This window comes from Spermophilus citellus (assembly GCF_964194105.1).
Source record: "Spermophilus citellus genome assembly, chromosome: 5".
NCBI lineage: Eukaryota > Metazoa > Chordata > Mammalia > Rodentia > Sciuridae > Spermophilus > Spermophilus citellus.
Window position 1 is genome coordinate 39,767,715 of NC_138186.1, and position 138,952 is coordinate 39,906,666.

Sequence of the window (138,952 nt, forward strand, 5' to 3'; positions counted from 1 at the left end):
ACTAATAAATGAATTCAGCAAAGTGGCAGGATGTAAAATCAACACGCATAAATCAAAGGCATTTCTGTATATCAGCGACAAAACTTCTGAAACGGAAATGAGGAAAAACACTCCATTCACAATATCCTCAAAAAAAAAATAATAAAATAAAATACTTGGGAATCAACCTAACAAAAGAGGTGAAAGATTTATACAATGAAAACTACAGAACCCTAAAAAGAGAAGTAGAAGAAGACCTTAGAAGATGGAAAAATATACCCTGTTCATGGATAGGCAGAACTAACATCATCAAAATGGCGATATTACCAAAAGTTCTCTATAGGCTTAATGCAATGCCAATCAAAATCCCAATGGCATTTCTTGTAGAAATAGAGAAAGCAATCATGAAATTCATATGGAAAAATAAAAGACCCAGAATAGCAAAAGCAATTCTAAGCAGGAAGTGTGAATCAGGTGGTATAGTGATACCAGATTTCAAACTATATTACAGAGCAATAGTAACAAAAACAGCATGGTACTGGTACCAAAACAGGCGGGTGGACCAATGGTACAGAATAGAGGACACAGAGACTAATCCACAAAGCTCCAACTATCTTATATTTGATAAAGAAGCTAAAAGGATCCAATGGAGGAAGGATAGCATCTACAACAAATGGTGTTGGGAAAACTGGAAATCCATATGCAACAAATTGAATCTGAATCCCATCCTCTCGTCATGCACAAAAGTTAAAGTGGATCAAGTAGCTAGATATCAAATCAGAGACTCTGTGTCTAATAGAAGAAAAAGTTGGCTCCCATCTACATATTGTGGGGTCGGGCTCCAAATTCCTTAATAGGACACCCATAGCACAAGAGTTAATAACAAGAATCAACAAATGGGATTACTCAAACTAAAAATTTTTTTCTCAGCAAGAGAAACAATAAGAGAGGTAAATAGGGAGCCTACATCCTGGGAACAAATTTTTACTCCTCACACTTCAGATAGAGCCCTAGTATCCAGAGTATACAAAGAACTCAAAAAATTAGACAATAAGATAACAAATTACCCAATCAACAAATGGGCCAAGGACCTGAACAGAGACTTCTCAGAGGAGGACATACAATCAATCAACAAGTACATGAAAAAATGCTCACAATCTCTAGCAGTCAGAGAAATGCAAATCAAAATCACCCTAAGTTACCATCTCACTCCAGTAAGATTGGCAGCCATTATGAATTCAAACAACAACAAGTGCTGGTGAGGATGTGGGGAAAAGGGTACTCTTGTACATTGCTGGTGGGACTGCAAACTGGTGCGGCCAATTTGGAAAGCAGTATGGAGATTCCTGGGAAAGCTGGGAATGGAACCACCATTTGACCCAGCTATTGCCCTTCTCAGACTATTCACTGAAGACCTTAAAAGAGCTTACTACAGGGATACTGCCACATCGATGTTCATAGCAGCACAATTCACAATTGCTAGACTGTGGAACCAACCCAGATGCCCTTCAATAGATGAGTGAATAAAAAATGTGGCATTTATACACCATGGAGTATTACGTAGCACTAAAAAATGACAAAATCATGGAATTTGCAGGGAAATGGATGGCACTAGAACAGATTATGCTTAGTGAAGCTAGCCAATCCCTAAAAAACAAATACCAAATGTCTTCTTTGATATAATGAGAGCATCTGTGAACAGAGCAGGGAGGAAGAGCAGGAAGAAAAGATTAACATTTAACAGAGACATGAGGTGGGAGGGAAAGGGAGAGTAAAGGGAAATTGCATGGAAATGGAGGGAGACCCTCATTGTTATACAAAATTACATATAAGAGGTTGTGAGGGGAATGGGAAAATAAACAAGGAGAGAAATGAATTACAGTATATGGGGTAGAGAGAGAAGATGGGAGGGGAGGGGGGATAGTAGAGGATATGAAAGGTAGCAGAATACAACAGTTACTAATATGGCATTATGTAAAAATGTGTATGTGTAACCGATGTGATTCTGCAATCTGTATTTGGGGTAAAAATGGGAGTTCATAACCCACTTGAATCTAATGTATGAAATGTGATATGTCAAGAGCTTTGTAATGTTTTGAACAACCAATTAAAAAAGGATATTAAAAAAATATGTACAGAGGAAAAAAATTGGTAGCAAGATTTTTGTCTTGTCAGCATTTCTCAAAAATATTTTAAGGGTTTCCTGATCCATAAATTTGAAGGGGCTCAGCATAAGACTTCTTAGAAATTCACAAAATACATACATTGGTACTTCTTAGAAATTCACAGTACAAAGACAATGTCTGCTCACAATAAATTTCTTCCAGAGTATTCTCAAATTATTTAGCTAAATATTATTTTGTTGGATAGCGCTTTACAAGTTCTGAGAGACCCTGTCATAGAAACATGCATTTGATGCATTTGGGAATAGAAAGGATAACTGTATGCTAACATCACCTATAAATCACCAACTATAAATATTCAAATAACATGAATTTCATGGAAAGTATTCGTAAAATGTCTGGGCCACAAAGAATTTTACTTTTGTCTACACCTTTGAGACGATCCTGAAACGAGACTCAATTCATTACATGTCATACTGAAAAACAAACTGAAAGCAGACAATATGCATAAATATCAGAAAACAAAAATATAGGGTATGGTAAATTCAAAATAAATACCTTATTATACACAGCTGAAATTAAGCTAAGAATTCTTTATTGAACAGACTAATTTTTAGCAAATATTAGCCAAAATAGAAAAAATATAAATTATTAGAAATGTACAAAAGAGCATAAGAATTAGGGAAAAATAAGTAGAAACATGCTAAATATTCTAAAACCTTCTTATAGTTGCAGAACTAATTTTAGATTAACTCAGTAAGTAGATACAGGCTATATAATGCTTACAGCACTAAAAGGAAATAAAGAATCTTAAAAGTTGGCAATAGTTACAAAAGGGATATATATATATATATATATATATATATATATATATATATATATATATGCCAGGTGCAATAGTGCATGCTTGTAATCCCACATATATTTTTTTTAAAAAAATGGTTAAAAAAAGAAAAGAAATATATCAGAAGGTATAATAAATAAAAATATAAATTTAAAAAAGAAGTAATGAAACCAGACTCAATGGTGCATGCCTGTAATCCCAGCAACTCCAGAGGCAGAGGCAGGAGGATTCAAAGCCAGCCTCAGCAACTTAGAGAGGCCCTGAAAAACTTAGCAAAATGCTGTCTCTAAATAAATTATAGAAAAGGTCTGTGGATGTGGCTCAGTGGTTAAGTGCCCCTGGGTTCAATCCCCAGTACCAAATAATAATAATAATAATAATATAATTAATGAAGTCAGCAAAATGGTGGAATAAGCAGCACTAAATGTTTGTTCCTCTACTGAAACATCAAAAACAAGTAGAAACTCTCACAACCAATGTTTTCAAAACTCCAGAAAACATCATATATTTGTAGTAACTGCTGAACAAATAAAAAGTCAGATTGAAAATAGTAGGAATGTTTTTGTGATGCCCTTATTGTCCTTGCTCCAGCCACTTCCTCCATGGTGGTGGCCTTATCATGGCAACAGCCTGAATTCACAGTATGAGATTTTGTCCCTTGTAAAGAGAAAGCACAGCAGTCCTTACTTACAAACTAGTACATCTGTTTTAAAATGAGCTTATTTTTGTTTCAGTTAACATAGAACACAGGTTAGAAAAGTAGTTGGCACTAAAAACTCTGGCAAAGCTAACTCTTCATACTCCTACATCAAAAGTCTATGAGTTGAAATCAGTGATAGATTACTTAAGGCCCAGGAGCAAATTCTGTCAAATATTTTTTTGAGAAATTAGAATACTCAAAATGCACCTATATAAATGGGGTATTTAGAAAACCATATATATGCTTAGGGCAAAATATACATCAAGAAAATAAAGAAGACCCTTAGGTTTCTCTTTAGGCTGATCCCTAGGCTCAGTGAAATCCTTGCTAGGTGTTGAGGAATATTACTGAAAAAAGTTAATCTGTAAAGACTGGGAGTGTTGGGCTGGGGATGTGGCTCAAGTGGTAGCGCGCTCGCCTGGCATGCATGTGGCCCGGGTTCGATCCTCAGCACCACATACCAACAAAGATGTTGTGTCCGCCGAAAACTAAAAAATAAATATTAAAAAATTCTCTCTCTCTCTCTCTCTCTCTCTCTCTCTCTCTCTCTCTCTCCTTTCTCACTCTTTCTTTAAAAAAAAAAGACTGGGAGTGTTGTTTGTTGTTGTTGTTCTTGTTGTGTGTTTATGTGTGTTTTCTTTTCTATTTTTTGTTTTATTTTTGTGCTATTGTTTTAGCTTCTGACATGCAAGAAAGTGCCTGCCAAATCTAAAGGAACAGCAATTTCAGTTATCATACATGGCACAAAATAATCCCTCTCAAAAATACTTTGGTGGGGGTGTAGCTCTGTAATAGGGGGTGAAGCTCTGTAATAGAGCATGCTCAAGACCCTGGGTTTTATTCCCAGAAGTACAAAAAAAAGTAGGGAAAGTAAATAAACAGAAACAAAGCTATAACCTTCAGAAATATAGCTCAGTAAATACTGAAAGGGAAAGAATCTGATTTCTATAAATAATACATTAAATTAGTAGATTACTTAATTTTCAACAACAAAAATCTTCAAGATTTACAAACAAACAGAAAAGTATGGATCATTTGAAGGAATAAATAGATATAAACTATCCTTAAAGAAACCCAGGAATAGCAAATTTTAGATAAAGACTAAAGCAACTTAAAATTGTTCCCCCAAACTAAAGAAAATAGACCAACAATGTGTGAATGAAATAAAAATTCCAACAAAGAGAAATTATAAAAAGGGAATCAAACAGAAATTCTGGAGCTGAAAAGTCCACAATCTGAAATGAAAATTTCACTAGAAAGACAGCAAATTTGAGAGGGAGAAGAAATAATCAGTAAAATTAAAAGTAGGCCAATTGGTATTGGCCTGAGAAACTGAAAGAAAAAAATAACAAAGTGATCATGGAAGAATAGACTCTGTGAGACACCTTCAAGAAGACTAACATGTACATTATGGGATTCCAGAAGAGGAGAGAAAAGGTGAATATTTGATAAAATAATGACCAAAACTTTAATGAATTTGATGAAATATGTGAAATGACAGAAGAATCTCAGTAATTTCAAATATGATAAACAGTGGGATGCATAAAAATAACTCTGTCAAGATCAAAGACAGAGAACTTTAAAAGCAGCAAAAGAAATCTACATATATTCACTCCTCAATAAGATTGACATTTAGTTATTCACCATAAACCATGGAGGTTGGAGATGAAAGCATGACATATTTAAGATGTTAAAAGAAAAATACTGTTCCTCAAAAATTCTATATCTTACAATACTGGCCCTCAAAAATGAGAGAGAGATTACAACATTCCCAGATTAATTTAAGCTGAAGGAGTTTGTTCCTTTAGGCCAATTTTATTAGAAATGCCAAGAGAAACACTTTAAGTTAACATTAAATGATTACTCAAAGCCATATGAAGAAATACAGATCTCTGGTATAAATAAAAAGCAAGTGTAATTGTATTTTTGCTTTGAAACTCAATTTTTAATTTTTGATATATTTTAAAAGACAAACACATAAAAGTTATAATTCTTATCTTATTGGGCACAAAATGTCCAAATATGTCATTTTGAGAATAGTAAAGACAAGGAGCTTTAAAGGAACTGAAGTCTCTCTCTGCTTCATGATCACTGTGACATGAGCACATACAAATGTTTAACAATTCTCTGCCACATTGTTCTTTCATTATACTCTTTCTGCCTCACCTAAGCCCCAAGAAATGGAGCCAGCCTTCTATGTACTAAGACCTCTGAAACTGTGAGCCCTTGAATCAACTTTTTCTCCTCCATAGTTGTTCTGGTCAGATTCTTTAGTCTCAGCAGCAAAAAAAAAAAAAAAAAAAAAAAAAAAAAAAAAAAAAAAAACTGATTAAAACAGGAAGGTATCAAACTAGAAAGATTCTACACAGAAAAGGAAACAACTAGCATCATGAAAAAAGAATATGCATAATGGGAGAAAATCTTTGCTAGCTACTGTTCCAACAGAGGATTAACATCTAGAATACATAAATAACTCAAAAAACTCAAAAACAACAACAAAATGTCCCAATAAATAAATGAGCAAATAAGCTAAACAACAATTCTCAAAAGAGCACATACATGTATGTTAGACATACAAATATTTAACAATTATATGAAAAAATACTCAGCATCTCTAGTCATTAAGGAATTGCACATCAAAACTACACTGAGATCTCATCTCACTTCAGTTGGAATGTCAGTCATCCATAATATAAATAACAATAAATTCTGGTCAGCATCTAAGGAAAGGGAACTCAAAAACTGTTGATGAGAATGTAAATTAGTATGGCAATATAAAAATCAGTATGGAGGTTCTTTGAAAGTTTAAAATATGATCCAGGTGTATGCCACTTACCTGAGAAAAATTAGACTAGAAAATTAAATCAAGGAAACCCATATCTTGTTCTTTAAAAAGATAATGAAATAGATAAACCTCTAGCCCAGCCAACTTAGATATCACACATGAAAGAGGGGACATTACTATAGGTCTCATGGACAATGGAATAATAAATAGTGTTACAATCTATTCTATGTCCACAAATATGATAACTTAGATGAAAGACACAATTTGTCAAAACTTTTACAAGAAGAAACAACCTATCTGAATAGGCTTAAATCTATTATAGAAATTGAAGCAATGATAGTTATTCATAAAAGAAAGCTAATGGCCCAATTGGAGTCATGGGTGCATTACATAAAACACTTAAAGAAGAAATTATTCTAATTCTCTGCAATATCTTTCAAAAGATGGAAGCAGAGGGACTACTTCAAACTCATTCTATAAAATAAAATTTACCTTAATACCATAGCCAAGGCAAAGACATTAACAAGAAATAAAAACTAAGTAGCATAATTTCTCATGGACATCAATACACAGTTTCTTGGTAAAATATTAGCAAGTTGAATTCAACAATATACAAAAAATAGAGTATTTTAATTCTCCTAAAAATCCTCTTTTGCTTCAGTTATTCATTCTGGTCTTTATTTCCATCAAATTTTGGCAAACACTGAATGTTTTACTATTTCAACAATTTTGCCTTTTTTTCGAATGTCATATAGTTGAAATCATGCAACACATAAAGTATTAATATTGATTTCTTTATCTTTATAATCTGTGGTAAATTTTACTTCATCACTTTCCATTACGTGATAGCCCATTTTTTAAAGCACTGAATAATATTCCATTGACTAGATATACCACATTATGTATATATCCATTTATCTCCAGAGAGACATATTGGTTCCTTTCATATTTTGACAATTATAAATAAAGCTGTACAATACTATAATGGTAGATTGATTTCATTATGTGTTTGTCCAAATACAACACTGGCAGGCAGTCTGTGGAATTAGAGAAAATATTTTCAAGCTAATTGATAAAGCATTAATACCTAACATATATACAAATCTTTTGCAACCTAATAGCAAAAAATAACTCAAATAATAAGTAGACAAAGAACTTGAATAGACATTTCTCCAAAGAAGGAAGACAAATGGCCACCAGATATAGGAAAGGGTGCTCACCATGATTAATCACAAAGGAAATGTAGTTCAGAACTACCATGAGTTATTACCTGCCACCTGATAGAAAGGATGTTAATTTAAAAAAATGTAAGAACTACTGAAGATATTTGAGAAATCAAAAGCTTTATGTTTATTACTTTTGAGGATATAGAATGGTGCAGCTACTGTGGAAAATAACATGGAGGTTCCTTAAATATTAAAAATGGAACTATTGTATGATCCAGGAGTCCCACTACTGGGTATACATATCCAAAGGAAATGCAATCATTATGCAGAAAAGATATCTGCACTTTCTTGTTAATTATAGTTTTATTTACAACATCCAAGATATGACCTTAAACTCAACAAATCTGTCTCTAACAACAAATAAATGAATTTATACACACACACACACACACACACACACACACACATACATGCAATAGAATACTACTTGGCCTTAAAAAATAAGAAAATTTAAGACAACAAGGAAGAACTTGAATGACAATATATAAAGTAAAACAAGACAGACACATAAAGAAAAGTACCACATGATCTCACTTATATATGTACTCTAAAAATATTGAACTCATAGAAGTAGACAGTAAAATGGTGATCGGCAGGGGCTTGTGAGGAGGTGGGGAAATATTGACCAGAGGATATAAAACTTCATGAAGAATAACTTCCAGAGAGGTACTGTAAAACAGTTATTATGGTTACTGACCATGTATTGTGGTCTTGAAAATTGCAGAAGAGTACATCTTAGGTGTTCCCACCATAAAAATTAGTAGTTGCAAGAGACAATGCAAATGTTAGTTCAATTTAGTCTTTTCACAGTATGTACATATGTCAAAACAACATATTGAAAATGATAAGTATGTATAATTTTTTTTTATTTTTCAATTGAAAAACAAAAGTATTAGCAATCTAAATTTCTTCCCCCAGTGAAAACATTTAAAAGACTGTTTTAAACAATCTAAAGCTGAGCAATTCACTGGCAGTAGACTATAATAAAAGAACTATTAAGGGAAGTTCTTCAAGCAAAGAAAAATGGTACTGGATGGAATTTTGAATCTATGTAAAAAGAAAAGAAAAGTAAGAACTTAGGAATTATAAAAATATAGGTAAATAGTATATAATTTCTCATTGTTTTAAAAACTTGACTCTTCAAAACAAAAGGAATAGTAACGTGTAGTTCTATACATAACGTATGTAGAAATAAAGTACATGACAACAATGGAAGGGAGGAGAAATTAGAGTATTGTTTTAAAGGAATCTTATGTTATATATCATGTTAAATAAGATTTAGAGATAGGTATTGATAAATTGAAGTGCAAGTTATATGACCTTGAGCACAACATTTTTAAAATAAGGCAGAGTTTTTGATCTATTAATAATTAAAATAAAATAGAATTATACTAAAAGCATATTCTATTTATCTAACAGAAGGTAAGACCAAGAAACAACAAATGAAAATCAAATAGAGGTCAGGTTCAGCCCTTATCCATCTCGCTGACCTGTACAGAAGCTCGGGCCCAAGGTAGGCCCCAGTCAATCCCATAACCAGCAGACACCCACTGGAGGAACTTAGGTTCAGCCCAGACCTTCCTTGCTGACCTGTGCAGGAGCTAGGGCCCAGGGTAAGCTTAGGTCTGCCCCCACCCCACAACCACCTGGGAGCCCAGTTCTAATCCACTCCCATCTGAGACACTGCAGCCATCCCCATAGCTTTCACCATGCAGTGGCCTTTACTATGGGACAACAGATAGGGCCTAGATGTTGCATCTTGCAGCAGGCATTTCAAAGCCAGTATACATACGACCAACTCTTTCAGCCCCATCTCTGAAAGACATCGTATCCATCTAGGGGCACCTACACTGCTATCTCAAGTTATCTCCTGCTATCACTGACACCTCCTATAGTTGGAGTAGCATCCATCCTGGGACACTGGCAGGGTCTGGAAGGCCAACACCAAGGTGAGATACAGATAATCTGCACAGATACTACAAGATTATAGTGTAGAAACTGTAATACCTCAGATCCACAATGCAAGAAAGGAAATCATATAGACAACATGAGAAAACAAGGGAGGAAAGTGCCCCAAACAAACCAGGATACTACAGTAACAGAACCCATGGACAGCACAGTTGATGAAATGTCAGAGAAAGAGTTCAGAATGTTTATAATTAAAATAATCTGTGAATTTAAAAATGACTTAAATGAGCAAATGCAGGCAAAATTGATTACCAATAAATAGACAAAGAAGCAAATCAAGGCAACCTTTGATCACAACATCAAAGAGGTAAGGGAACAAATACAGGTAGTAAAAGATTATTTCAAAAAATAGAGAGATTCTGAAAAAATTAGAAATCCTTAAAATGATGGAAACAATAAGCCAAATAAAAAACTCAATAGAAAGCATTACCAACAGACTAGATCACCTGGAAGACAAAACATCAGATGATGACAAGAATGTATACAATCTGGAAAGTTGACCACACAGTGAAGATGGTGAGGAACCATAAGCAGAACATCCAAAAATTATGGGATAGCATCAAAAGACCAAATATAAGAGTTATTGGATAGGGGAAGGCACAGAGTTTCAAACCAAAGGAATGCACAATCTCTTCAATGAGATAATATCAGAAAATTTCCCCCAAATAAAAAAATGATTGGAAAATCAAATACATGAGGCTTACAGGATACCAAATATACAAAATTACAACAGATCCTCATCAAGCCACATTATATTGAATATGCCTAGAATACAGAATAAGGATTGAATCTTAAAGGCCACGAGAGAGAAATCAAATCACATATAGGGGGAGACCAATTTGTATCTCAGCATATGTTTTCAGCCCAGATCCTCAAAGCCAGGATATCCTGAAGCAACATATACCAAGCTCTGAAAGAAAATGGATGCCAGTCAAGAATCTTATATCTAGAAAAATTAAGCTTTAGATTTGATGATGAAATAAAAACCTTCCATGATAAACAAAAACTAAAAGAATTTACAACTAGAAAGCCTGCACCACAGAACATCCCCAGCAAAATATTTCATGAAAAGGAATTGAAAAATAACAAGGAAAATCAGCAAAGGGAGGTATTACACTAAAGGAAAAACTAATCAAAGGAGAAACCAAGTCTAGTTAACTACTAAAAATAAAAAAAAAACAATGGCTGGAAATGCAAATCATGTCTCAATAATAATCCTGAATGTTAATAGCCTAAACTCACCAATCAAAAGACATACACTGGCAGATTGGATTTTTAAAAAAGACCCAACAATATGTTGCCTCCAATAAACTCATCTCATAGGAAAAGACATCCACAGACTGAAGGTGAAATGTTTGGAAAATTCATACCACTCCCAAGGACTGTGGAAGCAAACAGGGGTTTCTATCCTCATATGAAATAAAGAAGACTTCAAGCCAAAAGGTATAAAGAAGGATATTTATACTATTTAATCAAAAAGACATAACAATAATATATATATATATATATATATATATATATATATATATATATATATATCTCCCAAAATAGGGCATTTACATTCATCAAACTCTTCTCAAGTTCAAGAATCAAATAAACCACAACATAATAATTCTGGGTGACTTTAAAATACCTCTTTTACCACTGGTAGATCTTCCAAACAATAACTGAACAAAGAAACTATAGAACTAAATAATATAATCAATAACTGATAGACCCTGCATGAATCCCTCTTAAAATCGGGAGCCATCTCACCACAAAGACATGAAAAGCTAATTTTGGCTTTACTATAAATTACTGCAAATTCTGAACCTGCTTGGAATGCCTGCCCATGCCTTGAACTCACCCATGCCTGGCTCTCTCTGACCAGATAGCAGCCCTATCTGAAACTTTAGTGATGCCTCATAAATCTTCACCTTCCCTGGCCAGATAATGACCCTCTCTGAGGATCTAATGACCTTTATAAATTCTGATGTTGGGTCCAGCAAAAAATAAACTAGCCTTTGTGTTATGCTTCTCAGAGTTTTGTTATCTGTAAACCCCCTTTTGTGTAACTTTCTGGGCTATAAAGCTGGGCTGCAAGAAAGCTGTGCTGTTGTCTTGTTCCAGCAGTTTCTGTCGGGAGAGGCAGCCCAGCTGGTCAAAATAATAAGCTTGCTTTAATTTGATTTTAATTGGAGTCAGTGGTCATTTCTTTGCATCCTGGTCTAAGAAACATAGACTTAACTTCATATATAGAACATTTCATCGTTCAATGAGCAAATACATTTTCTTCTCAGCAGCACATAGATCCTTCTCTAAAATAGACCATATATTATGCCACAAAGCAACTTTTAGCAAATATAAAGAAATAGAGATACTAACCTGCATTCTAACAGATCATAGTTTAATTAAATTAGAAATCAATGATAAAATTAAAAAAAAATAAAAGCTTTTCCAACACCTGGAGACTAAATAATATGCTACTGAATGAACAATGGGTTGCAAAAGACATCAAGTAAGAGATTAAAAATTTCTTAGAGGTGAATTAGAACACAGATAAAACATATAGAAATCTCTGGGACACTATGAAGGCAGCAATAAGAGGAAAGTTCATTGCATGGAGTTCATTTCTTTCAAAGAAGAAAAAGTCAACAAATAAATGACTTAATATTACATCTCAAAGTCCTAGAAAAAGAAAAACAAATCTACACCAAAAGCAGAAGACAGGAAATAATTAAAATTAGAAATGAGGGACTGGGGATGTGGCTCAAGCGGTAACATGCTCACCTGGCATGTGCAGGGTTCTGGGTTGGGTCCTTAGCACCACATAAAAATAAAATAAAGATGTTGTGTCCACCAAAAACTGAAATACAAATATTAAAAATTCTCTCTCTCTCTTTAAAAAATTTAAAATTAGAAATGAAATTGAAGCAAAAGAAACATTTGAAAAAAATCAATAGAACCAAAAGATGGTTCTTTGAAAAAATAAGTAAAATTGACAGACCCTTAGCTTTGCTAACAAAGAAGAGAAAGAAAACTCTAATTACTAACATATGTGATGAAAAAGGAAATATCATCACACTACAGAAATACAGAAGGTAATTAGAAATTATTTTGAAAACTTGTACTCCAATAAAATAGAAAATATTGAAGGCATTGACAAATTTCTAGAGTCATAGGATTTGTCCAAATTAAATCAGGATGGTACACACAATTTAAGTACATCAATTTCAAGTGATGAAACAGAAGACACCATTAGAATTCTACCAACCAAGGAAAGCCAAGGACCAGATGGATACACAGCTGAATTCTACAAGAACTTTACAGAAGAACTAATACCAATACTCTCCAATTTATTTCAGAAAATAGAAAAAGAGGAAGCACTTCCAAACTCATTCAATGAGGCCAATATCACCCTAAATCCAAAACCAGGCAAAGACACTTCAAAGAAATAAAACTTCAGACCAATATCTCTAATGAACATAGATAACAAAATTTTCAATAAAATTCTGGCAAATCGAATACAAAAACAATTCAAAAAGATAGTACACCATGATCAAGTGGGGTTCATCCCAGGGATGCAAGTTTGGTTCAACATATGGAAAACAATAAATGTAATTCATCACATCAATAGACTTACAAATAAGAATCATATGATCATCTCAATAGACATGGAAAAAGCATTTGACAAATACAGCATCCCTTTATGTTAAAAACACTAGAAAAACTAGGGATAACAGGAACATATCTCAATATCGTAAAAGCTATATATCCTAAGCCCCAGGCCAACATCATTGTAAATGGAGAAAAATTGAAGGCATTCCCTCTAAAACCTGGAGAAAGATAGGGATGCCTCTTTACTACTTCTATTTAATGTAGTTCTTGAAACACTGGCCAGAGCAATTAGACATACAAAAGAAATTAAATGGATAAGAATAGGAAAAGAAGAACTCAAATTAGCACTATTTGTCAATGATATGATTCTGTACCTTGAAAAAAAATTCACTAGAAAACTTCTGGAACTAGTAAATGAATTTAGCAAAGCAGCAGAATACAAAAATCAACACCCATAAATCAAAGACATTTTTGTATATCAGTGACAAATCCTCTGAAAGGGAAATGAGGAAAACTACCCCATATACAAGAGCCTCAAAAAATGCTTGGGAATCAACTTAATGAAAGAGGTAAAAGATCTATACAACAAAAAATACAGAACACTAAAGAAAGAAATTAAAGAAGACCTTAGAAGATGAAAAGATCTCCCTTGTTCTTGGATAGGCAGAATTAATATTCTAAATGACCATACTATCAAAAGCACTATATAGATTTAATGCAATGCCAATCAAAATCTCAATGTCATTCCTCACAGAAATAGAAAAAGCAGTCATAAAATTCATTTGGAAAAATAAGAGACCCAGAATAGCTAAAACAATCCTTAGATAGAAGAATGAAGCAGGTGGTATCACTATACCAGACCTTAAACTATAATATAGAGCAATAGTAACAAAAACAGCATGATATTGGCACCAAAATAGACTGGTAGACCAATGATACAGAATAGAGGGCACAGAGGCTAACCCCACATAATTACAGTTATCTTATATTAGACAAAGGCATCAAAAACATACATTAGAGAAAAGATAGCCTCTTCAAGAAATGGTGCTGGAAATCCATATGCAGCAAAATAAAATTAAACCCCTATTGCTCACCATGCACAAAACTCAACTCAACATAGATCAAGGACCTAGCAATTAAATCAGAAGCACTGCATCTTAGAATGAAAAGTTGAACAATTCTCCATCATGTGGGATTAGTCCCCAATTTTCTTAATAAGACTTTTATAACACAAAAATTAATATCAAGAATCAATAGATGGGATGGACTCAAACTAAAAATCTTCTTTTCAACAAAAGAAACAATCAGCAAGGTGAATAGAGAGCCTACAATTTGGGAGCAAATTTTTCCAAATGTATGTTAGAGCACTAATCTCTAGGATATATAAAAAATTCAAAAATCTTTACACACACAAAAAAACCCCAAATAACTGAATCAATAAATGAGCCAAGGAACTGAATAGATACTTCTCAGAAGAAGATATACATTCAATCAACATATATATGAAAAAAATCTTCAACATCTCTAGCAATTAAAGAAATGCAAATCCAAACTTCTCTAAGATTTCATCTCACTCCAGTCAAATTAGCAGCTATTAAGAATACAAACAACAAGTGTTGGCAAGTATGTGGGGGAAAAGGTACACTCATAAACTGCTGGTGGGACTGCAAATTGGTGCAGCCATTATGGAAAGCAGTATGGATAATTCTTGGAAAACTGGGAATGGAACCACCATTTGACCCAGCTATTCCTCTCCTCAGTCTATACCCAAAGGACTTAAAACAGCATACTACAGGGACACAGCCACATCAATGTTTATAGCAGGACAATTCACAATAGCTAAATTGTGCAACCAAACTAGATGCCCTTCAGTAGACGAATGGATACAAAATGTGGTATACATACACAATGGAATATTATTCAGCATTAAAAGAGAATAAAATTATGGCATTTTCAGGTAAATGGATGAAGTTGGAGAATATAATGCTAAGTGAAGTTAGCCAACCCCCAAAACACCAAATGCTGAATATTTTCTCTGATTTAAGGCTGCTGATTCATAATGTGGGGATGGGGGGATGGGAGGATTAGATGAACTCTAGATAGGGGAAAAGGGGAGGGAAACAAAGGGAGGGATATGAGGGTAGGAAAGATGGTGGAATGAGATGGACATCATTACCCTAAGTACATGTATGAAGACACTAGTGGTGAGAAAATATTTTGTGTACAACTGGAGATATGAAAAATTGTGCTCTTTATGATTAATATGAATTGTAATGCATCTGCTGTCATATATAACAAATTAAAATTTAAAAAAATGAAAAAAATCAAATAGAAAAATAGGAAATTTAAAATAAACCATAATGATAAATCTATTGACTATAAATGATTAAACACTCAATTAAAAGTTTGCCAGACTTCTTAACAAAGCAAGACCTAACTTTGAGAGATCTACTTTAATTGCAACTGAAGAAATTTTAAAAGTTAAATTATGGAAAACATAAACATGAAAATATGAATCATAAAATCTGTAATATTAATATTAATATCACTGAAATAGACCAGGAAAAGGAATATTGCATGGGGCAAAGAAACATTTCATGATGAGATGAAGGAAGTCATAGAAAGGACATAAGTATCTTAATCATGTGTTCCTCTAATAATAGTGCTTCTGTATTTATTAAACCAAAAATGACAAAAAAGAAGAAATAAGGGGATTTATATGTGTTTATATGTGGGGATTTCTACACTCCTTTTTCTGTCAGGAACTGATAGAGAAGATAGAAAACCTGTAAAAATATAGAATATTTAAACAAGATTATTGTGTTAGTACAGTCTGGCTTCGGTAACAAAATGCCATAGATTGGGTAGCTTATAAACAACAGGAACTTTTTCTCACAGTTCTGGAGGATAGAAAATCCAACATTGAGGTGCCAATGAATTTGGTGTAAACAAACAACAGAGAATATCAATGAAACCAAATGCTGATTCTTTGGAACTTAGTTGAATTGATCAGAAATGCATTGGGCATTGTCTAGAGAGGGGTTCAGGGTGCTGGTGAATTTTCCTGTGGGTTTTGTGGGTGGATCTGTCATTGGAGTTTATGAATCAGACAGCAGGAAGTGTAGCAGGCTGTTGAAAACAGGCCAGTTGCTGTGTGCTTCCTCCCCTTCCTGATCCTACTGTCCATAGACTGATTCAGCCAGGTCAGTTCTTCCTGGTCTGGTAGCACAAAACAGAAATAAGACCCTGGGCAGAATCCTTAGGGCTAGGGAAATCAGGCACTATTTTTTGTTTTTACTTTATACCATGGTTTATAAAAAAAAAGAAAAAAAGAAAGAAAAACTCAAGTCAAGGTAGCCTGTCTTGTAGCCTCTCTTGGCATGAGCTGTGACACCTTGGAGGAAGGGAGATGCAGATAAAATAACACTACTCTTTTACTCTCTTCACTGTGTCTGCTCTCAGCTTATTTACTCCAAAAGGATGCTGAAACCTCAGTGAGACTCTAGGCCTCCCTCCAAGGTATTCTTGCCCAAATCAGTATTTTTACTGGGGTATGAAAGCTAGAACATTCTATCCTGCCATCCTGATAATGTCATTCTCTTTATCTTCTTATAATCACATTAATGTCATCATGGAGACAAGACTATCCTGGCCTCATTTAAATTTAAAGCCCAAAGGCTTCATCTCCACAAATCAACAAACAACCTGGAAAACAAGTCTTTGAAATACAAATTTTAGCCCAAAACAAGGATTCAGTCTACAAATCCAATAATATTTCAAATCTAAGAATCATCTATGACTTAAAAAACAATAAAAGTTCAACTAGAAAGTTGCTGAAGTTTCTTTGAACACCTTGATATTTCTAGTGATTCAATGTGAGATGTTAAATGAGATCTATGATGTTCCTGCAAAGAAACGATGTACATAACTACAAGAAAGACCAAAGGTAGTAATGTAGGAGAGATGAGGCCAGACACTTGAGGACTTTTCAGGAAGCAGGTTCATTTAATCTGTAACATTTCAGAGGACCCAATGCAAAAAATCTCTGGACCCCAGGTTTAGAAATTCTTTAGAAATTAGAAATTATGTGCAGATATTAGAGATGATGATGATTTCTATTTATTAGTGTAGCAAAAATGAATGGTTTAGTAAGAATTAGTGAATTAAAAACAGTTTGTATAAGAGGCCCTTCTTATTTTTTAAGAACTGTATAAATAAATTTGAAAGGATCAAAATGAAATGTTAACAGTAGTTTCTCTAGTCAGTCACAAAATTGGTGATTTTTTTCTTTTGTTTCGAAGGTTAATTCAATAAATATGTAGCTCATGTATATTAAAAATAATAAAACATTTCATTGCAGACTTTTTCTTAAAACAAATATAAAAATGCATGTTTTCCATAACAATTTATAAAGTATAAAAAAGTAAAAATTCTAATTTATTTCAGTATATTTTGCAATCCAGAAATAATCAATGCAAATATTTATTTATTTTAGTCTTTTTGTTTATTTTTATTTGCTAATCACATATTTATATACCAATCAATCCCATGATATATTATCAAAACATAATGCTTTGACACCAATTAATTCTGAAAAGCATCAGAAATTCATATTTAGGACATTTTGAGGTTAAATGTCTTAAATATCTCTATTATAATTAATTAATCTATGCTCAATAGTTTATTAAATATTTCTAAATAGTTAGAAATTTCTTACTAACTTTGAATGTCAGACTCTGTGATGTCTGATTTCAAGAACATTTAGTGGACATTTTCTTAGCACTAGCTATAACAAAAACAACAACAAAACAACAACAAAAATTACTACCATTTACTTAAATTGGACAATACAAAAGTGACAGTTCATGCTTACTAAACGTATTGTTTAATCTGACCTTGAAAACTTTCCCTGTGCTGCTACTTTCCTCATGCTAAACCTGTGGAAATCAAGGAATAGAAGTCTGGACCATCTCATCCCCACGCCAAGTACAAGATGGATCAGTATTTAGTCCAGGCCGTCTGATTCCCTGCATTCTTTTCCCCTGAGTTAAAGAATAGTGAAAATGGTCAACTGTATCCGGAGAATGTCTTTGCCAGGAACTTATAGTCCTGGTGTTTAAACTCCTTCTAACCTGTAAGATTTGGGGGCTTATTCAATGTTTCTTTCAGAGAGTCTCTTTTTTTAAATTTTAATCAGAAAGTGCTAGGGAAATAATAAATTCTGATTCATATTTTTGTAAATACTGAATATAGAATTATAGAATATATTATAGAATATTATAGAATATTTATAAAGGTTTATGATTTGGACTTTTTTATTATTGATTTTTAAAAATAAATAAATGACAGCAAAATACATTGCAATTCTTATTACACATATATACCACAATTTTTCATATCTCTGTTTGTATATAAAGTATTTTGACACCCAATTAGTGTCTTCATACATGTACTTTGTATAATGATGTCCATCACATTCCACTATCCTTGCTAATCCCCTACCCCCTCCTTTACCTTCCCACCCCTCTTCCCTATCTAGAATTCTTCTATTCCTCCCATGCTCCCCCTCCCTACCCCACCATGAGTCAGACTCCTTGTATTAGAGAAAATATTTGGCATTTCTTTTGTGTGGGTGTTGCTAACTTCACTTAGCATTATCATCTTCAACACCATCCATTTACCTGCAAATGCCATGATTTCATTCTCCTTTATTGCTGAGTAAAATTACATTGTGCACATCTGCCACATTTTTTTAATTTATTCATCTATTGAAGGGCATCTAGTTTGGATCCACAGTTTAGCTATTATGAATTGTCCTAGATTATACAAGATGATACTTAAGAGACTTGTGATGTACATTGCTTCATTTTTTATGCACGTTAAGTTTCTGTGGCATATTCTTCCTAGTGCACCTTTGACTTCTTTGTTCCTCAGGGTATAAATGAGAGGATTGAGGGTCGGGGTGATGACTGTGTAGGAGAGGGAGATGAACTTCCCATACGTGTGGGCATAGGAACTGTTAGGCTGGATGTAGATGACTGTGATACTCCCATAGAAGAGGGATACTACTGTCAAGTGGGATCCACATGTCCCCAGGGCTTTGTGCCAGGCTGCACTTATTTGATGATTATAACTGCCTTGGCTATATGTCTGTAGGATATGAATATCAGTGCCAAGGGCAAAAGGAGCAAGACCAATGAAGCAAGGAAGAGCTGGATCTCATTGGCATGGATGTCCACACATGCAAGCTTAATCATGGAGGGGACTTCACAGAAGAAATGATGAAGCCGCTGGTGTCCACAGAGAGGTAGCCAGAGGGTCACTGTGCCCTGGATGAGATCATTTCCTGCTCCACTCAGCCATGAGACCCCTGCCAGAACCTTGCACAAACGTGGGTTCATTACAGCTGTATAGTGGAGAGGTCTGCACACTGCAGCATAGTGGTCAAAAGCCATCACAGCCAGGAGAACACATTCAGTGGATCCCAATGCCAGGGAGACATAGAACTGGATGGCACAACCCAGGGATGTGATGGTCTTGGCTGGTCCTTTGAGGTTCCACAGCAGCTGAGGGACAATACTGGTGGTAAAACAGATGTCCACTAGGGAGAGGTGAGTAAGGAAAAAGTACATGGGTATTTTGAGTTTAGGGTCTATGGAAGAGACCAGAATAATTAGTGTATTTCCCACCAGAGTAAGAAGATAAGATATCAAAACAGCCACAAAGAGTATCTTTTCCAGCTGGGGCTGCTCTGAGAAGCCCACCAGAACGAAGTCTTCTTTGGCACTACTATTGGTCATGCCCATTACCTGTTCAGACAAGAAGGAAAACATTACAAGAATTAAAAAGAGAGTATAATGTGTTGGTCACTAGTGACAACATCAAACTTTATAAAATAACTCTTTGAAATCCTCACTCAGACAAATTACAGTGGCTCACAGAATAAATTTCAGTGCAGTGTCCTTCAAAAGTTGCAGAAGATGTTATTAAAGACTTTTTACAGAGAGGCACCTGGAGCTTACTCTGGAAACAAAGGCTTTCCTTGAGAGAGAACTATTAGAAGTTGAGATAAAATCTTCCACAGAAGGAAAAAAAAATACAGAGAAAGAAAGAAAATGCCAAAGGAAAAATATATTAAATTCATTAATAGCTTATGAAGAATCATTCAAATTAAATGGAAAAATTCAGTAAAATAAATGTTTAATACAAGCAAGTTATATAATATATATATATATATATATATATATATATATATATATGAAATTTCCAGTCTTCAAGCATAAATTTTGAGTTAGACATTCTTCTTTGATGATTTTCTTTATATGAATGCCTGTTGGATTGCAGAGAGTATAAAGATTCTTTTTACTTTAAAATGGTAAACATTTGGTTAATAAAGTCATATTATTATTTATATCTAACTGTTTAATAATGTGGACACATAATATCAGAAGCATGTTTCCTTTAGGGATTAGTCAATTCATTTATTCCATAAGCTTATTGAGGATGTAGGTTCATGCAGCACATTCAACAAAACCCTCATTTTTTTTTTTTTTTGGTGTGTGGTACTAGGGAAGGGAATGTTCAATGAAAACATGGTTAAATCTGAAAGGAGGGAGTGGGGATTATTATTACGGGGGCACATCAAAAGAATGAAAGAGCTGCTTCAATTTACATAAAACCTACATAGAATTTTTACCGTTCAAGAGGCTAAAGGGCAGCTTTTAAAAAAACTCCAAACATTTATGAATGCAAAAGTTTAAAATATATTCACCCATTCAGTTAATATACCTAAAGACCACAACCATACCTGTTGTTTAGGACAAATAGACACTTTCTACATGGATGTGAAAAAATCTTTCAGGCCTTGAAATTTTTCCCTAATAATTTCATATCATGTGATTGTTTTATTGTAAAAATTAATGATGTAAATAATATATGTGAAATAATTGTCAAAAGTAATACCTTACAGTAATTTCACTTATCATATAAAAATGATATTTAGCAACAATCAGTAAAAATAAAATCAAAGGAGTGGTGGGGGAGAGACATCAAATAACAACATCAAGTCCTTGAGGGATCACTCAAGAGATAGGGAAAGGGGATCACTATAAGAAAAAGAATATGAAGGAGGCCCTAGATATATACACATATGCATAATTTTTGTATATGTAAAATACATAAAAGGTATTGCATAGATTTTTATACATATCCATATCCATACAAACCCCCAAAATACATATATGCATAATTTTCAGTTTTCTCACTTTACTTCTATCAATGCAATAAAATAAATTCAGACATGTCACTCTCATTCTAATCCTGCTTATAGCCTCTACCCATCTTGGCCAAATGATACTTTTATTTTTTTTTCAGAAACCAATTCAAATTTTATTCTTTTTAACCAAGTCATATTTTATAAGCACATCCCATCCCCTTCCTAAAGTGATCTACCTAAAACATTGAGCAGTGCCTTACAAAGTTCATTCCTCTGGACATCTCTCACATTGTCAAGTGAAAGCACATGAAGGAGAAAGAACCAAGCTGGGCTGAAGTGAAAAGCATGGTGCTTCATGCACAAAGTACTTTGAAATCATTTACTCACTCTCTCTCCTGTATTTTACTAGTTTTTCTTTTTTTTTTTTTAAAGCGGGTGGGAGTGGGTAGTACAAGAAATAATCCAAAGGAATTTAAATAATTATAAAAACTTTCTATAAAATGACACAAATATTTCAAGAATAAATGCATTCCAGAGATACAAAAAGAAAAAAATTCCAATGTGATTGGGATTATGCTTGTAAAAGGACAGATGGAAATGAACCTCTATAAGGATCTACTGTGAAATACTTAGAGGCAAGTGGTTCAAGGAAATTCAAGCATGAGAGATTTCTCTGGCCTTGGGGAAACACTGCACCCTACCATACCCATAAGAAAAAAAGCAAGTGAAGATGCTCACAACCTAGGAGCAGCTCCTGCTCGTTCAGAACAGAGAAAACCCAGGACAGAGATTCCTAAAAAGACAAGGGCTGGACAGGGACTGGAGGAAAAAGTCCAATCCAAATGTTCACTTAGGAAAGGAGAATCTTGGCAAAGTCAAAGTGAGTAAAAATCTGGTACCCCAGTGCAGTGGTAAATGTAAGGCCTGTCAAGGAGAAATTCCCATAAGGCAACTGAGGGAGGAGAAAACCAAGAGCTTCCCACTTCCTCCTGTGCTGTTTTAGGGGCTCTTCTGGAGTCAGTAGCTAAGGACAAGACCCTAAACACACTTCATCACTGCGAGAGAGGAAAACCAACAGGCTTTCCAGCTATGGCTTGGCAACACCTCAGTTGCCAAGGCACTAGGCAGGGCTCCAGGCCCTAGATAGCTGGCCTCAGGGAGGGGGAGATTGGGAGCGAATGGGAGAGCTTGTCAAATAGGAGGTATAGGGACCATCTCCAAACACGTTGGCATATGAGGACTTTAGGAACTGGACATAGTTCTGCATGCTGCGGTTAGTACTCTCGGACTGCTCCAGGCGGTCTTTAAGGTCCTGCAGGCGTCTCTGGTAGCGTCGATCAGCATCATCACGGGTCCGCCGCAGCTGGCTGAGTTCAGTTTTGGTCCTGCTCAGCTGGGTCTCAAGGTCCAAGATTTTGTTCTGAGCTGCTCGCTCCTTGGAGAGTGCCTGCTCCTTGGTTTGTTCCACCTGCCTCCTGGCATCTTCAAGGGCACTCTCCAGCTGCCTTGCCAGTGACCCACATTCCCGGGTTTTCTCCTCCAGCCGCAGCTGGGACTGGTGGATGGCTTCCTCCCTCTTGGCAATCACCTGGAGGAACTCGACATTCTGGGCATTGGTCGCCTCCAGTTTCCTCTCCAGTTCATCCACCTTCAGACTCAGCTGTTTATTTTCCTTCTGGGAAGCCTGATGTTTCTCTCTCGCCATCTCCAGCTTGTCCCCCTGGTGTTCGATCCGGCTGCGCAGGTCTGATATGATGGCTGTAAGGTCGATGTTCTTCCTCTCATAGCCCTGCAGCTGGTTTTGACATTCGGCCAGCTTAGCCTCCGTGATCTTGAGGATGTCAGGCAGCTGCTGCAGGTCAGCCAGCTGGGACTGGAACTGCCGACGTGCCGCCTCAATCTCTTTGTTCATCTTGTCTTTAAGGATCTTGTTCTCTTTGTCACAGCGTTCTAGCTGGGCAGCCACTTCATCAGCCTCCAATCTGGTTTTCATCACCTGACTCTTATAGTTGTGGATCATCCCCTCGTAGTTCTTCACTGATGCCTTCAGCTGTTGGACCTCAATGTGGGCCTGGTTGAGCTTGTCCTCCATCGGGGCGAAGCTCGCCTTCAGCCTCTCGTTCTCCAACTTGAAGGCAGAATACTCAGCAGTCTGCCGATGCAGTCTCTCCACCAGACTGTCTCGATCTTCCCGCATCTTCTCCTCCAAGGTTTGTTGCTGGTTTACAAGATCTGTCACCCGGTCGTTCAGGACAATAATTTCCAGCTCAAGGTCGCCCTTGTCTTTCACAACCTGGTTGTAGCGGCTCCTCCATGATTCCAGAGTGGATAAAGCTTCAGCAACATAAAGATCCTTGTCGGCAAGTTGCACATGCAGCTGCTCAGCGTACTCCTCACTCTTCTCAGAGCGCTCCTTCTGGGCTTGGATGGCCTTCTTCAAGGTATCTTTGTCTCGATCTCCCTTTTGCTTCAGTTCCTTCAGCTGCTCCATAATTGCCTCCACTTCCGCCTTGTGCTGGTTCCCACTGCGCTCTAACTTCTTGATCTGCATGCACAGGCGACTGTTCTCAGCCTCTTTGCACCGAAGTTGCGCCTGCAGATGCCCACGCATAGACTCCATGGACTTTGAAAACTCAGATGCCGTCTTTGCTTGAGCCTTCTCACATTGTATTTCCTGGAGGAGCTCTTCTACCTCCTTGTCCTTGTCTTGTAGCATTAACAGCAGGCGCGCTTTCTCGGAGTCCGCCTCTGCAAGCCTTTTCAGTAGTGTTCCTTGTTGCTCCATTAGTCTCTCGGAATCCTCTTTGCAGTGCTGTTCCCTCAGCAGGTCTCAGAGGGTGTGGTTGGTCTCCTCGAACGTGCTCAGCTTCTGCAGGAGCAGTTCCTTCTGCCTCGTTAGGGTGTTGATGTCCGTGCAGGTCATTTGTTTCTCTGTCTTCAGTTTCCCGATGGTATCCTTCAGGGCCATGACTTGCTTAGCGGCGTTCCATGTTGTGTCTGAGCACTGTGTTCTCATGCTCTGTCTCCACTAGTTCATGGGCCACCTCTTCTAATTCTTCTTTCCGTTCCTCCAGGAACCTTTTTGCCATCTGGCGCTCACCCTTCTGCATCTTGACCTCAGACTTGAGGCAACCAACCGCGTTCATTAGACTGTCAATCTTCTTATCATAGTGGTTCATTTTACAGTGACCCGAGTCGTCATCTTCGGTAGAGAGATCACTTAAGCGCATCACTGAGACCAGCTTTTCTGAAGATGGAGGTGTGATCTCCAGGCAATGAGGTGGAGTCTTGGTTTTCACCCGGACACTCCGCCGCACATTCACGGTGTCCCCTTTCATTCCGCGCTTATGAGATTTCTGGGTGCTGGTCGCTGGAGGTTTCGGGGAGTTTTTTTATGTGGACATGGACAGGGGTGTTTTCATCCACGTGAACATGAAAGGGGGGAGTTGAAGAGCGGTCCTTCATGGTTCGCTTCTGGCAGGCGGGGGAGAGCAACACAAAAAAGGTTGATCGTCACAGTTACACTTGGTGCGCCACAAGGTGTTCTCAAGACCTTTTTCTGCGTGAGACTCGTTACTCCGTTCTTTCCACACGATGGAAACCTTGGGGAGCCGCCTGAGGATGAGGCAGACATGGCTAGGCATCAAAGCCGCAAAGGTGGGCAATTGGGTCAGCAGGCTCTGCTCAGGGGAACCCAGAGGGGCTTGTCAATGAGAATCTCAGGGGCCCGGCATCAAACGTCCTCTCTGAGGGGAGGAGGGTGGAAGCTTGGGGGGTGGCAGTTGGATGAAAACTTGGGAGGCGCTCCTCTACTGTCCACGTCGCACAGCAACTGTCCAGGAGCGACACGGCTGCGCCCAGAAACGCCTCCTTATGAAGTCGTTGAAGTCGGTGGCCAGGGACGTGCCATGGAGACGCCGCGGCGGAAGCAGTCCGGCTCCGGCGGCGGCTCCTTCCCGCTTCCGCCTCCTTTTCCGACACCGGGTCGGCAGCTCGCCCATTGGCCAGTTCAAACCCCCCCCCCCCCAGCCCCAAATGATACTTTTAATAGAGATTTTAACACACATTCTCACACATATACAATCTCAAAAGAATAAAGTGAGAGATTAATTCTGGTCATGAGAAAGTTCCTTACTTATAAGATTGTGTTCATTTTAGGCCCATAGAAAAATTGTATTTAACTCTTCTGCAAAATCTGAAATTACATGTGTTCCATATTATCTCCCTTTACCCAGATGGATATCACTGGAATCCAAAATCTCAATTTATTATTAAAAGTTAAGAATCATGAGAATAAGTCAGATATAAAATTAAGGCATAAATAATAGTAAATACATTAAAAGAGATGAAACTTTTTAAATTTTTTTCATCCCAATAACCACATTTTTAAAAAAGAGGAAATTTAAGCCACAAAGCAATAACAATTTTTACCTTGAAGTGATAAATCAATGTCTGAGGCCCATGAATTGGTTGTAGGGACTGTTATTTGAGATTGGAGATCCCTGAAGACCAGAAAATAAAGAGAGGTTGGGAGAGGACACAGGCCATTGAATCAAAAAAGTTCCCAGGGACACAGTTCTCCCAATATGGCAATTAATCTCAGGCTCTATAGTATCCAAAGTCAATGGTCCCAGGAGATCATTATGAAAGAGTCTTACCTTTCAATACTGTTTAAACTAGACAAAACCACAAAGATTTTAACTTTTACTTTAATAACCTCCCAATATTGAGTCACTCTGTTTTAAATATATTCATATTAAATTTCTATAAATAATCTAATATTACACACACACACACACACACACACACACACAAAATACATCTTATTGGCAGATAATTTCATTGGAACCTTAAAAATTTCTCTTATCCTTTCTTTACATCTACCCTGAAAACTCAGACCTGGAACATTTTTACAGGGCTTTTTTCCTCATTTCTTACAAACACTTGGTTTGATGGAGATAAACATATGACTTTGTGGAATCACACTCTTAAAAATCCCAGTCTCTCTTCAAATGGCCTCTTAGGTCTGCCCAGAAATCATTCTATGTGTGTCCTGTTGTTCTTCTCTTCTGTCATAGAAAACTGGGACAAATTATTAAATCCTCCCACTCATCCCTGCACAGGTTATCTTACTCTGAGACCAAACAAAGTCCCCAAATGAAAATCGCATTAATTTCTTGCCTGCTGCCTCTAAGTACACCATATTCATCCCATACTTTATGCTTTTCTTCAAGCATACTTTTTCTTAATAGAGGAGGTGAACTTCAATTTGTTTAAGGCTACTGACTCCTTTTCCAATATTTCAGAGTATGAATAAAAACTCATGCACCCTCATGTTCTAGCCAGATGATACCAATGACAGGTCTAAGAAAACAATTGCAGTGATGTAATGATGGATGGCAACCACATTTAGCTAAGGCGTGTACCCAATACTAAAAGAGTAGCAGAAAATTGGACAAACCTCACAGCATATACAGAATCTGAAGGAAACAACAGTTCACCTAACTTGATCATTTTCTGTGCATTGAGTCCCAGTACTAAAAATATTTATAATCCTCAATAGAATCTGGATTTTATGAAAGCCTATTGATCCCTTATATAAATTTATTTCATATCTAAATAAATAGTTCAGCTGGATATGTTGGTACACACCTGTAATCCCAGCAGCTCTGGAGGATGAGGCAAGAGGATTTTGAGTTCAAAAACAGCCTCAGAAAAAGGGAGATGTTAAACAACTCAGTGAGACCCTGTCTCTAAATAAAATACAAAATAGGGCTGGGGAATGTTGCTCAGTGGTTAGATGTCCCTGAATTTAATCCCAGGTACTCTTCAAAACAAACACAAAAACAATTCATAAAGATGCAGGTTGGTAAATTCTTACATTATGAACACATCTTGATGGAGAAATAAAACAAGCAACACTCCAGAACAACCCTCAATTCATTTCCATATAATACTTATCACATGTAACATTTATTATGATTTTTGAATGGTATATAAACAAAATAATGCATCATCATTACTTTTGTCTCTGCCTTCATTCATTCAACATTGTCTTTGTGAAATTTAATCATTATGGTGATTGTAACAGAAAATTACAATTTTTATTCCTGCGTTGTATTACATTGAGTGAATATGCCACTCCATATTTAGCCATTGTAGTATTGATAGGTATTTAAGCATTTTGAGGTTCATCTTTTATGAGCAATGCCACTATGAATATTTTTGCACATATCTCTGGGTAAACAAAAATGTAAGTTATCTTCTGATGAATTGCTTAGACATAGATTATATTCAGATTTAGTAGATACCATTAACCCTGAAAATTGATGTAAACACCTATATTTCTCAGGGCTTGGGAGTCCAATTGCTCTACATCTATGCCTACACTCAGTGTTTTATGTTCTTTTAATTTTATCCATCTGGAAGTAAGTAATGGATATTTCATTACTACTTAAATTTTGTACTCCCCTTATGACTAATAAAATTGACCAGATTATTTTGTTTAAAATTCATCGAGAAATCTTATGTATCATACTTGTTCAAGTCTCTAGGTTTTTTTCCAAGTTGACTTCTAAAAAATTTTTACATATGTCAGAAGTTTGAAAAATAAAAGGGGAAATTCAAATACTTGTTTCAGTCAAAACTAAAGGATAGTCTGACAAACTAACACGGGTTTGAAATATTATCAAGTCCATTATGAAATGAATCATACTCATTGCCCAAATTGAATTTATTCCAGAGCCAAAACATGAATAATGAAAATTCACCAAAATAACAGAATTAAGGAAGGAAAAATTACATAATTATACCATTAGATCCCGAATCAGCTATTCATAAAATTCAAGGTTCACAAAAATAATTTTTTTGTAAACTATGAGTAGAATAAGACACTCTAAACTTTTAAACAAATGTGGTTTTCAGGTCACTAGGAAAAGTAATTTTTTTTATTAGATGCTACTGTAATAATTAATCATTCATATGGAAAAGGAGACATGTGACCGCTATCACACCATCCATAAATATTCTAGCCAGGTGATTATTCAACCAGTAATGAAAGAAAAAAACTATACATTCATGACATCATCATGGGAATGATTTCTTACAAAATCAGTAAATTATTGAAATATCAAACCATGAAGGAAAAGCTTGATTGATTTGACTGTGTTGAAATTACTGAAAAGCTTTGTCATTGCCCTTGGGTTGAATTCTTAGGAAAGACCCTGTTGTCTCCTGGCACAGTATACTTCTTCTTATAAAGTCTTCCTACAGTATGCATATCAGTGCCCATACTGGTTTGTATATCCTTTCCCTTCCCTCTAGCTTCTTTCCCTAATATCTCTCTCTCTCTCTCCTCTCTCTCTCTCTCTCTCTCTCTCTCTCTCTCTCTCTCTCTCTCTCTCTCTCTCTCTCTTTCTTTCTTTCTCTCTCTCAGTTTGCACACTCTCCTGGGTTTCAGTCATTAAACCAAATCTGCCCTCCAAACCAAACATGACGTAAATGTGTTTCTGCTCATAGCTATATATTTTCTATCTTTTTAAGGAGCAAGTTAGAAGATTTGAACTGGAGCAGTTGCAACGTGAATATGATGAATGAAATGGGTTAAGACACAACTAGGAATAGTTTGGAGAAGAGTTTCCTATGGCTGTGATGATAAGGGAAGTCTAAATATAAAGCAGGATCCACATTCCAACTTTACACTAAGTTAGAGGAGCTACAAAAATATAGGGAATAGTTGGGCATAGTTAAATGCTGCTGAATAATACAAGGAAGTTATTGAAGACATAGAAAAATCATTAAATCAGTAAGGTCAATCAAGTTATGAAGTTTGGAATAGTATAAGTGGTGTAGAAGTAACTAACAATTATTGGATGGTTGTTATTAATACATAATAGATAGCTCTGAGTTTAACTGTATCCCAATCAGATTTACTTATCACAGTAGTCAAGTTAAGTTAGGAACTATTGTTCCCACTCTTGTATTGTTGAAGATATTATGAATTGGTGTAATATGATATGTATTTAAACATTAGTCTAGTTGATTAGTTTCATAGGACTGGGCTTTGAACCCAAGCATTCTGACTCTAAGTTTCAACAATATTCTTTAGAGCAAAGATTCCAAAATCAAAATTGATACTTGATTGCAATTTGTTGTTGATACAAAGAGGTGTGAAGAGAGATTTTGATTGGTTTTAGTGTTTCCAGGAAAAATCAAATGAATAAATAAATAAAAATCAAATGAATAAATAAAATCAAATAAACAAATAAATAAAAAAATAAAAAATAAAAGTATCATTCAATATAAAATATAAAACAAATACAAGCACACAATGAAGCACATGTTGAGAATGACAGAGGTTGTGTGGAAAGACTATGGAGCATTCTGAGCACTATATTTTTTAATATTTATTTTTTAGTTGTAGTTAGACACAACACATTTATTTTATTTATTTATTTTTATGTGATGCTGAGGATCGAACCCAGTGCCTCACATGTGCTAGGAGAGCACTCTACCTCTGAGCCACAACCCCAGCCCATATCATTCTATTTTTGAAAATATTTTAAATAATTATTAAATTTACTCAGTATTTACCACTGCCAGGACTTTTTGACACTTTGCATGAGTTAAGTTTATTTAATTGTCACTGACCATGTCAGAAGTGATTGAGAAATGTACAGGTAAGATAAAGAGCAGAGGGTCATGAACAGCAAGTGAGTAAAACAAACCTTCAAACAAAGGAAGTGTGGCTCTAGAGACCACAGGTTCCCACAAAGACACTGGGAATGCAGGAGACTGTTACATAGAATTGAATGCAAGATTTTGCCAAGAGCCTGGATCAAGCTGAGACTCCAATATGTGAATGTTTAGTATTCATTATATTATTTAGTAATTATTTATAATTATTTGAATTATTATTTGTTAAAAGTCAATATTTTTTTCTCACTAGTAGTTTAAGTAGATTCACAGATTTTGTGCTGTATGCCAAAAAAATCCACTTTTTGAAGTTCAGTGATGTTGTATTTTTTTCTTGAAAGAGCTGAGATAATATATACAAAATGCTTGCAACAATATAACAAGAGAATTGTTCTACAGAGGAAATACTACAATAATTTCTTCATGCTGATATATATTTTTCAATTTTTCAAACAATAAATATTATTTTAATTCCCTAATTATGTATGCAGGTATATATGTATATATGTGCAGCGAAAATCTACAAAATCTTCCATTCTTACTATATGTGTAGCCTTTCAAATACATTTAATAAGGAAGTTTGTGAAAATATTTTTAACACACAGGTTGCATGAGCTACAGAAATTGAATCTCAATGTTTTTTTTTTTTTGAGACAATGTGGGCCACACTGTATGTAAATGCAGTTAGAGAGGCAGTCAGTCACTTTAGGGAGCAGTCATTTAATATTATGTCTCTTTAATTAGTTTCCAGAAAAGAAAGTCACTGCCCTTTATTTTTTCCATTAGAAATTTTGTTCTCTCCTCAGCAGTCTCCTCAGGGCTCCTTTCACATCCTTGTTCCTCAAGGTGTATATGAGGGGGTTGAGGGTGGGAGTCACAACAGTATAAAAGAGTGTGAGGAACATGCCCTGGCTGTGGCCAAAGGATCTCTGTGGTTGGATATATATGACTGAGCTGGTCCCAAAATAAAGGGATACCACTAGTAGATGAGAGCCACAGGTCCCTAGAGCCTTGCGCCAAGCTTGGGATGACTTAATTTTTATCACAGCATGTGCGATAAATCCATAGGAGACAGATATCAATGCCATGGGAAGGAGGAGGAGAACTAATGTAGCCACAAAAAGCTGGACTTGGTTTGCATGGATGTCAACACATGCCAACTTGATCATGGCAGGCACTTCACACAAGAAGTGGTGGAGACGACGGTGTCCACATCGAGGAAGCTGCAGGGTGATGGTGCTTTGGATCAGAGTGTTTCCCACTCCACTTAGCCAGGCTATTCCTGCCAGGGCCTTGCAGAATGATGGGTGCATGACAGTCGTGTAGTTGAGAGGTCTGCAGACAGCCACATAGCGGTCAAATGCCATGATAGTAAGGAGAATGCACTCAGTGGAACCTAAGGAAAGGGACACATAGAGTTGTAGGATACAGCCGGTGGATGTGATGGTCTTGGCTGGTCCCCTCAGGTTCCACAACAGCTGGGGCACAATGCTGGTGGTGAAGGCAAGGTCAAGAAAGGAGAGATTAGTGAGGAAGAAGTACATAGGTGTGTGGAGTTTGGAATCCAGGTGGGAGACCACGATGATGGCTGTGTTGCCCACAAGGGTCAGAAGATAGGATATCAAAACTACCACAAAAAGGATGATTTCCAACTGGGGTTGGTCTGAGAATCCAAGCAAAATAAAACCTCCCTCAGAGGTTTCATTGTTTTCTTCCATCAGTCTTCAAAGGTAAAAGGGAAAAATAGAATTCAATTTAGAGAAGTATCATTATTACTATTTACCTACAACATTTGAGATAAAATTTAGGTAAGGTTTTTAACCATGAAATTACACAAAGAAGAATAGATATAATTATTAAAAGATATTCATGAATGCAAAGGCATTTTTGTGTCATTTTTTGGTCACATTAACTATTTGATACCTCCTATTTTTTTCATGAGCTCTCTCTTCCCCCTTATTGTCAAAATTTATTATTAAAGACAATCTATTTAAGAAAAGCTTCCATTTGGTTGCAATGACAAAAATCTGACTAACATACCACTCCAATCTGATAATATCAATTTAGAGGAGGAAAAGTTTATTTAGAGCTTACGGTTTCAGAAATTCAGTCCACAGTCAGCCAACTCCATGGTTCTAGGCTTGAGGTGAGGTGGAACATCAGGGAAGAAGGGCATGGTGGAAGAAACATGCTACTTCATTGTGTCTGGGATGCAGAGAGAGAGAGAGAGAGGAGCCAGGGGGACAAGATATAATCCTCAAGGGCACATCAACAGTGACCCACCTTCAGCCATACCCTCATACCTACAGTTACCACCCAGTACAATGGACCTTTCAGTGATTCATTCATAAAATAGATTAGGCTACATTTCTAATAATCTAATCATTTCACCTCTAAATGTTCCTGCATTACCACAGGAGCTGTTGGAAAACTCCTCATATCCAAACCATAACAGTGGCTATTTAAGTGGGAGGGGAGTAACAGGTGCATGTTGAGACTAATTTTAAGCTATCATTGAATGGATTGTCGGTGATTGTTGCTCATAGTTATAGAAATTGCAATCCAAAAAAAAAAAGTGGATAACAGTGAAGAATTTGGTCGGGGAAATATCTAGAATGTATTTTGTGTCTTTTTTTTTGTCTCACAGACAAGGTGAATTATGATGATGTTTCTTACATTTAATTAACTGATGTGAGAGATATGGGGTTAGATTCAGGTGTCAATATAGAAGTAAACTAAATGAGGCTACATTTTCTTTAATAACATACTTAGGAGTGTTTACATAAATGTAGTTTTTTACTTCTTAAAAGTGATGAAAAATAGGTCATATATACATATGAAAACACACAAGCAGAAAATCTCAGATGTGCACTCATATCTTGAGACAGATAAGTATGAGATATTTTTGATAAAAATAAGGGGGAAATCTATAACCAGTTCCTTTAAAGACAAGGTGCTTGCAGTTTTTTTTTAAATCATGAGAAAGCAAATCATATCTTGTTCAACTCACTTTGCATTGCTCTGCTTAATAAATAAAAGGAGATTGGATCATAGCACAATCCTCCCTGCCTCTTCACTTACTATTTTTTATGATGTTATCATTTGTGCTCCCAAATTTTCTGTCTCATGATAGAATCTTCTTGAATCATTTACTTTTATGAATAATGAAGGATCATTGTTTTTGTTTTATTCAGATGTGTTTGTATTCAAACAGTAAAGTTGTGCCTGGAATGCGGGGGGAATAATGTCTTAATGCTTTAAATTCTGGACCTAAATTATAGACATGCATAGCTAATAAGATGGAATGCAGGGGGAATAATGTCTTAATGCTTTAAATTCTGGACCTAAATTATAGACATGCATAGCTAATAAGAATTCTACTCAGAAAGCCTGAATAATATGCTATTTAGAGTTCCACATTCTGCATATTCCTAATGCTGCTTAACATAAAATGGTAATTTGTCTCAGACTGGTATGTTTTTAGTTTGAGTTACTAAAGTAACTAATTCAGTAGTTTAAACAAATGCTCAGATCTAATAGAAGTATAAGTTCTTCCCATTTCTTTAAGAAAATAACACAAAGTACATACTTTTAAAAACTTTAGAATCATCTTAACTTGGAACTCTCTCAGAATGTAATGTTTTCTTAAATATGAGTTTATTCATAAGCATAAATCCAGAAATTCCCAATTTTCTATATTTGAAAATTACATAATTTGATAGGATATTAGGTTCAGAAGCAACTTTATAGATAAAATTTTAGTTTGTTTTCTTTTTTAAGATTTTAAATGCAGAATCAAGTATGTAACATATCTGTTAAAATTAATAGAATTCAAAAGTGCTGTTAAAACCAATAGAATGTATAACCCGATTATATAATATTAAGATCATTTTTGTTTGTGCAATTCATATCCTACATTATTTACAGTGAATTTTTTACAGCTATACTGAAGTACTATTGATAAATATAAATTGAATATGTTCATAATATACATGATGTTTGATACATGTAGTCATTTAATATGATTACCACAAAACAGCAATTTAATTTTAATTTTATATAGGTAAATAACATTTGTGTATTTGCTTATGAGTCTACAAGAATCTTAAATATGTAGGAATAATCTAATTATTCCTCTCATATTTTACTATTACAATTCTCAAAATATTGTTAAAACATTGGCATTATAAGTAATTTTTCAAGAAGAGCTTTCCACTTCTACCCATGAATTATTCTATTTTTTAAAATTCTGATTAGGTGATTAGGTTGAAGATAACTATTCTATCCAATCTCCTGAGAACCAGCTCCTAACTCTGAAATGGGATGTGTAGGAATTTGCTTTCTCCACAGTTCAAGTCTGACTTGAGGCTTGAATGGAGTCACTGAACAAGACCTAGAAAGGAGAGTGATCAGAAATGTTTGTTTGTGTGTGTGTGTGTGTGTGTGTGTGTGTGTGTGTGTGTGTTGAAACCAAAATAGAATTTTAAAAACCTCTTTTCAAATCTTATATATGAACAAAGGACTGAAGTACTATTTGGAAAATAATTGTCCAGAGAAAAATCCTTTTTTTCTTTTGGCAAAAAGATCAAGAAATTTATTCTCCCCAAGCTTTTTTATGATAGTTCTTATTATATGAATACAGTTATTTTTAATCAACATGCAGAGGGAGAGACACAGTGACTCAATCAGGGAAGTAGCTAAGTTGGTGCTGACTAGTGTGATTAGAAGCAGCTCAGAGTGGGAGGACATGGCAAAGCAAGACGTTCAGAGGATTACTTACGTCCTCTAGGTCATCTCTCTCTTTCCCTTTCACACTTATTGGCATGTAGAGAATATTGCTGGTGATATGACCTTAGCATAATAAGGTTTCTCTCTTGGAGTGAATATAACTGCCTTATACCCAGGTGAAAGTAAATATGCCTTGAGTAATTTTCCCTGGGGGAACTCAGATTAGAATAAATGAAAAATACACAGGATACAGATTCTCTCAAGACCATCGGGATCTATATTTCTAAATTTCTAATTATCATGGAGTTGATTAGTGTCCAGAACTTTTCTCTCCCAAGAGAGACATGTAAAGGAAGGTATTTCTCAACAGAACATTTTTTTTTGTTTTTCCTGAAAATATCAAAGGAAAATTCTCTTATCCATATTCAGACCTCTTACATACATATGTTCTTTAGTTCATTGCTATGGGTGCTATGGGTGCTATGAATGAAGTCTGTATCATTGCTATTAGAAGTTAACAACATAATTGAGTAAATGAGCCATGTCTCCTTTGCAGGCCAGTTACTTTCACTAACAATTATAAATATTTTTTCAGTGTCAGAAAATATTAACCATAGATCATTGCCTCATTAACATTCCATTATAAGGGTTTACAAAATTATTTGTATGAATTCCACATTTATAGTCATTAGATTTGCAGAAAATGTTACTCTACATTATAAATTATTGAAAAAATATTTCTTATAATTAAGTATATGCATTTTATTGTATATTTAATAAGGGAACTTATGTGTTATCTGCCTCAAGAAACTTTTCAAATCCCAACTCTATGTGAATATTTATGCAAGTATTATTTGTCTTAATTTTATCCCTATTTATTGATATTCTAAGTTTAAAGTAAGTTCTTTATCTGTTTCATTCTTTCATATATATTTGTTATTCTGGAAAATCAGATATCTAATATTGTCTTTATTTTTTTTGGATCATTACTTGATCCACTAAACAATATATTTCTTCACTAATTTGAAATACTATTTGTATGGCATGTTGCTATTTCAGATATTTGTACCTTTTTACAAAGTTTATGAATTTTTTATTATATATTTCCAGAGATATACCCAATGATTATGTTTATTCATACAAATTTTATATTATTTTTGTTATGTTGCCATTTTGTGATTTAGTTATTTTGGGGGAGTACTAGGGATTAAACCTAAGGATGCTTAATCACGGCCACTTTTTAATATATTTTTATTTATTTACTTTTATTGATTTAAAAAAATAAATGATAACAAAATGCATTACAATTCTTCTTGCACATAAAGACCACAATTTTTTATATTTTTTGTTTGTATATAATTATGTTCACACAAAATCATATCTTCATATATGTACTTTGGATAATGGTGTCCATCACTCTCCATTATCATTGCTAACCCCCTGCCCTCTCTCTTCCCCTCTCACCCCTCTGCCCTATCTAGAGTTTATCTATTCCTCCCATGTTCCCCCTCCCTACCCTGCTATGAGTCAGCCTCCTTATATTAGAGAAAACATTCACCATTTGTTTTCTTGGGATTGGCTAACTTCACTTGGCATTATCTTCTCCAATGCCATCTATTTACCAGCAAATGCCATGATTTTATTCTCTTTTGTTGCTGAGGAATATTCAATTGCACATATATGTCACTTTTTTAGTCCATTCATCTATCGAAGGACATCCAGTTTGGTTGCACAATTTAGCTATTGTGAATTGTGCTGCTATAAACATGGAATGTGGATGTGTCCCTGTAGTATGCTGTTTTTAAGTCCTTTGGGTACACACCAAGGAGAGGGATAGCTGGGTCAAATGGTGGTTCCATTCCCAGTTTTCCAAGGAATCTTCATACTGTTTTCCATATTGGCTGCGACAATTTGAAGTTCTACCAGCAATGTATGAGTGTGCCATTTTCCCCACATCCTCACCAACACTTATTGTTTGTCTACATAATAGCTGCCATTCTGAATGGAGAGAGAGAGTTTCTTAGAATAGTTTTGATTTGCATTTCTCTACTTGCTCAAGATGATGAACATTTTTTTCATATATTTGTTGATTGATTGTATATCCTCTTCTGAGAAGTTTCTGATCATGTCCTTGGCCCATTTATTGATTGGATTATTTCTTTTTGTTGTTGTTGTTTAGCTTTTTGAGTTCTTTATATACCCTAGAGATTAGTGCTCTATCTGATGTGTGAGGGATACACATTTGTTTCCAAGATGTAGGTTCTCTATGCACCTCACAATTGTTTCTATTGCTGAGAAGAAACTTTTTTAGTTTGAATCCATCCCATTTATTGATTCTTGGTTTTAATTCTTATGCTATAGGAGTCTTATTAAGGAAGTTGGGGCCTAATCCCACATGATGAAGATTAGGACCTACTTTTTCTTGTATTAGATGCAGAGTCTCTGGTTTAATTCCTAGGGTCTTCATCCACTCTGAATTGAGCTTTGTTCATGGAGAGAGATAGGGGTTTAATTTCATTTTGTTGCATATGGATTTCCAGTTTTCCCTGTATGATTTGTTGAAGAGGCTATCTTTACTCCAATGCATGTTTTTGGCTCCTTCGTCTAATATAAGGTAATTGTAGGTTTGTGGGTTAGTTTCAATGTCCTCTATTCTGTACTGTTAGTCTACTAGTATGTTTTGGTGCCAATACCATGCTGTTTTTGTTACTATTGCTCAATAGTATAGTTTAATGTCTGGTATAGTGATGCCACCTGCTTCACTCTTCCTGCTAAGAATTGCTTTAGCTATTCTGGGTCTCTTATTTTTGCAGATGAATTTTATGATTGCTTTTTCTATCTCTATGAGGTATGCCATAGGGATTCTGATCAGAATTGCCTTAAATCTATATAGTGCTTTTGGTAGTATTGTCTTTTTGATAATATTAATACTGCCTATCCAAGAGCAAAATATATTTTTTCATCTTCTGAGACCTTCTTTGATTTCTGTCTTTTGGGTTCTGTAATTTTAAATGTATAGATGTTTCACCTCTTTCGTTCAGTTTTCCCAAGTATTTTTTTAACAATATTGTTTTGTTTGTTTGTTTGTTTGTTTGTTTTTGCTGCTGTTTATTTATTTATTTATTTAAATCTATTTATTTATTTATGTATTTTTGATTGCTTTTAATTTTTAAATACATGGCAGCAGAATGCATCACAATTCTTATTACACATATAGAACAAAATTTTTCATATCTCTGTATATAAAGTATGTTCACAACAATTCATGTCTTCATTCATGTACTTTGGATAATGGTTTCCATCATATTCCACCATCATTGCTAACCCCCTGCCTTCTCCCTTCCCTTCCCACCCCTCTGCCCTATGTAGAGTTCGTCTCTTCCTCCCATATTCCCTCTCCCTACCCCACTATGAGTCACTCACATTATATCAGAGAAAACATTCGGCATTTGTTTTTTGGGGATTGGCTAACTTCACTTAGCATTATCTTCTCCAACACCATCCATTTACCTGCAAATGCCATGATTTTATTCTCTTTTATTGCTGAGTAATATTCCATTGTGTACATATGCCACACTTTTTTAATCCATTCATCTACTAAAGAGCATCTAGGTTGGCTCCACAGTTTAGCAATTGTGAATTGTGCTGCTATAAACATGAATGTGGCTGTGTCCCTGTAGTATGCTGTTTTTAAATTCTTTGGGTACACACCAAGGAGAGGGAGAGCTGAGTCAAATAGTGGTTCCATTCCCAGTTTTCCAAGAAATCTTCATATTGCTTTCCATATTGGCTGCGCCAATTGGAAGTTCCACCAGCAATGTATGAATGTGCCATTTTCCCCACATCCTCACCAATACTTATTGTTGTTTGTCTACATAATAGCTGCCATTCTGACTGGAGGGAGATGGTATCTTAGAGTAGTTTTGATTTGCATTTCTCTAATTTCTAGAGATGATGAACATTTTTTCATATATTTGTTGATTGATTGTATTTCTCTTCTGAAAAGTTTCTGATCATGCTCTTGGTCCATTTATTGATTGGGTTATTTCTTTTTTTGGTGCTTAGATTTTTGAGTTTTTTATATACCCTACAGATTAGTGCTCTATCTGATGTATGAGGGGTAAAAATTTGCTCCCAAGATGTAGGTTCTCTACTTACATCAAAGATTGTTTCTTTTGCTGAGAAGAAACTTTTTAGTTTGAGTCCATTACATTTATTGATTGTTGGTTTTAAATATTGCACCATAGGAGTCTTATTAGGGAAGTTGGGGCCTAATCCCACATGATGAAGATTAGGGCCTACTTTTTCTTGTATTAATGCAGAGTCTCTGGTTTAATTCCAAGGTGAGTTTGTGCATGAAGAGAGATAGGGCTGCCTCTTTTTCTATTTCCTGAAATAAATTGAAAAGTATTGGTTAGTTCTTCTTTAAAGATCTTGTAGAACTTGGCTGTGTATCTGTCCTTTCCTTGGCTCTTCTTGGTTGGTAGACTTCTGATAGCATCAGTATTTCATCACTCAATATTGGTGTGTTTAAATTGTGTATATCATTCTGATTCAATCTGTGGAAGTTGTATGACTTAATAAATTTGCTGGGGGTTCAATATTTTGTACTTTAATGGAGTGTAAGTTTTCAAAATAATTTATAATTATCCTTTATATTTATGTAGTGTCTATTGTGATGTTACCTTTTTCATCACTTATGCTGGTAATTTGAGTTCTGTCTTTCTCTTTGTTAGCATAGCTAAGAGTCTATCAGTTTTATTTATTTTTTTCAAAGAACCAACTTTTTGTTCTGTCAATTTTTTCAATGGTTTCTTTGTTTTGATTTCATTGATTTCAGTTCTATTTTAAATATTTCTTGCCTTCTACTGCTTATGCTGCTGATTTGTTCTTCTTTTTCTAGGGCTTTGAGATGTAAAGTGAGGTAATTTATTTGTTAACTTTTTCTTCTTTTAAGAAATGATATCCGTGCAATGAACTCTGCTCTTAGAACTGCTTTTATAGTGTCACAGAGTTTTTGATATATTGTGTCTATGTTCTCATTTACCTCTAAGAATTTCTTAATTTCCTCTTTGATGTCTTCTGCAACCCATTGTTCATTCAGTAGCACATTGTTTAGTTTCCAGGTGTTGGAGTAATTTTTATTTTTTATTTTGTCATTGATTTCCAATTTCATTCCATTATGACCTGATAAAATGCATGGTAGTATTTCTACTCTTTTGTATTTGTTATGAGTTGCTTTGTGGCATAGTATATGATCTATTTTAGAGAAGGATCCATGTGTTTCTGAGAAGAAACTGTATCTGCTTAATGCAGGTTGAAATATTTTATATATGTCAGTTAAAGTCTAAATTATTGATTGTATTATTGAGTTCTATAATTTCTTTATTCAACTTTTGTTTCAAAGATCTATCCATTGGTGAGTAGTGAGGTGTTATAAACTCACCCAAGATGATTGTGTTGTGATCAATTTTACTCTTGAACTTGAGAAGAGTTTGTTTGATGAACATAGCTGCACCATTGTTTGGGGAATATATATTTATGATTGTTATGTCTTGGTGTATGGTTCCCTTGAGCAGTATATAATGTCCATCTTTATCCCTTTTGAATAATTTTGGCTTGAAGTCTTCTTTATTTAATACAAGGATGAAAACCTCTGCTTGCTTCCTCAGTACCTCAGAGTTGTATGATTTTTCCCAACCTTTCACATTCAAATTGTGTATGTCTTTTCCTATCAGTCTCCAATAGGCAGCATATTGTTGGATCTTTTTTTAAAAAATCCAATCTGCTAGCCTATGTCTTTTGATTGGTGAGTATACGCTATTAGCATTCAGGGTTACTATTGAGGCATGGTTTGTATTCCCAGCTCAATTGTCTATTTTTGTTATTTAACATGATTGGTTTTTGTCTTTGATTAGTTTTTCCTTTAGGGAACTACCTCCTTCTGCTGATTTTCATTGTTGTTTTTTGTTTTCTCTTCATAGAATATTTGTCCAAGGATGTTTTGTAGTGCCAGTTTTCTAGCTATAAATTATTTTATCTTTTGTTTTTAATGGAAGTTTTTTTTTATTTCATCTTCAAATCTAAAGCCTAATTTTGCTGAATACAAGATTCTTGGTTGGCACCCATTTTCTTTCACAGCTTGATATATGTTTTTCCAGGATCTTCCAGCTTTTAGGGTCTCTGATGGAAAATCTGCTGTTATCCTAATTGGTTTTTCCCTATATGTCATTTGATTCATTTTTCTATTGGCTTTCAAAATTCTCTTTTTATTCTGTATGTTGGGCATTTTTATTATAATGTGACTTGGTATGGATCTGTTGTGATTTTGTACATGCAGCATCCTATAGGTTTCTTGAATTTGTATTTACAATTCATTCTACATGACTGAAAAGTTTTCTGATATTATTTTATTGAATAGATTGTTCATTCCTTTAGTCTTTTATGCCTTCCTCTATCCCAATAACTCTTAAATTTTATCTTTTTATGCTATTCCATATTTCTTGAATGTTCTGCTCATGGTTTCTTACCATTACCATGTGTGACCTATGCTCTTTTCAAGATTATACATTTTGTCTTTATTATCTGATGTCCTATATTCCAACTGGTCTACTCTGTTGGTGATGCTTTCATTTGAGTTTTAATTTGATTTATTGTTTCTTTCATTTCAAGGATTTCTGTTTGGTGTGTTTGTTTGTTTGTTTGTTTGTTTGTTTGTTTGTTTTAGAACTTCTATGTTCCTGTTGAGGTGATCTTTTGCTTCCTGTATTTGTTTATGGAGCTCCTTGTTGAAGTGAGCTTTCATTACCTTTATTTGCTCTCTTATATGTTCCTTCAGTTCACAGAACATTTTAAGCATGTACATCCTAAACATCTTCTCTGTAATTTCTTCTGCTGTGGCTGGCAATGATTCTAATACTGTGGTGTCTTGATTTGTTTGGGGGCACTTTCTTCCCTTGTCTTTTAACGTTGCTCATGTGTCTTCCTCTTCAGCTCTGTGGGTCTTGGGTGTTATTGTTTTTAACTTATAGGTTTGTAGTGCTCTTGTAGAGTTCCAAGACCTCTCCTTTGTGGGAAGAACAATGTTAACATATCCCAATATAAACAATATACCACCTTATGAACAATTTGTTGTTATTAAGATGTTTACAGCTTAGCCTCAATGTACAGAAATGTTGGATTCAATTATTTTCTAAAATATAATCAGTAGTTTTGTAAAATGGTTTACAAAAAGGTTTCTGATGATGGAAAATGAACAGGTTGGGGTCTAGAATGATATGCTGAGGGGGTAGGATGTGAGGATATAGAGTTAATATATCTTAGGAAGTGTGAAAGAGAAATCTAATGAAGAGGGTTAATAGCAAGAGAATAGACAAGATGTAATTTAGGGTAGACAAGTACATTGGAGGATAGTAGAGTCCATAAAACAAACACACATATGTATTTAGAAAAATAAAGGATGTTAAAATAGTAAAATTTGGACGTGGAAAGAAAAATGAAAGAAAAAAAGTGAAAAAAGGCATATACAAAACCTCTATATTATTATTATTTAGATGACTCAGTCTTCAAAATCCTATTTCATGCAAAGTTTTTGGTTTCACATATGTTGGGGATGTGAGGGCTGGAGGATATAACACTAGAAGAGAAAGAGAAAAAAATACTAGAAGTTAGAAACCAAGATTGTTGCTAGTTTTAGAGAAGAGTATCTTTTCTGCTTCTCTTCTCATCCATCAGTTGGGGTTGTGTGTTGTAAGCTGGTGTCTTTTCCCTCTTTTTGGTGGAGGTATCCAGGGAGGGAAGGCTAGTCCTGGTGCAGGACACCTGGAAGCAGGGAGTGGTACCCACCAGTCCCTACAGGGAGAATGCAACTCATGGTTCTCTTTCTGGGATTGCTCGTATGAGTAGAGCACCCAGTACTATCTCCCTATCTTGTCTGGAGATTTCCCAGTTCCTTGTCTCTCTGTTAGGCTCCAAACTTTAGCCCCTCTCCCTTAGCAGTTCTCAATTGAGGAACCTTCCACCATTCGGCCAGCGCAATGGTTTCATTAATGAGGTTCTTGGCATAAAAGTTAGCTAGCAGAGATCGAAATAAAACACACAGACTCAGTTCCCTTTTCCTATGACCACGTCCGAGATGGCTCCCCTCTCTGGCTCTCACCTCTAACCGCCCGGTAGGGCAGCAAGGATTACTCAGGGCTAGCAGGAGAGAGAGAGTGAACACGCCAGGGAGTAGCCTTTTATTGGGGAACAAGAAATTCAGGGGAGAATTCCATCCAATGAAGGTTGAGGGGGGGCCGCACTCCAAGGTCAAGGTCAGTGATTGGGCCCCTGGGATCAGTGGTCAGTCACACCCCCACATGGACGGGTTCTCTCATCAGGAGAGGGCTGGGAAAGTTCCGACACAGCCAGAACACCTCAGACCCAAACCGGGAGTCGCCCAGTCATGTGTGAGAATGGCTCCCCACAGAACCTCTTATACTGGGGCTCCCTTGGGCAGTCCCCTGGTCACACTGCATACCTGTCCAAGTGAGAGTTGTTTTGTGTTGGGCAGTTGCTGTGTTGGGTTACTGCTTCTGTGGAGAGGGTGGAGTTGAAAACCTTGTACCTGGCCAGCTGGAGATCCAATCTGGAAGCTGCCCCCACCAAGTATGATGAGGAAGGTGAGTCAAGATGCAGGCAGTCTGCTTCCAGCACCAGTGTGTCTGGTGAGATGAGGGGAACTTGGTGATGGCGTTGTGCTATGGGTAGGTAGTAGCTGAGTGACTTGAGTAGGAGTGGGGTTAAGTCTGGGAGTTCTGCAGAGGCGCTGATAGATGATTCTGGTAAGATGCTCTTGAGCTCTGCTTGGATAGAACTTCAGACTTTGGGTGTTGTGGGCCAGGATTCCAGAGTCCTGATCAATGTTAGGGCTCAGAGCCCTGCATGTGGTCTCAGTGCTGGTGATTTCTGCAGAAAGAAGTTGGTTTGGGGTCCTCTAACACTTTCCAAGATGCAGTATTCCGATTAGGTGAGATCTGGATCACAGAGAAACACAGAATGCTGCCTCCCTCTGGCCTGCAATCTTCAAGTCCACCACTTGTTTATATTTTACATAGAGACAGAGTCTTGCTGAGTTTTTTAGGGCCTTGCTAAATTACTGAGGCTATCTTTGAACTTGTGATCCTCCTGCCTCTGCCTTCTTAGCAGCTGGGATCACAGGCATGTACCACCACACCTCGCATTATGATTTAATTTCACATGACTTTTAACATATATGTAAATCTACTTTTCAGAATTCTGATCCAATTACTGTTTTCAAACTACTCAGAAGAATGTCATTGGTATTTTGATGGGGATTGCATTGATTCTATGTAACAATAGCAGTAGTATAACCATTTGATAATATTAATTTTGCCCTTCCCTACTCCACAGATCTTCCTTCTATTTTCATGGCATCCACACTTCCACCACCCCTCGCCCTCCTTATTTTGTTCTAACTGTAATCATTGCCCTGGTAGCCGCCATCACCTCCATAGCCACTGCCGCTGCTTTGCTCACTCAGAGTATCCAGACTACTCAGAATGTTGTCTACTGCCATGACAGAAGACTTTGTCATTCAAAATGACTTAATAAACTGTCCTGAGCTGCTATTTAAGTCATTAAGCAAGAACTAGACCTCCACCAGGAACAACTAGATATTCTGTTTATGTTGCACAGGCTCACTTGAGACCCTGAATTTCATAGTATTTGTATCACCCAATATGCTGTATCTGAAAATGTAACCTTACACTTTTCTAATTTTTCTCAGTATTTTAAGGGAGCTTGGGATTCTTACTATGTTATGATTATGCATAACCTTACTAAGGCAATTTTCAAAATCAATGAGATGAAGGTGTCTGTCTTGACAACCTTTTTTTTTTTTTTTCCTGGGATGGACTGAACATTGGAAAAACCTGATAGCCAAATTAACTAATCCTTATAATGCTATTACCCTGGCCTTACTATTTATAATAGCAATAATTTTTTCTTATGTTGTGAGACACTTATGTAACCATGTAAAGGCCACTGAATGAAAAACAGCAATCCTGGCAGAAATCCTTGCAGCACAGTGAGATGTGGGGACAAGTGCATGGAATACTGCATACATGGCAGTGGCATAGGTTAAGGGCATGTGAGTGGCAAACCACTCCCCTGTGCTAGGTGTGTGAGTGGCAAACTACTTACCCCGTAGGCACAGCCCTGGGCATGAGGCCACATTTTGTAGTCCCTGTGCTTGCTCCATGGCCCATTCCTTGATTAGTCATTGCAGGAACAGTTGGCCAGAAATTGTATTGGTGGCTGCTTGTAATCTGCTTAGCTACTGCCTGAGCATATATACATGGTAACTGAATAATAAAATCAGACCTGATTCCTGCTTGGTCTCCAGAGGTCTTGATTTAGCAACTCCACAGCCACACTCTCCTCTACCCTCTTCCATGGTCCTACTTGCTGGATGAGAGAGAGAGCTCACACAGATGCCAAAGAAAATTAGGCTCATATTTTCCTAATGGGCTATGCAATTATCTGAATCTGAACATAACAATCTAAGATTTATAGATTTATTTGTTTTCTAGTTAGGCTGTTTGATACCTAATCAGAAATTTTCATTAGAAAGGCTTTTATAAAGGAATATTTATAACTATCATAGTTAATCAATATGCTGCGGGGTGTTCTTTGGGAAACCCAAAATTGACAATCAGAAGTTTGAATTTTCATAACTATACCTCTTAACTTTGCAAGTTAGTAGTTTGAACTATACTTATACAGGCTATATAATTTATTTTATAAAAAGTCAATGGATTATATTACTTCTCTCTACTTTGTGTATCTTACAATTAAAACATCTTAAAGTGTGTGGCCTTGAGTTAGATTTTAAAATGAATTAGATTTTTCTAGAGAGCAATATTTATAAAGCAGAACAATACCTCCAATAGAGAGATCACAGAAGACTTTCCTTAATTTGATTGTTGATTGTACCTTCAGTAATTGATTGCTTCTTAGAAAAGTAATGAATATTAATGATAGACATATCTAATAGCTCATATTTCATATTATAATTATTCTTACTGTATCCCGAACTCTAATTACTCTATGTATTTTTTTAGTTTATGTATCTATTATATCGTTGTGTAACTATTATGTATCTATGCATATAGAAATCATTTTATTTTCAACTTGCTTTGTTTTTTGCAGTTTGCTCATTGATGGCATATGTATTTCATTTTTAGGTAGTTCAGCGTATATCTCAATCCTGTTTTGCTGTATGACTCTAATGTCTATTTTATGTTTGTATTTGGGATGTTCATGATATGCATTTGTCTCCTATTCTATGTAACAAGACAGTTTATTATTACATTATTTTTATGTATATTGTTTCTTTGTATATAATTCCAGTAATGAAATGCTCAAGTTTTTGTTCATTATTTTATTATTGGTTACAGTATAGGGTTTTTATTCCCACAGGAATAAAATAGAAATTATTGAGAAAGATAACTCACAATTGGGAACAATGAAAGGAATCAATTTTAGCAACCCTGCATATTTTATCTTACTGGGATTTTCTGACTAACCCCAACTGGAGATGGTTCTTCTTCTTGTCATCTCTGTTATCTACATTTTGACACTGCTGAGGAACACACCAATAATACTTGTTTCACACTTAAACCTCAAACTCCACACACCCATGTATTTCTTCCTCTCCAATCTCTCCTTCCTGAACCTCTGTTTTATTACCAGTATTGTACCACAGATGCTTAGTATCTCAAGGGCCCTGAGAAGACCATCAGTTATACATTGCTCTGGGATTGGGCTCCCCAGAGTGTGTCCTCCTGACTGTTATGGCCTATGACCATTTCAATGCTATCTGTAGATCTCTCAGTGATGATGTTATCATGTACCCAAAGCTTCTCCAGTAACTAGTAGTTGTGTCCTGGACAAGTGGTTTTGTGGAGTCCACAGTTGAGACCACCTTTTTTTTTCCAACAGCTTCTCTGCAGCCACCACAGGGTGGATGATTTTATGTGCGAGGAGCCTGCACTGATTAAAATTGCTTGTGTGGAAACAACCTTCTTGAAATATGAGCTCTCCATAGCTACTGTCCTCTATGTGCTTACACCTTTGGGGCTTATCCTATGGCTGCATTGTTAGGAATATGTGGAGGATAAAATCCACTGAAGGGGACTGGGGATGTGGCTCAAGTGGTAGCGTGCTTGCCTGGCATGCGTGGGGCGCTGGGTTCCAGCCCCAGCACCACATAAAATAAAATAAAGATGTTGTGTCCACCAAAAACTGAAAAATAAATATTAAAAAATTCTCTCTCTCTCTCTTTAAAAAACATCTAAAAAGGAAACAAACTAAAATTTTATCTCTAAAGTTGCTTCTAAACATCCTATCAAATTATGTGATTTTAAAATACTAGTAAACTGGTAATGCCTGGATTTATGAATAAATGCATATTTAAGAGAACATTACATTCTGAAAGAGTTCAAATTTAAGATGATTCTAAAGTTTTTAAAAATATGTACATTGTGTTATTTTCTTAAGGCAATAGGAAAAACTTATGCTTCCATTAGAGCTAAGCATTTTTTTAAACTATTGAATTAGTTACTTTAGTAACTAAAACTAAAAACATACCACTCTGAGACAAATTATCATTTTGTTTTAAGCAGCATTAGGAATATGCAGAATATGGGACTCTATATAGCGTATTATTCAGGCTTTCTGAGTAGACTTCTTTATTAGCTATGCATATCCAAGCATTTAGGTCCAGAATTTAAAGCATTAAGATATTATTCTCCCACATCCCAGACAAAATTTTACTGAATAAAACAAAAAAACTGATCCATAATTATTCCTAAAAGTAAATGATTCAAGAAGATGCTACCATGAGAGCAGAAAATTTGGGAGCACAAAGGATAACATCATAAAAAATAGTAAGTGAAGAGTCATGGAGGATTGTACTATGATCCAATCTCCTTTTATTTATTAAGCAGAGCAATTTAAAGTGAGTTGAACAAGATATGATTTGCCTTCTCATATTTTTTTTGAAAAAAAAAATGCCAGCACCTTGTATTTAAAGGAATTGGTTATAGTTTCCCCTTATTTTTGTAAAAATATCTCATGGTTATTTGTCTCAACAAATGAGTGCACATCTGAGATTTTGTACCTGTGTTTTTTCATATGTATATATGACTTATTTCTTCATCATTTTTAAGAGGCAAAAGATTTTATGTAAGCACTCCTAAGTATGTTATTAAAGAAAATGTATCCTTATTTAGTTTACTTCTATATTGACACCTGCGTCTAACCTTATATCACTCAGATCACTTAATTAAATGTAAAAAACATCATCATCATTCACCTTGTCTGTGAGACAAAAAAAGACACAAAATCCATTCTAGTTATTTTCCTAACCATATTCTTCACTGTTATACACTATTTTTTTTGTATTTCAATTTCTATTACTATGAACAACAATTACTAACAATCTATTCAATGATAGCTTAAAATTAGTCTCAGCATGCACCTGTTACTCCCTTCCCACTTAAATAGCCACTGTTGTGGTTTGGATATGAGGAGTTTTCCAAAAGCTCCTGTGGTAATGCAGGAACATTTAGAGGTGAAATGATTAGATTATTAGAAACATAGCCTAATCTATTTTATGAATGAATAACTGAACGATCTACTGTACTGGGTGGTAACTGTAGGTATGTGGGTATGGCTGGAAGTGGGTCACTGTTGATGTGCTCTTGAGGATTATATCTTGTCCCCCTGGCGCGCGCGCGCTCTCTCTCTCTCTCTCTCTCTCTCTCTCTCTCTCTCTCTCTCTCTCTCTCTCTCTGCCAGACACCATGAAGTAGCATGTTTCCTCCACTATGCCCTTCTTCCGTGATGTTCCACCTCACCTCAAGCCTAGAACCATGGAGTTGGCTGACTGTGGAATGAATTTCTGAAACCATAAGCTCAAAATAAACTTTTCCTCCTCTAAGCTGTTATTATCAAGTTTGAGTGGTATGTTTGTCAGATTTTTGTCACTGCAACCACATGGAAGCTTTTCTTAAGCAGATTATCTTTAATAATAACTTTTGACAATTAGGGGGAAGAGACAGTTCATGAAAAAAAAAGAGGAGGTGTCAAATAGTTAATGTGATCAAAAAATGACACAAAAATGCCTTTGCATTAAAAGACATTCCTAAATGTCTTTTAATAATTATATCTTTTCTTATTTGTGTAATTTCACTGGTTAAAAATTTTACCTAAGATGTTATCTCAAATGTTGTAGATAAATAATAACAATGGTACTTCTCTGGATTGAATTTCTATTTTTCTCTTTTACCTTTGAAAGACAGAAGAAAACAATGAAACCTCTGAGGGAGGTTTTATTTTGCTTGGATTCTCAGACCAGCCCCAGTTGGAAATCATCCTTTTCGTGGTAGTTTTGATATCCTATCTTCTGACCCTGTGGGCAACACAGCCATCATCATGGTCTCCCGCCTGGATTCCAAACTCCACACACCCATGTAATTCTTCCTCACTAATCTCTCCTTTCTTGACCTTGCCTTCACCACCAGCATCATGCCCCAGTTGTTGTGGAACCTGAGGGGATCAGCCAAGACCACCACATCCATGTGTCCCTCTCCTTAAGTTCCACTGAGTGTGTTCTCCTTACTATCATGGCTTTTGACCACTATGTGGCTGTCTGCAGACCTCTCAACTACACGACTGTCATGCACCCATCATGCACCTGGTAGGAATAGCCTGGCTAAGTGGAGTGGGAAACACTCTGATCCAAAGCACCATCACCCTGTGGCTTCCTAGATGTGGGCACCGTCACGTCCACCACTTCTTGTGTGAAGTGCCTGCCATGATCAAGTTGGCATGTGTTGACATCCATGCAAACCAAGTCCAGCTTTTTTTGGCTACATTAGTTCTCCTCCTCCTTCCCATGGCTTTGATATCTGTCTCCTATGGATTCATTGCACATTCTGTGATAAAAATTAAGTCATCCCAAGCTTGGCCAAGGCTTTAGGGACCTGTGGCTCTCATCTACTAGTGGTTCCCTTTATTTTGGGACCAGCTCAGTCATATACATCCAACCACAGAGATCCTTTGGCTACAGCCAGGGCATGTTCCTCACACTCTTTTATAATGTTGTGACTCCTGCCCTCAAACCCCTTATATACACCTTGAGGAACAAGGATGTGAAAGGAGCCCTGAGGAGACTCCTAAGTAGAGAGCAACATTTCTAATGGACGTTTTGTGCTCGAAACTTATTGAAGAGACATAATATTAAATAACCATTCCCTAATGTGCAGTGCATGTGTGGCTGCATTTACTAAACACAGTGTGGCCCACATTGTCTCAAAAAAATAACATTTAGATTCAACTTCTGTAGCACATGAAAACTCACATATGTGTCACAAATATTTTCACAAACTCTCTCATTAAGTATATTTAAAAGGTTACTATGAACATAAATTACTAACAATCCATTCAAAGATATAGTATAGAGAAAGAGTGGAAGACTTTCCCCCCACAAAGTACATATTTGCTTGCAAACATGATTAGGGAATTAAAATAATATTTAATGTTTGAAAAGTTGAAAAGTGTATATTAGTATGAAGAAATTATTGTAGTATTTCCTTTTAAGAAGAATCCTCTTATAACATTATTGCAAACATTTTGTACATATTGTCTCTGTTCTCTCAAGGAAAAAAAAAAACAAAACCAAACTTCAAAAATGGGGATTTTTTGGCATAAAGCACCAGATCTATGAATCTCCTTAAACTTCTACTGATAATGCATTATTATTTAACAAGTAATATTTAAAATAGTTGTTATAAATAATTACTAAAAAATTTAATGAAATACTAAGCATTAATGTAATGTAGTTTCGGCTTGATTTGGGCTCTTCTTGGCAAAAGTTTGCATTCAATTCTATTTAATAGTCACTTGCTTTTCCCAGTGTCTTTGTGGTTTTTGAACATGTGGACTGTGGAGCCACACTGCCTTGTTTTAAAGCTTTATTTTACACTGTTGCCATTCATGATTCTCTATGCCCTTTACCTGTTTTCCTCAGTTCAATCAGTTCTTACATACTCAGTACGGATTAAATAAATTAACTCATGCAAAATGTCTGATGAAAGTCATTCATGGCACTGGTAATTTCTGAGTGAGTCTTAACAATTTTAAAAAATACTCTTCAAAAACATAATTGTGTTCCGCTATCTCCATAGTCTTCACACACAACTTCCATCATTCTCAACATGTACTTCATTAGTTGTGTTTGTTGTTTTGTATTTTATATTGCATGGTATTTAATTTGTTGTTTATTAGAAACACTAAAGCCAATCAAAATCTTTCTTTATACTTTTTGTATCAGCCAGCACCAATTTGCGCTTCAGTACCAATTTTGACTTTGGAATCTGTGCTCTAAAAAATATTGTTGACATTTTGAGTCACAGTGCTTGGGTTCAAAGCCCAGTCCTATGAAGCTGATTAACTAGAATAGTGTTTAAGTACATACCTATACTATGCCAATTCACAGTTTCCTCCACTATACAAGAGTGGTAACAATAGTTCCTAATTTACTTGATTTCTCTTACCCTTGCAGATATAGGAAACTCTTCTCCAAGCTATCTCTAGTGTTATCTTAACCCATTTCATCCATCACATTCACATTGGCACTGCCCAAGATAAGATCCTCTATCTTTCCCCTAACAAAGATTGAAAATATATAGCTCTTGGCAGCAATGGATGTTAGTGCATCTTTGGTTTGGAGGGAAAACTATAATTTAATGATTGTGAATGCCCTTAGATGTACAGTATATTTTCTGCCTTACAGCCTTTAATACCTGGCCCGTGGACTCCTTGTGGGTCTATTTCTAGCTTCCAAGGCACTTAAAATATTGGTACCTGTGACTGTATTTTTAAATTTCCAAACTATTCTCTTGATGACTTATTTTTTTCAATGAACACTTTGTTCTAGAAAAATTAAACTCTATTTATGGCTATGATATTCTAATATTAAATGCCTCTTAAATCATTACACAATGAATTCTAAAGTAGCACAATATCTCAGGTTTTCCACCATCTTGATCGAATTTGTCTTTTATCTCCTCATTATGCTCTCATTTATCCTATTATTTAAGCAGCAATTTCTGAACATTTTTATTAACCTTAGCACTTTATACCATGACAACTTCTCAAAGCCAAAATTAAATCTCACCTATTCCACAAAGATGTCCTCATTCAATAATAACTTCTTTCTCCTCTGACTTGCCATGCCATGTAGTATTAATTCATAAATGTATGAGAAAAGAGAACCATTCTATTTAAACTCAAATTTAAATACTTTGTTATAGTTAGGGGGAAAGAATATAATCAGAAATCATAGGGGATATGCTTGGAAGAGTGAAATGAACCAAATTGCTTAGGGATTTGTATGTTATGTGAATGAGGCTGGACATTACTACAAGTTCTAGAAGAATATCTTGTTTTGTATAAGGTCTTGGGCACCAGAGTCATACCAACCTAGTTCTAACTCCTGAAGTGAGTTCCTTAATTTCCATATCTATAGAGTGAAGTAACAGTGCCAATTTCATGACCCTAGTGTGAGGAGTAAGTGAGGACAACACCCATAATAGGCCTGACAAGTGTCTGGCATGTAGCAAAGCTCAACACTTATTGGTCTATTACTGGTGATTTTCCTCAAGGAGCACTATTAAATCAGAAGAAACATTATTCTTTTATGTCTACTGCCCATACCAGGGGCATGAGTCTTTCCATGCTCCTGGAGAGCAGCTTTAGAATGACACTGATTTTTCTGGTCATTTTCAGATGGTAGGAAAGGTGACTTTTCCAGTAAAGTATCCTCATTGTCACCTGTTTTCAGGCCACAAATATAAGATAGTAAATAGAAAAGAGTTTATAACTGAAAAATCAATAAGGCAAAAAGTACAATTTTGAAAGAATTTAATAAAATTGGTAAATTGCAGGCAAGATGATTCAAGGAAAAAAAAGAAAGAAAGCCCAAAGAATCATTATCAGTAGTAAAAGTAATGTAGCCACTATTATTATAAATTCTAAATAGAATAAAAATAATAAGTGAGCATTGTGAAACACTGCATACTTCAGAGCAGGAACATATTTTCAGACACTTTGGAACTCACTTGGAGCAGGAAGGGATTTTAGCCTGGCAGGCAATGAGTGTGGGGTGTTTGACAGAAACCAAGGAGCATATGCAAATCAGAGAGAAAGAGGGAGAGGTAGAGGTAGAGGCAGAGGCAGAGAGAGAAAGAGAGAGAGAGAGAGAGAGAGAGAGAGAGAGAGAGAGAATGAGAATCTGAATGAATTAAAGAAAGATATTAGAGGAAAGAAAAGGAGTGTAAACCAGCATGGGGACAGATGTGCATACAGTAGGAAGACTTTCCAAGGTAGAAGTATGCTATGCCAGGAAACAGCAGGGTATTTCCTAAGAATAGGAATTCAGCCCAAGGGAGATTACAAAACTTTTCAGTAATTGCAGCATAGGTAAATTAATCAAACTTCTCCTTGTGGTTTGAGATTACAAGAACTTATTGATTAATTAATAAATCATTACTGTGATGATGTTATGAACATATAGCTTTTTTCTTTCATCATTGCATATACAATCATCTGACAAGGATTCTGTGGATGGTGTGCTAGTGGTGACCTGTCTTCTTTTTCACATGAGTGATTAATTATTACAGTAGCATCTAATAAAAATACCATTTCTATTGATCTGAGATGCCAAATTTGTCTAAAAGGACATACCTTTGTCTACTGCCCATATTGCCCATGTTTCATTCTATTCATAGTTTACAAAAAATTTAATTATTTTTGTGAACCTTGAATTTTATCAAATACTTGATTTTGGATTTAATTATATGATTATTTGTTTCCCTTGATTCTATTTTGATGAAATATACTTACACATTTTTTGGTTCTGGAATAAATTCAATTTGGGCAATGAGTAGGATTGATTTTACAATTGTTTTCATAAAATTTCCCTTGCTTTTTACCAAATTTATACTTCCCTAGAATAAGTATTTGAATGTTTCTTTTTATTTTCCAAACATCTGACATAACGATTTTCTAGAAATCAATATGTAAAAAACCTGGTTACTTGAACAAGTATAAAACATAAGATCTCCCAATGATCTATAAACAAAACAATGTGGCCAAATTTACTAGTTATCGAGGGAGTACAAAGTTTAAATTGTAATGATATATCCACTACATGCTAGCAGATGGCTAAATTAAAAGAACACAGAACATTGATTGTGGGTACAGATGTGGAGCACTTGGGATTCTCATACCTCCTGTGGTGTGTAGGTGTTTACACCAATTTTCAGTTAATGGTATTTACTGAAGCTGAATATATGTGTACTTGTTTTATGGCTAAGCATTCTTCAAAAGCAATACTTACATTTTTATTTTCCAAAAGATATATGCAAAAATATTCATAGCAGCATTGCTCATAAATGGTAACCCTAGATAAACTTAAATGCCTATCAATACTATTATGGATAAATATGGTATGGCATATTCACACAAAGAAAAACAATGCTGCTATAAGATTTGTGATTTACTGTACAAGCACCATAATGATTAAATCTCACAAAGACAATGTTGAGTGAATGAATGCAGAGACAAAAAAAGTGATGTATTATTGTGTTTGTATACAGTTCTAAAATTACAATAATGGTTACATGAAGACAAGTAAAAGTATTATATGAAAATGAATTGAGGGCTGTTCTAGAGTGTCCCTGTGTTTTTATTTCTCAATCAAGATGTGTTCACAGTATAAACTTTGAGCAACTGACATATTTATGAACTGTTTAATTTTCTATATGAATAACTTATTTTAAGAATGAATAGGCTTTTAACAAGTTCCAGATCCTATTGAAGATTATCAATATTTTTCAGTCCTTGGACTTGATGCACAGAAAATTGATCAAGTGAACTGAACAGTTGTTGTTTTCTTCAGATTCTGTATGTGCTTGAAGTTTATCTAAGTTTCTGCTACTCTTTTAGAACTGAGTGCAGGTCTTAGCTAAATGTTGGTGGCCATCCATCATTACATTACTGCAATTGTTTTATCAGACCTGATCCACTCTGTCATTAATATCATCTGCCTACAACCTGAATGTGCATGAGTTTTTCCTTCGACTCTAAAATATTTAAAGAAGGATTAATAGCCCTAGACAAAATGAAGCTCACCTCCTCTATTGAGCCTTGAAGAAAAGCATGAAGGATGGGATGAGTATGAGTAAGTTTAGGCCCAACCTATTAAGTTCAGCATATGAGCACACTCATGGACAGGTTTTGTTGCCTGCTTTTTTTTCTCCTTTCTCAAGATGAGTCATAATTCAGTGTTTTTTTTTTTTCATTTTTTGTTGTTGCTGGAACATGGATATTAAAATATTATGTTGTAGCATTCTGCGTGCTGATTCTCCCTAACCCCCTATGACTTGCTACTTTTTTTGTTTGATTCTTTAATAACTTTCCTAGACTAATTCAGTAAACTGTATCTACCTGGTTGTGTAAAATCTCTGATGTTCCTGATAAATTCTGCTTTTCTTTTTACCTTGAAATCTTATCTTACTTAGGGTCAGTTCTGTTTAGTATTCAGCCAGTGATTGGTTTTGTTTAAGTGTCCTGAACAAGAAAAATGTTCACCTCTTGTTGAATATGCAGGAGGCTTGGAGACTGCCTTCACTGTTTGGAGAGTTCATAAGTTTTCTAGGTAGTCAGCCAGGGTCTAGTGATTCATAAGTTCTCATTCTGGTTACTTCTTGGAGAGGACAGCGTTTTTTGCAGAGACTTTGGAAAACTAGGTAGAATTTTGGTTTCAGTGGGATATTCTTTGAGATTTTCCTCTTTAGGTTTTACACTAGTCTGTTTTTATAAGGGTTCAATGCATAGCTGTTAGTGTCCAGTAATCTTAGCTGTTTTGACAATAGACTGGGACATATATTTATTTTATTCAGCCATTTTAAAAAATTTGTTCTAATATGTATACATTGACAGTAGAATGCATTTTGACACATCATACATAAATGGAGTATAACTTCTTGTTCTTCTGGCTGTACATGATGTAGAGTTATATAAGTCATGTAATCATATGTACACATAAGATAATAGTGTCTGATTCATTCTACTGTCATTCCTACCCCCATGTTCCTGGACTGGGACATTTGAAAATATTCTGTAGAATTAATATTTCCTATGCTACTGGGACCCTAAGTTAACCCTTACAAAACTTCTCCAATTATTTTTGGTAAGAAGAAAAATATCACTTTATAAGTTATTATAACTAAGTCAACATCATAATCAAAATCCCTTAACTTCATGAAAAGTTAATCATCTTTCTTTACCTAACTAAAACCTATTCTGGGATGGTAGTCTTTAGAGTGTGCAGGACCTATTGCCACATTTTCTGTATTTACCAGCTTCCAACTTCTATGTTATTTCCCACTGTTTCTAGGTTCTCTCTGGTTCCTTTGTGGTTAAAACTGGGAGAAAGAAGATGTGAAGGGTGAGAATGGTCATAATTAAGTAGCAGAGTGACAAGCTTTTGTATTATTTCCTCTGCTCATATCAGATATTTGAAGCCAACTCTTTTTCCTTTGGGCACATTCATGAGCCCATTCCAGATACTCTAAGACTGAGGACCATTTTGGTAGCAATATTTCCCTTGAGCTTGGGAAGATGTGAAAATACCACGATCACCACTTCTTTTCATATTGGCTTACAGTTCTGGCCAGCATAAAAATAATGAAGATAAATCAAGTTTTAGAAATTGGAAAAGATAAAATGAAATTCTTTATTCACAGATTATGTAATATATAATATAAATTTTAAAAATATGATAAAATTTATAAATAAATTTCATAAGATCAACAAATATAAGGTCAATACATAAAAATCAATGCTCTATTTAAATATTGGCTGCAAAATTAGACAAATTTCAACATTATAATATCAACTACATATAAATAAATCTAATAAAAGTCTTAAAACTATTACATCAAAACTGTATATAATTTCTGAGACAACTTTTAAAGATGCAAATAAACATAGAAAATAATCTTGTTTATGGATGAGGAGATAAAATATTTTCAAGAAGACAAATCTTCACTATTTAGATCATAGATTCAATGGAATGCCAGTCAAAATTTTAGTAGATATTTTTTGGAAATTATAAAATTAATTTTGAAACTCAGAAGCGTATTTAGAAGACCTACAATAGCCCAGAAAATCTGGAAAAACAGAGTTAGAAAACTTATACTACTAGATATTTAAAAACCCTTGCTGTATAGCTACAGTAAATGATAGAGCTCAATATTGTAAATATGAACACAAAACATAGAGACTCACATTACAGGGTCACCTAATTCATGACAAGGTACCACTGCAGTTCATTGGAGGAAAAGATATTTCTATATTGACATTAATTCAATTTGGTATCACTGAGTAAAACAGTGACTTCTACCTCATACAAGATACAGTTGTTATTTTCTTTATTAATATTTTTTTGTTGTAGATGGACACAATACCTTTATTTTGTTTTTATTTTTTATGTGGTGCTGGGTATCAAACCCAGTGCCTCACACATGCTAGGCAAGTGCTCTACCAGTGAGCTACCACCCAGTCCCCACAGTTGTTATTTTCTAATGGATTATAGATCTAAATTGTGTGGAAAAATAACAAAACTTCTAGACTATAAAGTTGTATTACTTTAAGAATATCTTGTTCTATTTTGATTTTCAAAAAATTTCTGTTTTGATAATTCTATAGTTTTAGTATGATATAATTACATGTGTATTGATCCTAGTTGTACTGATGGATTTTTGTTGTGCTTTTCAAAGCTGATGACGTGTGTCTTTTTTAAAAAATCTGAAAAAAACTCTTAGAAGTTTTTTCTCTAAATTTCACCTGTAACACAGTCCCTCAAAGCATGGGCAAATAGAGCAATAGATCTTTTTGGAGATTTTGATTGAATAACTTTTTGATTGTTCTTGTTAATCTTATAATTGTTAATCTTTTCCAGAATTTTTTTAAAGACATACATTTCTTTTATCTTATTATGTGTGAAATCTTTGGATCTTTCAATTCACTAAGTTTGTCTTACATATATATTTTTTCTGTTTGACCCATCCTTTGAGTTCCAAATTTCAATCACTAAAATTATATTTGTATACATTTTCATTTATGTCTCTTTTTCATTACATGTTGTTCTATTAATTTTGTTCAGATTCCTTCTTTGATTAATTTTCTGAGCTTGGTCAAATTATTACATAATATCAAATTATCCACATTAGTGGCAAAGTAGTCCATTGAATCCAAAGGGGCAGAGCAAATGATGTGACTGTTCCAGGGTGAGCACTGTGTATTGCTGACTGAAATTCTGAGACATTGATAGAACTGTAGTGAACTCTTACATGACCAGAGGGCATTGAGAATCAGGTGGCTCCCACTCTAGTGTAATTCAGGAAAAAAATGAGGAAGACATTTCAAATTAACTATGTTTCCATTACTCTGATAGAAATGAGTGACGAAGAACAATTAATTCCTTTAAAATGGAAGAAATTTTTCTCACACCTGGATTTGTTTGGTGAGGTTTAATCAGCTGTATTTGTGAGAGTAATTTATACAAATAACTCTGTGCTCACTGTTTTTATTTATAGAGTTAATTTGTATGAATTTAAATGAATATGAATATCCCTATAATAAATTCTTGATTGGTTATGTTACTTTTTCCTTAATAAATTTTTATTTGTCCTTAAAAATGAATTAATGGATGTGATTCAGAAAAAATAAGAAGTCTTTTCTTCTTTCAAAAATCTTTTTTAGAGCTATCTTCATAGCCTTATTTCTCAGGCTATAGATTATTGGATTGAGTGTCGGGGGCAGAACAGTATAAAAAACAGTGAGTAAAAAGTCTGACACAGTTGGAGACTCTGAATGTGGCTTTAGAAAATCAAAAACACTAGTAGAGATGAATAATATGACAACAGATAGGTGGGGCAGGCAGGTAGAAAAGGCTCTGGCTCTGCCCTCAGTAGATGGTATCCTCAGCACAGTAAAGAATATATGCATGTAGGTGACTCCAATAGAGATAAAGCAAACAAATGCCACCAAGGACAAGAAGCCACTAACCCCAAGCTCACCCACATATTCATTAGAACAAGAGAGTTTCAGAAGCTGGGGGACATCACAGAAGAATTGATGAATGATGTTGGCACCACAGAAGTGGATGGAGAAAGTAGCGGCTGTGTGCATGACTCCACCAAGGATTCCACTGGCCCAGACGGCTAACAGTCCATGAGCACAGGTACTGATATCCATGATGACTTCATAGCGCAGTGGAAGGCAAATGGCCACATAGCCGTCGTAAGACATCACTGTGAGTAATGCCATCTCAGCACAGCCACAGAGAGTGAATGCAAAACACTGCAATATGCATTCCCAGATGGAAATATAGCCATTATGCATGAAAGAGTTGCAAATGGACCTTGGGACTGTCACAGAAATGTAGCACAGATCCAGAAAGGAGAGATGTTTCAAGAAGAAATACATAGGTGAGGAGAGTCTGTGGTCCATGGAAGTGGTGGTAATAATGAGAATATTGCCAACTAGAGCCACTATGTATAAGACTAAAAAAAGAGCAGCAAATAGTATTTCTATTTCAGGCTTGCCAGAAAAACCCATGAGAATAAATCCACTCATTGTAGTGAAATTAGCCAGTTTCCTTCTTGATTTCTAAGAATGATACTGACTGTAGGAAGAATGGAAAATCCTAAAAATACAATGTTTGTTATTCAAGAATCTAATGTACTTATTTGGCAAAATGGAAGCATGAAGATTGGACCATCAGCCCACCATTTTAAGCATGAAATAGCTTTACATACTAAGAATTGCATAGAGTAATTTTAAATGTTTTGACTCAACCATAAGGAGGATTAGTAAAATAGATAATATAATTTAGTGTCACTATTTCTAATAAAAGGAAGAAAAAATACATGATTGAACTAATAGAACATACAGCATCCAAGTTTTATACACACTAAAGGTTTCATTCAGTTCATATGAGCACAGCACAAACACATTTTTAGAGACATTTTTGAGGTGTCTGTTTTTTTCCCAATAATCTTCCTAATTTTAAATCTCATTTTTTTTTCATTGAAACACAGTAATTTTACATATTTATGAAGTATGGTATAATTTAATTTGTGCATGCAATATGTGATAATCTGTTTTTTTATATTTTTGTTGTATATGGACACAAATGCCTTTATTTATTTTTATGTGGTGCTGAGGATCAAACCCAGTACCTCACATGTGCCAGGTGAGTCCTCCACCACTGAGTCACAACCTCAGCCCTGATAATCTGTTTTTATATCACCACTGGTACTATCTGATTCTTTAATTGCAATTTCATAACTTTTTTCAAATATAAGAGAACAAATTCTTAACATGTTTTCTTTCTCCATGCATTCTTTGGAAAAATAATGTTAAAGATACATCATTTATTAATAGCATCTGTGTAAAAATTATGATATACAGTCATTGCCCTTATCATAAAATATATAAAATCATCTGAAAAAATTATAAGTGATGAAAGGCCAAAATTTTTCTACTGCATTTTAGAAAAAGAAATCAAATGACCAATATTCTCAGGAAAAGTTATCTACCCTAATTTTTAATTAAATAAGTTTAAAGTAACAATGAGATACAACTTTTATTCTAGTCATATTAGCAAAGATCCAAAACCCACAATTCTCTGAGCTATTGAGAATTCAGTCAGATATGATCTTAATCACGTAGTTAGGTTGATAAAGTTTTCGCAGAATCTGTTTCAGGCATATCTCTGGATTTATCTTGGGAAGTTCAATCGTCCCTGTGTCTCTGGAGGGTCAAGATAATCAACCTTTAAACCGCTTGGAAATAATTACTACTGTTATGTGTCATATTTTTAAGATTATTTTTACTGTGTTTATTTTTATGTATTTACTGATGGTTTACATATTGTATCATTCTTTTAAAAACCAAAGTAGTTATTATTATCACTATTATTTATCTCATTAAAAACAGTTTAATCATAATTGTAATGCCATTTAATTTTTTTTTAAATTTTTTGAGAAGTGCTGAGGATCAAACCCAGGGCTTTGTGCATGCTAGGGAAGTACTCTTACTGAGCTACATTTCCAACTCATGACACAAAAATTATTATTATGTAGATAAATAATTCAGTAATCCTCAACTTGACCATTAAGTGATTGACCAATGAGTGTGTGCCATCATGCCAGACTGATTCATAATTTTTATCAAAAAAAAAATCTAGAGTTGATAATTCTTTTTGCATGTGTGTGGGACTGGGTGTTGAACCAGGGGCACTCAACCACTGAGCTACATTCCCATCCTTTTGATTTTTTAAAAAAAAAATTGAATCAGGTTCTCACTATGTTGCTGAGACTGGCTGTAAACTTGTTATACTCCTGCCTCAGCTTCTCTGGTAGTTGCAATTACAAATGTGCAACACAGTGCCTGGTCAATTAAAAAGAAGTGTTTAAATAGTTTTTCTAAGCTAAATGCCAATGTCTCTCTTTATCTCATCTACTCAGAATCTATAATTCATTTGCTTCATATTATTCATTAAAATATCTTTCTGAGAATCCAAGCAAACTCACCTTAGCACATCCAGGAATTTCTTCCCTAAACCTGGGGTAATTCTATCAATGTGGCAACTACCATTTGGCAAAAGGTCCAGATCTTCCTAATTCATTCCCTTCCAGTAATATTTGGTGCATAGATAGAAAAATAAGGTGTTTCAATACTTTTTCTGGCCACTTGAGGCCAAGCTATATATATCTTTGACCCTATAAGAAAGGTCCCTGAATGCTCTGGGTATTTGAGACCCATTGTAACTGTCTTGGGACTGAAATTTGCAATTCTGTGATCTTTTCCCATGGAGTATATTTTTTTTTTTTGTCAATTTGAGTAAATAATCACACCTACTCAATTGGGATTTCATTTTATTTGTGCCCATTAGACCAAAGCATTGTGGTTTATTCATTGGATTAAGAAACACCCAATACGAGGAGGTTAACTCCTTTGTTCAGTTTGTTCATTGGAAAGTAAATACATAAATAGGTAACTCAAGGCAATTTGGGGCACAACGACAAAGCAGAGGTTGTTTGGCCTTCACATGCTTCCAATTTAGATATTACCATATACTCAAAGAATCACAGCATGAGAAGAAATTGTAAGATCGTCATGGTCAACCAACATTGTATCAAAATTTTAGATACATTTTTCCAATTATGTAGTTTGTCATTATCTGTTTGAATGCTCCAGTTCTAAGACTTTACTATAATTTTCGGACTTCATATTCTAGGAATTGAAAGGTAAACATATTGTGAAGTTCTTCCTCATATTGGGCCCAATCTTCCATTATACTATTTCTTATCTTAATATTGGAAGGGGTAGATGTGGTTCTTATTATTTTATTATTAATTTTTTTCAACATCTAATAATTATACACATTATGGTACCATGTGATATTTCAATATATGTATACAGCTTGACCTGATCAAATTTTTCTTTTTTCATCTCTTGCTATTTTTACTTGTGGTCTGATAGTTTTCTGTAGTGGAATGCTTTGAATTTTTTCTCTTTTTGTCTTGTGCATCAACTGTAGGTATTGGGCTTGTAGTTACCATGAGGCTTATGCAGAACATCTTACAATTATAAAAGTATATTTCAAGTGTATTTCAAGCATCAATAATTCTAAACTTTTATATTCCCATTTTAGGTTTTTAGATCAGAATTACATCATTTCAAAATATGTATTCCTGGGGATGGAGTTGTGGCTCAGCTGTAGAGTGCTCACCTAGCATGTGTGAGGCTCTGGGTTCCATCCTCAGCATCACATAAAAATAACTAAATAAAATAGAGTATTGTGTCCAACTGCAACTAAAAAAATGTATTCCTTTGTTAATAGTTTAGTTTCACTCTTTATTAGGGACAAAATTCTTGAATACCTTACTGTTATAGCCTTGGAATGTTCTAACTTATGCTATTGAGCTTTGTGCTTTTCTAATTTTTATGCTATAAGTTAATGACATTTTGTTTCAACTTAAAGAACTTCATTTAGTAATTTCTGTAGGCTAGGCTAATAGTGATGAAGTCCCTTCATTTTTTCGGGGGGCGTGGTAAGGTTTTTATTCCCTCTCATTTTGGAAAAAATAACTTTGCTAGGCAAAGTATTCTTGTTTGCCATTTTTTTCCCTTCAGTACATTGAATGTAAAAGATACTTGGACCCTTTGCATGTTATATGTTTTTCATCTTTTCCTAAATCCAAATTTCATGTCCCCAAGTTAATGAATTTTTGTTTATCCAATTTAGTGTTCCAGTCCGTAGATCAAACATACTCAAAATTCAATCCCATATTAATATCTCAGTATGTGCCAGCTAATACTTTCATATACTTTGGGTTAATCTTGGTCCTCCTTTGACAGCCTGAGCACATTTCTACTTAATTTATGCAGGAATTTAACTCTAATTTTTAGCTTCACAGTCAGAAGAAACATACATTCTTGTTTATGGTAACACAGAAGATAGAAAGTGTTTTTAATTAACTCATGGGTCTTTTTAAGGATATTATCAGGAAAATAACTTTGTCAGAATACTGCAGAGAAACAGAGCTGATATGACTTTATCTCTCTTTGTCATCTATAATCTATCATCATTTCTCCCTCTCTACATATTATCTACCTACTTACTTATCGATGCATCATGTATCTACCATTCATCTGGTGTAAAAACTGACTCACATAATTATGGAGGCTAAAAAATCCCAACATCTGCAATTGGCAGGCTGGAGACCCAATAGTAAATGGTGTAGTTCTAGACCAATTCTGAGGATCTGAAAACCTGGAGAATCAATGCTGTAAGTTCCAGTTTGAGTAAAGAAAACAAGTAGCTCATACAGTCAGCCACAGTTCTCTATTAATCATTGTGGTGACTAATTTTGGGTGACAAAATTTTTCAGTCTTCATAATGTTGTGAACCAAATACCCTAAAAATTTCCTTTTCATATATGTCTGTATATGTTTATTCCATTGGTTCTCTATTTTTGTAGACCTTGACTGATACACTCAATTTTTTGTCTATTTGGGACTATAATTGATTAGATGAGGCCTTTACACATTATGAAATACAATATGATTTACTCAGTACACCAACTCAAAGGATAATCTCAGCCAGAAACATCATCAAAAATACAATCAAAATGGCTCAGTTAATTGACACACAATACTAAACTTCAACTGAAAGTTTAATAGACTTCTTTTAGCTGACCATTATAAAATCCAATGAGATGAACTGAAAACCAAGTTATTCGATTTTCACTCAGAATTCATGGGAAAATTAAAGGTTTCAGGACTGCCCAGTTTCAAAAAAGTAAACCATATTATCAGTCTTGATACATTAATATAGCAGGAAATTCTCAAAAGGAGAAATGGCCACAGAGCAAAGAACAAATTTGAGCATGCTGCTACGAAAGTATGAATACTAGGTAAAGATCTCAAGGGTGTGGCTATATTATTGTTTGTTGAAGTCTCAGAAAGATTAAGAGGAAATCTAGAATATATTCTAAAACTCTTAATGACAGGTCTATCCCTTACACCTAGACAGGTCCATAAGAATCTTAAGTATGCACCTTGTAAAGGTTTTCAACTAGATGTAAAAATGCTTCTAGAAATCATTTGAAGCATTGCTGATATATAATTAGCACATAAAAATTTGTCCATATTTAATACATACATCTTGATGTATGTATTTGTACACTTATACATTCAGGATGCCATCACCATTACCAAGGTACTAAAATTATTCATCACAGTGCCCCATTTCCTTGTGTTTTTTGCCTTTATTTGATAAGAATATTTAACATGAGATTTATTCTCCTCTTAATGTATGTTGATGTGTATATTATAGGGAATATGTTGTAGATCTGATGTCTTGATCTTTACTTGCATAACAGAAACTTTATACCCACAGAGAAACCACCTCCTTCCACCAGCCCCTGGCAACCATCATTTTATTCTCTGCTTCTATGAGTTGGACTTTTTTGACACTGTATATGTGTAATTAATTCAATATTTGTATTTTATACCTGTTTTATTTTCTAAACATATTGTTCTTTAAGTTTATCCATATTGTCACTGCAGAATCTAATTAATTTAAGATTGAGCAATATTCTATTATATGTATAAACCATATTTTCCTTTTCTTTTTTGTTTGTACATTATAAGTGTACATAATAGTGTGATTAATTATGATATATATATATATATATATATATATATATATATATATATGACCATCCTTGCACGTGACTGAGTCACTCCCCTGGGTGATTGAAGCATTAAGCAGATGCTGCCAGACTGCCCTGCCCTTCTTGTGTTCTAGCAACAGTGTCTTCCTGCCAGGCATGCCTTCCTACAGCCCCATGGGTGGAGCTATGCTTACCTGTTCCTTTGTAATATAACCCCTTGCCCTGTTTGGGATAAAATGTTCCATGGAAACACCTTTTGTGTGTCCCATTATCTTACTGTGCTCTTGAGTGTGGCCTTCCTAGATGTCAGTCAACCTGCTGACAGTGGACATCATGAAGATAGACTCAGACCTCTGAAACCTGACTCCTTGTCTCATTTGAATAGCTTATCCTCAATAAAAGGGGTCAGCATGTGCAGGCTCGCTTTCTCTCTCTCTCTCTCTCTCTCTCTCTCTCTCTCTCTCTCTCTCTCTCTTTCTCTCTCTCTCTCTTTCTGCAGACCCTTAAGGTCAGAGGAGCCATCACAGCACCCCCAAATAAAAAAAGTTTTTTCTGTCTCTTGTGTGGTTATTTCAAGCAGCCCAGTTAGCCCAGTTCCCCTGGAGTGACCTATGAGTGTTTTAGTTGTGAATGCAACCCGACATATATACATGAACATAACATAATTGGATCAATATCTGTGGTAGTCAGTTGCACTGATCTATATATCTGTATGCTAGTATCACTGCTTTAACTAAATCTAAGAAATTTGATTTGGAAAGGAAGAAGTAAATTGTTTGCATATGACATGATTGTATATGTCAAAAACTCTTAAGACTCAAAAAAGAAAACAATAAAACCTCCTATGATTCATGAAAAAAATCACTAAAGTTGAAGGATACAAATTGATTTGTAAAAATTATTTCCATTTTTATACACTAATAGCAAACTATTGGAAAAAATTTTTAAAGCAGTCTTATTTACAATAGCAAAAAATAATAAAATATTGAGAGATAAGTATATCTAAGAAAGTTAAAGCCTGTATACTGAAAACTATAAAACATTGATTAAACAAGTTGAAGACACAATTGATAGGACAACTCATACTTAGAAATTAGAAGAATTAATATTTGTAAAATTTTTTACTACCCCAAATGATGTACATATTAAGTGAAATTACTGTCAAAACCCAAGTAGCATATTTTTTTTCAGATACATAGAAGTTTATTTTAGAAAGTAGATGCAAATTCAAGGGGGAATGGGGGTGATCTCAAGACAGAGCCACTTTTGCAGGTAAAGCAAGGAAAACCCATTCAAGGGATTATGAAGGCTATTTCCAGAGGGAGAGACAGCAACCTGTTGGAGTGGGGTGTTAATATCCATGAAGGGATAGTTGCTAAAAGCTGGACTAGAGGTGGAGCCAGAGCAGAGTCACACAATTTCTCTTCAGTTTGCCCTGCATTTGTGCACTGATCTCAGTCTCTCTGCCAAGAAAAGCTGCTGGTTGTGGAAAGAGCCAGGCTAAAAAACCCCACATATCATGCAACTGGCAAGGCCAAAGGGCTGGGGCTCCCCAAGACTTTTGGAGAGAACATTTTGTCACTATGTGCTCTAATGCTGTATTTGGTGTTAGTGGACCAGGTTGTCCAGCTGGAATTTCATCTTGCATTGGTGTCACCCCTTCTTACTATATCCCTTTCCTCCATTTTGGAATTGGAATGTTTACTATGTGCCACTGTATATTTTCATTTTTACAGAGTTTGCTTTGAGTCTCAGATGAGAGTTTATATTTGGACTTTTGGATAAAACTGAAACTAATAAGACTATGGAGGCCCATAGAGATGGACTAAATACATTTTGCATTGTGAGATGGGCATGAGTTTCCAGGGGCCAGGGGCAGAATGCTAGAGTTTGGATGTAAAGTGTCCCTCCAAAAGTTTCTGCTAATGCAAGAATGTTCACAAATGAAATTATTATATTTTGGAGAGCTGTAACCTAGTCAATCCATCCTAGTTTGAATAGACTGATTGGATGGTAAATGTAGGCAGGTGGGGTATGACTGGAGGAGGTGTCACTTGGGATGTGCCCTGGAAGGTGCATCTTCCCTGTGGTCCCACTCTTTTCTGCTACCTGGTTGCCAAGTCCTGAGTACTTTTCTTTACCATGGCCTTCTGCCATGATGATCTACTTCACCTTGGGCCCAGAGTTGGTCTATCATGCTCTGAATCTCTGAAACTGCGAGCCAAAATAAACTTCCTTTTCTAAGTTGTTTTTGTTGAATGTTTTTGCCAGAATGACCACACAAAAGCTGAATAAAACAATTGTACACAACAGTGGTGTTCACACTGACATATTTGTAAATGCATATAACATAGTTTTCTCCATTTCAATCCCCAATACTATCCTTTGCCTTCTTTCTTCCCTTCCCCTGATCTCTGTTCTCTACTCTATTGATCTTCCTATTTATTTATTTTTAATTGATGCATTGTAAGTATATATGAAATTGGAATTCACTGTGGTATATTCATACACATACCTAGTATAATCTGTTCAACTTCATTTCCCAGTTTCTTTGATCCTTTTTAAATTGGGAAATACAGACTTTTCTCTCCCTGTAAAACTTGGTTTACCTGTGACTACTTTGGCCAATAGAATATGACAAATAGTACATTATGTTAATGTTGGTTCTTGACTTTGAATCAAGTTTTGTCTTTAAAACAGCCAGTAGCTTTTGCCTTGAGCTACTGGTTCCCATTAGGAAAGTCTGCCCTTACTTCCATTGAAGAACCTCATAATAATGACATGGAACAGGATAGAGAGAAATAGACTTTGTCAGCACCTAGCTTTTCTATTCTTAGATGTTTAAGTCATCCCAAGAAAGGCTCCAGACATTATTGAGCAAAAATCAACCTTTCCCTGCAGATCCCTTTTCAATTTTGACCCACCAGAATCATGTTACTTATTTACATAATTGACTAAGACACTAAATTTTAGGGTACTAGGCAGCAATAGCTAAACAGAACATCAAGGGCTTTCTCTGTAGTTATTAAAACCAAAGAAATGTGAGTCTAAGTCAGTTCAGGCTGTATGGTGCATTCTCCACATATACATTCTATCTTCAGGAAAACAGGAATTGAAGGACTGAAGAAGGTTGAGTTAGTTAGTAGATAGAGAAGGCATAAGAGAGAAGTCAGAAACAAATTGAATTTGCCAAAGTGAAAGTAGAAATTTTGAATAGTCAGTATACCAGCTCAAAATAGCTTGCATAATCTTACCCTTATGTATCTTTAAATAATTGTAAATGTTGTTACCCACATCCTTTCAGAACCAGCACCTCTTCTAAGTATTTAGAGATGGAGAGAAATATATGTCCTGTCTATTTGTTTTAGGAAGACCTAGAAGCTATAACTTCATTGCTTTAATTTAGTATAAATTTGATGCCAAATAAGGTAAAGAAAATTTTGATGAATTCTTCATATTTCCTTTATATTACAGTGCACTGTAGTCTATCAAAGATAGAAATAGAGAAACAAAACACAAAAATAGGAATTTTTTTTCTTTAAAAGAGGAAGAGGGAGAGGGAGAGGGAGAGGGAGAGGGAGAGGGAGAGAGAGAGAGAGAGGGAGAGAGAGAGAGAGAGATTTTTATTATTTTTGGCGGACACAACATCTTTGTTTGTATGTGGCGCTGAGGATCGAACCTGGCTGCACGCATGCAAGGCAAGCGAGCTACCTACCGCTTGAGCCACATCCCCAGCCCATAAATGGGAATACTTTTGAATACCTTTCTTTTCCATGAACAAGGGAATGAAAGGAAAATAACACACCAATGAGATTAAAAACAGATTCTTGAGATTCTTTTTGACTTGATTCCATTTTAAATATTTCATGGTAATTTTTGACAGTTTGGCCATTTTACTTCTTAAACATCTCTGAAGATAACAGGTGCCAGAACTCTTTAGGTAAACCACTGATCATTTTACTTATGTTACGCAGTTACTACAATATCATTTGCTTTACTTAATTTCCTTACTGGACCAAAAAAAGTAATTTTCATTTGAATTGTGAAATGTGAAAATAAAATCATCAATTCATTTAGTTAAAATTTTTTCCTCATTTCTTTAATTTTGTTTATTATGAATGAGATGAAGCATTTCAGTTGTGTTTCTCTAGCTCATTCTCTCTTCAGCATGTCCTTAATGTGAGGTTCTTCTTTTTCTGCCACATGGTACCTTTGAGTGTCCTATCTTCATTTACTAGAAATCTCTTGGACAGGGCATTGGTAAATCTAACACTTGTGCAGTATTTGTGCATTAAAATAATAAAGAACATAATTGGCTAATTTTTCACATGAATACACTTTGTGTGGAAGTGGAATGTTTTAAGAGTTTACTTTGCAGTGGGGAGAAACATTTTGTATTGTGTGTGTGTCACTAGGAATTGTCTTAATCTCAGCTTCTCCTTTCTCTCAGTTACTCTCTTTCTTCGTTTCAAATAGCCTGAAAATCCCCATAGCAATATAAAATTATGCAGATTTCTATGGTTCAGAAGAATCTTTAGAACACTATTTGTTACATCTCCAGCTGCAAAAGTAGAATATTTTATGAAGAAGCATGTAGAAGGTAAGCCATTGACAGTGTTTATATTCAGTGGAGTGTGAGATATAAAATCTTTTTATTGCAGGTGGGAGTGCAAGTTGTTATAAACTCTGGGGAGGGTACGATGTTAATGCAATGAGAATTATAACACCTGTATCTCTTTACCTAACATTTCCATGCCCAAGAATTTATCCTAAAAAGACTTTCATATATGAAATAGACTATATATATATATATATATATATATATATATATATATATATATATATCCTACAAATAGATTTTATACATATGCCATGTAAAGTTTTATGTGTTGGAGCAAGACTTGAATTAGCATAGATATGCAATGTGAGAGGACCAACCTAATAAGTATGACACATCTGGAAGTAGCATGTAGTAGGCAGGTTAAAACAGAAAAGGTAAATTTTATGTACTGATAGGGAAAGATCTCTAAGATACACCTAATTTGGTACACTGATTTATTCATATAACAATATATTTTTGCTCCATTCTTTCTATAAGTAAATATTTGTATTTTTTGGTGTATGCATAAAGGCTCTCTGCAAGGACAGACAAGCAGACATTAATGTTGGTTGCCCATGAGGGTTACCTGTGTGGGGGCGGGGGCAGGGAGGGGCTTCTTATTGTGCAGAGCAGTGACTTAAATCATGGTCTTACTGACTCATGGCTGTATTAGCACTGGAAACTTCCTGTGTAAAGGTGCAGATCAAGATGGCTCAGTTGCTATGGTGATCCCTGCCCATGTAAATTGTGCAAAGGCACAGATTTATATAACTCTGGACTTTGAGCTCAGGCACCAGCTCCTGGGAATAGAGAATTCTGAACATACCCAGATAACCCTCATGTCTCACCAGTCCTGTGTTCTTCAGATTGCCTGCTTTGCTGAAAGTTTTCAAAAATAACCTTTTGATGAAACCTGTATAATAAATGTGCTTGAGCTAGCTCTGAGTCAGTCAAATGCTAGTGGAGTTTGACTGCCCAGCTTTTTTCCCTATGTGCTTTTTCTCTGTTTGTCTTTTCTTTATCCCCCATCACCTCTTGTCTGGTATTCTCTGAATTAATCGCTGCAGAGATGACAGGGCCATGCACATTACCTTTTTATACATTTTGAATTTTGAATCATTATCTATTAAAAGGACAAAAACAAAAAATAATCAGGACATACCTGTTAAAAATTTTCATAACTCACATATGAATTGATATTTGTTTCCAATGGCATAAACATAGCTTTAAATTAAACTTTTAAAAACATAAAAGTTTAATAATTTTATTGATAAGTCTAAAATGTGTTAGCCTAGAAGGATCACACAGATAAACAGACCAAAATATTATTCATATATACCAAATGTAGGTAGTATACACACATTTCTATACCTGGTTATGTATAAGAATACATTATAATATATTGTAAATAAATATTATTGTTATATTTAAAGCTTTGTCCAGGGTTTCATAAATTGACTTCCAGACCACTCATGTATAATCGAATCAAGCTTTTATTGAAGCACACCAGTGGCGGCTGACCAGAATGTTAAGCTGTTCCCCTGATCAGCCCCAAACAATTGCAAGGACACCCCTTATAAGTTTGAAAACCGCAAAAGGGATGTTCGGGGGGTCTAGCCAATGCAAGCAAGCCAGGTTACAGAAGCAGGACAGTTCAGTCAAGTGGAGGGAAGCCTAACCAATCACAGTTATCTCAGTCACCCCAGTTACAGAAACAGAGCCCCGTTACCCTAGTTACAGAAACAATGCCCCATTAGGTAGTTCCATGTCCTTAAAGGTTTCTATAGCAAAAGGAAAATTACATCTTGCTCCAGTCATGACTCTTCTACTTAGCATGGTTGTTTTACAGGATGAAGTCATAAAACAAAATGGAGTCACATTTGCTCCTAATATCACATTATCATATGATATTCTTAAAAACAAATTCAACGTTAGGGTTTCATGGTTAGTGTTCCATATATAAATGTTTTCCTTCTGTTACCTAGGAACATATAGTTTAACACAACTAGAACACATTATTCCATTTAGAATTTTTCTGCTATCCAATTTCCTTTGTTGTACATATTCTAAACAATTTGAGAAGCAGTATACTTATATATCTCAACTTTCTCATTGTCTGGTAATTTATGCCTCAGAAGAGTTGTCTAGATCCCTTCAGGTCAGACTCTCTTTCTGATCACCCTAAACAAGGCATCCTTCACTTCCTTGTTCCTCAAAGTATAGATCAGTGGATTAAGAACAGGAGTGACCACACTGTACATGATGGCAATGATGGCTCCTGGTCCCTGGAGCTCCCTAATGTAGGGCAAATGTAGGTGAAAATAACAGGAGTAAAGAAAACAATAACCACCATGAAGTGGGAGGCACAGGTGGACAGTGCTCTGCTAAGTGTGCTGCAGGACTGGGTCTTGAGGAAGAGGTACATGATAATGTAGAAATAGGAGAGAAGGGTCAGAAAGAAGGGGCCTGCAGCGATGGTCCCTGTGACAGTGTTGAGCAGCCTCTGGTTGAGCTCAGTGTTCCCATAGGCCAACTCCAGAAATGGCTTAACATCACAGAAGAAGTGATGGATGTGGTTGGGACCACAGAAGTTCAAGCAAGATGTCATCAGGGAGTGCAGCAGGGCATAGAAAAATCCAGTGGCCCAAATGGTGATAGCCATCAGGGTGCAGAGCTAGGGATTCATGATGACAGTGTAATGAAGTGGTTTGCAAATAGCTACAAAGTGGTCAAATGCCATCACTGCCAGCAACATGGCCTCTGTACTACCCAGGAAGTGGAAGAAATGAAGTTGGCTTATGCATCCCATGAAAGATATTGGAGAAATGCATTCTACTGTCATGTATAACTAATTAAAACAAAAAAAAAATAGAAAAAAAAGAAAGTACATTATTAGAATGTCAACTGTGTGTAAGCACTGTAACATCTATGTAAAAACACTGAAACTTGGGCTGGGGATGTGGCTCAAGTGGTAGCACGCCCGCCTGGCATGCGTGCGGCCCGGGTTTGATCCTCAGCACCACATACCAACAAAGATGTTGTGTCTGCCGAGAACTAAAAAATAAATATTAAAAATTCTCTCTCTCTCACTCTCCTCTCTCACTCTCTCTTTAAAAAAAAAAAACACTGAAACTTTCTCAATAAAAGAAGAAATGTCTTTTTTGTACATTTACATTTGTGAAAGACAAAAATTTCTCAAAGTTTTGACTTTTTTATAATTGCATATTTAATTGTGATCATCTTGTCAAAAGATTTAGGTTGTCCAATACAGTATTTCAGATTACTTCAGGTATAAAGCTGGGAATGCACAGTTGCTAATCATAGTGATAGGTGTTTATACATTTTGCTTGTTGACCTTTTAGGAATATGGTTTATCTGTTCATAGTTGTTATACCTGTACAACAGTCATTAGTATAGTTGCACATGTATCCATGTAACAATATATATGTTATTGCCTATTTTATGGTATAAAGTAGCTTCTGACCTGTTCTGTCATGTTTCTAAAACAAATCCCTTTTAAAAATGCAAATAAATGTATTTTAATGAATTAAAAAAATATTTCCCCAGGATTATAGTTTTGATCTTTTGGAGATTTAAATGTTTGGAATTATGGCTTTCAGGTTTATGTTTTTTGTGGGTCAACCCTTCTTAGTTAAAGAATCAAGAAAAGCTACCTGGGGCTTGGGAAAGAAAACTCTGACCTCACCCTTACTCTACCTGAGTTCTACCTCACATCATAATAGCAGCAATAGCTTCAAGGAGAACCAGGCCAGAAACCATTACCACAAAGGGGATAGAGATCTGGGGAGACCTCTCTGGGAAAGGAAGGGAGGATGAGTGACCCTGGCTCTCAATTTTCAGTCCTGACCCTGCTGAGGGTCTCCAGAATGGCTCCTGCTCTCCTGACCACAGGCCTTGTGTCCTCATCCCCTCCTTACACCATCTCAGGGTGAGTGGTTCAGGAAAACCTTCATGATGCTCACGGCACGTGTGTATCTCTGCTCCTCTCCAGCAGGCACTACCACAGCTGCCCATATCTGGAAGTTTCTATCCCCTGCAGGCCTGGACTCCACAAGCTCCATTTCCTGGGTCTGGTCCTCCCTAAGCCGTGCCAAGTCAGGGTGATCTCTGCTGGGTAGAATCCTAGAGTTGAGCACCTCAGGGTGACCTCATGGTCAGAGAAGGGGTGATGGGTGACATATGTCAATGGGGAATCTGCTGAGAAGATTCAGTTAATTGGGACATTTTGCATTACTTCCCATCAGCCACTGAAGAAAGGACAGGGCAATAGGTGTGGGGTGGGAGCACAAAACCCATACCAAAAACCAGGATCTGCGGAAATATTCCTATTTTTTGTTATGTTCTGAATCAGGGTGAAACACCCAGAGGAAGAGGCCCCAAGCCTCTGAGAAAGATTCTGACCTGAATGGAGGCTGACAGCTAAGGAAATGAATTCCAAAATCATTGGGTTGGGATAAAGAACAGAGCCAGAAAGTCGCTGTGGGATACCCAAGGTTGCTGCCAGAGTCAAAGGAAACTGATCACTTATTTTAAGGATCATTTTCCTTCCAGCCCTAGGACCCCTTAGTTGTAATTAAGAGATAGTTCTTAGAATCACTCTCTGGTACAGCTTCTGGAAACCAAGTTGCACTCATACCCTTTTGGATCAGAGGGAGGACGGTATTCTCATGTGGATTCCATTATTCTCCCTCCTTATTGGCGAATGGGGAAATGTACAGGAGATCTGGAAGTTGCGTTGTGCCAATAATACCTGCACACTGCAGTGTCCCCTTCCTGTTCTCCAGGTGCTTGCGGAGTGTCTTTAAGCACTCCCCTTCCAGGTAGACCCTGTTTGGCTCCACCACACCTTCAGCCTCCCACTTGGGCTGGGTGATCTGAGCTGCAGTGTCAGCGATGGTCCAAGAGTCCAGGTCTTCCTCCAGGGCCATGTAATCCGCCCCATTGTAGGCTTAAGCCAGAACCCACAGAGGCGGTGCTAGTCTGGTCCCACCTTGCAGCCATACTTTGGATGGTGTGAAACCCTAGTCTCCTCCCAGGATTAGGTCTCCCCACCTACTCCCGCTCTAGCTTCAGCCAACTGGTGTCAGATCTTTTCATTCATGAAACAGAAATGGAAACCTGAGCCCCACACTTTTCTTAGGTTAAAAATAAGCAGGAAAGAAGAAGTGGGTTACATTAGATTGAGTAGAGAGAAGTGATGGGAGGGGAGGGGCGAGGAAGGGGGAATGGAAGGACAGCAGAATAAAACAGACATTATTATTGCTGTGGGTATATATGTGACTGCATGACCAATGTAATTCTGCAACCTGTACACTCAGAAAAATGAGAAATTATATCCCATCTAATTCAAATGTATGATACGTCAAGATCATTGTACTGTCATGTGTAACTAATTAAAAAAAAAAAAAGAAAAAAAAATGAGCAGGTCTCCCACTATCACTGTCAATCTTTGACCTGGAGATTCGGGAGGCTCTGGCACAGACATTGAGGAGGAAGGGTTGCAGGACATTGAGGAGGAAAGGTTGTTACCTGCAACCGGGCCGGGTCACTCACCGTCCTCGCTGTGGTTGTAGAAGCAGTGCGCAATTTGCAGGTTGTATTGGTAAATCTGCTCCAGCTCTTTGGTTTACCGCGTCTCCTGGTCCCAGTACTCCAGCCCTTCCTGTTTCATGCACTGCGTCTTTAGCTCCATCTTGACTTGCCGGGAACTCATCCCCATCTTGAGTTTCAGGCAGAGGGAACTGACCCAGTGTGTCCTCTACGTAGCCCATTTCCACAGTGTGAGGCTTCCCGCCGAGAGGTACCTTGGGTCCCAGGTTGAGAAAGCCTGGAGTGGAGTGGCCTGGCTCTAGGGCTTGTGGGATGGAAAGGGCGGGGCGAAAAAAGGGAGTGGGTGAGGGAAGGGGGCACGACTCGCGAAGTGGGGACTCGGGGAGGGGTCTGGGTCAGCGGTGAAGGAGACAAGGCTTCCCAGGGTCCTGTGTCCCAGCCGAGGCCATTTTCCTCCTGATCTCGCGCTCACCCGCCCAGGACTTGGTCAGGGTCAGGGCTCTCAACAGCTGCTGAGAAGCGCTCGGGGCGCCTGGCCCTGACCCTTCATGTTTGAGTAGGGTGAGTCCAGGTCGGTCCCTTTGGATTTTATAATCAGGAACTGCAGCGACGCTGATTGGCTTCTTTAGGAATCCTACACCCAGTAGAAGTACTGGGTCCCTGTCTTGAGGAAGGAGGAAACTGACCCAGGTTGGGACAGGGAGAAGTGAAACCCTGGGAAATCCCCAAGGGTATTCCTCAACGCGAGGCTTCTTTACACACCATCCTGTCCTGCGACCCTGAGAGCCAGGTCCAGGACCTGAGATTTTTGTCTAGCCTAAGCTCTCTCCTCTTTCCATAAGGGCTCTTTGGGCAGAGTCTTTCAGCGTCCTGCCTCAGGTGCTAAGTCAGCAGTTCTCAAACATTTTGATTTCAGAATCTCTCTATGCTCTTAGGAATTAAATAGGCTCCCCAGGGTAATTTTCTTTATGTGTATTACAGTTATCAATATTTATCACATCATAAATTAAACCGTTTTAAAATAATCTACCTAGTCAATTAATAACTTATTGTTAACAGAAAAATATTATTTCAGAGAAATAACTATTTTCCAAAATAAAGCAGTAAAGTGAGAAGGCTGGACCTTCTTTACACTTCACATTTTTGTAAGTGAAAGAACCATCAGACGATGTTGGAAAAATACCCATTTATTGAGGAACAACGTTGCACATTTATAGAGCTGGGGTGGTTCAACAGAGCAGGGTATTGGCAAAGGGAGCTTTCTGATTGGTGGGTAAGGATCATGAGAGTCAGCCGGACTCACCATTAGGTGGCTCTTCCAGAGCTGTCTCTCTGTCTTGGGGCATGGGGAAGTTAGTACAGAAGAGAAGGCGGTCGCTGCCATCTTTGGAGCATGGGCGACTCCCAACAGTAAGTCCTTTTTCTTGTCTGTTTTGTTAAAAGACCTGTGGATTTTTGTATCTATTTATGCATTTAACCTGTAATTTTGATTGAAATATATTAAAACATTAGATTCACACTGGTATGTAAGGGAGTACTTTTAAAAATGTTTTTGGATAATTGTGGGTATTCATCTTTGATACTACACTAAAATGACACGTTAGCTTCTTAAAGGTTATTTGCAACTGTCACTGAACTTTTGATATTCTGTTGAATTAAAATCCATAGATGTGTCTTGCACATCTGTCAGCTAAATATACAAGTCTAAATAATCATAGTTTCTCTGTCATTCATTCTTTGAAGTAAAACTGATATTTCACAAAATGAACTGATACTGTTTACAAAATTTTTCATTGATGTAAACATCCCAGCTTGGAATGTAGAAGGTTTTCTGTGTATTTCCCATTTAATTATATAAGTTATCTTAAAAAAAATGTGAACACTAGACTAGAGGTTTAATACAGTTAATAGTTTTTAATCCTTCAGCCTAGACAAGTTTGCATGAAAGTCACTTTTTCTTTTTCTGTAATTAAGAGGTGGTAAAAAGAATACAATAACCACTACTAAAGTTTGGTACTGTAGCCTCCATTTTTGCTGAATTTTATTTCAGTCTTAGTAATATTATAAAACTAGTTTTGACCTTGTGGATCCTGTGAAAAGATCTCAGCAACTATAAGGGTTCTATATACCACACTTTGAGAACTACTGCTCTGAGTAGTGCTCAACTGCCCCCATCCTTTATCTTTGTGAAAAGTACCCTTTTATAGTGTCTATCTCCCCACTTCACTCTTTTTTTCCTGTTTTTTTTCCTTCCCCCATTTGCCCACACTTTCTTCCTCCCCCCTTTTAGAACTTAAGGTAAGTTTACTAAATTTAACTGCTAGATTAATTCTTTAATATTTATTTTTCTTTATTTGTAGTTGAACACAATACCTTTATTTTATTCATATATTTTTATGTGGTGCTGAAGATCGAACCCAGGGTCTCGCACATGCAAAGAGAGAGCACTACCACTGAGCCACAACCCAGGCCCTAGATTAATTTTTTATATAACTAATATATTTTTATTACTATATTAGTTTACTAAATTTAACTACTAGATTAATTTTTTAAGTTGTTCCAGGACTTTATTATTGGTTTATACTTAAATTTGAGAAACTGCAAAGAAGAATTGCAACAAGTTTTTATTCTTACAAGGTTGTAAAGTACAGAAGTGATTACAGTTGAGGTGGCTCTGGTATCTCTTAAAGTGTAGCTGGTTGGTATTGGGATTAGCAGAGGTCACACATTGAATTAAAATATCATTATCTAGATATTCATTCAACCCAGAGCTCTTAACAAATAGAAGCTCACATAGTAACTCTTCACTTAAAAGAAGTCAGAACTATATTGATAGATTGGTAGACATACAAACAAGAAATTTTTGCAAAACATGTCAACAATTTAAATGTGCTTCTATTTTTGATGCAGAAAATTCTCTTGGGAATTTATCCTAAGAAGATAACCATACATATAGTATATTCAAGGATGTTTTTATGGATTGTGACTAAACAAGCAGAAGAATAGGAACAATCTAAAGCGCTGCAATCAGTATGGTGGTAGCTATGAACAGCAAACACTTAGTATGTCTCTGGTAATGATGCAATGTATTGTACTGAGAGGGTAAAATGTAATCCTCAAGCAAACCCATAAAGAACAGATTAGATTGTTTATTCCTTTGTGCAGACAGGGAAAAGGAGAAAGAAGTTAAGGAGGGGGTGAAGTTGTGATGGAACCAGGGATTTTCTCCCAGGGTCCTGTTGACTAATATTCTGTGGTTGGGGTGACTCTGAATCCCAGGTAAATGACTTGTTTCCAGAACCCAGAATGTTGCTAGCATCAGAGCTCAGGAGGATATGGGGCAATGTAACTTCACTTCCCAAACCAAACTTATAGTTCATCATGCAGTATATGTTTTAAGATTTCTGGTGAATTATGTGATTACTAAAGATACAATGAAGAAAAAAGTAAGATCATGGTAAATGCACAATATTGAGGGAGATGTACATTTAGAAGAAATTACACATACAAGTATAAAATTAGTACTGAGATAAGGGCTTTGAGGCCAAATTCAGGGGATCATGAAAGCAGAGAATAGGAGACCTAAGATATCCACTACCACTATTCTCAATAGTATCTAAAATGTGTAAGAAAGACATGGCATTTATGAAACAGGAACAAAATTATATAAAATTATACACAGAAAACAAAAAAGAGCTTTTGGAAATTAAAAATAATTGTGTAAATAAATGATTCAATAGATGAATTAGAAGATTAAAGTCATGCTACCACAAACTTGTACATATTAAAAAAAAATTGGCAATCGAGACAAGAACACTAGGCTATCAGTTGAGGGTTTCCAATAACTTCATACAAGTTCTGAAAGAACTGAGAATAAAAAGTGATTCCATAATCACAACAAAATTTCTGAGTTTACTACCAAAAATTTATACTTTACATGGTGCTTCAACCAAGTGCATACTATAGGTGAAAACACTCACACAAAGAAATGTCATAGTTACAGAAAGTGGCTGGAAAAGAAGACAACTTGAAAACTTCAAAAGTCAAGAAAAAATATCTTTGGAGCTAGAAAACAAGGATAATATTAAAATTAAAACTTTGACAGTGAATGGGTTTTATTGGGTATTGATGAATTGACATAGATCTCAGAAATACATCACTTTCTCTGCACAAGTAATCATAACAATACAAATAATGACTTTAGTTTGAGGCTTTGTATTACTTCAATAGACTCTATATGTAAGGTTGCTTCTTATAAGAGTCTATGATAAACTTAGCAGAGTTTATAAACACCAATCCCTACATATAAGTTAACCAAATTCATATCATGTTTATTCTTTTCTGTTTCATTATAAACTTCCCAAACTTTTCTCATTTCTATATCTGTAAAATTCAGTTTATAATTTATCACATCCAGTTTTCAGTTTTCGAAGTTATATTTTTTTTGTGGGCTGAGGACATAGTTCATTTGGTAGAGTGCTTGCCTCACATGCACAAGGCCCTGGGTTCAATCCCCACCATTGTAAATAAATAAATAAATAAAAACAAATAAATATTAATTTTTTAATTCTCTAGATATTTGATTTGTCAAGGATCGGAGCTGTTTTCACTGACAAAGGGCTCTGAGCAAGATTTTTATTTTTTTATTATCATCATCATCATCATCATTGAAGTGGTTTCACATGAACAAACAGAAGGGAAGAATGTGATATTTATGATAACAGGAATATGGAAAGAATAAATCCTTTGGGAGAAAATCCCAACATGTTAATGCCCAAGATGCCAGTATGAAGGTTTAAGAGGATTCAGCTTATTTTTCTTCTGTTCAGAATAAGATGAGATTTATTGAGATTCAATATTACACTTAGATACAGCTGTTAGCAATAAAGATGAATGTAAGAGGCTTTGAGTATCCAGAATTCTTTCTGATCATTTTATGCAAGGAAACATCTTATCTCTGAGTTTTGGATATCTCCTCTGAACAGAAAGTTATATTCATTCTAAGACACATACAGAGGGAAGTGCAGGCCAAAATGGTGTAGACTAAAGAGAAAGAATGATGTTAGGTAAAAATTTTCTTACAGAAGGGAGTTGAGGTCACAAGAATGGGTGAGTGAGAGTAACTTGTGAGCCTCTTTGAATTTATGTGGTGAAAAATTACAGAGTGGTATGATAGGTGGGCTCATATATTACAAACACAGGAGATAAAGAGAAGAAGGAACCAAGGAAGAGAGAAAATAATTAGGGGAGTAATCTTTAAGTACATGTCAAGACCAATACTCATAAAAGTAGCAGATTACCAGTGTTAATAATAAGCCAGATTGCAGTTAGTGTTAAATCATTACATAACTTTGTAGTATTATTTTTAGTGGAGGAGAGATTGTGTTATTGTCCAGGAAAAAGATTTGTAAACTGAAGTGTAATGTATTTGCTTATGTAGTTTCACGTGCATATATTCCAAATCCCTGATTATATGCATCAATTAGAATGGCTTTCCACTATGTATACGTTTTCTGAAATTAATCCTCTTACTTCCTCTAAAACCATTTCATTTAGTAGAAGGAAGATTTAGTGGAAGGATGAGGAATGGGCAAAGGGAGAAATTGTTGAATGAAATTGACCAAATTCTGACTTCCTGTATATCTGTAAAGCACCAACTAAAAAAAAATAAATAAATAAACAAGTAAAAGGAAGACCAGAAGAATAGAAGAAGGGTAACAGGGAAAAGGATGAAGGGAAGGAAAAATGATGTACTGGGGACTGAAATGGAGCAAGTTATATTCCGGTATGATTATGTCAGAATGAACCCCATTATTATGTGTAACTACAATGCACTGATAAAAAAAATATTGAAAAATCCCAGTTCCATTTAGAACATTCTCCTATATCAATGTCCATGGAATGTAGCTTCTTGCCTTTTGTGTTGATTCACCCATCATAAAATTAAATTTTAAATACTATTTCCAGTGCTAATGAATGATTAATAACCTTTCATGGGGCTGGGGTTGTGGCTCAGAGGTAGAGTGCTGGCCTACCATGCATGAGGCAGTGGGTTCAATCCTCAGCTCCACATAGACATAAAATAAAATATATTGTGTCCACCTATAAGTAAAATAAATATTTTTAAAAAATAATCTTTCATGTCATCAAGAGGAGGACATACCAAAAATTAATTGTGAAACGCTGTCCCTATATGGCTAAAAACAATGTACATAGTTCACTTTAACATAGTCATGTGCTCTGGTAAAGTGGGAAAACCATTTTTTGAGTTATGCATCACATTCAAGGCAATGTTATGTGTAGATTACAGATTGGAATGCTTAAAAAATGCTAATCTGATCTCATAAAATTGACAAACATTAAAAGGGTAATAAAACATTAGTTAATTCATTAAACATATAGAAAGCACCTGAAAAGTGCTGGACACTGTTTTAGGTGCAAGGACAGGATGGCTAGGTGCCAGAGTTAGCACGAGGTAGGCCTGGAACCTGAATTCATAGTACCTCCAAGATTTCTGTGCAGTTTATTTTAATGAATTTGGATCTGGGCCAAAAAAACATATACGTGTTTTCCTTCAATATGCTCATCTGCAAGGTATAGATGCACAATATGTTGAGAGTAGTTTAGGACTTTCCAGATGAGGACATGAAACAGGTTGGTCAAGGAATGTAAGGATGTATTCAAGGGAGTGACTATAAAGATGACTCATGGAATTTAAGGAGAGTAAGGAGGAATGTGACTGCAGGAGAGAAGAAAAGATTACTGGATTTTAGGGGCTGAAGACTGTAGAACTTAAAATATTAGAAAGAGTAATCGATGAAATCAGTCAATGGCAGTTAGAGTGTAGGATGCTTGACATTGAGATGATGGAGGGTTGGAATTATTAATAATGACAAAATCTAGTGTTCCAGTAGGAGAAAGTGGCTAAGGTAGGATGCAATGATTATCAGACAAATGAATCTTATGGAAGAGGGTAGGGGAAGTAAAATATGTTCAAGAAAAGGGGCAAGCATAGTGCCTGTTGGAAAACACTGTGGCACACTGGTGGAACTGAAAACTACCCAGGATGATCAGATCTGAGGAATAGTAAAGGTCAGACTGCAGAACTAAGCCACAGATAGATCCTGGAGGGTTTGTAAGCATATGCAATTAGAAGATATTAAAGTGTTCCAAATAGAGATGTTATGTTATAACATTTGGACTATTTCTGGCTTTTGAATATTATGAATAAAGATTCTATAAACACAGGTTTTTGTGGGAATATGTGATTTCATTTTTTTCTGGGAAAAATGCCCAGATGTGCATCTGTTGGTTTACATGATAGGTTCATATTTAATTTAAAAAGAAAGTGACACACTTTTCAACATTGCTGAAGCATGTTACATCTTGGCTAATGTTAAATTTGAGATCCACTTTCTCAGTATCCTTACTAGCATTTGGTGTTGTCATTATTTTTTTATTCTAGTCTTTCTGACAGATGTGTGGTGATATCTTTCCATTATTTTAATTTGCACTGTAGATAATGAAAAATGATGTTGGACATCTTTACATGTGATAGTTTGCTATCTGCATATCATTTTCTGTTCATATCTATTTTTGTGTTTTACTGATTGTTTATTGGAGTTTTTTTGTTTCTATACTGTTGAATTGTGAGAATTCTATTGAATATATGGTTTGGCAATATTTTCTCCCAGTCTGTAACTTATCTTTCCAATCTTTTAGTGGAGTGTTTTGCAGAGCAATATTATTGTTTGGGGGTTGGTAAGGTCATTGTTTACAATTTTTTCTTTATGGGTCTTGCTTTTGGCTTAAAGTTTAAGAATTCTTCACGAAGCTCTAGATCCTGAATATTTTCTTCCATCTTATTTAAGAAATTTGTTTTTTTACATTTAAATATAATTCCAAGATTAACTTTTATTCATTTTATTTATGAAGTAAAATTTAAGTTGAGTTTAATTATTTCTTTTTTCTATTGATATCCAATTGACTTGGCACCATTTGTTCAAAAGACAAATGTTGAATTATTTTGTAGTTTCTTTCAAAACTTATGTGTATTTGTGTGTACCTACTTATGGGTACTTTGTTTTGCTCCATTGATCATCCCTTTGTCAATACCATAGAATCTTGATAACTGTAGCTAAATGATAATCTTTGACAATGAGTAAAAATATTTCTTTCAATTTATTCTTTTTTCAAAATTATTTTACTTCTTTTCTCTTCTCACATGAATTTTAGCATAATCTTATCTAGCTTTAGAAAAATATTTCTGGAGTTTGATAGAAATTATATTAAACCTGGACCCAATTTGGAAAGAATTGACATCTTCAATCCATGTTGAATCTTTCAATCCATGAACACAGCATTTTCTTTTTTGTCATAAATGTTTAATTTCTTTCATTGGAGCTTTGAAGATTAATGTGCAACTTGTGTATTTGTGTCATTAGATTTATACCAATATTTCAATTTTTTGAGTGATTTTAAATTAATTTGTATTTTAGAAGTCAATTTCTTCATGTTCATAGTATATAAAATGAGACTGAGTTTTGTGTATTTGTCTCAGATCCTGTTATGTTTCTGAACACACTTACTAGTTATAAGAATTTCAATGTAAATTCTGTTTTCTATATAGAGAAAGATATAATCTGAAAATAAGTGCCTTTTTATTTCTTCATTTTCAGTATGTATATTTTCTTACCTTGCTACATTGGCTAAAACATTGAGATCTATGTTATAAATGAATGGTGAGAGAACATATTCTTTCCCCATTCCTGATGTTAGAAGAAGGCATTTAGTTGGAGGATTTTTAATAAATGATTTTTGCCAAGTTCACATAATTTTCTTCTATTTTTAGTTTGCTGAGAGGTTATTTTTTTAATTTTTGTATCATGAGTGGGTATTACATTTTGTCAAAAGATTTTCTGCCTCAACTGATATAATTTTAACTCTCTTCTAATATAATGGTTTTCAGTGACTGACTTTCAAATGTTGAACCAACCCTGTATACTGAAATAAATTCCAGTTGGCCTGTGAGTGTGTGTGTGTGTTTGTGTGTGTGTGTGTGTGTGTGTGTGTTTCTTTTTACACTTTTGAGACAGGGTTTTGCTTTGCTGCATAGGTTGATATGAAAACTTCTGGGCCCAACCAATTCTTTTGCTTCAATCTCTTAAATGCTGTGATTACAGGTATGTGTCAATGTGCCCAGCTATAAGTTCATTTTATACATTGCATTGTTTACTAATATTTCACTGATCATTTTTTAATTATATTCATTAGAGCTATTCTTTCAATAAGACTCTCTGATTGACCCAGCACTGTTTATGAAAAAGAACATACTTTTGTCACTGCAGTGTTTTTTTAACAAATTGTATGAATATTTGTGTGTGTGTGTGTGTGTGTGTGTGTGTATGCTTTTGGACTTCCTATTACATTGTCATTTTTTTGTCAATCATTGCACAATTTCCACAATGTCCTACTTACTATAACTCTATTTTAGATGTTGATCTTGATATCTGATGGTGTGAATCTGCAGCTTTATTTTGTTACTACAAGGTTGTTTTGGATCTTCTCTATCCTTTGTATTTCCATGTAACTTTTAGAATTTACTTGCCAATTAAAAAAAAAAAATGTTCCAGGGGCTGGTATTATGGCTCAGTGATAAAGTGCTTGCCTAGCATGTGTGAAGCACTTGGTTTGATGGTCAGCACTGCATATAAATAAATGAATAAAATAGAGGCCCATCAACATTTTAAAAAATTTTAAAAATATTCTGGAATTTTTATTTAAATTAATTGACTGTCTAAATTAGTTTTAGAAGAGTTGAAGTCGTCATTATATTGCATCTCTCAATCTGTTAATGAATATATAAAATTATTCCTTGCATTTATATAATCCTTTTTTTAATACTCTTTATTTTTTCAGTGATGTTTTATGGTTTTCTGTATAATGGTCTTATACAGCTTTCTGTAGATTAATTTCTAAGCATGTGTTCTTTTTAATTCTATTAAAATATCATTTAAATTTTATTTTTATTTTGTTGCAAGTATATAAAACATTACTGATTAGTTCTTAATATGTTCATATTATACCAAAATTCCAATTATTTGGGAATATCATGTGTAAAAACAACAGCTTTATTTCTTCTTTTATAATTTTAAGGTCTTTTATTATTTTTTTTTCTTGCTTTATAGCATTGGCTGGAACTTTTAGTACAGTATTTGAAGTGATAGTAACATAAATTTCTGTCTCATTCCTTATATGAAACTTTTCATATTTACATTGAATATGATCTTTTATTTTAGTGGTTTTATAGTTCCTTTTTATTAAGTAAAGTAATTCCTCTTGTATTACTAGTTTTCAAGGAATTATTTTTTTAAATCATGATTGGGAATTGAACACATGAAGTGTAGTAGCTACTATGATGTTCTTTTCTTTCTCTAATATGGCTATTGCGTTTATTAATATTTGAATATTAATTTAGCCTTGAATCCTGATATATATTTCATTTGGTTGTGATATAGTTTTTGTTTTATTAATATGTATATTGAGTATATATTCATATATACATTTGTATATATGTTCATATGTATATATATTTCAGAATTGGATTTGTTCATTTGCATACATATTATGTATTTCAAGATTTTTGCATTTATATACATGAATCAGAATGGTCTGCCATTTTCCTTCCTAGTACATCCTTTCTCAAGTGTTAGTCAAAGTTATTCTTTCCTTGTAGAGGAAATGGAGAAAGGCTCCCTTTTTCTTTCTTTGAAGGAATTCATGTAGAGTGTGATAGTTTCTTCCCTATTTATTAGAATTCACCAGCAAAATCTGGACTTGGTGTTTTCTTTTTGGAAAGATTTTAAATAACACCTTCAGTTTTCCATACAGGTTATCAAAATATTCAAATGTTTCTTCTACCTAGAGTCTTTTTGTAAATTATTTTTGGATTGAGGTAATTCACAAATTTCACCCAAACTCTTAAATTCATTGGTAAAAATTTCTTATAATCACACCTTTTAATTTTTGACACTGATAGTGTGTATAATCTTACCTTTTAATTTGGCAAAGTCTGTCAAAGTGCATGATAATTGTGTGTGTTTATGGGGTACACTCTGTGATATTTTGATGTATGTGTACATTATATAATGATCAAATCAGAATAATTAGCATATCATTCACCTCAAATATATATGTTTTTAATCTGATATTTTTATAAACTTTATTTGCTCAAAATATCAAGTAGAGTACATTTTGAAATATTTATACAAACACGGAGTATATCTTATTTTAATTAGGATTCCAGTCTTGTGGATGCATAGAATGGGAGATTCACTGTACTGTATTCATAGTTGAATATACGAAAGTTATGTCAGATTCATTCTACTGCCTTCCTTTCATTCCCCTTGATATAATCCACTAAACTTCTATTATCTCCTCTTGTTGACTATTAGCATCCATATTTAAAAGATATATATCAAATGTATCTTTTTATTATTATTTTCTAATTCCATCAAAGAACATTGTTTGAATCATATAATCTTTTCAAGCTTTTTGAAGATTTTTCTTTTTTAAGACAGCCTATGTTTGATATTGTTCAATGTGTGCTTGACAATCATGTGAATTCTTTTCTTGTTGAATTCATTGTTCTGCATATGTTAATCAAACATGTAAGTTTTGTTGTTCAGATGTTTACATCCTTACTGAGTTTTTGGCTGATTCTTCAAGTATAGAGAAATGGTAAAACTTCTTATTATGATTGTGGATTTGACTCGTCCTTTTGTTGTTACTGTTAAATTTTGAAGCATCAGTTTCTTAGTTTGAGGGTTTTTTCCGTTGAGTCAGGGGTGATTATTTTCTTTTACAAATGGCAGTTTCCTTTGGTGTTGTATTTAAAGTGCCCTTTTATCTCCAATTCCCTCTGTGTTTATGCCATTCCTTGTCTTATTCTTGCCAGTTCCTCTTCACCCACAACAGAACTTTCCATTAATTGTGGGGCTCTTTCCTTCTAGGTTAGAAACTTGGAGGCATTTTCAAAGTTTTTCTACTGTTAGAACTTCTCACTATTTTGAGGTTTCCTCTACTACACCCATGACCTTACTGCCATGCTGCAATCTTATGGCTAATGATGCAAATTCTGCTGCTATTTCTCCCCTCTACTTAGACAATATTTGAATTTTGTGGGCTTTTATATCTCTTAGTTTCACTGAAGGTTTAGGTTGTCAGGAAAGATGTATCTATCTCTTGTGAAATTTTTGCACCTTAGAAGAAGAGAAATTCCCACTAAATTATGTCTTTATTACTGCTAGAACCTGCAATCACAAATTGAATAGCTATTTCCTTTGTATGTTTAAAATTTATCCAAACTCTACTTCTAATTCCATACATAAGATTATGGTCAGGTCCTATATATATAAAAAGTTCCCTTTATCCATATCTGATCAATTCATAATATAATGCTTTTAATATTCTAAAGTCATTACATGAATGTACTAGGTATGTTGACCTTCCTTAATTTTGTTGTATGTAAACCAGCTTTACTATTTTTTTTCCAGTGATGGGGATGGAACCCACGATCTCTAGCATGATAGGCAAGTGCTCTACCACTGAGCTACATCCCATCCTTTTGCTATTCTTAAACATTACTGATACTGTAGTTCACCCCTAGATTAATTCAAATAGTAAACTTGCTTAACTTAAGCCCCACAGTTTAAAATTAAGCATTAGAAAAAAATAGCTAAATATTTTTTTTCATTTGCTCCCAAGAGTGATGGAGAATGTCACTACAGTGGATGAGTTTCTTTTACTCAGCCTGACCAGTGTTCAGGAGCTGCAGCCAGTCTTCTTTGTGATGTTCTTAATTATTTACCTGATCAACTTGGTTGGAAATGGAGCAATATTAATGATTGTAATTTTGGAACCCAAATTCCACTCCCCTATGTATTTATTTTTGGGAAACCTTTCTTGTCTGGATATTTGTTATTCTTCGGTGACACTATCCCAGGTGCTTATGAACCTGCTCTCCACTCGAAGGGCCATATCTTTCCTAGGCTGTATCACTCAGCTACACTTCTTCCACTTTCTGGGAAGTACTGAGGCCATCTTGCTGGCACTGATGGCCTTTGACCATTTTGTGGCCATCTGCAACCCACTTCCCTACACTGTCATCATGAACCCCCAGCTGTGTGTCCTTTTGGCAGCTGTGGCCTGGCTCATTAGCTTCTTCTATGCTCTGATGCACTCTGTCATGACTGCATGCCTGGACTTTTGCCATTCTCTGAAACTCAACCACTTCTTGTGTGATGTGAAACTCCTCCTGGAACTGGCATGCAATAACACAGAACTCAACCAATGGCTTCTTTCTGTTGTCACAGGGAGCATATCCATGGGAGCTTTCTTCCTCACTCTCCTCTCCTACTTCTACATTATTGGCTTCCTTGTGTTGAAGAACAGGTCCTGCAGGATACTCCATAAGGCTCTGTCCACTTGTGCCTCCCATTTTATGATGGTGTGTCTATTTTATGGATCTGTGGGTTTTACATATATCCGTCCTGCTTCAGCCACATCCATGAGTGAGGACCAGACAGTGGCTGTCATATACAGTGCAGTCACCCCAGTGCTGAATCCACTGATATACACCCTTAGGAATAAAGAAGTGATATTGGCTCTGAAGAAAACCTTTGGGAGGAAGCTCTTTAAAGATTGCCATTAGCACCTACGGGACTAATGAGACTTATATCTGTTTTACATTAAGACTTCTCTATAATAAATGATTGTTTATTTGATTTCTGTTTTTCTCTCAGGAATTTTGAGCATGTATTAAATCATGCAGTGTAGTAAGTTCAACAAACATAGGAATGAACGAACCAAATTCCACAACTCATAAAAGTTAACTTTTAATGTGGTGGGAGAATATAAATAACAAACCCATAAGTAAACCTTACCAGGGTAATTAAGACCAATGATGATGAGAGCCACAGACAAGTCAAGATGGTGCCTGTCATTTTGCCAGAAGGAGTAGTTTTAGAAGTAACGCCAGGGAGCCATTAAGATGATTGAGTTTCCTTAATGACTGACTGCTGTATCTAATGATATTAATTAAGTTAAGCTGTATATAATTATTAAGATGATGAGGATTCCTTAATGACTGATTGCTGTAACTGGATGATGCTAACTTGAAACAAGCTGTGTATTCAATACGTTAGGTATAAATACCTCTGCTGTCCAGCAATAAAGTGGCTCCCGCTGTATCAACCTTCACAAGTTGCTTGTCACCCCCCTTCCCCGGTTATTTTGCCCAGTCAGACTGCGACAGATGTTGGCCGGTATGGGGAGCCCTGGGATGCTTGGGGGTAAGTGAGAAGGAAAAGCTGCTCATCCCTAGAAATAGATAGAATGGGAACAAACCTGCTCTACCCTAGAAGCAAATAGGAGGAGAGGAAGGATGGCCATTTTAAGAAAATGGAAAGGATTGATACAGTATGTTTGTGTCTTGTTTTGTCTTAGTGTGTTGTACTGTCTTTGTGACGAAAATATGGAATGGGTGTTAAGTAAATTGTTGAAGGAAGCAGGCACCCCAGTGGAATCAAGAACAGTTAGGACATATGCTTATAAAATCCCAGGAACTATAGTCAGAAAGAGGAAGAAAGTTCAGAGGAGGAAGAACTATCAGAAAAAAAAAGTTGCAACAAAAGGCTACTTCTAAATACTTTTCATCACCGGAGGATGCGTGAAGCAGCGTGGTGCAGTGGCTGCTGCATGTGCAAGCTGGTTGCAGGTGCAGTGGGGACTTTCCAGCCGGCAGCAGTGGCCGCAGACCCTTCTGCGCCTCCCACCATGGGGCTGCCCTGATGCAACAGCTGTGACAGAAGACACGCCTGGCGCCTGGTGTCCCTGAAGTTTGGTCATTTCCAATGTCAATAACTACAATGGTTCTCCCACACCTGGAGGCTAATGAATAATGAGCACCGTTAAGGCCTATTTCAAATGTAAAATACCTTGAGATAATGTAATAAATTGTTCAGATGGTTGTTGTCTTAGTGCCTACTGGAATGTTACAGGATTTTCTTTAGCCATCATTGTCAGAGTTCCTGCCTTTGTCCCAGTGCAGGTGAGGACGAGGGTGGAGGGATTTCCAGTGTTGCTGAGAACCGGACAAGACTTTGGATCAAGCTAGCTGCCTGCAGAACTTACCTGGACTGTGAACTTACCTGGACTGTGATTTACCTGGACTGTGTGTTAGTTATATGCATTGTGAACTATCTGTTTATGCAACGAATTGTGGTAGTACCGAGGTATCTTTACTGATGGTGTCATCTGTGGTACAATTTTTCCAAGGGCTTCTTACTTGGAGCCATTAATTGGCTTGGTATGGTGGCATTTTGTATCCTGCCCTTCTGCTTATAGCAGATTATTTATGGTGTTTGTGTAAGTATGGCTGAGTGTGTTGGGCCGGTAGTCAAAGACAGGTAAGATCCAATTACAATGGTACCAACCTAAGACAGGAGGCTGATGATTTGAGGTCAGACCACCCAATGACCATAAGTAGTATTACTTATGGTATTATTACTTACTACATATGGTAAGGACCATATGTAGTATTGGACATTCTAAAACAGGCATGGTCCCTAAGCCACATACTTGCTGTTTAAATTAAACAAAAGGGGGAGATTATGAGGGCCACAGACAAGTCAAGATGGTGACTGGCACTTTGCCTGAAGGAGTGGTTTGAGAAGTAATGCCAGCGAGCCATTAAGATGATGGAGATTCCTTAATGACTGACTGCTGTATCTAATGATGTTAATTAAGTTAAGCTGTGTATAATTATTAAGATGATGAGGATTCCTTAATGACTGATTGCTGTAACTGGATGATGCTAAATTGAAACAAGTTGTATATTCAGTTGGGTATAAATACCTCTGCTGTCTAGCAATAAATCGGCTCCCACTGTATCAACATTCACAAGTTGCTTGTCACCCCCCTGCCCCTGGTTATTTTGCCCAGCCAGACTGCAGCACAATGAAGAACTAAAATTAAGTAGGATTAAAAGGGAAGGATGAGAGTAGGTACCTGTTTTATAATAAAAAACTTGACTGGTCTTTGTCCTGGGTTCCTGATATAGAGCTTTTAAAACCCTCAGAATTTCCCAAGTGGCAGAAGTGTCTTTGTTATTCATGAACCACCTGGATCATACTTGTTTATCCTCATGTCATGATTTGTTGTGGGCCCCAGGAGAGCTTAGGATATGGGCTGATCATGCCCAAATGATTATCCATGTCATTGGAGATTTGGGGCTTTGAATTATGGTGATAGTATCCTAACATTCACAAGAGGAGGGAGGCTAGAGATTGACATTAGCTACATGGCCAGCAATACAATCAACAATGCCTATGTAAGAAAGCCTAAGTAGAAACTTGACACTAAAGTTCAGGCATGCTTCTTGGATGGCAGTATTTTCCATAGTTTTGAACACCAGTGTGCCTGAAGGGTAAGGTACCTTAACAAGACAGGAGGTGTGTGTTTGGGACCCTCACAGAGCTTACTTGATGTATTTCCCCTTTGTGTATTCTTTTCTGTTATAAAACTGTAATCATAAGTATATCACTTTCTTCAGTCCTGTGAGTCACTTGAGGGTGTGCTTAGAGACCTCCAAATTTGTAGCCAGATGTTCATGGATGAGGATGATCATTTCTGATCATGAAAACCACGTTTATACCTGGAAGGAGAACAGTCTTTTAGAGGAATGTGCTCATAACCTGTGAAATTTGGTCTAATTTCAAGTAGTTGGTATCAGAAGTCATTAAAGTCTGTCACTCTTCTCCCTTACACAGACACCTTGACACCCAGGTTAGAGGGCCTTCCCCCGTATGCGCACATATGTGTACTCCCCCATATCCTTAAACAATCTTAATTCTACACTTTTCAACCATGTGATTCTGATAATATGATGATGCTGGCCCACTGGCATGAGCTGGTTATTGGTGGAGAGAAACACTTAGAGACGTGATTAGCAGAAAATCTGTCAGACAAAAATGGATGAAATTATTGCAGCAAGCAGCAAAGTTGGAATGACAATCAGGGAATTTTTACCAACATGGTTTATGCTAATCAAAAACTGATCATGGGAAAAGTTCTATGCAAACCAGTATGAATATTGACTGCTTGCTCTGTATCAGGAGTGGATGAGCTGAAAGATGTTATTAACTAATTCAATGGAAAAAAATTACAATTCCTTCCTCACTTAGTTTCTAGTCCTGAGCCAGTTCTCAGTGTCTGTCAATTGATGGAGGTGAGGGTACTTGTGAAGGAAACCTGCAGTGCCACAGAAAGAATATATAGTAACACATTTTTTCCTAGTTTTTGTCCAAAAGAGAGCTTTGTCTGTTTACTTGAAGGATTGCACACTTTGGAAAGAGAAATATTCAGATGTTTTAGAAGCTTTGGTTACAAAGCTTTAACCAAGAAGGCAACAGATAGCACAGATTGTTTTTTTTTTCTTAGAGAGAGAGAGAGAGAGAATTTTTTTATTATTTATTTTTTAGTTTTCAGCAGACACAACATCTTTGTATGTGATGCTGAGGATCGAACCCAGGCCACACGCATGCCAGGCGAGCACGCTACCGCTTGAGCCACATCCCCAGCCCAGCACAGATTGTTTTTATTGTCCTCTGTTAGACTGTGGAGTGGGTGTTGCTGCATTAAGATCAGATGATAAAAAGATCACTTTTCTAAGTCCACCTCACAGTGTGTTCACCATTTCCACAGGACACCACTAGCCATTTCTTGGTTTCTGAGCATACAACTGAGTCGCCTATACTTTGTAGTTGTCATGAGTGATTTGGTGAATGCATTATGTTGAGCACTCATTAGTAAGAAGGATTATAAGTACTTTGTACTTTTTTGAGATAAACAACAGTCCACATTCACAGTCTTGTCTCAAGGACATATTAATTCTCATATTAAGTCAGAGAATTAATAATCCAATGGGCTATTGGTCACCCGAAAATTGAGTCAAAAACATTACTGGATTACTAAACATTACTGGACCTATTGAGCTGGAAGGGGTGCAAATTTCATAAGAAATATGTACTCCATAGGCAGAGGGATAACCTGTCTTCTAACTGTTGAAGTGTTTCAAAGTGTAGAGTCATCTGGAGAATATTACACATACTCTTTAATGAAAAAAAGTCATCAAACCTGGCACCTTCTATAACCTAGAGACATTTTTGAGTTCTGGAGGGAGAATAAGTCATATATAGGAGTACATTTTTGGCCCATTTATTGGTTGCTTAGAAGACCGACAGCATTGAGTAGAGCCCAGAATAAAAGAGATTTTCAGGCAGTCCAGATTCTACACAAGTGACCATATTGCTTAGAGTGATAAGATCTAGGAGATTCCACAGTACTAGTATTAACTGTATGGATAAAAATTCCATGTCCTATCCCAGGAAAGACAACAGGAAGGTTTGATCTTGATAAGCTGTTGTCCTTCAACAGCTTGCCAAGTGCTTCAACTTTAAGTGACAAATAGAGTATCTGTGGTGACAAAGAAAGAAGCTATATGTGGGCCCACTTGCATAAGCTATATCCCAGCAAGGTAATCTAGGTACTACTCCCAAGTATATGACCTGCAGGCAGAGAGAACAAGCTTAGCTTTGGTTTCTTCCTACAGGGTTTGTGTTAGCACCAATTTCTGATGGCTCAGGGAAGGTCTGATGTGTACTATAACACTTCACGGCAAGGAACTCACCTTTCTTTGTAGTCACTGGTGTTATCAATAGATATTATTACTTTCTTCCTGCTACACAGTTGAGAATATAAGAAGGGATGAAAGTACAAGTGGCCCATGACATCATTACTTATTTTCTCTTGGGTGCTTTGTGCCTCTTAACTTGCAACTTTAAGTTCAATGAAAGCAGAGGTTCTATCTAAAAAGGATAATGTTTCCACCAGCAGATACAACATGATTTTCACTAACCCCAAAACTATAGATGTTATCTAGTCACTTTTACTATTCATATTGTGTATCAGCAGACAAAGAGTTACCATAATGATAATTGACCTTAATTGTCAGAGGTGATAGAATTACTACTGCATAGTAGGGATCACAGCAGTATATTTGAAATCAGGGGATCCAGTGTTGAATCACTTGAATTTCTGGTGTGAGGTTTAAAGCAAGAATGACAAAAACTAGCATCCATAGAATAATAAGGGAAAAATAAATAGTGATTCAGGTCCTTTGTATTAAAAAAATAAGATAAGATGAAAGGTTAGATAAACAGGAGTGGTGGCATGGTTAAGGGAGTTTAAATTAGTGGTAGAAGAGGGAAATAATAACTATCAGTAATGACCTAAGGTTCATCTGTAGGAGTGAAGGCTGTCTTTCTACCTACATGCTCTTTTCTGTTAGTGATTATTTTCCCCTAGAAATTGGTGCCTTATCTATATTCTGAAAGTAAGTGAAGTTAAAATGAGGATCTTAATATGTCTCTGAGTGATTCAAGTGGAGAATATGGAAAATTCTATTAATTCTCTGCCTATATTCTTTCAGAAATTATTATTATTAATAACACTGTTTTGCTTTTTTTCTTTTATTCTCAATATCCAGTAACTTCATTTTTTACCAGAGAATATATTATGGAAAGTCAGAATCTGCACTTCTTTTACATCAAAAGGGATGGACATGCCTGAGAATTTATCCTCCATAAGAGATAAGCTTTAAATAGTGAGTGACAATGTGGGATGTAAAGGCTTCATTTCCTAATAGAACAACTTTGGGATATGTCTCAAACTGTCACTAGAGGGATTTTGTAGGATTTTGTTTTATACTAGACCCTGTATTGGTCTATTTTTACGTTTGAAATCTTTCTAGGTTTTCTCTGAAAACATTTGCTGATATATAACTTTCTAAATTTGAACACAGAATGCATCTTGATGTGGTACCAAGTTGATTATGCTTAGAATGTGGTAGGCAGAAGAAGGTCCAGCTTCATTCAGGACATGTCTCTATGATTTTTAGTTAAATCTATTGAGGAATAATTTACATATAATAATATACCCATTTAAGTGTACAGTTTGATGAAATTTGACAAATATATACTTTGACGTAACTACCACCTCAATCAATATGTAAAATATTTTTTTAAATACTGAGATGTTTCCATATGCTTCTTTGCAATCAACCTCCTAACCTCAGGTGGCCACTAATCTGCTGTGATTATAAATTTGTTTTGGTATTTTACAACAGGAAATTTATATTTGGCATCTTTCATTCAGCATGATGCTCTTGAGATTTGTTCCTGTTGCTACTTTTATTGATCATTTGCCCTTTCTAAATTTTTATACTTTTATGTTTTTGTTAGAAAAAGATCTAAGGGCAAAAACAAGGAACCCATAGGTAATAATTGCAGGAAGCAGTTGCCATCTAGAGCTAGGTCAAAAAAGAAGGGAAAAATAGGCCTTCAATATAAATGAAGAAACATGGAGGAGAAGCACTGCAGAGCTAATGTGCACAGCTCTACCAGGGACTGCACCCAGCTTGGGTTGTTCCTAAGGAACTTGGAAGAGGTACCTGTTGTGATGAGGGCAGCAACAGGAAAATGTAATTAAATTGCTTTCAATCTACTTTTGTCCTCAGAACTTCACTAGTTATTCCTATTAGAAAAAGTTTATGCAAAATCAAATGGCAAAAAGATAAAGTTTGCCTGGTGGTCAACTCCAGCACTCATGTTAACTTAGGTTGGACATGTGGATGAAGTCCCCCTGAATGGGATGGTGTTGGAATATCTTTCAGTCTCAGCTAGCAGCTATGAGCAGCTCAGAAGTGCTTGAAATATCCACCTTCCTTCAGGCCTGACAAGAGCGCTTGCAGAATGGGGTGAAACCACATCCTCAGCACTTGTGGTTAACATTGCCAAACATCCCAGCCAGGAAACTGAGAGTCAGGGCCTTCAGCGCATAAAACCTCTGACTCAGGAAGGGCTAAAGACTCTTCCAGATTGCTTTCTGCCATGACAGCAATATTTAGAGTTTCCTCACTGTGCGGTTATGTTTGGCAGAAGATGATTGGATTATGGATATTGTCTTGCTTATGTATGATTGACAGGCACACCCCATTCGAACCCTATAACAGTTGTGTGCATTCCAAAATAAAAAGAGCTACGGGATATTGACCTGAGGCTTGTCTCCAGCCAATTCTCTCACCAGCTCCTGGAGTCTGTGTGTTGATTATGCATGTATACCCCCCGCAACAAGGTAGCCAAGTGACCATTGACCACAAAGGGACTCAGGAACACATTCAGGAAGGTCATCATAACAGTAACTGAAAGGACAAAAACAACCCTGCTCAACATGAAGGAAGAGTTAAGTGTCAGGATGGTGATGATTGCAGAAGGTGGACACCCATTTTCCTGGCAAACATCAAACAGTAATAAATTTGGAAGAAGCATTATGCTTCCTCCATTTGGATACAATTCACTCTCTCTTGTGAGTGTTTTTGTTGTTGCCTGAACTTACTTCACTTAAAATAAAATTCTCTTTCTTGGCTTTTTGTATCTGACTTTACATTTTCTTTTGAAGGAACACAAAAGATGAGACTTGAAGCTTCCTGTCCCCATTTACTCATGACAATTTTGTGTACATTAAATATATAAATACAATATATTTAAAAAAAAACAATTGGGTTTGGAATCTGATTCTATTAATAACTATCTGCATAATCTCATAAGCTCCTTATTTTCTGGATTTTTTATTTTTTTAAAAAAAATTGGGAGAATCCTTTCTCACAAGATTCCTGGAAACACTAACATAAAGGTATTTTATAAAATACAAAGTGTTCTTCATTGTTCACATAGATATTTTTGTTAAAATTGTGACAATATTTTATTAAAATATTATTAAGGTTTATGTGATGTCTGAGTCTCTTAATTCTGTCTTTCACAAAAGACTGACAAGGACAAAATTTAGTCAAGCTCTTGGTTAGATTCTAACAAGGTCAGACTTTACTCCAGTTTCCAGTAATACATTTCTCATTTCTGACTGACAAATCATCATGATAGGCTTTACTGTTCATATTTCTAACACCATTCTCTTCATACCAATTAAGTAGTCTCTGAGAAGAGAGGATTTCCCTACAACTCTTCTCTTCTGAGCCTGAGTCCTCACTGGAATTGCCTTTTATGCCATTACTGTCAATCTCACCTTTTGCTACATGTACCTCAAAACCTTTCCAGCCTTAACCCTCTACCCTGTTTCAAAGCTATTCCACAATTTTAGCTGTTTGCTATGGCAATACCCCACTCTTAGCACCCATTTCCTTCTCAATTTATTTGTGTTTCTATAAAAAAATCTTTGAGACTGGGTAATTGAAAACAAATGCATTTTTTTCCTTCTTCTGTTTCAGAAGGATGGGAAGTCCAAGATCAAGACACTGGAAAATTTGATGCAGATGAAGGCTGCCCTCTGCTTGGCTCTGTTGGCCTTACCTTTGCTGGGCAAGGAAATGCTTCAGCTCTGGGTTTGAGTGTTACCCAATGGGACTGGACAAACCCCCTTTTCTGTAACATTATCCCCTGCCTTATTTGCGTGGAATATTCTATGGAATGTCTTTTCCCTAATACATAGAGGGCTTCCAGGTGTCTCAGAACATAAAAGCTCCATATCATGCTCTAATCATTATAGCACACATTGATTTATTTATACATTGAGCTTGACTGTTCTGTCAGATTTTTCCCACCCCATATTGGGGATTGAGATTAGAGGCACTTTTTCACTAAGCTACATCCCAGTGCCTTGCCCCTTTATTTTTTAAATTTTAATATGGGATCTTGCGGAATTGCTTAGGATGTTACTAAATTGTTGAAGCTGTCCTTGAACTTGTGATCCTCCTGCCTCAGTCTCCTGAGTTGCTGGGATTCCAAGTGGATGCCACTCTGCCTGGCTCAGATTATTCTGGTATTGATAAAAAGGAAACAGCCTCTTTGTTCCACTGTTTAATTGGCCTAGAGAATAAATTATATGCATGGAAGTAAACCCATTCATCTCTAGTCAACTAGTTGTTGATAAATCTGTTAAGAACATGTGCTAGAGGGCAGTTTTTCAATAAATGTTTCTGGGAAAACTGTATCTTCAAATGAAGAAAATGAAATTATATCCTTCTGTCTTACCTGGTACAACAATCAACTCAAAGTACATTAAAGACTTAAGTATAAGACATGAAACTACAAGAAGAAAACATAAGAATTTTGAAAATCTTTTGGATATAATCTAAAAGGCACAAGAAACAAAAGTGAAAATAAGCAAATGGAATTATTGAATGCAAAATGTTTCTGCATGGCAAAGAAAACAACAGAGTGAAGAGACAACCCATAGAATGGGAGAAATGTTTGCAAACTATATATTTGACAAAGAGTGGATATGCAAAAAATGAAAGGAATTCCAAAAACTCAATATCAAAATTAAAAAATTAAAAAATGAGCAATAGACTTAAATAGAAATTTCTCAAAATATACACAAATGTCCAACAGGTATATGAAATATTCAACATTTCTAGTCATCAGGAAACACAAGTCAAATCACAATGAGTCATCACCTCACCTTCTCACCTGGGTAAGAATAACCATTATCAAACAAGTAAAGATAAGAAGCCCTGGGAGGATGTGGGAAAAATGGAATCTGTTCATGTTGTTGGTGAGAATGTAAATTATTACATCCATTATAAAAGAGTGTTGAAATTTCTTCATCAAAGTAAAAATAGATCAACCATAAAAGTCAGCAATCCCACTCCTGGGATATATCCAAGGGAAATAAATCTATCTGCACTCCCATGTTCATTTCAACACTATTATAGAAATGAAAATAATCAGTGTCTATCAACTCACGAATGGATGAAGTGGTACCTATAAACATCAGAATATTATTCAACTATACAAAAGGATAAATACTTGTCATATGCAACATGGATGGAATTAGGAAAGGGAAATGAGCCAGATATAGAAAGACAGGTACCTCCTGATCTTACTCATGTGTGGAATCTAAAAAAGTTGAATTTACAGAAGTTGACAATAGAATGGTGATTGCCAGGGTCTGGGAGGGTAGCAGGGAGGTAGAGATGAAGACAGATTGATGAATCAGTACTAAGATAAACAGGAGCAATATGTTCTGGTATACTATCACATAGTAGGGTGACTATCGATAATAGTTTTATCCTGTGAATTTCAAAAAGCTAGAAGAAAGTACTTTTAAAGTTTTCACTAAAGAAATTATAGAGTTTGAGAAGACAGATTCTCTTTAGCTTGAGAAAACTATATGCATGTTGTAAATTTATGCATTCATAATTACAAAAGTGTCAGACTAACTTTTTGATTTTTTAAGTGCTTAGGTTAATAAAAAACTATTTTTAGTCACCACGGAAAATGATGCAGAAAGAGATTAGAAGGTTAGAGTGCTCACTCCAATTACTTTTAAGGTTTGCTAAAGTGATGGACATTAAATCATATTTTAATGTTATTTTAAATTAAATAATTTTGATATTAGGAAGGTGGGTATACACTAATTTATTAGTCAACTGTTTTCCTTTGTGAATTTTTTCTTTGTCAACTTTTCCATTTTTGTTTTCCTATTTATGCTTTATGTAAGTTCTCTAAAATTGTTGGTAACCCATTATTATGTGTTTTGAAAACTACAGTCTGGTAAACTTCATCTTTTAACTGTCACTTATTCTCTTATTATTATGCCTTTGAATTTATTTGTAGCAAAGGTTAATTTGTGTGGTCAATTTGTTCTATGTTTATATTCTGTTTCTCTTCATACCTGTAAATTTTAATATGTTTTCTCATTCTGTTCTTTTTTCTCCTGTTATTTTGGAAATTTTGCATTCTGCTTTCTTCTTTTATCTTTTAGCCTGAAATTATGACTTGCACCTTTTAGCAGTATGAAGTCTTCAAAACACTTTAACACTGTAGAAACTCAATTTGTTTTATATGCTATAAAATATGCATTCCTTTTTAGCAGCAACAAATTTTAATAATATATTATACAAATTTTATTTAAAATTTTTAGTCATTGACTATGTTTTTTTTAATATTTATCTATTCTTAAAACTTAGAATTTCCCCCTTTTCTTCCAATTAAACTATATTCTTCAGAATCTCTTTTAAGTGAGGGTTTACTGGTTTCAGGTCTTATGATTTATATTTTGTTTGAAGATACACCAATTCTATTTTTCGTTTATGAAACTTATGGTCTTTGGACATGCTATTCTATGTGGATGGATATTTAGTCTCCCTGACTTCTGTTTCCTGTTGTTGCCAATGGTCTCAACTGTCCTACTGTATAACAATCTGTTGCTCCTTTGAAGGGGCTCTATCTTTCATCCTGCTCTTAAAGCCCTTTTCTGCTTCAGTTGTCTTTCTCTGTTTCATATTTCTCAGGTCAACTCATGCAACTTATTTATGCCCCAAGCCTTCAGTTTAAACGTATCATTGTTTAGGTTTTCAAAAATTCTCTATGTGAAGATCCAAGTTGCATCCAGCAGTTATTAAATTTCCAGGGCTAAGGCTGTGTCCTTTCTTTCAAATTCTTGTTTTATTTTTTCTTTTAGTGAGTAACACAAAGCTCTTCATGACAATTACTTAAACTTTGCAAAACTTCCCAAAAATAATACAAAAAATAAATAATCAATACTTTTGGAGAAAGAAAAAAGAGACAAAACAAGGTCTCCAAGAGGAGATTCTCAAGACATTTATGCCTGGGACACCACGTGTGAGAGTCAGAGGATACTCAGCTTATTTATTTTGTAGTCAGTCTATGAACAAAACCAAGTCTTGTGTCATTTATTTTTACACTTAATTGTTCGAAGTTCATAAAAAGGCTTTGAGCAACCAAAAATCTCTATTAATTCTATTCAAAGAGACAATCAAAGCTTTATAAACTGACTCTTAAAATTACTTAAGTACAAAAATATCTATTTATTGCAAGATACATAAACAGAAAAGAGATGGTGAATTGGTCAGGGAGAAGATAGTTAAATTGGAATTATTTTTTTTCTTTGATAGAAACAAATTGAGACCATTAAATGGGTAAGTCAAAGCACTTGAGAAAACTTCTTGAATTTAGGTTGTGGAAATTACCAGATGGAACAAGTGGGCTTATGGCACAGGACATCAGTTAAAAATCTTGGAATTTACTCATTTATTTAATCAGTTTTTATTTCAAGTAGATATAGCTGTTTACGGGAATTTACATGTGCGTGTTTATAAGTGTGTGTGTGTGTGTGTGTGTGTGTGTGTGTGTGTGAACGTAAATGGTTAAGGTGAATAAATAGCTACTGTATTTGTTGTAATATTTTCCATATACTGGAAATTAAAGTTTTGTATGCACTGGAAATTAAACTATTAAATTTCCCTGAGGTCATTTGAGTTTCAATACTTAAATCAATATCATGGTAAATTATGATTTTTGAAATATGCAAACACATCTAAAGAACAAATTCTGGGAAGTTGAATTGCTAGTTCAAAGTATATGAACATTTTCATTTTTTATAGTTATTGTTAAATTGACCCTTAGAGATTGAGTCAATTTATATCCCCACCTGTATTACACCACCCTTAAGCAAATACGGTACATTATCAAACACTTTAATCTTTGTTAAAATTGTCTAACATTACATTTTACTTTGCATTTATATTTTGCTTTTTTCTTCACTTTTTATTTTCTGGTGAGATTTCTTCCATTAAGAAATTATGACTTTCGGGGCTGGGATTGTGGCTCAGATGTAGAGTGCTCACCTCGAACCCATGAGGCACTGGGTTCCATTCTCAGGACCACATAAAAATAAAATAAAGATATGTGTCCACCTACAACTAAAAAATAAATATTTTTAAAAAGAAATCATGGATTTCTATTTTTTATTATCTTTTATAAGGCTTAGATTGTAGGGAATTTATTAATTCTTTTGATTAACATATAGTAATTATACATATTCATGGAATTTAGTGTGATTTTAAAATGCATGCATACTGATCAAATAAAGGCTCCCTCTAGCCACCGGCTCTCACCAGCCTAACCTCTTGTAATCATTATTTTATATTCAGTTTGTTTTTATTGATTGACTTTTTTTTTTTTTTTAGAAGTGAGGAGATTTGAATCTAGGCTATTGCCATGCTCCTACTCAGAAATAATGTGTGCCTATTAAGTTCATTAAAAAGTGTTTTCTAACTTTACCAATATATCTTTGACATGCTTTAATTAGATATACTAATTGTAATGCCATAGATTAAGCTAGAGTTAAATCTTGTTCCTTTTTAATATGTTTTCTCTGAATATATACCTTAATTCTGATGAGCTGCTTTTTAGGGTTAACTGTACAGTCTGAGTAGCCTTTTTACTTCCATGCATTAGATATCACATTAACTCAGAACTTGTCATGTACTTCCATTTTCCTCAGTTATGCTGCAAATGAATTTACCTCTGGAATGCTGTTCACCACAGTTTATCCTTCTTTTTTCCAGGTGATAAACTTCCTTCATTTCACCCTACACAGTGTACCAGATATGTTTGCTAATTGTCACTGTCATCTGTCCTTCCCTAAAGTAATGGAGAACATTGAGTTTCTTTTGCTAGGACTGGCCCAGGTTCAGGTGCTACAGCTTGTAATCTTTATCATTTTCCTCATTATATACATGACAAACCTATTTGGAGCCAAGACTTCACTCTCCTATGTATTTTTTTTCCTGAGAAATCGTTGTTTTTTGGATATTTGCTATTCTTCAGAGACGATGCCCAAGCTAATGTGGAACCTCTGCTCCATGCACAGGGTCATATCCTTCCTAGGCTGTATCACTCAGCTACACTTCTTCCACTTTCTTGGTTGCACTGAATCTGTCTTGCTAATCATCATGGGATTTGATCAATTTGTGGCCATCTGCAACCCACTTGGCTACACTGTCATCATGAACCCCCAGCTCTGTGTCCCGTTGGCAGATGTGCTGTGGCTCCTTAGCTTCTTCTATGCTCTGATGCATTTTGCCATGACTGTACACCTGGACTTTCGCCACTTTCATAAACTCAATTACTTCTTCTGTGATATCAAGCCTCTCTTGGAACTGGCTTGTGGTGATATAAGTCTTAATAAGTGGCTCATTTTCATTGTCACTTGCAGCTTAGCCATGGTGGATTGCTTCCTCACTCTCCTTTCCTATTTCTATATAAGAGGCTTTCTTCTGTTGAAGCACCAGTCCTGCAGTGTATTCCACAAGGCTCTGTCCAATAGTCCCTCCCATTTTATGGTGGTATTTCTCTTTTATAGAATTGTGAAGCTCACTTATATCCCTCCTCCCTGTGATACATGTGTAATACAGGAACAATTTATGGCTATCGTACACATGATGCTCACTCCAGTGTTGAACCTACTGATATATACCTTTAAAAATAAGGAAGTTATGTTTTTTCTGAGCAAAATTTTTAGGAAGAAGCTGAAGGTGTTTGCCTGAGGAAAATCAGTCACAATAATAAACGGGAAAACTGCCATTTTTATGACATTTATTTTCTTTCCTATAGTAATTCAATATATTTCTTAAAATTTTATTTTCATTTTAGATACTTGTTTAGTTGGTAACCAGGTTCTTCATTCATATGATTTCAACCACTACTCATATAATCATTTAATCATCATTTGAAATATCTTGTGTAAGTCCTGATCCATTTGCACAACATACCCCAGTGGAAAAAGGTCCATGAGGCCATTTAATGGGGATGTGGATCTTACATTTTTGTTGAAAGGGCAGGTAATACATAACTGAATAAGTAAATGTGCCTCTGTCAGAAGGTAGAATGTATTATGGAAGGTAAGGGAACAACAATGGAAAAATGACAATGATATCAATAAATTAGGCTATGAATATAGCACAAGGATGATTGATATAGGTTTGAATTAGCTTTACACATCAGGGGAATAATTTGAATGGTATTATTTCTTCCTATTAATTAATGCTTTTTATGCCTAGAATAATATATTTTTAAAACTTATTTTCAGATTAGCATGTAGGTTTTATGGTTTTTAAAGGCTTTACAATATTTCTATCAAATTATCAATCTATTTGTAATAATTTAGATTTTTCTGAGCATGATTATATTCAATTTTTAAGGTCATAAGAATAGTACAATGTTGTTTTTTGTCTGGGGCAACATATACTTTACAATAAAGAATTAACTAAGAACAGAAATAATTAGCAAATAAGTCAGAATATAGCAGGTGGAATATTTTATAAAAGGTAATTGAAGATGAAATCTACAGTGAATACAAATTGTGTAAAGCATAAGCAATATCCTACTTGACAGTTGATAACATAACTCAAGTATACTGTGCCACATTGTAAATGATGTGAAAATAATCATTGATGTTTGGAAGCATGACATTTTCAATTATTTTCTATTGATCTTTGGATATTTCTTAGACACACTTGTTGCATCATCTTTACATATATAGACAACTGATCCACACACAATTAAATGTTTTACAGTTCTGTCTTTCTACCTCCTTCTCTTTGTCTCATTAACCATATTCATTTTTACAAAAGTTGTAGTCCAAATTTCTGTTAATAACCTGACGTGGAAGTTTCTAGTTAATTATTGAAGTTGAAGGACTTTGTAAAGACATAGAAATGTGATTTGTAGGAATCTGTTTACTAAGTATATCTGTGTGTATCTGAACTAGAATGACAAGAAAATGTTTATGTATAATAAAATATCCATTTCTGCCTAACTCTGGTTTCTTTACACATCAATGAAAGCCCTGATAGAAAAAAAATAAACATATATTTTGAGTGATTTTAAACAAATTATTGCTAATTTTTGTCACATTTTAATGACATATAATATATAATGCATTTATATATTTTTATATTACATAACATATTATACTACATAATACATTACATATAGATATATAAAGTATATTTTCATTTGAAATTTAAATGAAAATATACTTTATATATACGCTTTGAAAATGGAGTCATCAGGATTACACCAAGATGGTACAATAATTGGTTCCCTGACATGTATTTCCCCTCACCAATATTAATTTGAAGTAATTCGTGGATAAAAGTGCCTTTTTGGGAGCTTTGGGACCAAGATGGTTTTGAGTTCAAGACAAAAACATAAAGGGATTATTTTGAGAAGTCTGGCCTATGCCCAAATGACCACAGGATTACTGACTATAGGTCTCGCTACAGACCTGGAGAAAGCCCTATCCCATAGCCCTATTTATTCTTGGTTTTGCCACTAGCATCATCTGCCAAGAAACCCAGCAAGAGATCATGCAAAACTATGATCCAGGAAACAGTCCCACTGACCTTGGTACTGGCTGTGGACCTAGGAGCTATCCATGATGACCTGGCTCCAGCATCTCTCAGCTGCCAGGAATTGGATGAGATACACATACATCTATGCTCCAATACAAGTCTTATGACCTCAATTTGACTGTAGATACTGAAAATCCTCTGTAACTAGGCTGTAGCCACTTTCAACTACATACCTGGAACATTCCTACTTGCTTAGGACCCACCAGGAAACTCTTATTCATAGTCCTAAGGAAGGCTCTAGACCTTTGTCCTACTGCAGGTCTAGAAATAATTTTGTAGCTTGGATCCAGTACCCTGACACTCAACACATGCTGAGCAGCATTTGTACTGCTTCTCAGCAAGATGGACAAGACAGAATTCACAAAAATTCAATATTGGATAGTCAGAGACTAAGAGATCCAGAAAATTTGTCAGAGTCTGTAAACAAGTCAGGATGGTGCCTGGCATTTTGCCAGAGGGTGTGGTTTGTGAAATAACGCCAGCGAGCCATTAAGTGTGGAGATTCCTTATTGATTGACTGCTGTATCTAGTTTATGTTAATTAAGATAAGCTGTGTGGAATGTATAAATACCTCTGCTGTCCTACAATAAACAGCTCCCACTCCTACTATATCAATCTACACAAGTTATTCGTCACCCCTTGGTTATTTTGCTGCAGCCGGACTTCGGCAAAAATTGAGTATTTTTAATAGAGAAAAAGGAAGAGTACATTGGAGTCATGTCAGTAGTGACAACGTCAGCAGGTCACTGTAGAGGAGAGGGGTAGTACAGATAGAGAAGCATAGCAGACAAATTTGGTGTAGGAAAATTTATAGATGAGAAAAACAGTATGAACTCAGTCAAATCAAAGGCTATACAGTGAGCTGGTGTTTGAAAACTATGTCATGTCTCTCAACTGGTCAGCAGAGAGCCAAGGCAGGGAGCCATCTTGAGGAGGTCACACTGGAGATTTTTGATGCAGAAACCCAGGAGATCATGGCCAATGTTACCACATTATCTCAACCAGTTTTTACTGTGTGGCCTAGAATGTATGTACCTGGCAGCATGTAATTGAAACAGGAACCAAGATGATTGCACCCACAGGGAATTCACGTTGGAGACATGGAGAATTCAACTTGCCTTCCCTTTTAGTCTGGGAGCTCACTCTACCAGCTGATGAAGGTTAGGAAACTGAACAGGTGAGTGTGGTTACAAGTGGGAGTTGAGCCTGTAAAGGCCATAATTAGGGCAGAGGGTGAAAGAACCTGTGAAAAGAATTCTTAAGTGAGAAGAATTCTTGGGTGGACCCTGAGATGCACACTTCCACCAGAGAATGGCCTCTGCACAGTCATAGGGTTGGGTGGATCTAAATTTCTTTTGAGATCCATGCGGCCTGCCCCGTGGCTACAGATGGCGGGGAGCCGCTGAGAAGCAACCAGCAAGCAGGGAGAAACATTGCTGCAGATTCTGTGGAATCCTGCTGCCTGAGCACTCACGGAGCCCCGGGCTGAGTTCGGGATTTCAGTTGGGGAAGGAAGCGGGACAGTTCTATCCCCCACAACGGAAACTCCACCAAGGAAACCAGCGGCCACCATCTTGGAGAGCTGAAATAACTACCACCACTCTCTGACAGATTGCAACAATAAAACAGGTGCGTGTTACTCAGCTCATCTCCCATACAGTGGGGAATTCGCATAAAATCTCACCTAGGCTCTCTGGGGGAGGGATTATCAGAGCAAGCCTGCATAAAGATGCGGGGGGGGGGGGGGGGGGGGGGACTAGAGACACCCGACCTTCAACTCCCCCTCCCATGGGGGGGGGAACAAAACCTCTACTTCCAGCGCAGGGGAGGGGCAAGCAGAAAAAATCAAAACAATAGAGTGCTGGGGTTCTCAATAGCCACCCTCCACACCCAACAAACGGCAGGCCCAGAGTACAGTTTGAACTGCCCAGAGGCATCACTCAGGGGAAATCTGGTCTAGCAGGAGAAACCAGGACTAGAGGCCAGGCCCTCACGACTGGGCAGCTGGAGAATGCACGCCCGCAGGCGAAACTCCACCCGCTTTTTTGTTCATTACTATGACTTCCCTGAATCACAGATTTTCAGATTAAATATTTTTAAAGACCTAGTATTTATATTAGTTAATATTGCTCTGTAACAAATTCTCCCTAAGTTTTACAGTTTAAAACAATAAATGTTTATTATCTCAAAATATCTAGGAATCGGAAATCTGAGTGCAACTTCCTATAAGCTTCTGACTCAGAGTTTTCTCACAAGCCTCAAAGGTTTTGGCTATGTCTACTTCATGTCAAAACTCAGTGGTGGAATAAATTGGTGTCATTGGGCCCCAGACTCTCTGATTGTTGATCAGAGACTCAGTTCCTTGTCACTTGTACCACTCCAGAGGAAGGCCCATGACATAACAGCTAAGTTCCTTCAGAATGATTGAGCAGGAAAATGTGCACAAGATTGAAGCCATAGTCTTTGTAACTAACATTTGAAATGACATTTCACTACTTCTGGCATATTCTATTTGCTAGAAGTTAAATAATAATAGTATCTTCTTGGCCTTTTGGCTAATATCAAATGTAGCATTTATTCTTATCAATTTAAAATACGATATGATAGTAATTGGAATTTTAGAGCAGTAGGTGCTTGCTTTGTGCACTCCATGCATAGACCTGATATTGCAGTACCTCCAGGAATGGTGCAACACACCCCACAAAAGAAGTTAAATTACAAATCCAGTCTATACTCAAAGTTTAGACATTATAAAAAGTGATGAATGCTAGGAGGTGGGGATCATTGGGGAACAACTTAAAGTCTGTATACCATACTACTTTTATGAGGAAAAGAAATAGTATTGAGCTGAAATTACTTAAGAATAAATTCATTTGATCAAATTATGATATATAGTGAAACCCACTATTCTGAATAATTAATGTGTACCTATATAAAATGAAAAAAAAAACTTCTGTAAAGGAGTCAGTCTTAGTTACATTTATTTGCCATTTTTAATAATTTATCAAACATTTACTTAGGTTTTTCTAAACATATCAATTTATAAAAGGATATTTGATATTACTGATGTAGTATCAGAAGTAATTTATATGATGAATTATAATAGGAAAGTGTTTTAGTTCACTAAAAATCATTTTACTGGATATCAATTACATGGAATATCAAATTTTCTTTTTATCTCTCATATCCATAGTTAATTTTCAAATGTATGTAAACAAATCTATGCATAGATCCCTAAATTTGTAAATGATTTTTTTTGTATCTGGCTATTTAATTTGTATATAATTACACAGTGTTTCATAAGTTCTTTTCCTAGACAAGTTGCTCTCTGCCTTTGTATTTTGTCATCTCATAACTGTTCAAAATTCTGTGACTTCTCTTGTTTTGGATCCTCTATTGCCCATCCAGTGATAAGCTTAGGCTTTGCCCAAGGAGGAGCCTTATTTTAATATCATTAGCAAATGTTGATACCACATGCCAAGAAGGACAAAATGGGGATTATAAACCTGGAAAGGAGGATCAAATGTGTTTATGTTGAGAGACTTAGGGGAGATTTTGTACTGCTAATTCTCAACCTAGGGTAAGAATAAAGTTGAGGTTTCTGAAATTTATTATTAGCCTTAGATAAAAATTACTACTACTTTCAGTCAGTTTGCATTAAGAGGATCTTAAGGGCAATTTTTGGAAAAATGTTGTATTTGGGCAGCATTCTTGGCAGAAGTGGAACAAGGAAGGGAGGACAGTAAAGAAGAAATGATGTTGAGTAAGAATGGAGACTAACTTTGGTCTCACCCTATGGGAGTTCTGGAGCATACTGCATCTCAGAATTGGTTTCACCTTGAGGTACAGGATCTAGTCTTTGTCACCCTGTCAGTCAGTCAGTCAGTCATTGGTCTCTCATTGATTGCCCTGGAGAAAGGGAAAAGCTCATTTTTTGAAAGTCCAGAGGAGGAGCAGCCATGATCAACATTAAAAAAAAAAAATATATCAACATACTAGTAGACTGCAAGGAAGAAGTCATAATTGGTTTAATTGTCCTAAAAAAGAATTGATAAAAAATCAACACATGTTTAGTATGACAAAAATTTTAGTAGAATAGAAATAAAAGGAAATTTAACTTTGATATTAAGTGTTTTATACCAAAGAAACTGAGCAACCATATGTAATGAGAAACCACAGAGACATGCCTTTGGGCCAGTGAGAGTGAGAGGGTAAGAATGCCCACCATCATCATTACTACTTCATGTACTTTGCAAGTATTACTCTGTTCTATCAGAAAGAATGCAGAAATATACAATGTATGAATTAAAAAGAAATAGATAAAATTCCTTTGTACATGCCATGAGGCTTTATATAGAAAAAACAAAATAGAATTGGCAACAAACTATTCAAGTAAAAGGTGTTCACCAAAGTTGCTAGATAATGATATAATAAATAAGATAGAATTTATAATAGCAACAAAAGTTATATAGTATTCAGAATAAATTTAACAAAGATACATAGACCTCTATTGTGAAATTATTAAGTATTTTATAGGCATAAAGAAAGATTTGAATAAATTAAGAGTTATGCCACAATTTTGGTCAGAAAGACATTTAAATGTGTCAAATTATCTTCCAAATAATTTATGAATTCCATGAAATGAGCTTTTAAAAATTTTATGAAAGCAATAGTTTTCATAATTTTCTACATTAATGACATTACCATTTTAAAAGCTATTAATATAAAGTCATGTTCATTCAAAATAGATTTTAGAAAAGTGTAGAAATCATTGTTTAATAAGAGGGATATCATAATGAATGGTCAATGTTTAGATGTATCTAGGAGCAACCAGATCACTAAATACAGAAAAATAAAATGAGATTCTTGAGTGTTATGAATTAATCTTCATTCACTTAAAATTCACTCTAAGTGGATGAAGAAAAAACGTCTTGAAATTTAAAACTATAAAGTTAAAATAAGACCATAAAAGTATATATTTAAACATATCATTAGGGGTAATCTTTTAAACAACCTTTGAAGTATCACTCATAACCTGAGAAATTATGGATTTTATTATGACAAAATTAAGATTTTCTTTTTTATTAAAGACATTCTAGATAATGTACAGAGGACTGATTACTGGAAGGTATTTAGAAACACAAACTTATAAATAGTCAAAAGTACTCCTGCCAAAGAACAAGAAAAAACAGGGAATCCAAATAACTGAAAAAAATCTTCTGGATATATTCAACATTGCTGGTAATCTGAATAAAGCAATAATGAGTCATTACTTCATATTCATTAGATTGACAAAAATTAGAAAATTATATAATGCCAAGTAACTTTGGTAAACTTGTACATTACTGGGGATGGTACAGATACAATTTAAGAAGATGATTAAATTTTGAAGATTAAATTTATATAATTCATCATTTGCTGAAAGCCAAATTTGATTCTTCCTGACTTTGTATCTGCTTTTGAAGAAGTATCCTCTGATTCTGAGGCACTTCCAGGCTGGAATATAGTTACAAAAATCCTAATATTTTCTTTATCTTCATGTCATCTTTGGAGAAAAAGAGGACAATAAAATACCATATCCCAGGCTGGGGTTGTGGCTCAGAGGAAAAGTGCTCGCCCAGCATGATTGAGGAACTAGTTTTGATCCTCAGCCCACATAAAAATTTAAAGGTATTGTATCCACCTACAACTAAAGAATAAATGTTTTTAAAAAATACCATATTCCTGAAGTGCTCTTCTCTGGTTTCAAGAACCTAGCCAAATTAAGAAAGCCATAAGAATGAGCCTACACCACAATTTCTGGATAAATATTACCTTAAATGACACTGGCCTTCCCTCAAGTATGCTAGAAATTAAGGCCAGTTGTGCTTTCTGTACAAAGCTACATTCTTGCATATATTCCAAGTTCCTTGGGATGCTGGTCATAAAACTGGACAAAGCAATCAAAGCTAATTATAGTACTTGCTTCTGTTACCTAATAATTTAACCCATAACCTCCCTCCCCACCCCTGTGATGACTGGTGTGGAAAGGCACTGTGGACAAGGAAGCACTTGTCCAGTTGACCATTGGACATTAAGAGGGATTGGGACACTATTTTCAGGTGAAACACTGTGTGAAATGGAGATGCACCTGTCCAGCCTTTCACCTCTGGACTTTATGGAAAAGCTCCTGTCTAGCCCTTCACCACTGAATCTTCCTGGTGAGTATTTTTTGATAAATATTATGTCTCACATCCCATTTCCTGGTGTCTTCCTTGGTCTCTTGGTAAGCTATTTCACTGCCCTATCACAACTGAGCTGTAGATGGTATAGCTTCCCAAGGTAATAAACTTTCCCCAGTATATGCACTCAGAAATAACAGAATTATATTCTAAAGCCATCAAGGTTAAATTGTTTTGAAGTGGCTTAAAATCATAGCAAGAAGATGGAGAGGGGAATTGATAGTGATGATGGAAGAATAAATGGCCAACAGACATTATGCTTCAGAATAACTTTTAGTTACATTTTTTCACCCCTTATCAATAAATTGAAAGTCTTACATGATGTTAAAAATATCACACCTCCATTTCAAGTGAGATCTCAAGAGATAGACATACTAGCAATTTTATCCAAAGGAAAGGTATTAGTTCACCAACTTACATGTAACTCATAAAGAGGTAGATATTTAGGAGTCCAATTTGGTGGCTGAAATACATCTCTCTCTCTGTGTCTCTGTCTCTCTGTCTCTCTGTCTCTCTCTCTCTCTCTCTCTCTCTCTCTCTATATATATATATATATATATATATATATATATATATATATATATATACACACACACACACACACATACATACACACACACACTAGTGTGCTATGTAATCTCTTCCTACTTCCAGAAGGAAATGAAAGTGATTCCAAAAAAATAAATAAATAAAGGAATGGGGATATAATTTAAGGTGGAAAAAGAAAAACAAAAAACAGAGAGCTTGGCATCTACCCCTGGAAATTGAGAGTCCAAAGGTGAGTGCATTGTGTGAGTGCAAAGTAGCAAGAAACCAGAGAACTGCCTTTGCTCTGATGATGGGGAAAGTATGCAGGTTGCTTGTCATTGGGCAGGTATGGCCCAAAGAGGTGTGATCCATCTGGAATAGTTTTGATTTCACAGACTTCCTGAAACAGACTTATTGCAGTAAGGCTGTGTGTGTGAGCTATGTGCATTTGAGCTTGGGAAGGGACTGCTCTGCAGGGTGCTGCAAATGTGCCTTTCCTCTTCTCTTCCTGTGATCCCACACAGCACCTGAGATGGGTGTGACTTGCCAAGATGTCAATCAATCTGCTGACCACATAACATCACAAAGCAAGACTCCATCTTCAAAACCTTATTCCCTGCCTTATTTGGTGAAGAAGAGTTCGTCGAACCTTCCTTGTGTGTGTCCCTTCCATAATATAAAAAGAATCCAGGGGCATACTCCTTTTCCAGTGCTGCCCAGCTGACCCTTGGTGTCACTGAGCACTCCCGCCCTAGACCTTAGAAACTCATGTTCATGTGCTCCGTGGTTTCTTCACCATCTTCTTAGTTATTGATATAGCCAGCTCCTTTGAACCCAGCTCATCCCGCCAGCCTTGCCAGCTGGTGACAACCTATAATGGCAGCAAAGTGGCTAGAGATAAAACAAATTCTCAGGACTGAGCAGGAATCAGAGTTATCAGTTTCAGGACCTCTTTCTCTTTCTTTTGGTGAGTTTGCCTAAGGGTTTATCAATCTTGTCCATCCTTTCAAAGAACCAACTCTGTTTCATTGATTTTTTTTATTCTCATTTTTATTGATTTCTGCTTTGATTTTAATTTTTTCCTCTCTTCTACTGATTTTGGTATTAGTTTGTTCTTTTTTATAGCTTTGAGTTTTAATGTTATATTATTTATTTGGTAAATTTTTTAATCTAGTAACTCAGTGATACAAACATTCCTCTTATAAACATTTTCATATTGTCCCAGAGATTTTGATATGTTGTATCTCTATTTTCATTTGTTTCTAAGAATTATTTTTTCTTCCCTGATTTATTCTGATTTAGTCCTCATTCAAAATTATATTTAATCTTCATGTGTTAGAATGTTTTTTTTTAATCTTGTTGCCAATTTCTAGTTTTATTCCATTATGATCTGATAGTATACAAGGTATTATCTCAATTTTTGTGTTTGTTGAGATTTGCTTTGGGACCTAGACAATGACCTATATATGAAATGTTCCATGTGCCACTGAGAGAAAAGTGAATCCAGATTATGTATGAAATGTTCTATATCCTATACAGATCATATATATATAATTCTACATTTCATATTCTGATGTACAAATATATTATACTTTTCTATATTATATATTCTATATTTTTATATTATGTCCATTTGATTAATGGAAATTTTGGTTCTGAATAATCTTAGGTTATGTCTAGGGACTTATCTATCTAATGGTGATAGAAGTGTGTTAAAATCATCCAGTATTATTGTATTGTGGTCTATTTGATTCCTTCTATTGAGAAAGTTTTATTTTATGTTTGTAGATGGACTGTTGTTTGGAACATAAATATTTGTAACCATTACATCTTGCTGTTGGATGATTCCCTTAACTAGTATGAAGTGACCTTCTTTGTCTCTTCTAATTAATTTTGGCTTGAAGTCTACTTTGTCTGATGAGAGTATTTACCCATATATGTTTTTGGTTTTTGTTTGCAATAGAGTATTTTTTCTTATCCTTTCACCCTTAGTTGGTGTATGTACTTGTGTATAAGATTAGTCTCTTCTAAACCACATATGGCTGTGTCTTGCTTTTTAATCAAATCTTCCAATCTATGTCTTCTAATTTTAATGAGTTTAGACCATTTTTATTCAATTTATTATTAAGAGCTTATTTTTTGTTTCCTGCCATTCTGATTTGTTTCTAATGCTTGATTCTCCTTTAATTGATGGTTCTTCCAGTGCTATCCTTCCCTGTGCTTGTTTTCAAAGTGGCATAGAGCCTAGTAGGCTATTTCAAGCACAGGACCTGTGGTTGTGGTTCTTCATGGGTGGTCCATGATGCAGAAATGTTGGAATAACTTTCAGTCGTAGCTAGCAGCTCTGAGCAGCTCTGAGCAGCTCTGAAGTGTTTGAAATATCCACATTAGTTCAGGCCTTACAGGAGTACCTGCAGGATGGGGTGAAACCACATACTCAGCACTTGTGGTTAGCATTGCCAAACTACTGGGCCAGGAAACTGAGAGTCAAGGCCTTCAGGGCATGAAATCCCTGACTCAGTAAGCCCCCTCCCTTAGGGACAAAGACCCTTCCGGATTGCTTTCCACCAGAACAGCAATATTTAGAGTTTCCTCACAGTGCAGTTACATTAGGCAGAAGATAATTGGCTTATGGATATTGTCTTCCTTATGTATGATTGACGGGCATGCCCCACTGGAACCCTATAACAGTTTTGTGCATCCCAAAAATAACCTGAGCTACTGGATGGCTACTTGAGGCTTGTCTCCAGCCAGTTCTCTCACCAGCTCCCAGAATCTGAGTGTTGATTCTGCATCTCTACCTCTGTGACTGAAGTAGGTGAGCAATTAATTGACCACACCAGTGACAGGAACGAATGCACAGAAGCATTCCCCTTGATTGACACAGATCACCAAGCCACTGTCTCTGCTACCCTGAAAGAGATTCAGCTTGTTCATGGGTTCTAGTTCTCATTACCCAAGGTTGGAAACTGTGGGTGTTGCTGCCCTCTGCTGACTGGAACAGATACAGCCATCCCATCCATGTCCCAGCTTCTGCTGTCTGCTGCTACAGCTGTAAATAACACCAATTCACCACAGTGAGTTGCAGGCTTCCACTAAGTGTTTGCTTAAGGTCATCTGCAGGCTGTGTGGAGTACTGGGTTTGGCTAGCACTTCCTGCAAGTGCACTGATGTTTGGTCTGACCCACACCACTTGTAGTGTTTGTGGAAAGGGGGAGGAGCTTCAGCAACTTTAATTTAGTAGTGATCACTCTACAAGTTCCTTTTAAATGACTTATTAAATACTCACTGCAGGGCTATTCCCCCTTGGTTTTATTTCTTGCTAACTGAGTGTGTGAAGATGGCATTTTGATTTAATTTCTTCTAGGGTAGCTGGCCACTTGTGGGCTCCAGGAAATATCTGCCATGCCTAGTGCAGCTTTCTGGTTTTTGTTGGGTTCAGTTTTTTTCTTTTTACAATGAACCTGTCACTCCAGTGCATTTTAATTTGGTCTGCTTTCCACAGCTGTTGATAAGAGCATGAGCTTATGTCCCCCTCCCCATACACACACATGTGTGTGTGTGTGTGTTTGTTTGTTTCTTCAAGGTCTTCTGTAGGCTGTGTGGAATGCTGGGTTTGGCTAGCACTTCCTGTGAGTGCACTTATGTTTGTTCTGATCCACACAACTTCCTGTGTTTGTGGAAAGAGGGAGGGGCTTCAGCAACTTTAATTTAGTAGCAATCATCTGTTTTCTCTTCCCCCTCTACCATCATGTTGAAGGCAAAATTAGACAAGCAATCAGTATAGATAGGTAAATTGAGTCAGGTTAGTTCAAAGAGGCCAAATGAGTGAGTCCAGGAATTTGGAGACTGCCCCCTTTGGGACTGAGTGACTTCAGAGCCATTCCTCCATCAAGATAATCTACCCTGTTTCAACCTGTTGCTAAGGTAACCTGTCCAGGGAATTGCTCCTCCCTACATTGAGTTGTAAAAGTTGTTAATTAATAAGTTCTGGGCTGCTCCCTCCTGCCCTTCCCCCTTTAGCCCACCTGATTTCCCAACTTTTGGTCATCCCACCCATTCCTGGACCTAGTCACTTATGCAAGAAGAAGTAAGATAAGAGGAAGAGAGCCAAGAACAAAGGAATCCTAGGACATATAAAAAAGGGCAGAATGCCTTGTTTCTTGGGATACCAGGATACCAGCTATGACTCCCTTCTCCCTCCCAGGAGAAGCCTATGTGACCCATTTTTAAATAAACCCTTATTTATATGCTTGCCTCGGTGTGCTTCTCTAATGTTATACTTCAACATGTGAAGAATCAGGACTCCTCACTAGTAACCAGAGGTATCAATGGCACAGGTTCAGGGATGAGGAACTTTGTTTTTATTTTCTAGTCTGGTAGCCAAACTTGAAGTCTCTGCAGGTCTAAGAATGTCTTACATTGGTCTCCCTCCTGCCCTTTCCCTTTCATCCCACCTGAAGCATTTATTCTATAATCCACCTCTCCAAAAAACTGTTCTTTATTGATTTCCTTCTCTGCTGTGGAGGGGACAGGGGTCACTGCCTGTCTCTGCTTCACCACCTTCTCAAGTCCTGTATATATCTCTCTAAAATAACCATTGATTGAAGTGGTCTTAATTACCCAATTAAAAGGCACATATTAGAAAATTTAATTAAACAACAAAACTCAAATATATGTTGCTTACAAAAGACAAACATAACTGGCAAACAACACTGATTAAAAGTGAAGGAATAAAAAATGATATTCTAAGCAAGTAGGATTAGTAACACTCCTATCCAACAAAGCAGACTTCAGGCCAAAATTAATCAGAAGAGACAAAGAAGGCCACTTTAATGGAACCCCCCCACACACACACAAACACACAGAGAGAAAATCTTACTGAAGCTTCTCCAGAAATATTCATCATAATTGATTTTAGAACTATCGGAGTCTCTACAAAAAAGTGCAATGTAGTTAAACTTCCTATTTTCCTGTTGCTCTATTTTACTTGGCCACTGGCCTGGAAGAGATCAGCACTCCAGGTGCCAAATTCCCCTTTTCCTAGCTTTTCACAAACATTTATCCAGTATAGTAGTTTGTAAAATATGTATTTGTGAATGCAGATTGTGATTAAAAAAGACAGATCCTTTAATAAGGCCTCTGGCCTTTTGCTGGAGCTTAATAGAGATGTTTATATTTCTAAGATAAGAGAAGTTACCAATTGGGCTCCATGGCAACAGCTGACAAGGGGAGGGGAAAAGGAGGAGAAGAAGCTCTCCCCTTCTCAGGCACAGTCCTTGAAGGGTTAACTTGCCCAGAACAGTGAAAGAAAAAGCTGCTTTCATGTGAACTTCTGCAGACTGTGAAATTCTGAGCCCCCTCCTTTCCCCCACCACTCTGCCCTATCTAAAGTTCATCTATTCCTCCCATGCTCCCCATCCCTACCCCACTATGAATCAGCCTGGGTATAAGGTTCTGAAACTAACTTAACTCAGGGTTCAAGGGATTAACTGATTTCCATGAAAGCTGTACTCTCTGAACCTGGCTGCAGCCAAATAAAACTGTTTCCTGCTATCATAGTGCCCTGCCACGTTTGTCACATACAACAATACTACCTATTGCTAAAAAGAATAATTAACTAAGAATATATAACAATTGTAAATATTTATGTACTGAACATAAGCACACCCAATTTATTTATTTTTCTTTTTTAAGGTCATCAGTCATATTTGATTGGTGCTTATCCTAGTGATTTAACTTTATTACACTAGTGACTTAACTTTATTGACTCTTTAAATTTATTTTATTTGTTCTTTTTAGTTATACATCACAGTAGAATGTTTTCTGACATATTGTACATATGTGGATTCAAAGCTTATTGCAGCTCAAATAACAGCTAAGCTATGGAACCAACCTAAGTGCCCTTCAACAGATGAAGGGATTAAAAACATGTGATATATATACACGAAGAAGAATGAAATTATGGCATTTTCTGGTAAATAGATAGAAATGGAGACTATCATGCTAAGTGAAATAAAGCAATCCCCAAAAAACCAAAGGCTGATTATTCTCTTGGATATGTGGCTGCTGACACACAATAAGGGGCAGGGAGGGAAGAATAAAATTACTTTGAATTAGACAAATGGGAATGAAGGAAAGGGAGGGTGGATGGAAATAAGAAGCACACCCAATTTATTTTTATTTTTTAAATAGTTTTTTAATATATGACAGTGGAATGTATTATAATTCATATTACACATATAGAGCACATTTTTTATATCTCTGGTTGTATACAAAATATATTCACACCAATTTGTGTCTTCATACATGTCCTTTGATAATGATGTCCATCACATTCCACCATCATTTCTAATCCCATGCCCCCTCCCTTCCCCTCCCACCCCTCTGCCCTATTTAGAATTCATCTATTCCTCCCATGTTTTCCCTCTCTACCTCACTATGAATCAGCCTCCTTATACCAGATAAAATATTGAGCATTTGTTGTTTGGGGATTTGCTAACTTAACTTAGCATTATCTTCTCCAACTCTGACTATTTGCCTGCAAATGCCATGATTTTATTCTCTTTTATTGTTGAGAAATATTGCATTGTATATATGCTACATTTTTTAATCATTTTCTCTACTGAAATGTATCTAGGTTGGTTCCACAGTTTAGCTATTGTGAATTGTGCTGCTATAAACATTGATGGAAGCACACCCAATTTCATTGAACAATTAATACTCAGCATAAAGGGATTAGTAGGCCCCAATACAATAATAGTGGATGAATTCACTACCTCACTCATGCTAATAGAAAAGTCATCCAGTTAAAATATCAACAAAACATATCAGAGTTAAAACTACACTATAGAACAATGGACTCAAATATTTTATTTACAGAATATACTATCCAACAATAGCATATTACACATTCTTTTCAGATACTCATGAAACATTCTCAAAAGTAGGTCATATTTTAGGCAGTGAAGGAAATCTTAAAAATATAAAACAACTGATTTTTTTTGCATTTATCAGATCATGATGTAATGAAATTAGAAATCAATAGCAAGAGACACTATAGGAACTATGCAAACACATAGTAGAGATTGGACAATAAACTTTTGAATAACCCTTGGATTATTAAAGAAATCAGGGAAATGTAAAAAAAAAAAATCATAGAATTAAGCAAAAAGGCGACCATCTGCCACCAGCCCTCAAGAAGGCCCCAGCCCGAGCAACCAGGCAACGACTGACGGGGGCGGCCCCAGCTCGCACGACCTGGCGACCAGCCTCTGAGGCACAGGTACTCTAGGAAGAGGTCTCTAGCCAAGCCTTCATGAAATAGTGAACCAGGAACTGAAACCAACCAGAGACAGACCAATCCCACCCCTCCCTTCGGACACTCCAGCAAGGAGCCTGGGGCCCACCATAGCAGAGAGGTGACATCACTGGAGTATGGCCAATGGAATTCCTTCTCAGAGGAATCCACTTTAGCAGGATTGAGAGACTCCCAGGAGCCACCTTACAGGGATTGCAGTCCGCACATAGAGGGCAGAAGCTCAGCTCGGAGGGCACAGCTCCACCTACTGGAAGAGAAGAAAACGGATCTCTAAGACTTCAATTTTTTTTTCTTTTTCTCTCTTTGTTCTTTTCTCCCCTTTTCCTTCTTTCTTTCTTTCCCGTTTCAAGTTTTATTGTTCTTTCCATTCTCCTCTAACCTATCTATCTCTCTACTTCTTTCTTTTTTTAAGAGCACCCTCCTTCCCCTACCCCCCAACTTCCATCCCAAGCATTACGTATTCCATTACATGTAAATGTCTAAGTGCAAATAGGTGAAGGTTTCGAGGTTGTATATAGGGCTCCTAAATACCTAGCTACTACCAAACAGCCTGATACAATCGCCTGATAGTATCCCCCCTCCAGTACAGCAATCTTCTAAAGTAGCCAAGACATACTAACCCTCATACCATCATAGCACCTAACCTAAACATAAAGTCCTAAGAACAACAAATCACTACATGAATACAGAATCCGGAAGCCTTTTATGAATTGAATGAATCAGCGTTAAAATACAATAAAGCCCAACATTTCTAAGCATAGTCTCCCACCACAAAGGAGAGACAACAGAGATATACAAAACCAAAACAAATTTATAGGAGAAAGCAGAAACACAGAAGTCAAACAGAGCTGGAAAGTAACGTGAACAACATGAAAAAGCAAGGGAAAAAAGGATTACAAACAATGCAGGACAACTTAAATCTACAGGAAGACCTAGAAGCATCAGAAACATGGACAGGGAAAGACCTCAAGGCATACCTAACTCAGATGGAACAAAATATTAGAGAAGACAAGAGGCAGCAAGTCCAAGCAATGAAAGCATATTTTGAAAACGAATTAAACAAACAAATTCAAATGGCAAAGAATGAGCTTTACCAGGAGATAGAGATTTTTAAAAAAAATCAAACAGTAATCATAGAAATGCAGAAAACCATAAACCAAATTAAAAACTCAAAGGAGAATATTACAAATAGACTAGATCAAGTAGAAGTCAGAACATCAGATAATGAAGACAAAGTTTATGAACTTGAAAAGAATATAGTCAACCCAGAAAGAATGCTTAAATCTCATGAGCAATCTATCCAAGAGATATGGGATGACATAAAAAAAACCAAACTTGAGAGTCATTGGGATAGAAGATGGTATAGAGGTTCAAACCAAAGGAATGGACAACTATTAAATGAAATAATCCTAGAAAACTTCCCAGATATGAAAGATGGAATGGATTGCCAAATCCTGGAAGCCTACAGGACCCCAAACATTCAAAAGCGTAATAGACCAACTCCAAGACACATAATTATGAAGATATACAACATACAGAACAAGGACAGAATATTAAAAGCTACGAGAGAAAGGAGGTAGATTACATTCAGGGGTAAACCAATTAGGTTAACAGCTGATTTTTCATCACAAACGTTGAAAGCGAGAAGATCCTGGAAAAACATATTTCAAATGCAGGAAAATAATGGATTCCAAACAAGAATACTGTATGCAGCAAAATTAAGCTTCAGATTTGACAATGAAATTAAAATATTTCACGATAAACAAAAGTTAAAAGAATTCGCAGCCAGAAAACCACAACTGCAAGCATTTTGAGCAAAATACTACAAGAAGAGGAATTAAAAACTAGCACCCAAAACTAACAGTGGGAAGTATCTCAGTAAAGGGGGAGAAAAATAGCAAAAGAGGAAAAACTACCCAAACTAAAATAAATAAATAAATAAACATGACTGGAAGTAAAAACCCTATTTCAATAGTAACCTTAAATGTTAATGGCTTAAATTCACCAATGAAGAGACATAGACTAGTAACCTGGATTAAAAAAAAAAAAAAACAGATCCAACAATATGCTGCCATCAGGAGACTCATATGATAGGAAAAGACTTACACAGGCTGAAGGTGAAAGGTTGGGAAAAATCATACCACTCACATGGCCCTCGGAAGCAAGCAGGAGTGGCCATACTCATATCAAATAAAATCAACTTCAAACCTAAGTTAATCAAATGGGATAAAGAAGGACACTATATACTGTTAAAAGGAACCATCCACCAACAAGACATAACAATTATCAATATGTATGCACCAAACAATGGTGCTGCAATGTACATAAAACAAACTCTCCTCAAGTTCAAGAGTCAAATAGACTACAACACAATAATTATGGGTGATTTCAACACACCACTCTCTCCATTAGACAGATCCTCCAGACAAAAGCTGAATAAAAAAACTAGAGAACTCAATAACACAATCAATAACCTAGACTTAACCCACATATATAGAATGTATGAATCATCATCAAGTGGATACACGTTCTTCTCAGCAGTACATGGATCTTACTCAAAGATAGACCATATATTATGCCATAGGGCAACTCTTAGTAAATATAAAGGTGTGGAGATAATACCATGCACCTTATCTGATCATAATGGAATGAAACTGGAAATCAATGATAAAAGAAGGATGGAAAAATCCTGCATCACCTGGAAAATGAACAATATGTTACTGAATGATCAATGGGTTACAGAAGACATAAAGGAGGAAATCAAAAAATTCTTAGAGATAAAAGACAATACAGACACAACATACCGGAATCTATGGGACACAATGAAAGCAGTTTTAAGAGGGAAATTCATTTCTTGGGGTTCATTCCTCAAAAAAAGGAAAAACCAACAAATAAATGTACTCAGAATTCATCTCAAAACCCTAGAAAAGGAAGAGAAAAACAACAGCAAAAGTAGTAGAAGACAAGAAATAATTAAAATCAGAGTGGAAATCAACGAAATTGAAACAAAAAAAAAACCATTGAAAAAATTGATAAAACTAAAAGTTGGTTCTTTGAAAAAATAAATAAGATTGATAGACCCTTAGCCATGCTAACGAAGAGAAGAAGAGAGAGAACTCAAATTACTAACATAGAGGATGAAAAAGGCAACATCACAACAGATACTACAGAAATACAGAAGATAATTAGAAAGTATTTTGAAACCCTATATACCAATAAAATAAAGGATTGTGAAAATATCGATAAATTTCTTAAGTCATATGATCTGCCCAGATTGAGTCAGGAAGACACACAAAATTTAAACAGACCAATAACAAAGGAAGAAATAGAAGAAGCCATCAAAAGACTACCAACCAAGAAAAGCCCAGGACCGGGTGGGTATACAGCGGAGTTCTACAAAATCTTCAATGAAGAATTAATACCAATACTTTTCAAGCTATTTCAAGAAATAGAAAAAGAAGGAGTTCTTCCAAATTCATTCTATGAGGCCAACATCACCCTGATCCCGAAACCAGACAAAGACACTTCAAAGACAGAAACCTACAGACCAATATCTCTAATGAACTTAGATGCAAAAATCCTCAATAAAATCCTGGTGAATCGAATACAAAAGCATATCAAAAAAATTGTGCCCATGATCAAGTAGGATTCATCCCTGGGATGCAAGGCTGGTTCAAAATACGGAAATCAATAAATGTTATTCACCACATCAATAGACTTAAGGATAAGAACCACATAATCATCTCCATAGATGCAGAAAAAGCATCCGACAAAGTACAGCATCCCTTTATGTTCAAAACACTAGAAAAACTAGGGATAACAGGAACTTACCTCGACATTGTAAAAGCTATGTATGCTAAGCCTCAGGCTAGCATCATTCTAAATGGAGAAAAACTGAAGGCATTCCCTCTAAAATCTGGAACAAGACAGGGATGCCCTCTCTCACCACTTCATTCACTTCATTCACTTCTATTCTATTCACTTTTATTTCAATTCTTGAAATACTAGCCAGAGCAATTACACAGACAAAAGAAATTAAAGGCATAAAAATAGGAAAAGAAGAACTTAAATTATCACTATTTGCGGATGATATGATTCTATACCTAGAAGATCCAAGAGGGTCTACAAAGAAACTACTAGAACTAGTAACTGAATTCAGCAAAGTGGCAGGATATAAAATCAACACGCATAAATCAAAGGCATTCCTTTATATCAGCAACAAAACTTCTGAAATGGAAATGAAGAAAAATACTCCATTCAGAATATCCTCAAAAAAAAAATAAATAAAATACTTGAGAATCAACCTAAAAAAAGAGGTGAAAGATTTATACAATGAAAACTACAGAACCCTAAAGAGAGAAATAGAAGAAGATCTTAGAAGATGGAAAAATATACCCTGTTCATGGATAGGCAGAACTAACATCATCAAAATGGCGATATTACCCAAAGTTCTCTACAGGTTTAATGCAATGCCAATCAAAATCCCAAGCACATTTCTTGTAGAAATAGATAAAGCAATCATGAAATTCATATGGAAAAACAAAAGACCCAGAATAGCAAAAGCAATTCTAAGCAGGAAGTGTGAATCAGGAGGTATAGGGATACCAGATTTCAAACTGTACTACAGAGCAATAGTAACAAAACCAGCATGGTACTCGTACCAAAACAGGGGGGTGGACCAATGGTACAGAATAGAGGACACAGAGACCAATCCACAAAATTAAAACTTTCTTATATTTGATAAAGGGGCTAAAAGCATGTAATGGAGGAAGGATAGCATCTTCAACACAGGGTGCTGGGAAAACTGGAAATCCATATGCAATAAAGTGAAGATGAACCCCTTTCTCTTGCCATGCACAAAAGTTAACTCAAAATGGATGAAAGAGCTTGATATCAAACCAGAGACTCTGCATCTGATAAAAGAAAAAGTTGGCTCTGATCTACATATTGTAGGGTCGGGCTCCAAATTTCTTAATAAGATGCCCATAGCCCAAGAGTTAATAACAAGAATAAACCAATGGGACTTACTTAAACTAAAAAGTTTTTTTTCTCAGCAAGAGAAACAATAAGAGAGGTAAACAGTGAGCCTACATCCTGGGAACAAATTTTTAGTCCTCACACTTCAGATAGAGCCCTAATATCCAGAATATACAAAGAACTCAAAAAATTAGACAATAAGATAACAAATAACCCAATCAACAAATGGGCCAAGGACCTAAACAGACACTTTTCAGAGGAGGACATACAATCAATCAACAAGTACATGAAAAAATGCTCACCATCTCTAGCAGTCAGAGAAATGCAAATCAAAACCACCCTAAGATACCATCTCACTCCAGTAAGATTGGTAGCCATTATGAAGTCAAACAACAATAAGTGCTGGCGAGGATGTGGGGAAAAGGGTACACTTGTACATTGCTGGTGGGACTGCAAATTGGTGCGGCCAATTTGGAAAGCAGTATGGAGATTCCTGGGAAAGCTCGGAACGGAACCACCATTTGACCCAGCTATCGCCCTTCTCGGACTATTCCCTGAGGACCTTAAAAGAGTGTACTATAGGGATACTGCCACATCAATGATCATAGCAGCACAATTCACAATAGCTAGACTGTGGAACCAACCCAGATGCCCTTCAATAGATGAATGGATAAAAAAAAGTGGCATTTATACACAATGGAGTATTATGCAGCACTAAAAAATGACAAAATCATGGAATTTGCAGGGAAATGGATGGCATTAGAGCAGATTATGCTAAGTGAAGCTAGCCAATCCTTAAAAAATAAATGCCAAATATCTTCTTTGATATAAGGAGAGCAATTAAGAACAGAGCAGAGAGGAAGAGCATGAGGAAAAGATTAACATTAAACAGAGACAAGTGGTGGGAGGGAAAGGGAGAGAGAAGCGAAATTGTATGGAAATGGAAGGAGACCCTCATTGTTACACAAAATTACATATAAGAGGTTGTGAGGGGAAAGGGGGGAAAACAAGGGAGATAATTGAACAACAGTAGATGGGTTAGAGAGGGAAGATGGGAGGGGAGAGGAGGGGGGATAGTAGGGGATAGGAAAAGTAGCAGAATACAACTGTCACTAATATGGCATTATGTAAAAATGTGGATGTATAACCGATGTGATTCTGCACTTTGTATTTGGGGTAAAAATGGGAGTTCATAACCCACTTGAATCAAATGTGTGAAAGATGATATGTCATGAGCTTTGTAATGTTTTGAACAACCATTAAAAAAAAGAATTAAGCAAAAATAAAAGCAGAACATACCAGAATCTGTGGATACAGTTAAAGCAGTTCTAAGAGGAAATTATGCATCCTAAGGTCTTAGAAATGACAGAAACAAATATCTATGTATTAAGGACACTCATACATAGTTGGTGGGTCTGAAAATTAGTACAACCTTCTGGAAAGCAGTATGGAGATTCTTCAAAAAATCTAATGACCTGTATGACCCACCTATCCCAGTCCTCAATATATGTCCAAAAGACTTAAAATCAGGATACTATAATGATGCTGTCACATCAATGTTTCATAGAAGGCAATTCACAATAACTGAGCTATGAAACCAGCCTAGGTGGCCTTCAACATATGAATGGACAAGAGAAATGTGGTATTTATACACAATTAAGTTCTACTCAGTCATAAAGAAAAATAAAATTATGGCATTTGCGGATAAGTGAATGGAATTAGTGACCATCATGCTAAATCACATAAGTCAGACACAGAAAGTCAAAGCTTGGATATTTTCTCTGATGTACAGATGTTAATTAAAAAATAAGAAAAAAAAGAAAGAAAGAAAATGAGGGGGAATCAAATGAAAATAGTAGAGAGATCAGTGGAGTAGAGGAAAGAGATTGAAGGGGAGGGTGGAGGGATGGATAAGGGAAGAAAGAGGAGTGGAATGAATGGACCTAAATTTTCTATGTACATATTTTTATATTTTAAATAACTATAAGTAAATAGTAGAAAGATCAATAGAGGGAAAGGAACAGAATAGGGTAACGGGTAGTACTGGGAACTAAATTAGAGCAAATTATATAACATGCTTTTATAATTATGCCACAATGAGTCCTAATGTTATGTATAAGTAAAATTAGCTAATAAAAAGTGATATACAGATTCAACGCAATCCTCAACAAATTACCAATAACAGTCTTCACAAATAGTAAAAACAATCCTAAATACACAACAAATACCAAAGAACCAGAATAACCAACCAAATCCTGATAAATAAAAGAATAAATCTAGATATATCACAATATCCAATTTCAAAATATAACACAGAGCCATAACAACAAAAACTGCATGGTACTGGCATAATAGGAGAACACAGAAATGAACCCACACAACTAGAATCATCTGACTCTGAATGAAGATATTAAATACATACATTGGAGGAAAGATAGCCTCTTAACCAAATAGTACTGGGAAAACTGTATACCTGTTTATAGAAACCTGAAACTATCCCTATGTCTCAAAATACAATTCAAAATGGATCAATGACATGAGATCCATCAATTTGAAACTCCTGGAGGATAACATGGGGGAACATTTTAAGATATAGGCATAGGCAAAGACTTTCTGAATAGGACTCCTATAGTCCAGGAAATAATAGCAAGTATAAAAAATGGATTTCATTATATTAAAAACTTCTACAAAGCAGAAGAAACAATTAACAGATCAAAGATGGAGCCTACAGAATGGGAGAAAATCTTTACCACTTACTCTTCTGAACCAGAATTGATATCTAGAATATAGAAAGAACTTAAAAAAAAAACCCTCCAAACCCCAAATAACACAGTCAGTAAGTGGGCAAATGAATCAAATATTCACTTATCAAAAGATGTATAAATGGCTAAAAGTTACATAAAATGTCTTCAATAATTTTAGCAATCTGGTTTATGCAAATCAAAACAGCATTGAGATTCCATCTCACCCCAAACAATGGCAATCAACAAGAATGTGAATAAAACTAAATGCTGGTGAGAATGCAGAGAAAAAAGAACAATCATACACTGTTGATGGTAACATGAAGTAGTACAAACACCATGGAAATCAGTAAGGACTTTCCTCAAAAAGCTAATGAAACAACTACAGAACTACAATATGATGTAGCTATACCACTACTTGGTATTTCTCCAAAGAATAAAAGTCAGCATACTTTAGTGTTATATAGAAATCCATACTTATAACAGCACAATGTTGAGAGCTGCGCACCTTGACTCCCGTGTCCTCCTCCATGTCCCCGCCTTCCCTTGAGGTAGCCCACCCTGTCTCCACCTCCCTCAGCAGCCCCTGCAGCAGCCATCTCGCTGGGTCCTGGGTGCCGTGTTTGAGTGGGACCTGAGGATCCATGCTACCCATGATGTCTCCTCCGGGGGCGCAGCTGAGGCGAGAGCGGGCCTGGTCCCCCGCAGACAGCCAGGACATGCACCTGAAAATGAGCAAGAAAATCGCCCAGCTTACTAAGGTAAGGGGCAGGGCAGGGACTGAGGCAACCCTGTGCGGGCAGAGCGGGCTCACTGGCCCGCCTGGAAGGTGGCAAGCCCTGTCCTCAGGTGAGCCCAAGGGGGCTCCTGGCGAGAAGCATCAGCCTGAGATTTATCTCCAAAACCACTCAAACTTAGGTGGAATGCTGACAATGGGGATTTAAACTAGGCAGTACCACTGGATTTATGGGATTTGCTGAATTCATGGGACTTGCACCTCTTTGTCCTTTAGGGTTAACACACACAGAACAAATTAGGGTTTACTTTCTCAATTTCACAAAGGTACATGATTTTACTGTTGCTCCCAGGCATCTGCCAGTGTTGAGAAGTCGGGATGGCGCCTGGCATTTTGCCAGGGTGGAGTTCATGGAGTTCCCGGAGTTCCAGTGGAGCTCTCATGGAATTCCTAGAAAGTTCGCGTGGGTGGAGTTGGCAGTTAGAGTTCTGGTTGAGTGCTCACAGAAGTGCCAGAGTTGGCGGTTGAGCTCTAGGGGAATTTTGGAGAGCTCCTGTGGTGCAGTAGCGTGGGTGCTAAAAATAAATTTCGTTCCTGCTTCACAAGTGGCTCCTGAATTGTGCCCAGCCAGACTGTGGCAGGCATCACAATTCACAGTAGCTAAGTTATAGAACTAGCCTAGATGTCTGTCAACAAATGAATGGATAAAGAAAACATTATATGTATGAACATAATATTATATATATATATAGTCTTACTGAGCCATAAAGAAGTTTGAAATTAAAACCTCTGCAGGAAAATGGATGGAATTGGCTAGCATTATGTTAAATGAAATAAACCCGACTACAAAAGACAGGTATTTCATGTTCTCTTTCATATGTGGAAGAAAAAGATGATCTGAAAGTGTAGGGACTCTATGAGAGAAGAGAAAGGGGATTAGGGAAGAATAAAGGGGGTGGTAAGGGATACTAATGAAGGGAAGTAAATGATCAAAATATGTTATATGCATGTACAAATATGCTACAAGTAGCTCATTATTCTGCATTATTAACATGCACTAATACAAATACTACAAAAATTAAGAGGTTCAATCTCATGTTAAGTGTTCACACACACACAAACACACACACATACAAAAAAAACAAGCAAACACACACCTCAAGGGACACAGGAAACTTCTGAAAGTAATGGATACATATACTAACCTAATTATGGTGATGATACCGTAGGTATTTATATATGTACAGTTGTTTCAAATTGTGCACATGAAATATGTGCAGTTCTTTATATTTTAATTATACTTCAATAAAACTGTCAAAGAAAATGTGATCAAATTAAATTCAAGGGAAGACTGTCAAAATATCAGGTTATATATCCATAATATTTCTGTTTAGTCATAGCTAAAGGCAACGTTCTCCAGAAAAATCAGATTAACTCACATTTAGAATAAGTATATTAACATGGAAACACACATCCCAGTGACCTGTGTTTGATTTGATCCTGTTATTTTTGTATTCTTTGTAATCATAGTATTTTTCATGTGACAATTAGTCTCACAATTATATCAAATATATGAGGGGGAAAATTATTTTATTTTATTTTCTATCCATGGAAAACAGTCAATGCAAACATGTTTCCTTTTTCCACTTTACAAAATAATTTACAACAAAAGTTGCCTTTAATATATAATGTTAGAGTAGTGCATGGTGAACATAATTTGGTTTATAAATAATTTAAACACCACTTTCCAAAAGATTACTATGCAAAGTAAAACAAGGTGAAATTTTACATTCTTAATTTAAAAATAGCTTTTTTGTGTGTCTTGCCAGGCACTCGCTTTCATGAATAAATAGTTGGATTGTTGACCCTGTGTTTTCTTCTAGAAGTTACATAGTTTCTCATCTAAGTCCTCTGTCTTTGACCTATTTTGAGCTGATTTTTGTGCAAGATGAGAGATAGGAATCTAATTTCATTCTTCTATATATGGATCTCCAGTTTTCCCAGTTTCATGGTTAGAAAGGCTGTCTTTTCTTCAACATATGTCTTTGTCAGCTTTATCAAGGATCAGATGACTCCAGCTATGTGGATTTGTCTCTGTCTGCATCTTCAATTCTATTCCATTGGTCTTCATGTCTAACCATCCTACTATATTTCTGTAGTATAATTTGAGATAAGATATTTTGATGCCTCCAGTATTACTTGTATTGCTCAGAATTTCTTTGCTTATTATGGGGTTTTTATTGTTCCATATGAATTTTAGGACTGTTTTTTCTATTTCTGTGAGAATGTCATTTGCATGTTGATGGGGATCACATTGAATATATTGATTGCTTTTGGAAATATTAGCCATTTTAACAATATTAATTCTGCCTACTCAAGAACATGTGGGGCCTTCCACCTTTGTAAAGTCTACTTTCTTTGTTGACTGTTCTATAGTTTTAATTGTAGAGATTTTTCACTTTATTGGTTACATTTATTCTTAGGTATTTTATGTTTGGGGAGATTAGGAAACATTATCAACAACCTTAGCAATTAGGAAAAAGCAAATAAAATCTACATTAAGATTTTTTCTCACTCCAGTTAGAATGACAATCATCAGGAATAAAAATAACAGTAACTGCTCTCAAGGATGTGGGGGCCAAGGCACAATTATACGTTGTTGGTCAGACTAAAAATTAATATAACCACTTGGAAAATGAGTATGGAGATTCTTCAAAAGTCTGGAATGGAACCACCATAATTCCCAGGTATTCCACTTCTTGGTGTTTGTACAAAACAGCTAAAATTAGCATGCTTTATTGATACATAGATACCAATGATTATAGCAGCACAATTCACAGTAGCCAAGTTGTGGAACCAGCCTACCTATCCATGTGTCCACAGAAGAATAAATAAAGAAAATGTAGCATATAAACACAAAGGAGTTTTGCTCAGTTATAAATAAGAATAAAATAATGTTATTTGCTCTTAAATGGGCAGAACAGAGAATATAATGCTAAGTGAGAGTGATGGGACAAATGTTTTCTCTCATATGTATGTCTGTGTGCATGAGAGAGATTAGAATGAAAAAGAGACCTCACTGAAATAGAAGGGAGACCAATAGGGTAGAGGAAGGGAATTGAGAAGAAAGGAGGAGGGGCAACAGGATAAGGTACTGGGAAATGAAATTGACCAAACTATACTCTGTTGTATCTCCTTGTATGACCATACCTCAAAACTCCAACTTTTATATATAATTATAATATACTGATTAAAAAATAATGCTAGAAGGGGGTCCAGTAAAGTATGGGAGAGAAATTAGGTATAGGGTGAAGGGGAGGGGAACAGAAAGTACTGGGAAATTAATTTGATCAGATTTTGTCATGTGCATGTAGAAATATGTCACAATGAATTTCAGTATTCTGTATAATAATGATATTCAAACTGTGCACGTTTTTAATTCTTAAAATAACTTGGCAAATATTTTATGTGTAAGAAAACAGGAAACCAGAGAAACTAATTTAAAGAGCCAGTAAAGAATTAGGAAATTTGAACAAAAAGCTAGCGTGGATCTTATTATTATTGTTATTTTTTATAGTTTATTATTTTTGGAGAAGGGAGGATAAACAACTTGAAACATAGGGATAGCCAATGTTTAGTTTAACTTTTATTCTTTATAATTAATTCTCATGACTTATTTAATACTGAATACATTCATCTATTTGGACTGATTTTTATTTTTCATTTTAATATTAATAGTAAAATACACTTAAATTAAAATAATGGGGGTACATTGTTAATTTTATCTTTTCTAAATATATTATTTTTTTCCCTGTAAATGAACTCAAAAATTAGGAAATCTTGAGTACAGAAAAAGTAGCAATGAGTTTTGGCCTTTTCCATGGCAAAGAGTTGGGAAGAATTTTCTGTCCTCATGTGTTTAACTCAGTGGATCTAAGAAACTGAAATCAAATAACAAATCCTGGGAAGATAGAAAGTGGTTGGTTTCTAGTAGGGATGTATATGGGTGATGGGAACAGCAGTGAGTGACATTTTATGGAAAATAGTCCAAGTAGTATATCTGAGCTCCCTCTTGATTGGGGCTAAGCTTTTAGTTATGCTTTAAAAGTATTTAAAAAATAAATTTTCCTGCTTATTCGCTGTTCCCCAACTTCAAGACATTACAAGGTAGGTCAAGCTCTGGAAAGATTACTGGAATGACTTCAGGGAATGCCTACACTTGTGTTTTGATGTTGGTATCAGCAGACTACACAGACTTCCATAAGACATTGTTCCCTAGACATCTGGGTGAAGGAGCCTGATAAACCCCATTTTCCTTATAGCCAATGTTTCTTGAATCCAGAGTTCCCAGGATCAGCATTGCCTGGTAAGAAGAATTAAATGGAATGTGATTAGGTTCAAGATTTAGCAGCAGCAATTCTCTTCTCTGCATTGTGTAATCCCCATCACTCCCTAAAATCAGCAAGAGACAGAAAAAAGGGGGTACTTTTTGTCCCTCTTTTAAATATCTGAGTAGTCAAAATAACTAATCCATCCAGAGTATTATGAATTTACTGAAGACAATGATATATTTGAGAAATGAAGCCATTAATTAAAAGAAAAATAAGTTGACTTGATTATAAAAGACGAGGCAGAATCAATGCACTAGAAAATGAAAATGACTTAAAATAAGTTTGATACGTATATCCAGTGGGTGAGATAATGTGAAATAAGGTAAACATTTATAACTAATAACAATAGATGAAGGCAATCAAGAGAGAAATCTACTCATCTGGAATATATGTCCACTCTCAGAAAATATTTGAAAACAAATGAAGAAGTGGAAAATGTGAAGACCAACACTAAGAGATATGTTGTGAGAAGAAACAATGATGGTATATAATAATAGAAAAATCTAGAAGGAAGGAAAAACAGTAGACAGTATTCAAAGAAACAATTGAGAATTCACAGAATAAATTTAGTGCAAATTGCGTTCCCTGAGAAGACTATAACCTGAAATTTAGATTGAAGGATGTTTACTAGGGCATGACTGATGTACTGTAGAAGTGAGGATCAGAAAGCAGGACTGGGAGGGAATGAACCACAGTCTGCTCAGTATCAGTCTCAGGGAGTTCTGAGGCTATATGGGTAATCTGGCATTGTCTTCAGTTACACTGCCTGGGGTTAGACCTTTATTGTGGCATTGGTTGGCACTGGGTGAAGGCAAACATGACATGGGTGTGGCCATAAGTGAGACAGCTTTCTGGAGCTGAGGTAATCCCCAATGCAGACTGGAAGCTGAGGACTTTTTGTCCACAGCATTTCCAAATTCCTTTATAAAAATACTCTTGGAATAGATTCATGGACCCAGTGGTCTCACAGCAAACAGAACCAGTCCAGATTCCTATTCCAAAAGAGAGAGCTTACTTGTGTGTTACTTAGGTAGCACACTGGCTTTCAAATTAGCTTTCAGTAAACCTTTGTAACTTCCAATTTTATTAAACAAATTGTATTTTCATTAGTAATGGAGACACAATTTCATTTTATGTTTTGTTATTATTTGTTCCTATAACCATCTGTCAGATGAGGAGGTGAGGAGAGCTCACACAGTAATTTTATTTTAACAGGGAAATTTTAACATAAATAATTATAAAAAAAATCATGATAAACTGGAATACTGACAGATTGGATATCAGTTAATGAAGAACTCTAAGGAATATAGGAATAACCAAAATAAGAAACAACCACAAAACACAGGGAATAGAGTACTCAAGAATATGCATTCCCTCCTGAAGCTGAGATAGAGCACTCAAGGTGCTGGGACCACTGCTGAGTCCAACTGTCTGATAAAGAATCCCCAGGAGGCAGATTTTGAGATGAATATTAGGATACAGAATACTTATTAAGGAGTACCTTCTGGGTAAAATTTGTATAGGCAAGAGAAGGAAAGAGTAGGACTAGGCAGAGAAAATGTTTACATTGTGATGCATTACTGATGACTGCTAAATGGATTTTTGAAGCTAGAACTGTCCAAATTTAAGCTGAGATGGCAGGCTGTTTTAGTTCTGTGAGAAGTCAGTGGATGAAGGTAGCTCCAAGAAGAAGTTGGCCTTGAGCCAGGAAACTCTGTAGTCAAGACAAATCTGTGAAATGCCAATGTTTCTCATTATTGTAATCTGGCCATTGAATATTCATAACTTTGTGATTTCTTTCTTACTTCTTACTTTCTTTCACAATAGAATTTAGCACAATTGCTATGAATCTGAAAGAACAAAATGTCACTCAACCACCTATTGGATAAAGCTATTTCTTGTATTTGTTTAGTGGAATACTATTCAATAATGAAAATAAATAAATGATAGCTAATGCTTGGAAACTACATAAAATGTATAAACAATATTGAGCTAAAGATACGTAATAGAATAGAAAGCACACAGTATGTTTTTGTTTATATAAATTTCAAAATCAAATAATAATTATATATTTAAGGGATACACATCAGTAGCTTAATACATTCAAGAAGAGCAAGGGATAGAAAAACTAAAAGTTCAGATTAGTGATGATGTTTTAAGAAGCGATTAGGAGGACTGGGATTAGAAATAGACATTCAGGGGATTCATGGAAGGGGTAGGCTCTAATTCTTCTTCTTCTTTATCTTTTTGGTTTTTGAGGAAATAAATATTTTAGACTCAAGTCCATTTTATTAATCATATGTTTCTATAACCTCTTAACACTCAAGCAGTTTTTACAGTTAAATTTCACATTGAAGATAAACACCATTTGGCTTAGGGAACAGAAAGCTGAGTCACTTGCATCCTTCATATCAGATACTATATTTTCAACAGTCTCTAGTAGGCTCTAATTCTTGACCAGAATACTGGTGATTTGCCTTGGTCCATAGTTTTATTATATGTCCCTAAATTGAATAACCTAGAAAAAATGAATAAATTCCTTGACCCATTCAATTTATAACATTAAATTATGAAGAAACAGGCAAGGTAAACAGAGCAATAAGCAGTTAGGGGATAGAATCAGTGATAAAAAGCCTCCCACCAAAGAAAAGCCCAGGACCTGATGGCTTCACTGCTGAGTTCTATAAAACATTTTAAAATATAAATTCTTCTCTAACTTATCTAAAAAACTGAAAGGAACACCTTCAAACTCATTTTAGAAGGACAGGATTACCCTGACACAGAGCCAGATGCAGGAGGAGGAAGAGGAGAAGGAAAAGGAAGAGGAGGAGAAGAAGGAGGGCAGAGGGAAGGGGAAGGGGAGCAGAGGGAGGGGGAAGAGGGGGAAAGAAGACAAAAACAACTGTGTAGGCCCATTTCCCAGATGAACATAGACACAAAAATCTTCAACAAAATAATAGGAAGCTAAATTTAACAGCACATTAAAGATCATTCAAGCCCCACGTGGTGGTGAATGCTATTAATTCCAGAGACTTGGGAGACTGAGGCTGGAGAATTGAAAGTTCCAGGCCAGGCTCAGTGACTTAGAGAGGACTCAAAATAAAAAAATAAATAAATAAAAAAGAGGGAGAGCTCCTGATGCATCTGAGTGGTAAAGCACCCCTGAGTTCAATCTCCAGTATAAAAAAAATCATTCACCAACCTCTATTCAATATAGTTCTGGAAATCCTAACCAGAGAAATTAGGCAAAAGAAGGAAACAAGAGACATCCATATATGAAATGCAGTTAAATTGACTCTGTTTCATAAGTTGAATTGATTGTGTCCAATAGAGGTAACCTTTCTTTTTTTATGAGAATAAAATATTTTATTTAATGCTATAGCTACAGCTGCCTAACAAAGCAAATATTTGTTAAAACAAAACTGTTCATGTGATGTTGCCAGACAACAATGGAGATCTGTGGCAGAACACAAGTAAACCTGGTAGTAAAATGTATCTTCTTACCTAAGAAACTGAAAACACATTAGAAAATGTGGGGAAAAAATTTCTTCTTCCTTTCCTTAACTATAATATAAGAAAAGTAAAACTGAGCTAATTGAAATGTAACATGTAGAAAGTGAATTTAAGACATTTTATTTGGGACTCCAGTTGCTCTCCCCTTCTGGTTGGCCATAAATGGCAACCCCAAATCCTCAAATTATAAGGTTATACAATTCAATCCTACATTTTTGGCCTCTTCTTTCTATCTCCATCAAATTATGAAATTCTCTAATTATAAGTCCTTATTTCCTTTCCCTGTTTTTAATTTAAAAAATGAGCTTATTACAGAAATTTGGGTATATCCCGAGCCTCTTGGAAGGGTAGATGATTAAGCTTATTATCCCAGATCCATGAGCTGAGCTCTGGATTTTCTCCTGCTGATGCTGAGACTGGATTCCAGGCCCTATTGTGATTGCTCACCAAAGCTGAATAACTTGGCCACTGACTTGGGTAGAAAAGGATGCCACAAAATCCAAGCTTGCTCAGACTGCTCTTGTGTAAGGTGAACTTTCAAGTTGGAGCATCTAGTGCTACAACCAGGTTCAATGCGCGCATTCTAGGTGTAAGGGAGCCTGAGGAAGTGGGCTTCTGTATTCTCACTTGGGAGGTAGCAGTAGCAATGCAGAAATCCTCATAGTTCAAAGACCCTTGGTAGTTGCATTGTATGCTTATCTTGAATAGAAAGTGAGTCAGTCAGGTTTTGGAAATCATACAAACTAGGGAATGTTTTATTTTCATAAAGAGAATTAGCAGAAATTTTATTTAGAGAAAACAACAAAACTTTTGGTATTTATTGGAAACAACAAACAAGTTTCACAGAGCACAATATTTTCCAAGTTAATTTGTATATTTTGAATGACTATTGGTCTCAAGACAGACAATAATTACTGAAATGAATGAAAACATTAAAAATGTATCTATGAAAGTAATAGAGGACAACAAAAATGTAAAGAGTGGCTCTTCTACTCAAATCATGTAGTAAAATCAATACAATATTATTTAATTTACTCTCTCTCTCTCTCTCTCTCTCTATATATATATATATGTCGCGTCCCCCTTGCCCGCAAGGAAGACGCAACACCGGGAATCTTCTTCCAGTCGTTTATTCAGGTTCTCGAGATCTCTTCCACTCTACTCTCTTCTTCATCTTCCTCTTCTTCATCTTCCTTCCCCGAATGCTCCTACCAGCCTTAATAAAGCATCTCAAGCCCCAATGCGAAGCTGCCACGTGGAGCTTTCTCATAGGGTGTTAGAAAACCACGCACCAACTCTCCCAATTAAGGAGTTGTTTGTCACAAACCACAGTCGAGCCAGCGCCATCTTGTAATGGCGACCGCAGTCCGCAGAAACGGCTCACTACAGTTCCCCCTTTTGTTTTCTAAAAACAATACAGGCGAGAGTAGAGGTCCTATCCCACTGTGCAGAAGTGGCTGCATAGTATGGCTCAGCCCCAAGGAGGGCCCTTCCCCAGATCTGAGACCATATCAGCCGACGCTTTTCTCGTGGGACGGGGCGTGGACGCGTCTAACCCGCATGCAATAGGACATGCTCTCCTTGAGGTCCACTTCAAGGATCACTCAAGTGCAGTGCCTTGCCTCGCATCCTGTATCGTGATGGACGAAGGGGGATAGCTGAGGCTGAACTGTGGCTGTATAGAAATATAACGACAAACAAGTTGGTAACACCCTAAAAGAAAGGCACGGGTAATCTGTGTAAGCCAGACTTGAGGTGAAATGCCATTACTCATACTAAGCCTTCAACCAGGAACCTTATCAGACCCAAACAGGTCAGGACGTTCCCACATGACCGTTATTGGCTGAATATGAAAACAGACACCACAAATCTTTCAAGGCCTTGTGAGCTCCTTCAAGGTCTTGTGAGCTGGCCTCTTTGACATGCACAAAAATCAGGGCTGGATCCAAGCCCTGGGGGCCGGGGGGAATCCGTGCCAGCAGTTCCCCCCCTTTTGTTTGTTGCACGTCAAAGGGAATCAAGTAGCCCCTGTCTTAGGTCGTTCACTGCCCCTACACTGCTTACCCGTCTTTGGGGAGGCCCCATTCCCCTGTCTTAGGTTGCAGTGCAAGCGTGAAAGTTGCCCGTCTCTGGGTACTACAAGATCAGCTTGTTGTTACCAAGGCGTTCAGTGGTATCTATTCAGCCAGTCATTATTGGGTCTTTAATTGGTTCCGGTTCAACAAGGCATAGAGTAAAAATAAAGAAGAAAAAGGGGGCAAAAGGAGGAAGGCATGAAGCAGGGATCATTGTAGAAAAATCATCTTCGAATTGGTCGGAGACAAACTTCAGCAAGATCATCCTTGGTCTGCAGGCGTTGATAATGGATCTGTATTGGCTTAGAAGTCAGAATGTTAATTTGGTCTTTAATAAATTGTGTCATTCTCTTACCTAGGCAGGGGCCTACAGCAGCTATAAGGAGGAGACCGAAAAGCGGTCCCATTACAGTGGATATCAAAGGAGTTAACCATGGGGTATTTTTAAACCACTGTTCAAACCATCCTTGTTGTGCTTCAAACTCCTTTTGTCTTTTAGCCAATCTTTCCGTGACCTTTTCCATAGTTTCACGGATTACCCCAGTATGATCTACATAAAAACAACACTGTTCCTTTAAGGCTACACATAGTCCTCCTTCCCTTAGGAACAATAAATCTAGTCCCCTCTTATTTTGTAACACAACTTCTGAGAGGGAGGTGAGGGACTTTTCCAAAGCA

General features: G+C 35.9%; 3 protein-coding genes and 4 pseudogenes across 7 annotated transcripts; 2 read left to right on the forward strand and 5 right to left on the reverse strand.

Moving 5' to 3' along the window:
* Window positions 1-18,220: 18,220 nt before the first annotated feature.
* LOC308649318 (olfactory receptor 2G3-like) lies at window positions 18,221-20,022 on the reverse strand (annotated as a pseudogene). Its single transcript has 2 exons — window positions 19,060-20,022; window positions 18,221-18,264 (listed from the first exon to the last, which is right to left on the reverse strand). The product of its transcript is annotated as an olfactory receptor 2G3-like (transcript).
* A 2,191-nt stretch (window positions 20,023-22,213) lies between these two features.
* LOC308649046 (outer dense fiber protein 2-like) lies at window positions 22,214-25,438 on the reverse strand (annotated as a pseudogene). The gene is made up of 2 exons: window positions 25,258-25,438; window positions 22,214-25,052 (listed from the first exon to the last, which is right to left on the reverse strand). The product of its transcript is annotated as an outer dense fiber protein 2-like (transcript).
* A 5,475-nt stretch (window positions 25,439-30,913) lies between these two features.
* Window positions 30,914-31,849, reverse strand: LOC308649319 (olfactory receptor 2G3-like; the record flags this gene model as incomplete). The annotated part of the gene is made up of 1 exon (XM_081294939.1): window positions 30,914-31,849. The coding sequence occupies one exon, from the start codon at window positions 31,847-31,849 to the stop codon at window positions 30,914-30,916; it is 936 nt and encodes a 311-aa protein (XP_081151065.1).
* A 14,537-nt stretch (window positions 31,850-46,386) lies between these two features.
* LOC308649320 lies at window positions 46,387-49,905 on the forward strand (annotated as a pseudogene). Its single transcript has 2 exons — window positions 46,387-47,077; window positions 49,226-49,905. The product of its transcript is annotated as an uncharacterized misc_RNA (transcript).
* Window positions 49,906-58,697: 8,792 nt separating this feature from the next.
* LOC308649321 (olfactory receptor 14J1-like) lies at window positions 58,698-70,686 on the reverse strand (the record flags this gene model as incomplete). Its single annotated transcript, XM_081294940.1, has 2 exons — window positions 58,698-59,666; window positions 70,672-70,686. The coding sequence occupies 2 exons, from the start codon at window positions 70,684-70,686 to the stop codon at window positions 58,698-58,700; spliced, it is 984 nt and encodes a 327-aa protein (XP_081151066.1).
* Window positions 70,687-70,873: 187 nt separating this feature from the next.
* On the reverse strand, window positions 70,874-75,637 carry LOC308649322 (class I histocompatibility antigen, Gogo-B*0201 alpha chain-like; annotated as a pseudogene). Its single transcript has 5 exons — window positions 75,420-75,637; window positions 74,617-74,887; window positions 73,784-74,060; window positions 73,460-73,660; window positions 70,874-70,968 (listed from the first exon to the last, which is right to left on the reverse strand). The product of its transcript is annotated as a class I histocompatibility antigen, Gogo-B*0201 alpha chain-like (transcript).
* A 12,548-nt stretch (window positions 75,638-88,185) lies between these two features.
* LOC308649323 (olfactory receptor 12D3-like) lies at window positions 88,186-89,127 on the forward strand (the record flags this gene model as incomplete). The annotated part of the gene is made up of 1 exon (XM_081294941.1): window positions 88,186-89,127. The coding sequence occupies one exon, from the start codon at window positions 88,186-88,188 to the stop codon at window positions 89,125-89,127; it is 942 nt and encodes a 313-aa protein (XP_081151067.1).
* Window positions 89,128-138,952: the final 49,825 nt, after the last annotated feature.